A 142,347-nucleotide genomic window follows, 5' to 3' on the forward strand; every position below is an offset into this window, starting at 1 on the left:
GGGGTTGGACTAGATAATCTCCAAGGTCTCTCCCAACTCTGTTATTCTTTAAACCATCTTTCCAAGCAGCTTCCATGTTTCCAGTGTCTTTCTCCCCACTTGGAACTGAACCCAGATGGATCTTGAGAGACCGCCTGCTGCCAATTACCTCCCACAGACCCATTAGATCTCACAGGTTTGGCCTCCCCCGGGTGCCATCTACCAGCCAATGCCACCTGGCTATTACCCGGGGGAGGGCCTTCTCTGTGGCAGCTCCGGCCCTCTGGAATGAACTCCCCGCAGGGATTCGGACCCTCACCTCTCTCCAGGCCTTCCGAAAAGCCGTCAAAACCTGGCTTTGCCTGCAGGCCTGGGGGTGATGAGTTCCCTCCCCTCTCGACATGTATGGTTGTGCGACTGTTGTCTACTTTTATTATTTGTATTTTGTCTTTTATGTTCCCCTTTTTTCCCCCTTTGAATTGTTTGCCGCCCTGAGTCCTCCCGGAGAAGGGCGCCATACAAATAATACAATACAATACAATACAATACAATACAATACAATACAATACAATACAATACAATACAATACAATACAATACAATGTTTCTTCTGACCAAAGCTTCCCTTTTTATGGTTAACCTCAGAACGTCGGAGGAATAACTTGGAAAGAGTGAGTCACTTCGCAGAAGAGGAAGGAAAGAAAGAAAAAAAAGGAGGATCCAACTTCAAAAGGAACTTTTCTGGAGGAACCACATTACAAGCCCAAGAACAGTGGGAAAGGCATGCAGACACTCTCACAAAAGGAAGAGCAGTCTAAAGAATTCTCCAAAGTTAATCACTCTTTTTCACGACTCTCTTCATTAGATATACCATACCCAACAATTTTATATATGGCCATTTCTGGCTGCAGTTGCTGTAGGCTAAAACATACGAGGAACGGTTGCAGGAACTGGGCTTGGCTAGTCTACTGAAGAGAAGGACCAGGGGAGACAGGAGAACAGTCTTCCAATATTTGAGGGGCTTATTTCAACCTGGAAATAAGGAGGAACTTTCTGACAGTGAGAACAATCAACCCATGGAACAGAAGTTGCTTTCAGGAGTTGTGGGAGCTTCATCACTGGGAGCTTTCAAGAAGAGATTGGGCTGCCACCTGTCAGAAATGGTATAGGGTTCTCTGCCTGGGTAGGGGGGTTGGACTAGATGACCTACAAAGTCCCTTCCAACTCTGTTAATCTGTAAAGGATATTGAGACTCTAGAAAGAGTGCAGAGAAGAAATGATGAGGGGACTGGTGGCTAAAACATACAATGAACAGTTGCAGGAACTGGGCATGGCTAGTCTAGAGAAGAGAAGGACTAGAGGAGACAGGATAGCATCTTCCAATATTTGAGGAGCTGTCCCAGAGAGGAGGGAGGGGGCAAGCTATTTTCCAAAGCACCCGAAGGCCAGACAAGGAAGAATGGATGGAAACTGACCAAGCAGAGATTCAACCTGGAAATAAAGAGGAATTTTCTGACAGTGAGAACCATCAACCTATGGAACAGAAGTTCCTTTTGGAAGTTCACTGGAGGCTTTCAAGAAGAGATTGGACTGCCATTTGTCAAAAATGGTGTAGGATCTCCTGCTTGGGCAGGGGGTTGGACTAGATGACCTATAAGGTCCCTTCCAACTCTGTTAATCTAAAAACATTTTTTAAAAAATGTGGGGTGACCAAGACCTTCTCGGTCCATTACGCAGTGCTAGGGATTCGAACCGCTGAACTGCCGACCTTTCTGATCGGCAAGCTCAGCGTCTTAGCCACTGAGCCACCACGTCATTCAATCAGACATACCCAATTCCTGCAACCATTCTTCGTTTCACTAAACGCCGGGGAACTTTTCCCATTTTGTTCGGCAGGTGAAGCACCCAACCGCTTCGCACACAAATAAATGTGCAATAGGCAAATGTGCAGATAATACAACATTGTTCCTTCTCTGAAAGTCTTTGTGTGCCTCTGGCTCCACGAAGAAGTAGAAGCTTTTGGGAACAACAATAGCTTTATTTGTCGAACAATTTCTGAGGCAACAAGCCCTTTGTCTGATCATAGGAAAATTGCACGAGTTTTGACTCCGCAGACTCCAAAGAGCAATAGAAACTGCTGTACTTGCCCGAAAAAATACACATTTTGGAATTGTTTGAGAAGTCAGGTTCTTAGGCCAAGATCTTGGAATGCCTTTGTCCTTAATAATCCTCAACTTTAAAGGGATTTTTTGACTGCTGTTTTTCACTCTTATGACCACTGCCGCGATCATGAGATCAAAAATCGGACGCTGGGCAACTGGTTCATATTTATGACGGTCGCAGTGTCTGGGTGAGGTGGTGATGATCCCCTTTTGCGACCGTCTGACAAGCAAAGTCAGTGGGGATCCCGGAGTCGCTTAACAACTGTGTTAGTAACACAGTGCATTAAACTTGCTACGGTGGCCCAGAGGTGGAACTCTTGCTTCGCAATCCGGAGGCTGTGAGTTTGATTCTAGGTAGAGGCAGATCTCTCTCTCTCTCTCTGGGCACACTGAGAATAGATCTGTTGAACAAAACTCCACATTGGCGACAGGAAGGGCATCTGGCCAGTAAATACTCAGGGATTAGGGATTTTATTATTATTTTATTAATCAACATTTTATTATATAGTCTCCCAAGGGGGCTCCTGCTTGATGCGACTTTGAGTTCGAATACTGATCAGGATCAGTAAACAGTGACAGAGTTGGAAGGGACCTTGGGGGTCATCTAGTCTAACCCCCTGCTCACGCAGGAGACCCGTACTGGGGATTCGAACCACCGACCTTTCTGATCGACAAACTCAGTGTCTTAGCCACTGACCAATGCATAAATAAATCAACGCTTTATGTGTTAAGCTTATGAATAATAAAATGATTTTTATGTACCCCAGGCAAAAAATCAACTACTGAAGGAGTTCCGTGTTGGATGCAAGCTGAAGGGGAGGGGCTAAACGAGTGGGCGGAGTCAGAACTACTGCGGATGCAGTTCCTCAACTTTTTTTAAAATCTTTTTTTTTTGCTTCGGGGAACTGGCTCCTCCCCTTTGTCTTCCCTCTCTTTGCGCATGCTTGATTCTCATGGAGTGCATCTTCCACTGAATTCAAGACACTTGCGGGTTGATTTAACAGATTAACAGAGTTGGAAGGGACCTTAAAGGTCATCTAGTCCAACCCAAGCAGAAGACCCTACCTCTACCTAGGATCGAACTCACAACCTCCTGATTGTGAGGCGACAACTGTGCACAACTGTGTAATATTCTTTTAATCCGTTTAAACTTTTATTTTCTTCCCCTTTGAAAAGAGGAAGGCGGGTTCCCCCCCCCTCCGCCTGCCTTTCCCAATCATAGAGCAATGCTGCCATCTCGTGGCGAAAGAAAAGTGGTGCACTTGCACTTCTTTTTTCGTTTCTTCGTTGCTTAAGTTTTATTCGTGAACCAGAAAAGCCCCGAGTCGGATTCACACGATCTTGGTCGCCTAGCGAGTGATTCACGTGTGCTTGGGGTTTTGCACCGTGCATGAAGCTGTGCTACTAACCCGCGTAGAAGGCTAGAGCTCCAAGCAAAGGAATTTTATTATTCATTTATTAATCGACATTTTACTACATAGTCTCGCAAGGGCTCCTGTTTGATGCGGTTGTGAGTTCGAATCCTCTTCATTTCCAAGTCATTAATAAATGTTTTATGTGTTAACTTTAGGAATGATAAAATAACTTTTTAAAAGTATGTCCTGGGACAGCGCTCCCCCCCGCCCCCAAAAAAAATCCTGACTAGCAAGTAGTCAAGATTGCAGATAGAAATTCAACTGGTCAAGCAGGGGAAGAGTTCCCTGTTGAATACAAGCCAAAGGGGAGGGCCTAAGCGAGTGGGCGGAGCCAGAACGATTACGACGGAGTTCATTGGCCAAACTCCGTGACATTTAAAAAAAATCCCCGCCCATTTGTGTCACCTGGCTCCTCCCCATCTGCGCGTGCGTGCCCCCTCTCCAGTCTGCGCACGCGTCTCGTTTTAAGCCTCCCAAACAAGAACCGGCTCTCTCTCCCCCACGCCTCTCCCTTAACGCAGGCGCTCTGGGGCCTTTCCGCCCCGCCTTCGCGCTTTCCTCTAAAAAAAAAAAAATATCCAAACCGCGAAACCACTTCCCCGACCTCCTCGTCCCTCCCGGATTGGCCCATTCCGCTGCCGCATCCCGCCCTCGCTGCGCCGACTTTTGTTTCTCGTCGCCCGCCCTCCTCCCCTTTTCAAGGAGGGGGGATATTTGGCAGAGAGAAAGAGAGAGACTGGGCCGGCCTGCCTCCCTCCGGGCCCCGCCTCTCGCGAAGTGGGCGGGGACTCCCAGCGGAAAGGCCCGCCGCCATCTTGGATCGCGGGTGCCTGTGAGGGAAGAGGAGGGGCGGCGGCGACGAAAGAGGGAAGAAGGAGAAGGAGGAGGAGGAGAAAGAGACCCCGCCGCCGCCCGTCGCCCCCTTTGCGCCTTCCGCGGCTCCTGCCCGGGGACGAAACGCTGCTGTGGCCGCCGCTGCCTCCCCAGCCAAGCTGCCCAGTCACCAGCCCCTCGAGCCCAGGTAAATCCGGGCGGCCTAAAGTCAGGCCTTCCGCTCCCCCCCTCGGGCCTATCCCCGCGGGTTGCCTAGCAACGGCCCCTCCTCCCCCTCCCGCCGAGGGAAAGGAAGCGCCCGCGGGCGCCAGGCCAGGAGGAGGAGAGGGGGGGTGAATGGCGACCAGGACGCCCATCGTTCCCAGCCCGCGGCTCTATGGCAGCCCAGCCGCCATCTGCGCCTCCCATCATCCCCAGCCGTTGAAAGGGACGCGCACACCCAGAGACTTCCCGTTCCTGCCTGTCCATGGCTCTGGGAGAACCTGTCATTCCTCTGCCCCCTCCCTCCCAATTCCATCATTCCCAGGCCTTGCTTTCTGCCCCAGACCCCCATGGGCCTGATGGGGGGGTGGGATCCTGGTGCTAGGGGTAGCCAGGCCTTAGAGGAGCTGGGATCTTTGGGCATAGATGTAGGGTGTTGGAGGAGGATTTCTGGCTGGCTTCCTTCCTTCCATCTCTCTTTCCTTCCTTCTTTCCATATCCATCCCTTTCTCATTCCTCCTTTCCTTCCTTCTTTCCATATCATCCCTTTCTCCTTCCTTTTTTCTTTCCTTCTATATCAATCCATCCATCCCTTCCTTCTTTCCATATCCATCCCTTTCTCCTTTCTTCCTTCTTTCTTCCCATATCTATCCCTTTCTCCTTCCTCCTTTCCATATTCATCCCTTTCTTCTTCCTTCCTTCCCTCCCTCTCTCTCTCCTTACTTATCTATCCATCTTTTTCCTTCCTTCTTTCCATATCCATCTCTTTCTTTCTTTCTCTTTCTTTCACTCTCCAATCCACTCTTTTCCCAGCAGGAAGCTACCTACCTCGATGGGTTAAAAAAATGGGTTGGCAACTTTTTAAGACTTGTGGACTTCAACTCCCCAGAGTTCACTTCCGGTGCTGGCTGGGGAATTCTGGGAGTTGAAGTCCACAAATCTTTAAAAAGTTACCAAGACACCCCTGTGTTAAAACTTTAGGGGGTGCATTAAACCAGGGGTCACCAACCTTTCTGATCTCAGGGGCCACTATATTTATAATTTTAAATCCTGCGGACCACTAATATGATTTTTTTTTAAAAAAAGACATATAGTATTTAGTACAATATAAAAAATGCAAATAATTTTTCTGCGGACCACCAAAATTTTCTCGTGGACTGCCACTGCATTAGGCCATATTCCTTGGAACTAAGTGTTTTTACTTATTTATTAATTAGATTTGTACGGCACCTATCTCGATGTTAAGCAATGGCTGGGTGACTTGGGGACAGTCCCTCTCTTTCAGCCCAGCCAACCTCACAGGGGTGTTGTCGTTGAAACGGGTGGCATATAACAGCCCACCCACCTCACTGAGCTGTTATCGTTGGCATGGGCAGCATATAAATTTAATAAACAATAAGCATAGCAAGGGGAAGCGGTATCAGGTATGCCTGTTCTGTTGATCACTTATAAAGTGATAAAGGCAGGATCAACATCTAATGAATAAATGAACAAACAAGGTTTTATGCTCAGGGTGCCTTCTAAGGGTTGAATGGAGAATGGTCTATTTGCCTACAGTTTGTTTAAGCAATGTTTTAACCCTCATTTAAATTCTTTACCTTGGCTGTCCTGGAGTTCCCATGTCCTGAAGGTGTCAAGGACGCCTTTTTCTTCTTTCTGTTGAGAAAGTTAGAAAGCTGTGTCTGTGAAGCTGCCTTTTTATTTGTAAGTTAGAGTACAGCATGACTTACACAACGATGTGCAGTGAATGCCACTTGTGTTGTGCACATTACATCAGAGGGGGACGACGACCAGTGAGCGATTTTTAAAAGAGATTGAGGATTTTGAATAAGTCCTTCTTAAGCAGGCTAAGTGTTGGAATGCTTGAAACGGGGGAATTTTTGCCTGGAGTCTGAACTGAAAGTGGCAAGGACTGCTGCTCTTTCTATTGCCCTGATTTCTTTCTTAAAAAAAAAAAAATTGCAGTGTTAAGTGCTTTACCCATAATAGATCTTCAATGAGAGAGATTGTGCACTTGGCTCTGAATGCATAAGGTGAGCTGTGCACACCTCTTATCCTTTAATCAGCATGTGTGCGCTTGCAGAGTTACACTTCCCTGCAACAACGTGGTATGAATGTAACAAACTAACTTTGCATGCTTGTTTTTCCAAATTAACGAAGCATCTTCCTCATAAGGAAAAACCAGTTAAGAATCCTGTATACTGATAAACTTGTTCTGCAGATTTTTCTGCTCGGGCTAAGAATATTTTAATGCGAGATTCCTGACAAATTACTATCATACGTTAAGGGGGGTTATCGGGCATATCTTTCAAATTTAGGGGTGGTACCCTTTGCTAAAACTTCAGCTTTCGGTTGACCGGTCTGTTTGCCTCCTTTGGTGATTCACACCTGCCAAGGTATGAAGCTTGTTAAACTCAGATTTGGCACGAGAAGAAAGGATTGTGCAGTAAAATATGGACACTGCCTTCTTTTAACACCAGCCTGAGACCTGCAAACTCGTCATCCCGATTTTGGCTATATTTACCTGGGCTGAGGGGCAGTTAATGTTCTCAAAACATCTACCCTGTTTCCCTAAAAATAAGACCTCCCTGGATAATCAGCCCAGTTGGGCTTTTGAGCTCATGCACTAAAATAAGCCCTCCCCTGAAAATATTGCAACACAGCAGCAGCCACGAGGTGACCACGCTCGCCACCTCCTGCACCTCAAAAATAATAAGATCTCCCCGAAAATAAGGCCAAGCGTTTATTTCAGGGGTGGGGAAACACGGTAGGAAATGTTGATCAAGTGTTGCATTCTTAGCATTGCATTTGCAATCCCTGGACACGGACAGGAATTACTAGAATATCCTCTAAAGTTGTAAATCTGTGAGGATTTCCCTCCAGTTGTCTATGATTTAACTTTGGAGATTTGCCATAGTTTTGTCATATCTAGGAAGCTTTGTCCGTTTTTCCGGTATGTGTGCTGTCTTTTCAGTGGCTACTGCCAGACAAGGGAGTGGCTTGCTACAGTTCTTTTCTTCAATAAATAAAGAACATTTAAGACCCTTTATACTTTCCCAACAGGAGATTCAGTGGCTAAGACGCTGAGCTGGTCAATCAGGAAGGTGGGCAGTTTGGCGGTTCGAATCCCTAGTAATGGAGTGAGCTCCCGTTACTTGTCCCAGCTTCTGCCAACCTAGCAGTTTGTAAAAAATGCAAGTAGAAAAATAGGCACCCCCTTGGTGGGAAGGGAACAGCGTTCCGTGCGCCTTCGGCGTTGAGTCATGCCGGCCACATGACCACGGAGACGTCTTCGGACAGCGCTGGCTCTTCGGCTTTGAAACAGAGATGAGCAGTGCCCCCTAGAGTGGGGAACTTTGACCTTTTTATAGTTTCCCATGGCAATCTCTGAACTTTGCACACCTACTGGTTGTGTATTGTTGGGCAGACATTCCCAAAGGGAAGGGGCACAATTTCCATAAGGAAAAATAAAAGCAGCGCAGTCCTCGCACCGCTTTTACGACAAAGAGAAAAGTTCACTTCGGGTTACCTTAAGGGCGCTGCAGAGTTGGGAGCCGTTTGTGTAAATATGCACTGGTTTGAGCCGCGTGCTGTTGAAAGAGGGGTTAGTGACTGTTCAAAGTGACAGCGGGACTGGGGGGAATATGATCATTTTTCACACTTATGACTGTTGCATCATTCCCCATGGTCACGTGATCAAAATTTAGGTGCTGGGCAGCTGGTTTGGATTTATGACAATTGTGTCACATGATCCCCTTTTGAGATTCGCTTCACTTAGCCACGTTGCTCACTTAACAACTGCGGCAAGAAAGGTCACAAAATGGGGCAAAACTCCCTGGACCAGCCTTTCGCTCAGCAACAGGAATGTTGGACTCAGTTATGGTCGTTAAGCTGAGGACTACCTGTATATGAGGACATCATTTGCTTGCTGTTTGAGTTGGTTTTTCTCCCCTCCCCCTCTTGAGTTCTTAAACCTGCCGTTGTAAAACAGGCATATCTTTTGGCTCTGCGCCAGGGTGTGTGCTAGAGGGCACACACATTTGAAGGCAGTTCTTTTGTGCTTTTTGAAACATCGGTTCGATATAGAACAGGGGTCACCAACTTTTGGGACCACAGGAACCACTAAATTCATAATTTTAAATCCCGCAGACCACTAATATGAATGAGCTACCTGATGGCCAGTGGAGGCGGGCGTGGCTAGGTGGTCATGTGACTGTGGGTGTGGCCAACTCGATGTCACTCATGTCCAGGGGGTGCCTCGGCAGCCTCTACTTGCCTCTCCCCTCCCAGTCACTCCTCGCCTGCCCGGGCTCCTTAGGGCCTCAACATTTAAGCAGCCACCATGAGAAAGAGTTGGCAAAGCAGCTGGCTCAGTTCAAATTGGATCTGACCGAGAAGGAGGCTCAGCAGAAGCACCTCACTGAGGACTAAGAGCATAGGCTTTCCAAGCAGAGGGAAGACCTGCGGGAGTGCAAGGCCAGGCGCCGGCACCTGGAGGCTCATTGGGCTGAGATGGTCAGCCAGTTCCAGGCCCTGATGCAGTCCCACTGGAACGAGGCCCTCCGGTTCTTCGCCACCAATGGCTCTTCCCTCCAGCCTTCGCTGAAAACCCCTCACCAGGAGGCTGAAGCAGACCCCAAGTAGGAATTTCTGCCCTTCTCTGATCCACCCAAAAAGACCCCGAAGGGGGAGACTCTCTGCAGCAACACAAGCATTCATTGCACGTATCCGTCCCAGGGGCCGTAGTTTGAGGACCCCTGATTTAGTGCCATATAAAAATGCAAATAAAAACGCTGATCTAGAAGACCCTTTTGCGTTGTTAGCCATTTCTTGCAAAGGATGATCAAAGCGGCGCCTTAAGATGTTGCCAGCATGGACAGGGCCTGAAATAGTGTCTTTCATTCATATGACCGGCTCACTGGTGGAATTGCATCTGCCACACCACGCTGTCCATGCCCTACTGTATGGAATGGATGAATTCTAATCAGATGACAGCCACGTGTTTACTAGAAGATGCTTACGCTTGGGAAATCACATCGTCCGAGGAGGGGAAATGACCTAAACCATCAGATGGAGCTCAGATTTTATTTTATTTTCTAGTGGGAAAGGACCCAGCTAGTCGTTGCATTCTGACTTCTCCAAAACAGATTCTCTCTCCATTGCCCTTCCTGATGCCAGCTTTATATTTTTCTTTCAAACCTACAAGAGTATAGGTTTTGCAATCTCCTTAAGCAATTTAAACTATTTTGTTACTGTTTGGGCAATAAATGAAGATAGCTTTGCACTCTTTAAAATTAACCGACTTGTTTTTTTGCTGCCTGCCCTGCCCAAAACAACATTTCACCCCTCTGCTTGAATTGGTTGTAGAAATGGAATACATAATTCATTTACAATGAGTTTCCATTCACTTGCGGTCTCCTCTTCCTTGTTTTCAGCTTTGGGTAACGTAGTTCTGCTTCATTATTTTAACTTGCTCATTAAAAAAAACAACAGACTGGCTAACATAGCTTACATATGAGGCTTGGCCCTTCATCCCTAAATAAATGTGCGCAAACCTTTGTTCAAGACTTAGGTAAATAGCCTGAGAAACTTTTTCGCGAAAGACGCAGTTAATTTCTCGCAGGAAAAAAAAAAGATAAGAGGCTTAAAATAATGGGGAGTAGGCAAGGTAAGCCTTGCATGGTGTTGGGTTTAATTGCTTAATAAATTCTTCCGTTATCCTGCCAGGAAATTGAGAGAAAGGGCGCATGGAATCTCCTGAAATATCTAGGTGTGTCCACTGTGGGAAAAAGGAGCAGCAATCTGATACTAAAGTAGGATTCATAAAAGGAACGAACACACTACTGATCTTTGTGATTGGAGGGCAAATTGTGAAAAGTATGTGAACTTATACTGTGTGAGAATATATCTTCTGAACAAAACTCCGCATTGGCAACAGGGAAGGCATCTGGCCAGTAAAAACTCTGCTAGCTCCATTCAGTTGCCCAGACTCCACCCTGCAAGGGATTATGGGGTCATTAAAAGAAGATGACAAGAAGAGGGGAAGCTGACTCAACGCCAGGACTTGTACAACACGATTGCAGAGTAAACATAAACTACAAGTAGCCCTCGACTTACAACAGTTCATTTAGTGACCGTTCAGAGTTACAACGGTCTGCTGCAACAATTGTAAGTGTGAAAAACAGTGATAAGTCACTTTCCCCGGTGTTGTCGTAACTTTGAACAGTCACTAAATGGACTGTTGTAAGTTGAGGACCATATATCTACGAGCCACGGTGGTGCAGTGGTTAGAGTGCAGTACTGCAGGTTACGTCTGCTGACTGCCTGCAATTTGATAGTTCGAATCTCACCAGGCTCAAGGTTGACTCGGCCCTCCGTCCTTCCGAGTCTGGTAAAACAAGGACCCAGATTGTTGGTGGCAACAGGCTGACTCTGTAAACTGCTTAGAGAGGGCTTTAAAGCACTGTGAAACGGTATATAAGTCTAACTGCTATTGCTATCTCAGTAAATATACAAGGAGTCAGTTGACTTTGGAGTTTTTGGGGTTCTGTGGTTCTCTTAAGGACCAACTATGAGTTGTGAATGAAACAGGAAATTTGTGATCCAAGGATAATCATGTTAAGCTGTTTCTCTTTTTCCTTCTCTAGTGCCACAATGGCAACTGCACCTTACAACTATTCCTACATCTTTAAATACATCATTATCGGTAAGTCTAAAGCTCCTTTGGAAACGCCTTATTATTTCTGCTACAGCACACTTCCAGATGCTGTTGACTGCAGCTGGTGTTGGGATAATAGAAGTTGTGGGAAGAAGATCTTGCCTACCAACAACGAGTAAAATGCAAAAAAAGGGATCTATTTTCGGGATATGTCAAATCATCCCCTGCGTGCGAGGCTCGGTGGAAAGGTGGCATACAATGTCACAAGTCACAGACGCTTTGTTGGTGGTGCTTTCAATTGGGTGGTCTTGAGGGGTTTGTCCCCATTCATCCAAAAGCAGGATTTGGTTTATTTTTAATGCTTGGACTGCTGCATTATTTCACAGGTGAATTAGTGTTCTCCTGTGCGCTGCTTGGGGAATTCAAGCATGGGTTAACTTGTCCATTAGGTTTGAGACTGAGTTATGCAAATTGCTGGTCACGCCTCCTCTGACTGGACTGGTTCAGTTTTTTAAACTCAGTCCAGCCTAAAGAGACGCAAAATAATTCAGTCTGGCCAGAATTTTGGATTTCAGAGCCAGGAAGTGAGGTAGAATGATTTACCCTTTAGACACTTCCTTCAGTGGCTACTGGGCTGCTCACTTTTGATCTTTGTTATGTGTCCCGTATTGGGTAAAGGCTACTCCGCGTTAGAGCTGGTAGAATAGTCTCCTAGGGCTAAACACCACTCATTCCTGGTATGTGATTTTAGACTCTCTTGCTATCCAGCTTCGAAATAGTCCTCAGCTCAGAAACATTCATTTATCGACCACTTGAAGCTACAACAGCACTGGGGAAAAAGGGGCATACCAACTGGCATGGATTTACAGTGGTTGCAGGGTCCTGGGGTCATGGATCGGCATTTGTGACTTTCCCAGCCTGCTTACAACAAGCAAGCAGGAATCCCGGCCCCAAGTACTAATTATGATAAGAAGTCCAGGTTTACTTTTGTAGTGATTTGAGATCTTTCTTGGCCTAAACATGTGCGCACACGATAGGATCAGACACGAGGTGGCTTGTTTGTTTTCAGTGTGATTATATAAACCATTGTTTTAATGCCTAGCAAGTTGTAGAAAACGTACGTTACGTTCCCGAGCGGGAAATACAGCTAGCGTATTCTTGTTACTCATCCGTGCTCTTTCAAAGAAATGTAAGAAGTGGGAACTTTTCCCTCCTGACTTTCAGTTACAAATTCTGTAATAGCGATACCAGGAAAAAAAAAAAGATTCCAGAGCAATTCTTAGTAGCATTATGCACTACTTTTCATTCCCCCTCCCACCTTAAAAAAAAAAAGCTTGCATGGCACTTTCATTAAGGAGGAATGCTGATCGTGGATTATTACACCATCTTTGTGGGAGAAAAATGGCTCCATATTATTATTCCATAGATAACTTCTGCGATAGATACTAAGTCGAGGCCACAATGGTAACAGTTCATTTCTGAATATTCCTCTCTTTTCTCTCCTTTTTTTTCCCCCTCTTCATTTTAAGGTGATATGGGTGTAGGAAAGTCCTGCTTGCTCCATCAGTTTACAGAAAAGAAGTGTAAGTGTGCACATCTCTTCCTAATTGTAGTAGTAACTACCACATGTTTTTTATCCTCTCCGCTTTCCCAACATGTTAATGTTAGGCTTCTCTTATGTTATTAAAGCTGCATTACAAAATGGGAATGGTTCTGGATTTCACTGAAGCAAAATGCCTTCCATTATGTAATACACAATCATGATTGGTTTAATGTCATGAATTTTTGTTCAGAGATAGGCTTAACAACCAAAGATTTATACATATGCTGATGACTAGAGTTGGGGGAGGTTTTGCCAGAACCCTTGCCTATAAAGTAACATGCAGTAGAACAAGTTGGAAAATAGTTGTTCACATTAATAGAAAAAAACACAATTGCTGGTTTTGGGGCTGCCATTTAGCTGAGGTGGTGGGTTAAGCAGGCCTTCAGGGATGACATGCCTGCTCCTCGTTCATGGGGATCCCTGTGAACGGAAGTGTTAGGTAATAAGTGCTTTCTCATTTTTGTTTCGTTTTGCCTCCCAGTTATGGCAGACTGCCCCCATACAATTGGAGTCGAGTTTGGTACCAGGATAATTGAAGTTAGCGGCCAGAAAATTAAGCTGCAGATCTGGGACACGGCGGGACAAGAGAGATTCAGAGCTGTCACACGGAGCTACTACAGAGGTGCTGCAGGAGCCCTTATGGTTTATGATATCACTAGGTAAGGTGATGGAGATGCCCTTTTGCTGTGGTTTGAACCCAGGGCTGCCTGTCCCTTAACTCACTGTGGTTTAGCTTGATGCTCTTTTAGCTGAAACTGGCTTCTGGAACAGGGACGCGGTGGCTTAGGGGCTAAGATGCTGAGCTTGTCGATCAGAAAGGTCGGTGGTTCAAATCCCTAGCACTGGGTAACGGAGTGAGCTCCCCTTACTTGTCCCAGCTTCTGCCACCTAGCAGTTTGAAAGCACGTAAAAATGCAAGTAGAAAAATAGGAGCCACTTTTGGTGGGAAGGGAACAGCGTTCCGTGCACCTTCAGCATTTAGTCATGCTGGCCACATGACCACGGAGACGTCTTCGGACAGCGCTGGCTCTTCGGCTTTGAGATGGAGATGAGCACTGTCCCCTAGAGTCGGGAACGACTAGCACGTACATGCAAGGGGAATCTTTACCTTCTGGAACAAAGCAGGAGTCGGACTTATTGTATCAAACCTCTCCTTTTAGCCAGATAACAATTTCCAACGTTCTCAAATCGAGATTTAAAAAGCTCCTCCATACAGACACCTCGTTTTGATAAAACATGGTAGAAAAAGGTGGGGGAGTGGGGTGGGGGGACATAAATACTGAATCTTTCTCGGACCAAATGGGATGAAGTTGGACTTTCCCTTGCTGTGATTTGTCTTCAGAGACAGAAGAAAAGAGCAGGCATTCTATAAATGTGATGAAATGTTTGCTTCCTTTTTGTCTCGTAGAAGAAGTACGTATAACCATTTAAGCAGCTGGCTGACGGACGCAAGGAATCTAACTAACCCAAATACTGTGAGTGTCCTAATTTAGAAACTTTTGTGTTAGGGTCTGTTCGTCTCCAGGTTGAGATGTCAGGAAATTTCTCCTCAGTTCCAAGTTGCTTCTCTCCTTGATTAGTTTTCACCCATTGCTTCTTGTCCTGCCCTCAGGTTCCTTTGGAGAATAGCTTGACTCCCTCTTTTTGGGGGGCAGCCCCTCAAATATTAGAACACTGTTATGTCTCCTCTAGTCCTTCTTTTCATTAAACTAGACATCCCCAGTTCCTGCAACCGTTCTTAATACATTTTAGCCTCCATTCCCCTAGAATTGAATATATCTTCTATTTTCCTAATAGGCCTCTGCCTCTTCCCCTCTTGTGGTGGAACAGCTGTACAGTCTATTACAATTTGCTTAAGGGAGACAGTTTTGTGATTTTTTTCTCTGGCTCCATATTCCAAGGGGAAGGGATTCTTTCCCTTTTTGTACAGCCCCGGTTAGAAAGCGATGTGGTTAACTACAGCAGTCATTGTAGCTCGCTAGGCTTCTGACTTCCTCTTCCAGCACGTCTGTGTTAATTTCATAATGTGCAGTTCCTTAAAACTGCTTCCTTAGCCTAATGAGAAACCAAATTGTCCGTTAATTAATTCTGGCCTTGCCCAATTCCAGGCTTTTGACAAGCTCTTTTTGCCCGCTGCTGGATTTCTGTTAAATACCCCGTTTTGTCTCTTGTTCTGGATGCAGGTGATCATCCTTATAGGAAACAAAGCAGATCTGGAAGCCCAGAGAGATGTGACATATGAGGAAGCCAAACAATTTGCTGAAGAGAACGGTATGTATAGTTGCTCCAGAGTAATAGCAGTATCGCTTAGACTTGTATACCGCTCCACAGTGCTTTACGGAATCCTCTGAGCAGTTTACGGAGTCAGCCTCTCTCCCCCCCCCCCCCCCAAATCAATCTGGGTCCTCGTTTTACCAACCTCGGAAAGATGGAAGGCTGAGTCAACCTTGATCTGGTCAGGATCAAACCCCTGGTAGTGAGCTGAATTAGCTTGCATTACTGCATTCAAACCACTATGCCACCAGGGCCCCTTCCTTCCTCTCCTTTCCTTTCCTTCTTTCCTTTCTTCCTCTCTAAGCAGCTTACAGAGTCAGCCTATCACCCCCAACAATCTGGGTCCCCATTTTCCCAACCTTGGAAGGATGGAAAGCTGAGTCATCCTTGAGCAGGTCAGGATCGAACTCCTAGCAGCGGGCAGAGTTAGCCTGCAATACGCTCGGCAGAAAGATGGCGCAGAAACTGTTTAGAGCAGTATCAATGTAGGCCCTGTGGATGTTGATGTATGTGTGGACTATTCAAATTGTATGCAGGACCTTGTTATACTTTGGAGACACTGACTTGCTGGTTGGTGAGATCCGAAAGAGGAGTATTTTGATTCCCGACCTAGGTTAAACTTGCACTTCGTTCTCCCAACAGGTTTGCTGTTCCTTGAAGCGAGTGCAAAAACGTAAGTAGGCTCCTGTACGTTAAAAAACATCATTTGTTTCATAGATGAATTCATCATTTGCCTGGCAAAGCAAGCTGTGTCAGTGTAATTTCTTAATTGTAGCATAAAAAGAAAAAAACGCAGGTTTCCTTAACCTGAAAGAAATGGGTTTTATGAATGGAGATTCTTTCCCTGTGAATTTTTCTCTGCCAAAAAAACAAAAGAGCGAAATGTCTTATTTGCAGAAGAAGAATCATTTCGATTTATGACAGTGCCGGTGGTTAAAATTGCACTTGTATAATGCTAGTTAGAGGGACGTGGTGGCTCAGTGGCTAAGATGCTGAGCTTGTCAATCAGAAAGGTTGGCATTTGGGCGGTTCGAATCCCTAGCACCGCATAACGGAATGAGCTCCCGTTGTTTGTCCCACTTCGAAAGCATGTAAAAATGTAAGTAGAAAAATAGGGGCCACCTTTGGTGGGAAGGTAACAGTGTTCTGTGCGTCTTCGGCATTGAGTCATGCCGGCCACATGAGCACGGAGACGTCTTCAGACAGCGCTGGCTCTTTGGCTTTGAAATGGAGATGAGCACCACCCCCTAGAGTTGGGAATGACGAGCACATATATGTGAGGGGAACCTTTATGTTTACCTAACACTAGTTATTCAAAACATAAGCAACCGACCATGGGCCACACAGTTTATGGATTGTGATTTTAGTGTAGTTCGATCATGTATAATTGACAGATTGGGTTTTATCATAGATTTATCTGTTATTTATTATTTTATTCTAGAATTTGTTCTGTCTATGACTAATAAAAAAAAATATTATTATTCAGCTTCAAAACATGGGAAGTGCAGTGTGCAAACAGGAGTGGTGTATTTGGTGGGGTCCTGGATGCTTTCTGAGTATGGTAGTTTTGTTGCAGATGTTTCATGACCCAAGTAGGGAACATCATCCCTTTTGATCATGCACGTCGGGCATGGCCGATGTGACCTAGTTAGGTAACGAAACATCTGCAAAGGAAGCAAGCTCGGAAGAAACACCAAGGACCCCTCAGTTCGACCCCAAGCTATAAATATAGATGCATTGGTCATAAAACTCCCAAATTAACAGCACTGGCGTGTCCTTTTCCCCCCCCAGAGGCGAGAACGTGGAAGATGCGTTCCTAGAAGCCGCCAAGAAAATCTACCAGAATATCCAAGACGGGAGCCTGGACCTGAACGCAGCAGAGTCAGGGGTACAGCACAAGCCTTCGGCTCCACAGGGCGGGCGGCTAACCAGCGAACCCCAGCCCCAAAGAGAAGGCTGCGGCTGCTAGTTGACCTTGGTTCCTCGGCTCTGTCTGTGACCTTTCACCTCTGTCAAGAGCAGTGCTTTTTTGGGGGGAGGGTGGGGCTGCTTCCGTTTTCCTCTGCACATCTTACCAGGTTTAATTAAAACTCCCGAGGCAAGAGTTTAACACAGTACTAAACTGCTAAAAGAATAAAATAAAAAGAGAAAAAACTTAGATGTAATCAGGTTATCAAAGGCAAGTAGAGTCATACCCCCCATCCCTGCATGGTAAATCTTAGACGTCCTTATTCCCCCCTACCTCTCCCCTCCCCATAATCAATTTGTCCTTGTGAATAGATGTCACCGATTCATGATTTACAAAACAGAGCTCTGATGCTGGACCTCATGACTTTCACTCTCTCTCTCCCCTTCTTTTCTCCGCAGAGCTTTTGTCTCTCGTAAAGTTTAACTTTGGTAGCTTCAACTTTTTTCTCCCAATCTGTAACTGGTCTGTCCTTTTTAGTAACAAAAAAAAAAAAAGAAAGAAAGGAAAAAAAAAAGATTTGCTATGAAACTATTTCCAAGGGTAGAACGGGATCCCGCGTGGATTGCTTTCATTGGGAAACTGGTGGTGGTAGTTAGGGTTTTTTGGCGGAGGGGGGAGGAAGACACTTATCACTGGGCCCCCTCCGTCTCGGCTTGGGACATGGTGTGGATTTATCTCATATCCCATGTCTTGAGGCTGCCGCCGCCGCTGTTCCCTATTTTTACCCATACGGGCCCTTATTATTAACCAAGCGTAAATATGTATAAATTTTGACCAAACCAAGCTACACACTCAGATACATCCTGTGTATATGATTTTAATGGAGGACGGGAAATTAGAAACTTAAAAGTGTACAGCTCCACTAAAGATGGCCAGGTTAGTGAGTGCAGGTCATTTGTCCACCCCGGTTTCACTTTATGACGTTTGGCGTTAATGCAGTGACCAAGAGTATTGCTAGCCCAGCGTGGGACCTCTCTGCCCTCTTCTCTGCCCTACTCCTCCTCCTCTTTTTTTGTTGTTGTTACTGCGGGTCTTGTGTACTTGAGGATGTGCTAACTCACTTTCCCTCTTCCCCCTTAAAAGATAGCTCTTGCATTTATTCCAGCCTGCGTTGCCCGTCTTGTTGTGTAAGAAGGTGGGGCTGGGTCGCACACCTGTATGCTTCTGGGAAGGGTCTTCTTCCAACTGGACCGTGGCAAATGTTACTCTTGAGGGAGTTTGGACTCTGCTGGACACTACAAAGTTCCATAACCTTAGCTGCTGATAACTCTTCCCAACTTCCTCTCTGCCATGATCCCTGAAAGAGGGTTCACTGAGAAGGGTGGGCCCTGTAGGATGGAATCCCCCCCCCCCCAAACCTCTCTCCACCCTTAATTGTTCTCTCAATGCCAATCTGGTTGAAGATGTGGCTAAGCCCGGCTGGGGAAAAGGATGAGCCCCTTTGATTCTGTTGCCCTGCAGTGTCTCAAGCGACCACGCCTAGACACACACGCCCTCGATGACACTAAAACCAGGCCACGTTCCAGTGTGCAAAAGCGAAAGGGGAGAACCAGCACACTGTCCTTCCTCGCTTACGTGCCCCTTTTTTCGTTTGCTCTAGTTTTTTCCCCTCCCTCCTGAAATCTCAAGATTCTTTCAAAGTAGATGGGTATTACAGAATTTTGCTCTTTGAATTGCACCGTGTGGGGGTGGGGGTAGGGGGGGGCGAGGGTTGCCCAGGGACCATGACCTGTTGACACAACTTAAAAAGTTTTGGGCAAAGGCAGTTTGCTTCCTGCAGCTTGTTAGCGGTGCAATATCCTTTTCTTGCTGTGTCCGTCCCGCCCCCCCCCCCCCCTTTCAAATTACAGTAGGTCTTCATTTTCTGTGACAGGATTTATTTGGGCTGCTGTATACTCATTTAATGTAACAATGCTATTATCTAAATATTTGTAAATAAAGTACCTGTATCTAGACAAAAATGAGTGTTAGTTGTTCTTGGAGGAGGAAGAATAAAAGGGTTGTGAATTGTGGGACAGCTGAAATGAATGGTTTTTTTTAAAGGGGGGGGGGATAAAACTTTAGAAGTTGGGCTTGGATTGTCCCAAAGGTGCTTTTTCAAGACAAAACTGGACTTTTTTTTTCCCTTGAAGATGTTTCGCTCTTCATCTAGGAAGCTTCTTCAGTTTTTCTTCTTCAGAAACTTCAGAACTGAAGAAGCTCCTTGGATGAGGAAGGAAACGTCTTCAAGGAAAAAAACAAAAGGAAGTCCAGTTGCCTTTTGGAAAAACACCTTTGGGACAACCATGGCCTTGGATGACCGAGAAACTCCACAGACTTTGAATTCTTTTATGGGGTCTTCTATCATACAGGGTCTTATTTTCTTTTGACCCCCAAAATAAGCGCTTGGCCTTATTTTTGGGGAGGTCTTATTTTTGAGGTGCAGGAGGCGGCGAGCGTGGTCACCTTGTGGCTGCTGCTGTGTTGCAATATTTTCAGGAAGGGCTTATTTTCAGGGAATGGCATATTTTAGCGCATGCTAAAGCCTGATTGAGCTTATTATCCAGGGAGATCTTATTTGGGGGGAAACAGGGAATAAAGACTCAGGAAATCTACGGGAGTGTTCCTTATGTTCAGAATTTGCTCTGATTTCCTTTGCTAGCTCATTTAATTTTTAAGAAAGACAATACGTTTGAAGATAAAAGTGTTACTTCATTCTTAAATATGAAATGTGAGCTATTGTTGGCCTTTTAAAAACTTCCCAAATAAGTTGCTACAGGCAAATGATGACGGGTATCAGCTGTCTGTACTCCTAGGCAGCTATCGCACACCCTAAAATTCTATGTTTCAAATAATTTTTTTTTCCTGGCTGCATAAAGGAGGGAGAAGAGATTTTGAGATGTGAAATATCGATGTAATCCTCGTTAACGGCCATCGAGCACGGACACTCAAAAAGTCGAACCCTTTTGTACAAAAAAAATTTATTCACAAAATATTTTATCCCATAAAAAAGCCGGGTTTTTTGCTTTTAAACGGTGGTTAAAAAGAAACGTAAAAAGAGCGAAAGACACACACCTCTTCCTAGATTCCACTCCACTCTGAAGTGGAGCCCTGATGTTGCTTTCAGCGTGGCAGAATTCCACGAGAGAGAGGCGGAAAACCTGAGGGCTCGAAGACGGTTAAAACTTGTAAATAAATGAGGTAGTCTTCATGACTTTCACATCCAATTGGCACAGGTTTCACCAATCCCATTTGTGCATAGTATTTTTCTACAACAACAAAAAAAGCACAATTTAAGTACCAAGCAGCAAGTTACAGATCTCTTCCCTCTGTGTAATTCCTCATGACAACTTCCTTCATTTTATTCGTGAAATATTTGTTCTAAGGAAGCTGCATTTTACCAGGCTCTGAATACAGGTAATCCTCCACTTAACCACCCACAATTGAGCCTAAAAGTTTCTGTTACTAAGTGAGGTGTAGTTGTTAAATGAGGCTTTGTCCCATCTTGCTTGCCGCAGTCGCTAGGTGAATCCCTGCTGTTGTTAGTCACCAATCTGGCTTCCCTGTTGACTTTGCTCGTTGAGAAGGTTGCATGTGACACCGCAACCGTCATAAATTTGAGTCAGTTGCCAAGCGTCTGCATTTTGATCACCTGACTCTGGAGATGCCACAAAGATCGTGGGAAATGGTCATAAGTGCCGTTGTTAACGGTCACTAAATGAACTGTTGTATAGCCCGCAGTAGTTTTGTCCTTGGTTACTTACAACTGTCCAGCATCACAATTGACTTTTTAAGATCTTTTCCAGACTGGCATGGAAAACCTTTGTCATGCTACTAAGAAGGAATATGTGTCAACTGTGACTTAAAAGTCTTCAATTTGGTCAACCCACGTTTAAAACCATTCACAGCTGGGTGTGTCTCACCTGCTCTGTGGAAGCTACGTCTTGAACTGATAAACCGCTTGAGATTGGCTCGAAGTGTCTGTAGTTGTCCAGGGCGAAGGGGCTGTGGTGGACTAGGGAGGAAAAAAACCAACAACCCAAAACCTTAACTAAACACGTACGGTTTTTGATTTTATAAAAGTCATAAGAAAGCTGGTGCTCTTTAGGTTAAAAAAACAACACTTTAAATGGATTTTGGATGCTTTCATGTACATGTTTTTCCTTCAAGCGATGTTACTGTATTCTTTGGAGTATAAGACGCATCAAGATTTTGAAGAGGCAAATAAAAAAAGGTTTTGCACTCTGCAAACCTCCCCAAAATGGCCCGTTTTTTACAAAAACCAGCCCATTTCCCCCCCCCCCCAAAAGGCATGAAAAGCCTTTAGGGAGCTTGCAGAGTGCTCCTGGAGGGTAGGAGAGACCAAAAACAAGCAAAAAATGGGCCCGTTTTTCGTAAAAAAATAAATTAAAAAAAGGGCATGGATAGCCTTTAGGAAGCTTCTAAAGTGCTCCTCGGGGGCTGAGGGGGGTTTAAAATCGAGCAAAAAACGGGCCGATTTGTGCTCATTTCTGCCCTTCCCAGCCCCCAGGAGCTCTTTAAAAGCTTCCTACAAGCTATGCACGGCCATTTTGGTTTCGGGAGGCAAAAAATGCTGTATTCAGTGTATAAGATGCGCCCAGATTTTCAGCCTTTTTTCGGGGGGGAAAAGGTGCGCCTTATACTCCGAAAGATACGGTAATTAATTTTTCTAAAGTGACTATATTCACTGCTCGTAGTATAATCCAGTGGCCCACAACCTTTTGGGCAACAGGGACTGGTTTTTCCACGGACTGGAGGGGACGTGGTTTCCTCTGCTGCCTCCATTCCACAGATTGGGCTTCGCTTGTTTGCACCTCCCAGTTTCTGGCATGTTGCGGCCCTGTACCATGGGCCACCCTGTGCTGGGGACCCCTGGCCTAACGCCCTCCATCCATTTTGAGAAAGAAGGGTTTCAAACCTTCCCAAGTTGGTACACCTTGCAAATATCCAATGCGTAAAATAATGCTGGCTTCGGACCTTTTCAAAAGGATTAATGCTGGTTTTTTTTACTGCTGCTATATTAAATCTATTTTGCCAGGGGAAAAATGGGGAAAGCTTTAGAAAAAGGCCAGTGGGACGTGTCATGAGAAAGGAAGGTCCAGGCTTAACAGGATAAACATACAGTGTGCGCTACGCTACCATAAAGATCGCTTGACGCAAACACTAGGGAAGAAAACCGCACGGCAGGGCCAACGTACCTGGTTCTTGGCATCTGTGAATCCTGAGGAGTTTAACGATGGAAACAAGGAATCGGTGGAACTGCTGCTAACCAGCTCATCCAGGGCATCGACTTGTCTCCGCAGGCTGTGGAGGGTGCCCTCGGTCTGTTGCTTCCCTTTGATTAATGCCTCCACTTGCTTTGACATGCATTGCCGGAGTTGAGCCTGGAATGGATAATGTTCAAGTGAAACCATCGCCTGGGAAGATCTGGGCTGCTTTGGACAGAGATCCATCACAGCAGGGTCTCTGCCACTCACTCTGGATTAACCCAAAAGGCACCTTCTAAATTTAAAGCAAGGACTTTAGGACTTTATTCTTACGACAAAAAGGGAGCGATAATACAGAAGTTCTACAATAACAGGCTGCGAATCGATGGACAGGACTTGATTGTTTTTAAAGAAATACCATCTCAAATATTAAGAGCAAGGAGAGACTACACTTTCTTAACTGAAAAACTCAGAGATTCTCAGATACAATATAAATGGGAAGTGCCATCTGGTATCAGTCACATTTGAGAACCAAAAATATCGTCTCAATTCTGTTTGCGAAGCCCGAGATTTTTACTACAAAACTCTGAAGGCGGGACTTCCTGATTCACCCGGACTTGGAGAAAGACAAGGAGAAGGAGAAGATAAGCAGCGGGACACGTGGCTACAAGGCGGAGGGTGTTGCTTTCCCCTTCCGGAAGGGCAGAAGAGTAAAGAATAAAGATCCAGCTATGCCTTTAAAATACTTCTTAAATTTTTAATCTGAATAAAATTTCAGGACTCCTGTCTGGTATAAAATGACAAAGCTGTATACCGATGAAGAGATATTGAGACTGAAAGAAGCGGTGCTGAATTTGGACATATATTGTATGGGACTTATATAAGACTTGTTTGAATCTTAATTTAAACTGCGCATGATCTATTCTTTGGGGTGAGGAGAGCGGAGATCGTAGTTTTCTTGGATTGTGGTTTGGGATGAATGGAGTCGGGTGGCGTGGGGTAGATGGAAGGGTAGTGAAAGTTCAATTAGATTACCTTGATCCAGAATGTAAGCTGATTTTTGTATAAATTGTTATTTGAATACAAGGTTAAGAAAGATTATCTGGAGAGTCTACACGAGGGTGGAGTAAATATGAGAGGAGCAATGGATGAGGATAAAATATATATGCGGACACGGGTAAAGGCAGGATGGGAGGTATAAAATTTATATGCGGAAGCAGGTAAAGACATTGTTTAAGATTTTAAAAATAATGAGAAGCTGAGGTTAATGTTAGAGAGTATATTGACTTCTCTTTCTTGGGGGGGGGGTTCCCCCCTTTTTTTTCTTTTTATTATTCTTTTCTTTTTTGTTCTTTATTATTTTTTTTTTATTATTATTTTGTAACTTCTAATCTATTTGGTTTCAATATACTCCAGACTTTGCTTGATAAAGAACGATGCCGGGAATGGGACCTGGGAAGTCGGAAGGGGGTCAGGGAGGGGGGGGTTCAGGGGGTGGGTGGGGGGGAGGGTGGAAATATAGACTCAATTTTCAGAACAATGAATGCACTTGGATACTGTTGCTTTTTTTTTTCTTCTTTCTTTTCCTTTTATTTTTCTTTTGTTTTAGTACAAAACAAATAGACCAATGAATACTAGAAATACACCGAAGCGAGGTGTAGAGGGAAAGAAGAGGGGGGAATTAAGAGGGAGTGAGAAGGGAATGTAAGGAGGGTGAGATGGTGGGAAGGGGAGAAAGGAATGGCTGAGGGGGAGGGGAAGTAGAAGAGGGGATTGTTGGAAGGGAGAAATGAAAGTTGGAGGGGTAGAAGGAAGGGTGTATGTAGGATAGAAGTGTTATGAGTTGTTTATTGCTTCTTTTTTTTTTAACTGCACAGTATTTAAGTGATTGTATAAAGGAAAATGAAAATGTAATAAAAGAATCTTTGAAACACAAAAAGGGAGCCTGTGGTTAACTGAGACATTGGTTAATTCAGTTTTGCCCCCTTTGAAGACCTTGCCTGCCGCAGTTGTTAAGTGGGCCATTTTTTGCTCAATTTTGCCACCCCCACCCCCAGGAGCACTCTATAAGCCTCCTAAAGGCTATTCATGCCCCTTTTTTTGACAAAAAGGGCCCGTTTTCGCAAAAAAAACCTGCCGCTTTTGGGAGGTCTGCAGAGTGCAAAAACTTTTTTTTTTTAAATTTGCCTCTTCAAAACCTTGGTGCGTCTTATACTTTGAAAAATACGGTATTCCCCATCCCAAGCAAATAACATCTAAATCGTCACTACCTTGAGACGATCTTCCTGGTGTTGCAGTTGTTCCCGGCGTACCTTTCCACGCCACTGTTCATCCTTGGGAGAAAAAAGAATTGGTGAAGAGAAGAATCTCCTGGGCAAGGAACTTGAGGAGAAAGAGAAGGCACCTCTGCACGTCCCTTCACACTAGTTCAGGGTGGATTGTGGGGTAAAACTAGACATTAACTATCACATGTGCAGTAAAGGCAGTGATATTGTGTACTGTCACATAACAACTATCACACGGGTATTTTAAATGCGGACTTCTACTTAGAAGCTCCAGCCGAAGCAGAGATTTAAACCCAAGCTTCTAGATCTCTAGATTTTTTTTTTATCGTAGAAAATAAAATACAGAAATAGTAAAGCAAACAAAAATGGAACAAAACAGAAACATGCCTTCGAGCTAAGAAAAGGAAAAAAGTAATGAACAAAAGGAGGTAAAAGTAGTGAATTCAATTTAACATTTAACATGTAGGATCCACCCTGGCTGGGTGCTGGAAGGAAAAAAGGCAGCAATAAATTATCCTCCCCTTTTACAAATATGTATGTATGTTTGTATGTATGTATGTATGTATGTATGTATGTATATATATACACATACACACATATTTGTATTTATTTATTTCGATGTTAATGTAATGTTTAAGTCAACCTGTTGACTGCCCTTCCTTCCTTCCTTCCTTCCTTCCTTCCCTTCCTACCTACCTACCTACCTACCTACCTACCTACCTACCTACCTACCCACCCACCCACCCACCCACCCACCCACCCACCCACCCATCCATCTATCTAAAAGAAAAAGCAGTCAACAGGTTGACTTAAACATTACATTAACATACAAATAAATAAATAAATATTATAAATCCCTCTGTTAACCATGTTATTATATTTAGCATGCAGAAAGTCCATAAAGGGTTTCCAGTCTCTTACAGATCTCATATTTTAAAATTAGAAATAAACCTGGATGGTTGGTAACAAAAACCGAAAATGGGAGAGTGGTGTAAAGGAGGGATTGCTGACCAACTGCACATGGAAACAAGCTGCTTGGATGTATGGATTTCTAAAATCGGCGCAAAATCTAGACTTTCTGGCACGGAAGATGCAGACGTTCCTTCTTCGAGTGGACATTCATGCCAACTATAAGTATTGTGCGTGTGTGTGTGTGTGTGGCCCGTTGTTCTGATCCGTGGTACAACTTTGCATCTTGACAAAACTTTACCGTGATGTGAACTTTGGACAGGTCCAGCTTTTCATCCAAAAACAGCATCCTGGCCTTGCTTTCGGTGAATGGGTAGTTTTCCTTCAGGCTTTCCACGTCGCTCCAAAGCCTTCCCTTCCCTTCCAGGGCAGCTTCTCTGTCCTCTAATAACTCTGGAGGAGATTGGCTCAGATCCTTCAAACCGTTCCTCATTTTGTCCTTCACCTCCAGCCTGACCAGCTTAACGCTGCCCTTCAGCTCTTTCTGCTGTTTCCCCAGCTCCTCCTGGTTCTTCATCTAAGACACAAGAAGCAACAGCGGTCATTCCACACCGATGTCAAACCACCGAGTGGCCTTGCATCTCTATGATTCTGGGAGGAATGCCAGAATCTAATCAATGCAACTAATTAAACGTGAGCAGCTGAAATGATTTGTATCTAGTGATGCTTCCTTTCACATTTTACAATTTATATTCCTTTGACAGGACAGGTAAGCCTCAACTTACGGCCACAACGGAGCCCTAAACGCCTGTTGCTAAAAGAGGCTATTGTTAAGTGAGTCCCCCCCCCTCTTTTGCAATCTTTCTTGCCACCATTGTTAAGCGAATCACCGCAGTTGTTAAGTTATCACACGGTTGTTGAGTGAATCGATGTTCTCCGTCAATTTTGCTCATCGTTCACGTGACTCCAGCAATACTGCTACCGTCATAAGTATGAGTCAGTCTGAATTGTGATCGAGTGACCCTGGGGATGCTGCAACCGTCTTAAGTTTGAAAAATGATCATGTCCCTTTTTTCAGTCTTGTTGTGACTTCTAATGGTCATTAAATTAACTTGTAAGCTGAGATCTACTATTCTCCAAGGAACCTGAGTGTAGAACAAGAAGCAATGGGTGGAAACTAATCAAGGAGAGAAGCAACTTAGAACTGAGGAGAAATTTCCTGACAGTGAGAACAATTAACCAGTGGAACAACTTTCCTCCAGAAGTTGTGAATGCTCCAACACTGGAAGTCTTTAAGAAGATGTTGGATAGCCATTTGTCTGAAACGGTATAAAGTTTCCTGCCTAGGCAGGGGTTGGACTAGAAGACCTCCAAGGTCCCTTCCAACTCTGCTATTGTATTATTGTATTAATTTATAGGCTGGCAGGAGAACCTCCAGAGCCCTGATATCCCTTTCCTCTGCTTTATTCAAAGATCTCAGCGCTTGTGCGTATTATACCTGGGCGCAGTCAACTTTGTACCTTAATTCTGGTTTGTGGGAAGAAGTCCGTTCTCCTGGCCAGCAGGCCAAGAGGGGACAGTCACCTTTCTGGGAAACGGGGAGGCTATTCGGATGCTCCAGGGGGGATACCTGTGATTTGAGTTGTGTGTGCTCCTCTTGGATCCGGCCAAGGTCCCTCATCAGCCGCTTGGCTCGTTCGTGATTCTCTCGGGCCACTTGTTCCAACGAGGTTATTTCTTGTTGCAAGCGGTAGTTTTCTTGCTTCTGTTCCTAAAAATAAAAACAGCGGGTAGGAGTATATTTTGTTAGATAAAGGTAAAGGTTCCACTTGCACATATGTGCTAGTTGTTCCCAACTCTAGGGGGCGGTGCTCATTTTCATTTCAAAGCTGAAGAGACAGCGCTGTCCAAAGATGTCTCCGTGGCCATGTGGCCAGCATGACTCAACGCCAAATGCGCACGGAACGCTGTTCCCTTCCCACCAAAGGTTGTTCCTATTTTTCTACTTGCATTTTTTACGTGCTTTCGAACTGCTAGGTGGGCAGAAGCTGTGACAAGTCACGGGAGCTCACTCCATTATGCGGCACTAGGGATTCGAACCGCCAAACAAGCTCAGCGTCTTAGCCACTGAGCCACCGGGTCCCTATCTATAACAATAAGCTTGTCTAATTTACAAAAGCAGAATCGAAGGTTCTTTTTTTTTTTTCTCATTGCAAAGACAAAATCCGGAAGCAATTTCAAACTAGAGACAAAATATTAAACATCATCTCTTATTTGGATAAAAAAAATCTTCCAAGTGTTCAGAGAGTTTGGTAGAACTGGGGACAAGGCAGCTACTCCCTCGTGTTCAAGAAACCCCCTCATTTCTTGCCATGTTTTCTCTCCTTTCACACACACCCCAAAATGGAAACGAAGCGAATGGAGGTTGGCAAAGACAGTCACGTACTTGAAGGGCTTTTTCAAGCTGATCCCTTTGAGCCCTGATGGTTTCCTTCAAGGCTGCAATTTGCCTCTCCGCTTTTACGTGGTCTGCTTGCAGGCGGTCCTGGAGCAGCCTCTCCTCGGCTCTGGAGAGGCCAAGTTCTCTTTGTAGGGACGAAACCTCGCCCGCCTTTTCTTGAAGCTTCTGTTCTTTTTCAGAGAGCTGATGCCCTGGAATCAGAGGAGTTGGTCTTGGTTACCCAACCAACCTTACCAAGAGCTTCACATGTGTGTGCTCAGTGCTGCTTTTCATCTGCTGAAGGACATCCCTAAGAGAATGTATGAAGATTGTTGGCCAAGCAGGGACAAAAACAGCCAGAGAAATAATTGAAGCCTGTGAAACGGGCCCCTTGTCAGACAACAGGCGTGCTGGTTTACCACCAGCCTATCAAGAGCTGAGGGCACGGCGTCCCAAGGAAACAACAGTTAACAACTTAATAGCCAGTCATCCGCACCCGAATTAAACAAATAAAAGCTACGCACAACCAGCAACCACAAAAATACAATGTGTAGAAGAGCCCAGTGCGCATATTCTGGGAGAGAGAAGTTCCAGTACGAGCCCAAAAGCTTGGAAGAATAAACCTTGGGGTTCCGGTGACCGATTCAGATTGCATCTTGCGGAATTCATGATATCTAAATGCTAGTTTCTTTGCAGAGAGCTCAGGGTATTTAAAAAGATGCTACAAAGGTAATGTTTTTAGTGGATAAAACAACAATTGAACTGTATACAACTAGTTGCTCAGTGAATTTGGGGTTTGAATCTCACTCTCCCTCGTCCTTAGCTGCAATACCATGCTGACTTTCTTACTCAATGGAGATCAGATTTCTCATGAAAATACATCCAATGTTCCCAGTCCCCAGTCCAACTCACAGGCTTTGCGGAGTTTTCCTTCAAGAGCTGAAATGTGGGATTCCCCCTTCTGGAGCTTTCGGATCCGTTCCTCCATCTCGTGGACCTTGGCTACGGCTTGTGTCAGCTGACCCTGCTGCTCTTCCAGTTCTTGCTCTAGCTGCTGCTTCTGCTGCTTCAGTTTGTCTGCATAGGCTGCCAGCTTTTTTTCTTCATGCTGGACATCTTCTCTGAGCTGTTGAAGGACCTAGATGAAAGCAAACCATCAAGAGTTATGCTGGCTTGGGAGTTAAGAGGCTACTGGGACGGGTGGGTGGCCTGGTTTCTTTACTGGTCTGCAATCTCCCCCTGCTTCAAGGTGTTTTGCATAATACCCTGTTTCCCCGAAAATACGACTTACCCTGAAAGTAGGTCCTAGCTTAATTTTTACACGTGCACCCAATATAAGCTCTACCCCCAAAATAAGCCCTAAATAAGGTCCCACGTATTCCAGAGAGCAAGGGTAAAAATTAAGCTAGGGTGGGGATGGGGGGGTGGAGCTGCCCTACTACTTGGTCTTTGGACAGTTGTAGCCAGGCCAAAAACACCCCGACACTTGCCTTCTTCTGCTGGCAAGGCTTTCCTGAAGGCCTCTGTAGCTGATGATAAAGCTCTGGATCGATCCAGAGCTCTGTTATCGGCTACAGAGGCCTTCAGGAAAGCCTTGCTGGCCACAGAAGACGAAGTCCCCGAAGGCCAAAAAATCTGGCATATTTTCTTTTTAAATGTTTCTTGGCTGAAAACTCTTTTAACTCTTTTGGTCTAATAGTGAAGGCCAGACCAGAAAGCAGGAAAACCTGAATTCAAGTCTTGATTTAGTCGTCATGAAAGGCAGCTGGGTGACTTTAGAGCAGTCCCACTCTCTCTCAACCCAACCCACCTCACAGGGTTGTTGTGGTGGGGAAAATAGGGGGAGGAAGGTGTGTGGAATATGTTTTCTGCCTTGAGTTATTTGTCAAATAATAAAGGCTGGGTACGGATTAAATAAATAATAAACCAACTCCTGTAAGTGCTAAACAACTGGGCTCAGAGAGTAGCTGTTGTACGGAGAGGCAACTAAATCACAAATCCGAGATCAATTGTGGCTTCTCCCTTAATGTCTTCTTTCACCTCCTGAATCGACCTTTCTGGTTTTTCTCCCCCCAACTCGCTCATTTTCAAAAAGGAAGAATCCAGCCAGCGGATCAGTCAAATGCAAAGTGTGAAAAAAGATGAATGTACCGTCTCTTGTTCGACCTGTTTCAATTCCTGTTCTTCAAGCTCCTTGTGCAGTCGGTGTAGCTGGTTTTCCTTTTCCCTTTGGGCCTCTTGGGTCTCCTTACACTTCCTGGAAGATTCATGGAGGGTGTCTTTGAGGGCCTTCTGTTCTTGGAGCAGCTCCTCCTTTTTCTTTGCAGCCTCTTTCACGTCCTGCCCTCCCAGAGTGAAATGTTGCAAGAGAAAGATTTAAGATGCTCATTAATTGCTGCAGGTCAACCTCATGCATGGGGATATCTCAGAAGCATACAAAGTCAGACATTGTTACACATGAAGCTGGATGCAGCTTGCAGGAGAAAAATTGCAAATAGACTTTCTTTTCCCCCTTTTAATTTCCTGTACAAAATCATGCCTTATTGTAGCAGGCTCCTGGGCTTTTCCTGGGCTCCAAGATCACTGCAGAAATGAAATGCAGAAATGCAGCCAAGAAATGAAAAGAGGATTTCTCCTGGGGAGGAAAGCGATGGCAAATCTAGACAGCATCCTAAAAAGCAGATACATCACCTTGCCAACAAAAGGGCGTATAGTCAAGGCGATGGTTTTCCCAATTGCAATGGATGGCTGTGAAGGTTGAACCATAAGGAAGGCTGAGCGCCAAAGAATGGAGGCCTTTGAACTCTGGTGCTGGAGAAGACTCCTGCATTGAGTCCCTTGGACTGCAAGGCCATCCAACCGGTCAGTCCTAGAGGAGATCAATCCTGACTGCTCTTCAGAAGGCCAGATCTTGAAGAGGAAACTCAAAGACTTTGGCCACCTAATGAGAAGGAAGGACTCCCTGGAGAAGAGCCTCATGCTGGGAACGATGGAGGGCAAAAGAAGAAGGGGACGGCAGAGAAAGAGGTGGCTGGATGGAGTCACCGAAGCAGTAGGTGTGAGCTTAAATGGACTCTAGAGGATGGGAGAGGACAGGAAGGCCTGGAGGTCTATGGGGTCGTGATGGGTCAGACATGACTTTGCAACCAACAACAACAACAACATCATTGTAGCAGGTTACAGTCTGATTCTGGCTGAGGAATTATATTGTTGCCTGGCTTTGCATCCTTGGGGGAAAAACGTGGCTCCTGGCTGCCATACATTTCCCCATCCTTAACACTGAACAGTAAATCTAAACAAAACTCACCTGCTCCAACAGCTGAAGGTAATGCTTGGAATTGTTCAGTTCTGTCTTCAAAACCTCCAATTCTTCCTTTTTTCCTAAAGAGGAAAATAATTGCAATATTTTGAGCAAGAGGTTGATCGCCAAGAAAAATAGCAAGGGGGAAGATTTGATTAAAAAGATCATAATCTTGATGGTGTTTTATCCCGCACAAGACACTCATCCCGTACCATGCAAATGCTTCTGTAGCTCGGCGATATCCTTGTTCAGAACTATTTTCTGGTTGTGAAGCTGATTGATTTCAAGCTGCAGTTTTTGGAAATCCGAAACCGATTTTTCCTTGCTGGCGAGAATCATTTTATTGCTATCTTCTGTAGAGGCCAAGGTTCTGTCAAAATAAAAAGCCACGCATTTACTTCACAAATTATCTGTGGAGACTCTCAACATCCACGCTTGTGCCACAGGTGCTTTTTCAAAAGGCAACTGGGTGTTGTTTTTTCTTTGAAGACGTTTCGCTTCTTGTCCAAGAAGCTTCTTCAGCTCTGAAGAAGAAGAACCGAAGAAGCTTCTTGGACAAGAAGCAAAACATCTTCAGTTCGTGCTGTAAGTTTGAGGACTATCTGTATGTTCCTATACAACAACCACTTTGGGGATTTTTTTATTTGCAATGTCAGAAAACATCTCTTTCCAAATTGCCATCTTCACCTTTTGCTTTGGGAGAATTTCTCCTCTAGGTTTTCACAGCTGGCTTCCAGCTGTTGCTTCTCATCGTTTAGAGCCTTGACGCGGTTTTGCAGAAGGTGGAGCTGAGAAGTCAGACGCTCAGCTTCCTGCTGGGCCTCCTGGAGAAGCTGCCTCTGGCACTCGACTTCCCCTCGTTGGCGTTGGGATGCTTGCTGGAGATTCTCCAGTTCCAGCTTCTCCTGGGGTTTAAAAAAATGTCTGCATAAAGACAGCTGCCCCAAAATTGAACTCCCCCATCACTGCATCCTCATTAGAGGTGGAGTGGTGAAGCTCTCGCCTCACGATCAGGAGGCTGTGAGTTCGATCCCAGGTAGAGGCAGATATTTCTCTCTCTCTGGGCACAATGAGAATATCTCTGCTGAACAAAACTCTGCATTGGCAACAGGAAGGGCATCTAGCCAGTAAACACTTTGATAGCTCTGTTCAGTTGCCCAGACTCCACCCTGCAAGGGATTATGGGTCGTTAAAAGAAGATGAGATAATGATCACTGCACCCTCATTGCTGCATAATAGGGCAGCAAGGGATTATTAAACATGAAACTCAGTCAACTGAACATTTAAAAATGTATCACAAATATCACTGACTGATTATTATTATCATTTGTATGCTGCCCATTCCCAAGATTCTGAGTAACTAAAAATCAAAATCATAAGATAATAAAGACATCACCCAAATATAAGCAAAAATTATAAACTGGGAAACACACTGTAAGTCATGTGTCGGTGCTCTCTTAGCTTATCCATTCACTTGCAGACATTTTATTACGCAACAAGGTAACATCATCAGCGCTACAATGAGAGTGGGGATTGGTCCCTGTTTATATACAGTAGCTTGCCCTGCCTGTATTAGTGGAGATGCAGCTTTTTCCTTATTAGAAAAGTGAGATTAACCAAGGATATCTGCAAGAAGCTCAAGGCAGGGATTCCCAAACTGAACCACAACTATTGAAGTGTTTTTCTTTTACCTCTAGAAGCAACCTTTCAATTTTTTCCAACTCGTTCGCCTTTTGGTTATGCTGGAATTTCAGATTTTCGACCTCCTCTTTTCCCAGTTGTGCCGTCTCCAGCATGTGCTTCAGTTCTAATGAATGGCAGAAAAGGCATTCATGTAAATATTGGTAGGTATATAGGTAAATGTAAAGGTTCCCCTCGCATACAGTATATGTGCTAGTCATTCACAATTCTAAGCGGTCTGTGTGCTCATCTCCGTTTCAAAGCCAGAGAGCCAGCTCGGTCCGAGGACGTCTCTGTGGTCATGTGGCTGGCATGACTCAATTCTGAAGGCGCACGGAACGCTGTTCCCTTCCTACCAAAGGTGGTCCCTATTTTTCTACTTGCATTTTTACATGCTTTCAAACTGCTAGGTTGGCAGAAGCTGGGACAAGTAATGGGAGCTCACCCCTTTACCCGGAGCTACGGATTCGAACCACCGAACCAACGACCTTTCTGATCAACAAGCTCAGCGTCTTAGCCACTGAGCCCCAAGAGATCTAAAAAGCTGCAAATGTGGCTAAAGGGTTTTGGTTTTTTTTTTTTAAAGCCAAACCTGTCTTATGCTTCTTTATCAGTCCCAGGATATCCTGTAGCTTTGTTTCTTCTTTTTGGATATTCTGCATTACGAGAGAAAGCTGGGATCTTTTCTCACTTAGCTGGGCATTGAGTTCTCCCTTCTGAACACTCAGGTCTTCTAGAAAAGCCTTTGTTTCCTAGGAAAAGGGTGAAGAAAGAATTGAAAGCAACTTGACTGCTTTTTGAGAAATAAAAAGTTTTACTTCTCATCCAGGTAGCTTCATCAGTTGTGACAACAGTACTTCAGCAAAATGGTTCAGTTGAGATCTGCTTATGTGGGAGTGATTGGGGTAGGCTGTTAAATTTACTTTGTATAGTTACAATTTTCATTTACTGATCAAATTAACACATTTTATAAATTCTATTTGCAATCGGAACGGTCCATTTCTATAAACAGAGGTGTTCCGAATGTTTTGGAAAATGAGAACAATTCTCAAAACGGGAACAGATTAAAACAACAGAAATGTCCGAACGATCAAATCTAACACAAGATTTTCTGAATAAAACTTCCAAGAAATTGAAAAAGCAAGAACCGTTTTTAAAAAAGCTATAAATGTGATGGGAAGTTTAAAAAAAACCTTTATTAGTTGCCGTTTTTCGGTTATCTCCGCCTCCCCATTCCCGAGAGCTTCTGCAAAGTTGGCGTTTTTCTCAGCAATGCTGTCTTGGAGGTGACGTAGCTCGTTCCTTTTTTGATCCAGCAATCGGTCCACCAGGTGTAATTCTTGCTGCTGAACGGCAGTCTGCCAAAACGAGAAATCGTTCAGTTGTAGAAACAAGTCTTTATTGATCAGACTTCAGGGCAGTCCAGGGTGTGTCCTCTTGTTTCCTCTGGGAGGAGCCAACCACTTCCAAAGTGTGGCTTTACTCCCAAGTCTACCCTGCTTTCTTAGTTGTCTTCTGGCAGCTCTGCGCATGCGCACACTGGAAACAGGCTCCAGCTGTTCCTCTGCCTCACTGCTATCTAGCTCCCTCTCTGCCTCTGACGCAGAGCCCTCGTCTGAGCTTCTGTCAGCCCCCAGGACTGGCCCATATTCCTCCCCAACCTCCTCACTGTCCAACTCTGCTGCCAGCTTCACTGGCCACTGGCAGGCCACAACAACGTGGCTCTTTGTAAATTTAAATATTAGCAATAGCAATAGCAATAGCAGTTAGACTTATATACCGCTTCATAGAGCTTTCAGCCCTCTCTAAGCGGTTTACAGAGTCAGCATATTGCCCCCAACAACAATCCGGGTCCTCATTTTACCCACCCCGGAAGGATGGAAGGCTGAGTCAACCCTGAGCCAGTGAGATTTGAACAGCTGAACTGCAGAACTGCAATCAGCTGAAGTAGCCTCCAGTGCTGCATTTAACCACTGCGCCACCTCGGCTCTATTAGCAATAGTTGCACTAATATCACTGGTATTTGTGAATAATAAACTCCTCTGGTCATTAAGTCAGCCTTTTCCAGTCTCAACATTGTTTTCTATATGACGGTATCCAAGATTATCTCAGAACATTCCGATCTCTGGGAAATGTAAATCGGGAAGGATTCCACCCACCTGATCTTTTAATCTCTCTAGATCGTGCTTTTTGCTCAGAAGGATGTTCTCTGCTTCTTTGAGGATCTGAAGGTGGTGATCTTCATTGCCTTCTGCCACTTGGATGCCTGTTTGCAGCTTCTGAAGGCTGGAAAAGAATGAAAGTGGGACATATTTATTTTGGAGGAAGAGGAGGAAGAAAGGTTTAAACACAGGGTGGCCAAGCTGCCCTTCGGTGAAACGGTTAAACAAGCCAGCATATTTGCCAAAATGGTTCAGCTCAAATTGGCGGTTTACCCTCTCTCAAAAGGCATAGTATTATAGGTGCCCGTGTTGTCTTAAAGGGAATTTTCAGAGAAAGGCACATTGGAGATTATGGAGAGAAGTAAAAAATAAAAGGGAGGATGAACACCATCTACTCAAGTGGTTTGATGTCCATCAGATGCGCCAGTCTAAAAAATACCTTTCGGTCAATATTTCTATCTTCTGGCTCAAGACTTGAAATTCAGAATCTTTTGCTGATACGATTTGGTTGATTTCTTTCAAAATTCCTTCTTGTTCCATTTTGTGCTGTTCCAAATCCTGGGTGTTTGCTTGAAGCAACCTGAAAGGCAGTCATCAAAAATCTCTTAATTGAAAATCAATATGAAAATCAATTCGCGGGGGGGGTGGGGGGGGTTGTTGTTTTTTTAAATCAGGAGCTAAAACATCCAAGAGGCAAATTCTACAATCCATGAAACACATAAGATAAAGGTAAAGGTTCCCCTCACACATCTGTGCTAGTCGTTCCTGACTCAGGGGGGGTGGGGTGCTTATCTCCATTTCAGAGCCGAAGAGCCAGCGCTGTCCGAAGACCTCTCCGTGGTCATGTGGCCGCCATGACTAAATGCTAAAGGCGCACGGAACGCTGTTCCCTTCACACCAAAGGGGGTGCCTATTTTTCTACTTGCATTTTTATGTGCTTTCGAACTGCTAGGTTGACAGAAGCTGGGACAAGTCACGGGAGCTCACTCATGGCGCTAAGGATTCGAACCGCTGAACACACAAACAACAACCAAATAATTTTTGAGCTTTTATCTGTTTCGTTTTCCTGAGTGGACCTTAGGAAGAGGGTTTGATGACATCTTTTTATTCTCTTTTTTGTATTTGTATCCTATTTTGCACTCCTGCAAAGAAACCATGGGTAACCTAGGGGATTTCACACTCTTGAGGGCATGAGCAATCTTGTTTTGGATTTTGGAGAATCCGTGTTTGGAAATTGAGTTTGCTGTTTGATTTAAGGGATGCTGTTCTGATTTTGACAAGCTCAGGGAGAGGTTCATAATAAAACGGCTAAACGTGCGCTGAAGTCAACACCGTATTTAAATAAAAATGGAAGCTGAGTAAATACGGAGAATGGCAGCCGATGATCAAAGCCATTAAATCGACTGTCAATTAAGAAAGATGGGTGTGCATAAATATACAGGCCACCTGCCACACCAATTCTTCCCCCAGAGCAACTGTTACACGCCCGTAAAAGCAAACTGTTAGTTAAATCAGAAGCAAGAACGCTTTATGACTGCTGTGTTCCCAATCTTCTCAGCCACCATCTGGCCCTGTTACGTTGGGAGTGAAGAGCGTGCTCTTAAAAGTCACTTATGTTCACCTGAGCTCCTGATCTGCTTTCACAAGCCTTACAGCCATCTCCCGAGTTCGTCGTTCAAGTTCCTCCGCTTCTTTCTCGGTGCAAGACAAGTTTTGCTTAGCGGTGTTGTATTTCTGAATAGTCTCTTTTGTCTAGAAGGGGGAATCAAAAGCACTATGACTAGTCAAAGAAGAAGAATTAAATGTTCTAACCTTGGCTTCCTCAAAAAGCACGAAGCAGAGTCCTGGTCCTGACAAAACCTCTTTTATTAAATGAATGTGAATTCCTCTCATTCCCATACAGCAAGGCCTGGCAGTCTTTTCAAAGGAATATTTATGACCACAGACCTTATCTAGCTTGGAAAGCTGCCATGTAAATATTTTCCAAATGTGATGCTGTGCAAGAAAAGACTCGGCACAGAGTCTCTGAGATTCACGGACAGATCTTCACACTCCTGAAACGAATCTAATGACTGAATGAATGGATTGTTTCCTGCAAAAGCCCCCTCCCCTTTCATTCCTCCTTTATTTCCTATGGGAGGGACAATCAATCACCTTCCACCTGTGACTTTACTCCCAAGTCAACCATGATTTCTAAGTTGTTCTTTTCTTCTGGCAGCTCTGTTCATGCACACACTGAGAACAGGCTCTAGCTGTTCCTCTTCCTCACTGCTGTCTAGCTCTGTAGGCACCTGATCACTGCCAACTGGCCCCATCTCTGCCACCTCCGAGCCTTCCCCAGCCTCCAGGTCTGGCTCATGCTCCTCCCCAACCTCCTCACTGTTTGCCTCTGCTGCCAGCTGCGCTGGTGGGCCAGAACATTAAATTCTTCTTCTATGACGAGTCAAAGAATAATAATTCTATTATTCAGCCCTTGGAAGGGCTAAGGAGATATAGGGCAAACAACAGTGAGACATCACTAGCAGGTATTTTAAATCAATATATTAAAACTACCTTTCCTCGAGTAATTTCGAGCTCGGTTGCAGCTTCGGACAGAAGACAATCTGCCTCTCGGAGTTCTGCCCGTCGCTTCAGAAGTGTCTTTTCCACACATTCAATTTCATCCATGATACTTTCATGGCACTGGATCGAATTCTCCAATTCCAGCTCTGCAGTGAGGCCGTCCCCACGGCCTTCGATCAAATCTCTAAAGCAGAGAGAAAGAGAAGATAGGGAGATGGGTACCAAAAAATATCATTGATTTTCTGCCGTCGTCCTTAGCTAAATTGACCCCATCCCTTAAACACCAATTTTTAGCTAAACAAGAGCTCTGAAAGGAAAGTTATTCATTTAATGAATAACCCGGATTGTTGTTGGGGGCAATATGCTGACTCTGTAAACCGCTTAGAGAGGGCTGAAAGCCCTATGAAGCGGTATATAAGTCTAACTGCTATTGCTATTGCTATTAATAAATAATAGTATGAGATTGATAAAGTCATCCTGATAAGAAAAAATAGCTTGCTCCAAATATGACAGGAGCTTCACAGGAAAAACTTGCTAAACGGCATCTCCTGGCTCTTTCTTGCTGAATGGGCTAAAAAAGTGCCACAGCCTTCCACGCAGAGGAAAATCTCAGGATAGATTTTATTGTGGTTGTTAAATGTTTTGCGACAGAGCTTGCTCACATGTGTTTACTTCTCTTCCGGGCTACCCGCTGCAGCTCTGCGACTTGGTACTCCAGATCTTCTTTCTCCTTCAACAAGTCCTGTATGCCCTGGTTCAATTCTTCCATCTCTTTATTAGCTTCACGAGAAGTTCTGGAGGACCCATCTTTGTATCGCTGAGACCTCAATGTCTCTATGCTGTCCTCTAGCCTCAAGATCTCATTTTCCTGCAAAAGATGGAGACCAAGTACATCACTAGAGTCCATCTCCTGATTCAATCAGGGGATTCAATAATTAAGGGGCTGCCTGTTCTGACCTAGGCTTCCCCAGCAGCATGAAGCTGAGTCCTCGTCCCCATAAACCCCTTTTATTTAATTTACAGTGAATTCCTCTCCAGCAAAGTCCCGACCCTCAATCTTTCAAGATAATTCACAATTACTGACCTTTATTAGGCTTGGAGAGTGGCCAGGCCAATATCTTTCAGACGCCGCAATACTTGGCAAGAATGCAGGAATAAACTAATTGTCTCCTGCAAACTCCACTCCCCTTTCACTCCTCTTTTATTCGCTATGGGAGGGGCCATTCATCGTCCACCTGTGGCCTTACTCCCAAGCCGACCCTTGTTCTTTAGCTGTTCCCTTCTCCTGGCAACTCTGTGCATGCGCACACTGGGAACAGGCTCCAGCTGTTCATCTGCCTCACTGATGTCTGACTCACTGACTCTGAAGGCAGCTGATAATTGGCATATGGCCCTGGCCCACTCTCTGTGTCTAATGCAGAGCCGTCTCAGAGACTTCCCGAGACTCTATGACTGGCTATCTATCCCTTCCTTCTATCCGATCATCCATCCATCCACCACACGTCCACCCTCCCACCTGTTTTGGGGTATCCTGTTTGAGCAGGGGGTTGGACTAGTTGACCTCCAAGCTCCCAACTATTATTCTATGTTCTAGAGCAAAAAGGCTCAACACATTTGTCACTATCCTAGCCAAGTATGAACCATTTCCAGATTACTGATGGATAGAATGGACGAAAAGGGTTAGGCTACGTTGTTGGCGCCCATCTCTGAGCCACAACATAAAATCCAAAGATAATGAGTTTCTCCTCTTATCGATAATGAGTTTCATTTCAAAAACCCAATTATCTAGCCTCTTACCAAGTTTCGGTGGTCGGGGATGTTGCAATGAAGGGTTCCCAGGGGAACCAATGGCACAGAATAGTTAGCAGGAAGAAGACCATAATGCAGCTGGACTCCGGTGGGAGGTGAGCCATAGACCACTGAGGTGGGAGCAACTGGGCCTCCGTGGGCTTGCGCAGAGGGAGGCTGTAGGCCGTACAGCACTGTCCCCTGGGGCACTGGGTTGCCATCTGGCAGCAGGGTATAAATGATGGATCCAGGAGGCAGAACGCAAGGAGCAGCGCTGGGGCGGGTTTCCCCATCACCTTGGTGCCCTATGAGGGTGAAACACAGTGAACAGAATCCCAGTTAAACACTGGATGGCACAGGTGAGAAACTTTTTGTGGAACCCAAAGACACAAGGAGCGAAGAGATGCGCTCTCAGAAAAAGAAACAGCGTGTTTGCAATTTGCAAGATAGTTAGCTGAACTGACTTACTGCTAGAGGAAGGTTCTTGCAGGCCAGCTGTGCAGCTGCACTCTTTTGAAGCAGGATAATGTGCTTTCTTGCTTTCGGACAGCTTCCTGTCCTGTTTGACCATGGGAGTCGACACGGGACACTGTAAGATAATGCCCGAATCTTTGGTGCTCTGAGATGCAGGAGTTGACGCCTTGGAAAAAGAAGATAAACGACAACAAATAACCAACTTGAGTTGAGACAAATATTCCCAAGAGGGGAGACCCCCAATGCAATAAGAGCATTTCAGGCAAAAAATAAGGGAGTAAAAACTATTATTTCAGATCCTGGGAATAGGCCAGGGGTCAGCAACCCACGGCTCTGGAGCTGCATGTGGCTCTTTCATTGCTCTGCTGCAGCTCCCTGTCACCAGTCGGCACCACAATTTTGAGAGGAACTTTCAGTTTGTTCAAGGGAGGGGGGAAAAGCAGGGCACACCAGTCTCTTATGGCAAGGGGCGGGTTTTCCAGTCAGCGCCACAATTGATAGAGCCAAGGTGGCACAGTGGTTAAATGCAGCACTGCAGGCTACTGCTAGATCAGCAGGTCAGCGGTTCAAATCTCACCGGCTCAGGGTTGACTCAGCCTTCCATCCTTCCGAGGTGGGTAAAATGAGGACCTAGATTGTTGGGGGCAATATGCTGACTCTCTGTAAACCGCTTAGAGAGGCCTGAAAGGCCTATGAAGCGGTATATAAGTCTACTGCTATTGATAGGTTATGACAGGTGGAGGAAAAAGGATGCCGTGCTAGGAGGAGACTCTATGGTGGGGGAACCGGACTTCTGGTCGGCTCCAGGTTAGGGCCTTTGTGGCTCTTTGAGTGTTTAAGGTTGCCGATCACTGCAATAGGCAGAAAGACACCCATTGTACAACTTTGTACACTGTACAACTATGAACTCTTCTATCAAAATATGGCAACATGCTATGCTACAAAAGCTGACTTATGCGCTATAAATATGCAAACATCTGTAAGTGCAAAGGGTAAAGAAAGGGAGGAAAAGGGCCAGAATCATTTTGTTATGAAAGTCCTCCAAATTGTGGCATTCCCAACACTGTCTATAAATGTTGAAATTTTCCTTCTCTTTGGGGACTGAGTCTCTTCTCCCTTCAGATATAACCAGGCTGCACGGAAAAAAATCTGTAAGGAAACTGTGGATAATAGGAACTGGCTGGGCTTACTTCGGACTTCCACTCAGGAAAACTCAAAATATTTATCTTACTTCGGCTTAGCAAGGTGGAAAGAAGTGTACAAGTAGCCAGCTGTAGGTGGGATGAAGCGAAATAAAATGCTTTCCTAACTCCAGATATTTTTTTTTTAATGAAAAGAAGGGACAGCCCTGTAAACCACTCTGCTTGATTTGATTTAAAGTTTCTTTCAAGGTGTGAGGGGGTTCATACTTGGGATGACGACGGCACAAAAAAGAGATGTTGACTCTGCTGGAGTGGCGCCATGAAGTTGGCGATGGTATCGTTCTGCTGAGAGATCGTACGCCGGAGTCCTTCGATTTCGCTCAGTATGCTTTCAATTTCCACCCTGCTGCCTACAAGGGAATTTAAAAATTCAGTATCTTTTTCTAAGCAAGCCGGCTGTCTTATTGTTTTAAGCGCATTCATTATTCTGTTGACACAACTTTTTTCGCGGAAGAGCGCCAATTCATCCACTTTTCCCGAAAAGCAAAGAGAAAAGAAACAAACCGTTTTTAGCCTGGTCTAAGGCTCGGCGGAGTCGGTCCGTTTCTGCTTTCTGCCACTTCAGAAGCCCGTTCAACTTCTCCCACTCTTCCTTTTGAAACTGCGAAGCTGCCGTCTCGGCATTGTTTTTTTCCAATTCCAACTGCAATGTTGAAAAACATTTTATTTTGGGTGGAGAAGGTTTGGCATTCATGGGCGCCCCAAACCAAGTCCTTCCTGTCCACTGATCTGACCGATTTTGACATGCTGTCAAAAGCTGGTGGAATGAATTTGAATCCCATGTAAAACCAAGAAGGATCAGGGTCAGAGGCAGTATCTTGAGTCCTCAGAGGAGACATCCAAATAGTGGTGTGGGATCATCCTGAATCCTCCATAGATATTTCTGATGGATACTATCATCAAGTTTTCAATTTTAAGGGTTTGGGGAGACACCAAATTCAACATCTTACATCCCCCACCTCGTAAATCTTTCACTCCAGTCCTTAGGTCAATAGCAACAGCACTTAGACTTACACAGATAGTCTTCAACTTACAACAGTTTGTTTAGTTTGTTCAAAGTTACAACGGCACTGAAAAAAGTGACTCAGGGCCGTTTATTCACACGGCAGTTACAGCATCCCCTAGTCACGTGATCAAAATTCAGAAGCTTGGCAACTGACTCATATTTATGATTGTTGCAGTGTCCCATTTTATCACCTTTTGCAACCTTCTGACAAGCAAAGTCAATGGGTGTTTAAGAGATTCACTTAACAACTGTGTGACTAACTTAACCACTACACTTAACCACTGTGGCAAGAAAGGTTGTAAAATAGGGCAATAGTCAACAAATGTCTTGGTTAGCAACAAAATATTTGGGCTCAATTGTGGTTGTAAGACTAGGACTACCTGTATACCACTCCACAGTGCTTCACAGCCCTCTCTAAGGGGTTTACAGAGTCTGCATATTGCCCCCAACAATCTGGGTCCTCATTTTACCGACCTCAGAAGGATGGAAGGCTCAGTCAACTTTCTCTGTCAGGATCGAATTCCAGACTGTGGGCACAATTTGCCTGCAATACTGCCCTTAGCCACCAGGGCTCCACTATGAAAAGGAACATGTTTGTAAACATAACATACCTGCGCCTCCTTTTCCCTGAGAAGCTTCTGCAAAAGTCCTATTTCTGTTTCTGCTCTGGCCAGATCCTTAGCCGTTTGAGTGGCCTGCATGCAAAACTTTTCTGCCTCCTGAAGCTCCTTCAGTTGAGGGGGGGAGAAAGGAAAGAGGGAAGAAATGCCAAATCAATTTGGAGTGGCGCTTTACAGATGGGATTGTGCATTTAACTAAATTACAAAAGAACAGCTGCAGAGACTTTTAATGCTCTTGCTGGATTCACTGGAATTAATAAAGTTTACATATAATGATAAATGATAAAATATAATAAAGTTTGCTTAACTACAGGTCTCAAACACAGATTTTCCATTTCCGTAAGCAATGAGCATTCAGTTGTCACAATTTTGAGCGGGCAGTTTCTGCAGCACCATACCTCGGAACGTTCCCGATTAATTTTGAATACAGTCCCATGAAGCGACTGGAGCTGGTCTTTGGCGGCGCAGAGCTGGGCCGTGGCCTTTTTATCGGAAGCGGAAATGGCTTCTTTTAATGCCTTCAGCTCTTTGCTGAGGCTGTGGAACTGCAGCTGTGCCCTCGCGTCTTCCGACTTTTTCTGGAAAGACCCACAAAAGCATTCAACAGATCTGAGCAAAGCAAAACAAAAGCACTGAAAGCTACAATAAAATAACCCTGATTCACCTTTGCAGGAGAAGTGCAAACAAGAGCAATTAAAATGATTAAGGGCCTGGAGACAAAAAAACACATGAAGAACTGTTGCAGAAATTGGGGTATGGCCAGTCTAGAGAAAAGAAGGATTAGGAGGGACATGGTAGCAGCATTCCAGTATTTGAAGGGCTGCCACAAAGAAGAGAGGGTCAACTTATTTTCCAAAGCACTAGAAGGCAAGGCAAGAAACAATGGATAGAAACTAATCAAGGAGAGAAGCACCCTAGAACTAAGGAGACATTTCCTGACAGTGAGAACAATCAATCAGTGGAACGACTTGCCTCCAGAAGTTGTGGTGCTCCATCACTGGAGGTTTTCAAGAAGAGATTGGACAGCCAATCTGTCTGAAATAATAGTCTTCCAAGCTTTCTTCTGTTCTGTTCTATTCTATTATAATATAATCTATTCCTATTCTTTTCCATTTCTATTCCTATTCTATTTTCTATTCCATTCTCTATTCTATTCTCTATCCTATCCTATCCTATCTTTCCAACTGAATGCATCCACACTAAAAAACAAATCAACAGCTAGATATTTTTGTAGACCTTCAAGAGGAGATACCCCCACCTGATTCTCCAAGTCTTCCAGCTCAGCAAGGATTTGTTCTTTCTCCTCATCAGCTTCTTGAAGCTGTTGATCGGTGAGGCCCTGAATCTCCTCCATGCTCTTCAGCTTTTCAACGAGATGCTGGATTTCACCCTCTAACTGCTGAACACGAGCCTCGTTCTGCCTCCTCTCGGATTTAATCTAGATAAAGGCAGGAAGTAAAAGGGCGAGTGATACTAAGGATTGGATCTAGATAAATACAAGTAACAAAGGGAAGTCAGTGAACAGTATTAATAAAGTGTTTCTTGTCAATATCAGGCACTCCCAGCGATGCAAAAAAAGAAGGCAGGAATTTTTTTTTAGTTTAAAAAGTGGGAATGAGAAAAAGTGGGAAGGAAATCTTATTTTACTAAAACAAACATGAAATGAAATGTATCATCCCCGTTCCTTCCCACTTACTTACAATTTTTCCTGCTGTATTAATAATTTTAATAGTCATTTTTTATTATAACTCAATAGCTGTTTTTATAGAGGAGCTCTGATCTTCAGCAATACCCTTAAGGTCTCAACCCTTAGGGTTGGGGCCCGTTGCCTTAAAGTCTTCATAACTGTAGCTAAAGAGCAAGGGAATAGGAAAGCAGCCAAATATAATGAGAAATATAATGAGACAGAGTTCTGTTTAATTAGACGCAGGTAAGGATTAAGGATCAAGCCAAAGATTTTCCGCAGAATACTAGTTGCAGAATTGAGGAAAAAGTGCCCCATGTAAACAACATATTATTTATAAAAAGATTTCTGACAAAATGCTGAGTGACCTTTCCTCCCACTGGTTATAATTTGCCTCTCCCCCCCTCACTTACTTTGATTTCTGCAGCTCTGTTGCAGGCCAGTTTATACTTTTCTTGGGCTTCTTCCAGCTCAGCCCGCTGAGTAGCCACCTCTTTCTGGAGCGCTCTTTCCCTGGCCTGGGCCAATTCATTTTCTTGCTGGGAACGAGCTAAGATCTCAGCAAACTGTTTCTGCAGCTCCGCAAGGCTCTTCCCTAATACGTCCTTCGAGTTATGGCACCTGTTGTAGAAGAAGCAAAAAATATATATATGGAGATTTAAACAATAAACTAAAATAAATAAAGAGCTTCCTATCAGGGAAAGTTAGAGGATAAAGAAGAAGTAGAAGGCAAAAAGGAGAACCCGACACATTTCTAAAGTTTGGTGAGACGTGATTCCCCAGGAAAAACCCTTCATTAATTTTAAACATCCTAAATATTCAAAAGCAAAATCCCTCTCCTCATGTGTAAGCGCACTAGAAGCTTCATTGGGCTGCCTAGGACTAGAACTTCCCAAGCCTTTCTAGAAGGATCTCCCATTCCCATTGTCAGATCCACCATCTTCAGCTTCGTGCCACACTGGCATCCTACCATCAAAGGACTAGGGTGGAGGGATGGGGATGACAAATGGGCAACAAAACTGTATGCATTGGTATGCATTGTTGTGTGGGAATTGGGGAAGGGGGATGACAGCTGAAGAAAAAGAGATCAACATGGAACCAGTTCGTGTCAAGGCATCTTCAAGGCCATTTGCCCTGAGTGTGGAAAATTACCAGCCCAAACACCTTAGTGTTCCCAAAACACCCCGACATCATCGCATTGGCTGGATTTGGACTGGTCACGAGAGAAGGGATGGGACTGAAGGAAATAGTTTGTACTGATGTGTGGGAAAATCAGATTCTGCCTGACTTTACTACAACAAGCATCTTTTAGTAAAAATACTTTTCACTTCAACTACATGGAGTTGAGGGTTTTCCTTCCCTAAGGGATCAGACTGGGGCAGGCCTGATACCTGTGAACTTAGGACTCTTCTGATTTTATCACACCTGATTTCGGCCCCAGTCCGCAACTTTTGTTTGAGTTCATTCACACGAGCTGAGACTTCCTCGGGATGAATTAAGCTATCGGCTGTGTGATTCAGTTGTTCCTGCGTGTTTTTCAGCTGTTGCCTCAAGAGGTGGTTGTCTTTCTGATATAGATAGAGATAGAGAGAGGTTTGAAAGATCACCATGCACCATTACAAAGTTGGAATTTATTTATTTTCATTTCGGTCGTAGAATAAAACATACAGATGTCTCATTAGAACATTAATAGGGCTGCACATTTGCAAACTTTTTTTTTGTCATTCAACTGCTTCATTGTTATTACAACCAATAATAATTTCTCTAGCATAAAGGCTGTGTTAATTTTTAACAGACCTGAATGAAAGGAAAAGACAGACACACAACTGGTTTTCAATGAACATTCATTGGGCTAATATTAATTCTTTGAAGGAGAGCTATGAACGCAATTGGGAGAAAAAAATACTCTACCTGCAGCAGTTTGAGCTGGGAGAGGAGCTGATTGTTCTCCTGTTCCCTCTCTTCGCACAATTGTGCTTTGGACAAGGCATTCTCTAGGGCCTGCCTCTCCTTGCCAAGCTGAGACTGTTCCACCTGCAACACCCAATCAGAAAGAAAATAGGTAGAAAGCAAATCTTTCAAAGAAAACTGAAGCAACCTGTCCCCCAAATTGAGCTACTGAATATTATTTTACATTTTTATTCTGAAGGCCCTGAAGATGAAGTTCCCATTTCTCAACCTTCATCAGGCTGGAATTTGAGAATGCCTTGATTGAAATAAATCTGTCCAGAACATCTTTGACATCTTAAAATGTCACTTCTTGGGGAGGTCCCAGTGACGATTCTAAAGCTGGAGAGATACTAGCTTTCATTTCAGACCACAAGGTGACCTTTATTTCGATATATGTTTGCCTACCTGGATAAACTGCTTTAACTTCTCCAGCTCTTCCTTCTGCTGGCTGGCTTCAGTGTCTCGAGCCTTCAGCTCGGCTTCCAGCTCAGCCTCATAAGCACTGATCTCGCCTTGGGCTTCCTGCAAGGCCTCGTTGAGTTCACGCTGCTGTTGGAGAGCCTGTTCCAGGTTTTCAGTTTCCTGAAATCAAAGGTACCCTTTGGATTCTTCCTGTCAACCTATCCACAATATTGCATAATGCAGATCTGATGGGCACGATTTCCTTGCTGCTCTCTGAGCTTATTTCCTTGCACGCATTTCGCTGCTCAAATTAGGTAACATCATGTTCTGACCTAGGCTGCCCAAGGGCATGAAGCAAACTCCTGGTCCCGACAAAAACTACTTTTATTAATTGACTGTGAATTCAGCTCATTCAATCCAGCAAAGTCTTTCAAAGATTTACAGTCACAGACCTTTATCAGTCTTGGAGAGCTGCCAGGCCCATGTCTCGAAGAGTTATGAACCAATTAAGCGAACTAATTGTCTCCTGCAAACTCCCATCCCCTTTCGCTCCTCTTTGATTTCCTCTGGGAGGGGCCATTCATCCTCCACCTGTGGCCTTATTCCCAAGTTGACCCCTGTTCTTTAGCTGTTCCCTTCGTCTGACAACTCTGTGCATGCGCACACTGGGAACAGGCTCCAGCTGTTCATCTACCTCACTGATGTCCGACTCTGAAGGCAGCTGATAACTGGCATATGGCCCTGACCCCCTCTCTGCCTCCGACACAGAGCCCTCATCAGAGCCTTCCCCAGACTCCAGGACTGACCCAGGTTTCTCCCCAACCTCCTCACGGTCCGAATCGGCTGCCAGCTCTGCTGGCCGCTGGCGGGCCACAACACATCATCGGTGCTAGGCTAGAGAGCACCAAGAAGTCCTCACTTCAATCCTGAGCTACAAATACTATCCTTATCTGGTGTAATGGCAAGGTTATAAAGACAGTTGTCTTCATAACTCACTTTTCTCAGGCTTTCGGCATCGATGGCAACTATTTCCAGCTGGTTCCTCTCTTCCTCTACCTCTGCCAGCCTTTTCAGCAAAGCTTCCCTCTCTTTCCGCAGATCTTTGCACTCATCGGCAGCTTGCTTCGTCTGACTCTTAACGTTCTGGAGGTATTCCTGTAATCCTAGGATGACTTCTTCCAGGTCTTTCTTCAGGGCTTCATTGGCTGCAATCTGGCCTGCGAACAGATATTGATGACAATTCCCAAGCTACCTGAGATGTTTCCTGCAACAAAACCTTTACGGATGCTTTCAACGCCAGCACCCCATACATTCCGAGGCACTCATGGCCAGTTTGTCATAAAGGTTTTGGACGGAAAAGAGGATTGCAAAGGAGAAGCTTACCATCGGTGAGCTGTTGCTCCAAATCCCGGATTTCTTCAGTTTCATTTGCGATCCTGGACAGCACGTTATCCAGGCGGCTTTCCAGTTGCTTATAATGTCTCCTCATCATGTCAAGTTGCTGCTCTTTGCTTGCTTTCTGGGCCTTCATATGAGCCTAGGGACAGAATGGCCATATGTTGAGACACTGCAAGAAGTACAGATGTTGAGGCTCTGGAAAGAGTCCAGAGAAGAGCAACAAAGATGTTTTGGGGGCTGGGGGGCTAAAACATATGAAGAACGGTTGCAGGAATTGGGTATGTCTAGTTTAACAAAAAGAAAGACTAAGTGTGACACGATAGCAGTGTTCCATTATTTGAGGGGCTGCCACAGAGAAAAGGGGATCAATCTATTCTCCAAAGCACCTGAGGGCAGGACAAGAAGCAATGGATGGAAACTCATCTAGGAGGGTAGCAACCTAGGACAAAGGAGACATTTTCTGACAGTGAGAACAATTAATCAGTGGAACGGCTTGCCTCCAGAGGTTGTGGATGCTCCATCACTGGAGGCTTTCAAGAAGAGACTGGATGGCCATTTGTCTGGAATGATGTAGGGTTTCCTCCTTGAGCAGGAGATTGAACTGGAAGACCTCTGAGGTTGCTTCCAACTCTATTATTCTATGTTTTATGACAGTTCAAAGCAACGCAGGAAAACAGAAACCAAATACCTTCAACAGCTAACATAAGTATTATATGCAGTAACTGGGTTGTTTTTTTTTAAGATCACAGCCCCCTTTCTAACCTGAATTATGGGCTTTTCCCATATAACCACATCTCCTGACAGTGCAGCCCACTTAAACAGCCCTGATCCCAGTTTTTATTACAGTACTACATTTGCAATAGTTTGTAGGTAGATTTTGCATGCTTGATTCCCTCAAACTGGGGTTCCAGAATACCAATTTCTATCGCTATCTTGCATTTGGCTATTTCTATATCAATAGCAAAAAAGAAAAAATATACGATTGTTTGGACTGTCAACTTCCAAAACAACAGCAACGGTTAAAAAAAAAAAAAAACCCCAACGAGGAATCTCAATGCTTAGTCAAACGGTCCCTTTACACAACTGGAACATCCAGCAATTATTTTAAAAATGCAAAACAGTAATGACTCCGATTTCAATAATGCAACGATTTCCAGATACACTCTTCCAGATTCCCTGAAGCAATGCAAAAAAAAAAAAAAAAGGTCAAAGCATGTTTCGCGTGAGCACAATCGCACACTCACCAAGCTTCTCGGCCATTGTTGACACACCCACAATCACACAAGATCCTTCTTCCTTTTTTCTACAGCCTATCTACCGCTGAATGCTGTCGACACCCCTCCAAGGTCCCTGCAGCTGCTGAGCTGCCCCCAGAGTCTTTTGATGGGGTGGGGTGGAGAGAGGACTTACACTGCTTTCTTTGTCTCGCCTTTCTTTTCCCCTCCCCGCTCAGCATGTGAAATTCATTGTGGGGAGAAAAAAATGCAGCAACGGAAGGAGTTGCCTAATCTGGACGCAGTTCCCCTAACCTCCCTTCTCGTCTGGCGTATCGCATCGTCCTCTGTTTGACAGTTGCAACTTGGGCGAGGAAGTGGTTTTGAAAGAAGCCAGCTCCAGAGATCGTGCGAGATTCTTTATGACGCTTGAACAGCGGGAATGTGTGTGCCAATCCCTGCTTGTCTTGGCGAATCGGGCTCTGCCCTGTTTGCTTTAAATCACAACACAGGAAGCTGCCCTCGGCAGCCAATCGGCTTTAGGAGTGGCAGTAGGCACTTCTGCTCTCCGGGAGAGGAAACAGCTTTCCTTTGTTTCAAAAGCATGGGGGGGGGAGGGGGGGAGAGAGATGTCGGTTTTGGAAGGCTGCAATCTTGACAGGGTTTTCTGTTGTGAGCTTTGTGGCCTGGCGCACAAAAATTAGTTTGGGACAAGAAGTATTCACCCCCATGGCATTGAAAACTGGAAACATTGAAAAACACAGACTTGAACACTGGGCCCTATCTAACAAAATGAAATTCAATGTAGAGAAAAGTGAAGTCCTACACTTAGGTAAGAAGAACCAAAAATACACATATAAACTGGGTGAAACCAGGCTTAATAGCAGTGACTGCGAGAGGGATCTTGGAGTCTTAGTGGACAACCAGCTAAATATGAGCCAGCAGTGTGCGGTATCAGCCAAATAAGCCAATGCAATCCTAAATTGCATTAACAGAGGGATACAATCAAGATCAAGTGAGGTACTGATACCACTCTATAAACCCCTAGTAAGACCACACCTAGAATCCTGCATCCAGTTTTGGTCACCACACTATAAAAAAGATGTTGAGACTCTAGAAAAAGTGCAGAATTTGGCTTAATGAAAAAAGTTGGCTTTGCTAAGGGAACTCTGGGTAAGTCAAACCGCATCCAAACTTCCTGCAGACCAATTGGAATAAACAGAAGTATCGGACTGACGTAGCTGGCAAAAACTCAAAGCCGAGTTGAGTTTCTTTGACAGAACAGATCCTAGTTAAAAAAGAAAGCAACCCGTTTTAAAATGGGAAGATATGTCCACACTTACATATCTGGGATCTTTAGGATCCAGAGAGTCCAGGAAACTTTGCAAGCCTTCTACTTCCTTTTCCTTTTCTGCCATTTCTTGCCGTTGTTTCTGCATCTGTCTCTCTAGTTCCAGAGCCTCCTCTTGTAACTGATGAACGAATCGTATCTTGTTGCTCAGCTGCTGCCGAAAACAGTCCTTTTCTACTTCCGATACCTGGAGTTGAAAATGCAGAGAGTATAACCAAAGAAACCTGGGAAAGAAGGAGCACATGAAAGATCCTCAAGCTAGAAGCTTAGGTACAAAAACTTGGAATGTATTTCAATTCAGAAATTGGGGTTCCCACTCCCGCTTAGATGTCAACCTTCCTTGAATTAATGGAAATTAATTCCAAATATAAGTGCACAGGACTGTAGCTTTCAGGGGGTTTCTGGGTCAGTCTCCTGTCTTTTGATGCTCAGCAACATTGCTATAAATGACAAAAATGGAAGATAAAATGCCAAGTCTGTGCTATTTTTCCCATTCTAGATGAAGGGTGGTTTTAATGTTTTGCTCATCATGTCCTCACTTCCCCAGTTTAAAAGCCTTAAACTGCCATGTTTGAAATTCTATCCTTTAGGCACAAAAAGACTAATAGCTTATATCTCGCATGAAACCATTAAAAAAAAATCTTTGGTGTATTGGGTTCAACGCAACACATGAATGGCAAAGCAGAAATATGGCTCAGCACACTGGATGAGCATAGCTAGTCTGGCTGTCACACTCATTTGTCCATACCTTTTTCTGGGAGACTGCATCCTCGATTTGTTTAAGCTCCTCGGTGACTTTTAAGACCTGTTGCTCTGCCTTGGCGACTTTGTTGTGCAACGTGGCCAATTCTTCCTGGGCTGAAAAAAAAAATGAAAAATTAAGATTCAGTTGAAATGGATTAGAAGCCGGCGATGTGAAAGGCATATCTCTCCTGTTAGAAAAGCAAAACATTTTTAATGTTTAAATAATAATTGCTGCCAAAGCTTTTTAAAGTCCCTTTTCTTTCACACATGGGGTTGGAGAGGCTGCTGAGGATCAGAGAAAGGTTTTTTTTTTTAAAAAAAAGAAGATCCAAAGAGCCAGACTTTAAATCTGAATACCCTCTGGAGCTATTTCAGTGCAGCTTATTGGAATCTACCATGCTGGCTAAACCTGTGAGATGAAGAGCTGTCTATTTCAGGTCATCTTAATCGCAAGGGACTCGATTCATTTATTGATAGATCAACATCAATCAAACGTTCCTGAGAGGTCACCCCAACGCACAGAGGCGTAAGCTCGCGGCTCGTGATTTCAAGGTAGGACAAGGAAAGCTGTTAATACCTTCTTTAATCTTCCTCTCTTTCTCCTCAAGCTGTTCATCGAGCGACTGGAGAAGATTCTGTTTAAGCTGCTGGGCTTCTTGATGTTCCTCCTTCTCCAGGTTTCCCATCTGCATCTGCTGAGCCTTTCTCGGGATGTAACCTTCCATAGCAAACATGTTCCTTTTGTACCTGGCCTTGCCAATGTAAGGACTTTCACCCGGTGTGTTGTCAAATTCAACATCCTAAAACAGGAGAAATAATGCAGGAGTCCAGGGATGTTAGGTTGCAAAGCCAGCAATCTGAACCATGAGATGTTTTGGATAGTTTATTTCACCTTTGATTTAACCAATAGATCTTTCTACTATATTCTTAATTCAATTAAACAAATAACTAAAAACTTTGGACAAGTCGTCTGACGCTTTCGCAGATTTTATCTTCCTCAGGGAATTCTCATATACTACACTGTTTCCCTGAAAATAAGACCTCCCCAGATAATAAGCCCAATTGGGCTTTTGAGCGCATGTGCTAAAATAAGCCCACCCCAAAAAATAAGCCCTCCCAGAAAATATTGCAACACAGCAACAGCCACGAGATGATCACGCTCGCCGCCTCCTGCACCTCAAAAATAATAAGACTTCCCAGAAAATAAGGCCAAGTGCTTAATTCGGGGGGGGGGGGGGGTCAAAATAAAATAAGACCCTGTCTTATTTTCAGGGAAACACAGTAGTTTGTGTAGGTGAGGGACGTAAGTAAGAACATCTAAGAGTGAAGAAAGTGCTCAGGTGGTCTTCCCCAGCTTTGATAATTATATGTTTGACCTCCTGAACACATGGCCCATTCTTAGCACATGGGGGTTTGAACATGCACATCAGGAGTCAAGCAAGTCCGTCTTAGAGGCTTTAACTACACTGAGACTTACAAGTAAGTGTTACCCTCCCACTCTTTCCCAGGATGAAAAGATACCCTGCAAGGTTGAGGGTATTGAGGCTGCATAGCTTGGACATGCAGAGAGTTCCATGAAAACTCGGTCCAGTTCCAAAAATGACTTTTTTCAGTACTCCTTCCGTAAGGCCGCAGTGAGCGAGAGGAAGAAGTATGGAGTTCTTGGTGCTCTCTGAGCTTCTTCGTTTTCTTGCAATTGCATTACCCAACTAGGTAACATCATCAGAGGAAGAACTAATCCAATAATCTCAGCACATACTTAATGTGTTTAAGCCCTTCTTCTCTGATCATCCCACTAAGAACGGGAGCTATCAGAAATTGGGATCCTTTGTTAGCCAAAATTTTAGACTGCCGAAAATCAGAACACCCTCACCCTTTCCCAAGAATTACCTCCACTGGATAATAGCCCCACGGCTCGAATTTGGCATCAATTTTATAGAAAGCCAATTCTTGTTCCAGCTCATACTGCTTCTGACAAGCTCGAGTCAGTTCCACGTTTTTTTGCTTCAGCTAATGGAAAATGCAGGAGGGTAAAGCAAGGTCAGTTTCAGGAATATGTGGATACATACGAGCAGTAAGTCAAGGTCACATCACAATAGTAAGCGTGGATTATGGGACAACCTGGTTTACGCATCATGTAAGGTTATGGTTTAGACCCATGGTGTGCTGCACAATCTATAGTGGGTTTGTTCACACAAAAGACAAAGCCAAAACCAGACAGATCATATCTAGTCTTTTTGTGCCTAAAGGATAAATTTCAAACATTCCAGTTTAGAATAGAACAGAATAAAAGAGTTGGAAGGGACCTTGGAGGTCTTCTAGTCCAGCCCCCTGCTCAGGCAGGAAACCCTATAACATTTCAGACAAATGGCTATCCAATCTTCTTAAAAACTTCTAGTGTTGGGGCATTCACAACTTCTGGAGGCAAGTTGTTCCACTGATTAATTGATCTAACTGTCAGGAAATTTCTCCTTAGTTCTAGATTGCTTCTCTCCTTGACTAGTTTCCACCCATTGCTTCTTGTCCTGCCCTCAGGTGCTTTGGGGAATAGCTTGACTCCCTTTTCTTTGTGGCAACCCCTGAGATATTGGAACACTGCTATCATGTCTCCCCTGGATCTTCTTTTCATTAAACTAGCCATGCCCAGTTCCTGCAACCATTCTTCATGCTTTAGCCTCCAGTCCCCTAATCCTCTTTGTTGCTCTTCTCTGCACTCTTTCCAGAGTCTCAACATTTTTTTTTACATCAGATCTATGGTTGCCTAGAATAGGATCTATGATCACCTAACATCCAATCTATTGCTTTACCAACTCATTTTTGGTTTCCAGTTCGCTCTCCAGGTCTTTATGGCTCTGTTTCTGCTGCTCTTGCTTCTGTTTTAAGGATTTGTTCTGCTCCTCTTGTTGCTTGACCTGCTCTAGCAGGACAGACTGCCTGTTCTGCAAGCGTTCTATCTCCTTGGTCATCTGTTCCAGGTCACGTTCTAGGTGTTCTACCTCTTCTGCAAAGGACAAGCAGGCCCGGGAAAAAAAAGTCACGTCCATCGTCTTTGTGGCAGGAAAGCAAATAAATAAGTAAGGCAAATTGGATTGGCAGACCTAACCGAAAGTTCGTTTATAAAGGAGGGAGAAAAACAAGGAGGAGGGATGGTGCCAAAGACATTGCTGAGAGAAGCCTGTTACACAGTGTGAGGTTATTTAGTGACAAGTTATTGTGTCTCAGATAGACCATGTGGCAGGGTGGATTAAAAATTGATGATTTTTTAAATAAAAAAAATCAGATTTTTTAAAATTTAAATCGTATGTTTAAAAATCAAATTTATTTAAATAAAATGCTTTTGGAATTTAAAAAAAACATTTATCTAAAGATAGTTTTCTATTTAAAATACATTAATAATTTAGTTTCCTCAGCATGAAATGGAGCTTAATTATGTGGCATGAGGCTGTATATTCTGCAATATTGGGAGTGTCACGAGGCAACAGCGGGTCAGAGGAGGAGCTGCTGCAGGACAGAGGTGACAGTTGATTGATCAAGTTGATTTAAATCAAGCCTTTTTACTAGTGATTTAAATCATGATTTAAATTGAGTTTATTTAAATCAAATCCACCCTGCCATATGAACATAAAATGTGCGTTACCATCCAACTTGCCACAAACAACCCTTTTCTGTATAAAAGCATGACCACAGCTTAAAAAAAAATTGAAACAGTTCATTTTCAGTTACAGTCCTAAATGTTTCTACATAAGGGGATTTTTGCCTCATGCTGTATGTATGGCTGTATGTATGTATGTATGTGTATATGCAACATATATGCAACATATATATATATGTTGCATTTGTGCTGACAAATAAATAAACGTGTGTGTGTGTGTATGTATGTATATATATATGTATATATATATGTATGTGTGTATATATGCACACAGACACACACATATACATACATATATATATATATATATATATATACACATACATACATACATACATATATACACACACACAAACACACACACACACACACATATATATATATATATATATGAAGGTATCTGAATGCATAATGGTGGTTTGAACTGGCACTTACATACCTAAATTAAATCTTTCAAGGGCTTCTTCCCTGTCACAATTCGTCACCGGCTGGCCCTCAAGATCTTCCAATGACCTCAGATGGAAGATGGTATAGAGACGGTAGTGAGGTAGGTTTACCACCGGATTGTCTGCCAGGAACAGAGAAGTCAAATCTTTAAGAGGCTTCAGTTTGGCTACTTCGTGGAGCTGAAAGGAAATAATAGACAATTAATAATTTAAATAACAAATAAATACAGGGAATAAATAAATCATAAAAAGGTGCAGGAATTAAGACGCTGGGGCATAAATTAGTTTTCTACAACAGATAAGTAATGCAACAGTCCACGAAATGATAAGCTAAATGGTTATTTTATGATAAAACTGAATAGAAATTGATGAAACCATGAAGAAGTTCCACCAATTATGATGGATCATGTTAATTTCTGGAGTTAAAATATCTATTGGATAGATACTACTGAAAAGAAGTCTGTGTGAATGCTACACAAAGAGAAACTGAGCTGAATTCTAAATAAGGGAAATCTTTAAAAATTACCCGCTTTTTCTACTATAGTGCTTTCATAGAGCTTTACAAATATACAGCAATAGAGCCAAAAATAGAAGGCAATGAAGAGCATTTTAAGGACCCACAAAATGCTTCTTTGTGTGGGAGAGTACATTTTCTTTTTTTAGCTTTAGGGAATGTTTACTCCAAATTATGTGATCCCCCCCGTCCTTGTTTTCCAACAGAGAGCAAAAAGATATATTTATAGTGACTTTCTGCAGTCATAGGATTCTGCAACTGATTATCCCATGACTCTGGAAGTTGGTTCCTTTGGCAATAGCAATAGCACTTAGACTTATATATTGCTTCATAGTGCTTTACACTATATACCTGCACCCATACATTAGAATAGAATAACTTATATACCACTTTGCAATGTTTTACAGCTCTCCCTAAGCATTTTATAGTGTCAACCCATTGCCCCCAACAATCTAGGTCCTCATTTTACCAAACTTTGAAAGGATGGAAGGCTGAGTCAACCTTGAACTGGTCAGCATCAAACTTGTGGCTATGGGCAGAGTTAGCCTGCAATACTGCATTCTAACCACTGTGCCACCACAGCTCTTTATTAACAGTCAATAAAGGTATTGCTAGTATTCCAAGGAAGCCGAACTGTTTTCAGATATTGTCATATGTTGGGAAGGATTTAAACAATCACAATGATGGGTACAATGGTACCCAATCCTCTAATAATAAACATTGTTGTAGGATGGAAAATAACTTACGGATGAGATTTTATTTTTTCTTAAATTCAGGATGCGAAGGGATTGGAGTTTTTTCCCCAACCACATAGGGAGGTGTTCAATCTCATTCCCAGCCAGATTCAGCTTCTGAAGGCTGTGTAAATGTTCAATGCCTTCTATTTTACTGGACAAAAAAAAGAGAGATGGGTGGACAACCCGGCATGTTAAGGTGAGGAACAGTTTGGATTTTTAACATGAATGTTAGTTTTTACACAATAGAAGAACTGTGATAAAAAATTTCCACTCCACAGGCCAGGATTAGAAGAACTTAATAACACCTCAGCTTAAATAAAAAGCTAAGAAGTTACCAGAATACAAGGGCATCTTAACTTACAGGAAGTTTGCTGATATACATTGGCTTGTTTTATTTTTCCATGTACTTCTTAGACTACCTCTGTGTACTTGTATCCTTTTATCACAAAAGTGCTAAGATACTGAAAAGTGAAATTGAGAGGGTTTATTGGGAGTTTAAGAAGAATGTGAAAGGTTATCTTCTTCATTTTGTAACATATTAGTCTCTGGCTGATGCAAGTTTAAAAAATGGGAACGACCTTATCTGGTTTTAAAAAAAACCTCAAGAAAAGCTTTGTAACTATTCACTCTTTTTTCTTGCTCACCTTATTTTATTGAAAGAGAGATTGAGGTCCAGTAACTTCAGAAGTTTATCCAATTTTTCAATCTTTTCGATCAGATTATGACTGAGATTTAGGACTTCCAGTTTACTACATTTCTCCAGATTTTCTATGTACTGAAAGGAATAAAAATATGCTGTTCGGTTCATCTATTCAGTTCTGCAGTGCACACTATAAAGCATTAGAAAGTGTTTCTTTAGATTAAGTTTATTTACACAATTCCTATAATTTCTTATTTGCCTGTGGTTGAGGGTTATTAAAGTAAAAGCACCAGACACATACCTTAAATTTCTTCCCTCCATCTTTACTAAGAGAAAGATTCAGAGCGGTTACGCGTGAAAGATTCTCTTGCTTGGTGAGCTTCTTAATAAGAGTCTCTGTTATGTATCGGGTACCTGGACTGCCATCTGAAAAAACAGCAAGGAGTTTGAGGTAATAAGTGATATAGAAACAGAACACGGAACAAGCTAAATATCATCAAAGCCACAGAAGTGAATTCTGGGAGTTGAAGTCCACACTTCTTAAAATGGCTGAGGTTGGGAAATGCTGTATTAAACGAACAAGCTGCCAACTCTGTTAACACTCTGGGTGCCACACAATACAAAAACTTTAATATAAAACATTCAATACAAAATAGAAAAAGACCAGCAGGAGAAAAGCACCATCCTTCCACTCCACCCACTTCAAATGGTGTGAACTGCCTGAAAAACGCTCATAAATCATTTTAAACATGTGCTGTTGCAACTAAATGAACAGTTGTAAATTGAGGACTTTCTGTAGTGTATATTTTACAAAAAATAAAAAAGAGCCATTGTTTAGATCTCCTAAGCAAAGTCCCTGAAGGAAAACTGCAACGCTTTATATAATCCGACATCCGATTATTATGATACCTGTATCGCTTTCTCGATCAACCTCTCCTTGATATCTTTGACCAGCTGGCTGGTGGGTCAACAGAATTCCTTCTGTGTCCAGTGGAGACGATGACCTGCTACGAATGCTTGCAGGAGACTTTGGACTCCGAGAGCGGGACAGAGACATCTGTGGCTTCCCCAAGGATGTTTTCTGTGGCTGGCCTCTCCTCATCGCACAGACCTGTGCGTGTCATACGGCAAAAAGCTGAAAGAAAAGAGACCTGTGCTTTCCAAACGGCGTAACCAATTTAGCAGATGCTTCACCATAAAATCAGAGAAGTCAGCAACTTTTAAACCAAGTCCCCTCTAAAATATTAACCTGTCCTGCACAAACTTTTCATAATAAGGGAAATCAGTTAGAAGACACGTTCCCCAGGCAGTCTAGTTTTACGGCTCCATCTTTGCTTTCTCACTGCTTGCCTCTTTTCCGGAAGCTGTGGTTCCCCTTCAGCGCCTAAACACTTCAGCAGATGTTACAGTTAAAAAACTGTAAAGCTTTTACAGTTCTAACGTAGCAGGATCCACTCAAGAAATCCCTTCAGTGCTTGCCCTAATTTGCTTCCGTTCTGTCTCCAATTACAAGCCTAGATTGCAGGTATCAAGGTGACACCCTACTTTTTAAAAGATAAAGCCAGAGTTGAAAGTAAGATTTGAGCTTGTGTTCGGAAGGCGTATAGCTATTTCTGCATAATCTGTTCTCTACTTAGATGGACACTTTCACATTTATATTGTTATTTTTTTAAAAAACTGCCTTTGATGGTTTCTATATTCTTTCCCTTGGGCATGTTTCTACTGGTATACAAAAGAGCCAGTCACTGCTGGAAACTAGCTTAAACTAAAATCAGGGAAAACACATTGCTTGCTCTTTTCGTTTTCAACTGACAAGTTTGTTCTTTTTTATTTGTTATAATGTTTTTTATTTTTTCATTTTCATAACATATAAGATGTGGAGACTCTAGAAAGTGCAGGGAAGAGCAACAAAGATGATTAGGGGGCTGGAGACTAAAACATGACAAGCGGCTGCAGGATCTGGGCATGGCTAATTTAATGAAAAGAAGAACTAGGGGAGACATGATAGCAGTCTTTCGATATCTCAGGGGCTGCCACAAAGAAGAGGGAGTCAAGCTATTCGCCAAGGCACGAAGCAATGGGTGGAAACTAACCAAGGAGAGAAGCAACTTAGAACTGAGGAGAAATTTCCTGACAGGGAGAACAGTTAATCAGTGGAACAGAATTTGCCTCCAGAACTTGTGAATGATCCAACACTGGAAGTCTTTAAGAAGAGATTGGACAGCCATTTGTCTGAAATGTTATAGGGTTTCCTGCAGGGGGTTGGACTAGAAGACCTCCAAGATCCCTTCAACTCTGCTATTGTATTCTATTGTATATAATCACATGTATACTATTACATAGCCAACATCATATTGTATTATTAAATGTTTACATCGTTTCATCTTACCATCAACTCCCCAAAACAATTATTGGCTCTTCTGCTCTCCATACACCATATTTGTACCTTAAACATCACTTCCTTCTCCCTCTCTCCTCCCTACCTCCTTTCTTACTTCTGTCATCCTTCTCTACTTCCCCTTCCTTTCTCCTTCTCCTCTCTCCTCTTTCCACTCCTCCTTTCTCTCCTCCTCTTCCCCCCTTCACCTCTCTCCTATCTCTCTCTTCTTCCCTTTCTCTCCTCTATTTCCCACTCTTCATCTCATTTACTTGGGGTATTTCAGCTTCTGAGCAAGCTCCATTTTATGTTGATGGCATTTATAATTCCTTTTCAATGTACATATTTAATTTTAACATATATTCTCCTGCAATTTAAAAAAAATAAAAGAAAAAAGTATACCTATATAGTCATTGTACTTTTAAACCCACCCACCCCTAGCCTAATTTTGGCTGAGATGTAGACCTGGTTACAATTCCCAGCTATTCTCATCATTATCATTATATATTATACATCCTTAAATGCCCCCCCCCCCCCAGTTAGTGATTCTGTCTTTAAATCCCAATAGTTTCCCATTGTAGGTGTATTTCATGTTCCCTCTCCATTTTCCATATCTTAGATTAGATTACCCTTAATTGTCTATAAATGGCAATCCTCGCTGTTCAATGTTCATTGCAATTCCTTTCATCTATTATATAGAATAACAGCTGTAAACATCTCACTTTATTCATCATCTTAAAAATTCTATATATGTCCACGTTTCATATATTTTAACACATTGTTAGTTGACCAGTATGCTCTTAACACATTTTTCCGTCTTGATGTACAGGTAGTCCTTGACTTACGACCACAATATTGAGCGCGGAATTTATGTCAAGAAATGTGTTGAGTTTTTGCCTCCAAATCACATACACCCTCAGAATAAGCCCAACTCACCCTCCTCTCAAGTCTAAAAAGCACCGGTGCAAAAAAATAAAATAAAACCGGGCCTCCAAACCCTATTCCCGGCCCCTCATGGGACACAAGGGGAGAGGAAGCCTGGAGGATGGGATCTGTAGTCCAAAAGGTTCCCCGGGCGGGGTGAAAGGGTCCTCAAACGGGGCGGGGGGGGGGAGAAGCCTTGAGGAGAAAGCATTACGCACTTCACACATACACACAACCCACACACAGCGTCGCGGCAGCAGCAGCCTCCAAAATTTACCTCACCTGTGTGGCCGCGGCCCACCTGGCCGTGGCGAGCCGCCTCGCGTTGCTTCCCGCCGTCTCCATGGCAACCGCGGCGGTAGCTCGGCCGGGCCCCTTACGCGAGGTTGTGTGCGTATGTGAGGGGGGAAAGGAGAAGAGCCCGCGCGCGCTCGCTCTCCTGTGTGCGCGTGCGCACGAGCTCGAGCGCTTTCCCGCCCGAGCCCCCGGGAGGGGTCTATGTGTGTGTGCGTGTGTGGAAAGAAAGAGCCCGCTCGCGCTCGCGCTCGCTGCGTGCGCGTGCGCAGGAGCTCGAGCGCGCGCGCTTTCCCGCCGAGCGCCCTCTGGGGGGGGCGCCCTTCTGCCCGCCCTCCTCGGCCGCGATTGGCTGCTCTGAACACCCCGCCGCTCGGATTGGCCGAGAGGCCTCTCCTCTGCCCCGAGGGGCGGGGGAGGGCATTTAAAAAGTCGGCGGGCTCCTCAGCTGTGTGTAAAATTTAGAGAGCTCGCGGCAGAAGCGGACGCCGCCTCTCTTCGTTCCTCGAAAGGGACGATGCTGCGGGGCGCCGGAAAGCTAATAATAATAATAATATTATTATTAGTTCACCGGCGCCTCCGCAGCCAAGTCCTCGAGCTCGAGGCCGGGCAGGGCCTTTGAGCTTTTGAGGTAATTCTGCCTGAGAACTTTTATAGGTTGTAGGATACGGAGGGGAGCGGGGAGTTCTTTAATGAATAATATATTGTGCTCTGGGATTAAGGATAACACCTGTGGTAATTTTAATTTACTTTTAGGAGTAAAAACGCCAGTGGCGGCTTGAGGTAATAAAAACTGTTAAAGGACTCCAATACCTCAGGTCACTAAAGATAGTTATTTCAGTCTTACCAATGGGGTTTCCCTCAGGGAATAAGGCAAACGATTGTGTCTTGAAGTAATTCTAGTCAAATTCTTAAAATGCTGGTGGAACCTGAGATAATAGCCATGTCCTGTGTAAAAAATGTTTAAAAAAGGACCAAACCTCTGTAGGTGTGAATAAGTATTAAAATGAATTTGAACAGTAAAATAGCCTCAGGAGCTGACTTGCTCTCAGGAATAAAGTCAACTTTTGGGACCTGAGATAATTTTAGTCAAGGTTCCTTAAAAAAAGCAAACACATAGAGGACTAGTTACTTGAAGTCAACTAAAAGCAGAAGTTAATTAAAATTACTTCAGGTCCAGGAATTGAGCTTATTTTCTTCAAATTTAATTTTAGCCAAGGCTCAAGTTCTTAAGAGTAAAAGACTGGTGGAACCTGAGGTAATTTCAGCCATGACCTTTTAAAAGGACTGAACCACCATAGGTGAATAAGAGTTAAAATGAGCTTCAGAGTAAAGTCTGAGATAATAGCCATTTCCTTGCAGATTTTTTTAAAAAAATGAATTGCAATTAAGTGAAGGTGAAAATAAAATTAAAATTACTTCGGGAGCTGATTTGACTCCAAGGAATAAGGCTGAGGTTATTTTAGCCAGGTGCAGCTAAAAAGGGCTAAATTACCACAGGTGAACAAGCATTACAATTAGCTTTAAAGGCAAAATTGCTTCAGCACCTGGAGTTGCTCTTGCTTTCTTGAGTAAAGTCAACTCTTGGGACCTGAGGAAATTTTAGTCAAGACTCCTTAAAAGAAACCAAATTCAAGTCAATTAAAAGCAAAAGTTAACTAAAATTATTTCAGGTCCAGGAGTTGAGCTTATTTTCTTCAAATAAAGTCAATTCTTGAGAACTGAGGTAATTTTAGCCAAGGCTCAAGTTCTTGAGAGTTAAAGACTGGTGGAACCTGAGGTAATTTCAGCCATGTCCCGTTGAAGGGAGTAGGAAGAGTTAAAATTAGCTTTAAAAGTAAAATTGCCTCGAGCTGACTGTGCCCTCGGGAATACAGTGAATTCTTTGTGCCTGAGGTAAATTTAGCCAAGGCTCAAGTCCTTACAAGAAGCAAAACTTGTAACAGGACTAGCTACTTCAAGTAACTAATAGTTAAACTTAACTAAAACTACTTCAAGTCCAGGAGCTGACCTTACTTTCTTGCAGGAAGGTAAATTCTCAGGGCATGAGAGTTTCCTGTTCCTAGAGAGTAAGAGAAAGTGCTGGGACTAGAGGCCTTACCTTTAGGGTAGGAACAGTCAAACCTATGGCCTGAGGTATTCTCAAGGGCACAACGTTCCATTTCATTCTACCATGCCTTCTTTCATGTAGGATAAAGCAAATGAAAGCCCCTTTGTAAAATTACTTGATTAGTTTTCTAGTCTCTGAACATGAGTTGGACATTTTGTGACATTGATTTTTTTTTTATCACAAAGGCATGAATCCAAATTGACGAAGAAGAAGACATCAACAGTAAGACAGATGGTTTCATTTACTTTACAGTGATGGTTTCATTTACTCGTCAGTGTATCATGAAAATGAGGAAGCCTGGCAGGTACTGTTTGCAACATGTTTACAACAACAAAAATCTTTGGGCCTTGCTAAAGTTTATCCTAAGTCAAGGCTTGCTTTAGCAAAGGTTTTCTTAAACAGGAAACATTACATAGTATCATTGGTAAAAAGAGCAGTCATAGTGTGACAAACTTACCTGAAAAGTATCAAAAATTTCTGATGTAACATAATTTTGGCTATTGGCTGTGGTTCTTAGAGCCCACACAAGCATTCCACATACAAACACAACTGGAGATGGGGGTGATGCCCCTATTTATGGAGGTCTTTCAGTCCCTGAGCTTCCACTCTGTGACACTCAGGCTGAATGAGCCCGGGAGTTAATCCACTGCCTGTCTCATTGAAGCCCTGAGCAGACACTGTGGGAGACTCACACTGGAAGTCCTCTCTGGGGTTGCCCATGGGGGACCCTTTCAGTCCCTGAGCCAGCAGTGAGGGCGAATCACACTGGAAGAGACAACAGTGCTCAGCTGGAAGCCTCCTCCAGTGCCTGAGGACCCCCTCAGTGAGACTCAGACCGCAAGGGAATCCTTTGGGATCACCTCCCTCCCACACCCTTAGAAATAATGCCAGTGCCAGCCAGACTTTTTCAAACTGAGAGATCGCAATAAAGGAGAACGTTTATGGCTCCTGGTTGAAAAGAGGCCTCAGAGCTTAGTGGTTTTCTTGTAGACTTTTCATTAGGAGAGTAGGGAACACCAGTACTGGAGGGTAGTGTAGTTTGCTTTCAGTCTTGGAGGCTCTTTCTTACACTCTTTCTTCTTAGCTTCTTTGGAAGTTCTTTGATTGGCACATTCTTCTTGATGGTCTGATGTCAATCATAGTGTTAAAACCTCAATGGCCCTTTTTAATGCTATGTGTGGCTATTGATTAATTACAGATTTTATAGATTTCTGCCTGGCATAATTTAGCCTTGGCAATGGTTCTTAGAACCAAAATGAAAACCTCAACAGCCCTTTTTAAAGCTTAGTTGTGGCTGCTGATCAATTATAGATTTTATAGATTTTTGCCTGGCATAATTTAGCCTTGGCAATGGTTCTTAGAACCAGAATGAAAACCTCAATGGCCCTTTTTAATGCTAGGTGAGGCTATTGATTAATTACAGATTTTATAGATTTCCGCCTGGCATAATTTAGCCTTGGCTATGGTTCTTAGAACCTGAATGAAAACCTCAATGGCCCTTTTTAATGGTAGGTGAGGCTATTGATCGATTATAGATTTATAGATTTCTGCCTGGCATAATTTAGCCTTGGCAATGATTCTTAGAACCTGAATGAAAACCTCAACAGCCCTTTTTAAAGCTTAGTTGTGGCTGCTGATCAATTATAGATTTTATAGATTTTTGCCTGGCATAATTTAGCCTTGGCAATGGTTCTTAGAACCAGAATGAAAACCTCAATGGCCCTTTTTATTGCTATGTGTGGCTATTGATTAATTACAGATTTTATAGATTTCTGCTGGCATAATTTAGCCTGGCGGTGGTTCTTAGAACCTGAATGAAAACCTCAATGGCCCTTTTTAATGCTAGGTGAGGCTATTGATTAATTACAGATTTTATAGATTTCCGCCTGGCATAATTTAGCCTTGGCTATGGTTCTTAGAACCTGAATGAAAACCTCAATGGCCCTTTTTAATGGTAGGTGAGGCTATTGATTGATTATAGATTTATAGATTTCTGCCTGGCATAATTTAGCCTTGGCAATGATTCTTAGAACCTGAATGAAAACCTCAACAGCCCTTTTTAAAGCATAGTTGTGGCTGCTGATCAATTATAGATTTTATAGATTTTTGCCTGGCATAATTTAGCCTTGGCTATGGTTCTTAGAACCTGAATGAAAACCTCAATGGCCCTTTTTATTGCTATGTGTGGCTATTGATTAATTACAGATTTTATAGATTTCTGCCTGGCATAATTTAGCCTTGGCAATGATTCTTAGAACCTGAATGAAAACCTCAACAGCCCTTTTTAAAGCATAGTTGTGGCTGCTGATCAATTATAGATTTTATAGATTTTTGCCTGGCATAATTTAGCCTTGGCTATGGTTCTTAGAACCTGAATGAAAACCTCAATGGCCCTTTTTATTGCTATGTGTGGCTATTGATTAATTACAGATTTTATAGATTTCTGCTGGCATAATTTAGCCTGGCGGTGGTTCTTAGAACCTGAATGAAAACCTCAATGGCCCTTTTTAATGCTAGGTGAGGCTATTGATTGATTATAGAATTCTGCCTGGCATAATTTAGCCTGGCGGTGGTTGTTAGAACCTGAATGAAAACCTCAATGGCCCTTTTTAATGGTAGGTGAGGCTATTGATTGATTATAGAATTCTGCCTGGCATAATTTAGCCTGGCGGTGGTTCTTAGAACCTGAATGAAAACCTCAACAGCCCTTTTTAAAGCTTAGTTGTGGCTGCTGATCAATTATAGATTTTATAGATTTCTGCTGGCATAATTTAGCCTGGCGGTGGTTCTTAGAACCAGAATGAAAACCTCAATGGCCCTTTTTAATGCTAGGTGAGGCTATTGATTAATTACAGATTTTATAGATTTCTGCCTGGCATAATTTAGCCTTGGCTATGGTTCTTAGAACCTGAATGAAAACCTCAATGGCCCTTTTTAATGCTAGGTGAGGCTATTGATTAATTACAGATTTTATAGATTTCCGCCTGGCATAATTTAGCCTTGCGGTGGTTCTTAGAACCTGAATGAAAGCCTCAATGGGCCTTTTTAATGCTTGGTGAGGCTATTGATTGATTATAGAATTCTGCCTGGCATAATTTAGTCTTGGCAATGGTTCTTAGAACCTGAATGAAAACCTCAATGGCCCTTTTTAATGCTAGGTGAGGCTATTGATTAATTACAGATTTTATAGATTTCCGCCTGACATAATTTAGCCTTGGCAATGGTTCTTAGAACCTGAATGAAAACCTCAATGGCCCTTTTTAATGCTAGGTGAGGCTATTGATTAATTACAGATTTTATAGATTTCCGCCTGGCATAATTTAGCCTTGCGGTGGTTCTTAGAACCTGAATGAAAGCCTCAATGGGCCTTTTTAATGCTTGGTGAGGCTATTGATTGATTATAGAATTCTGCCTGGCATAATTTAGTCTTGGCAATGGTTCTTAGAACCAAAATGAAAACCTCAACAGCCCTTTTTAAAGCTTAATTGTGGCTGCTGATCAATTATAGATTTTATAGATTTTTGCCTGGCATAATTTAGCCTTGGCGATGGTTCTTAGAACCAGAAAGGAAACCTCAACGGCCATTTTTAAAGTTTGGCGTGGCCAATGGTAAATAATAAATTTGAGATTGTTCTTTCCTGGTGTAATTTTCACCATGGTGATGGTTTTTAGGAGCCAAAGAAAACCTCAACGGCTCTTTTCTAATACTAGATGTGGCCGTTGATCCACAAAAGATTTTATAGTTTTGTAGCTTTAGAGACTGAGGGGAGGAACAATGGCACTCTTGCTGCCAAATGTTCCCTAAAAGATACAGCACTTGCTGGGCATGACTCAGGAAGAAAGGAAAGAAGACAGAAGGAGGGAAGAAGAGATGAAGAAAAATCTCCAGCTCACGCCCTTTTAGCCTTTGGCTGTGACGTGGCCTTCACACTGTGAGGTAGGTTCAATTGAGACTTGCCTTCTTCAAAGTTTTGGGATTGGGGGTGGTGGTCTTCCACTAGATGCTCCGTTCTTCCTAGGTAAGCATGGGTACCACCTGCCTCTGTGGTAATACCAGTAGTAACCACAGTGGATTGCACACTCTTAGGATTAAAACTGCAGTGGCAGCTGAAGTAATGTTCATTTTGTTTTTTTCTCAAAGGCATGTACCATGAGCATCATAGAAGACAGAAGATTGAAGATGAAAATGGAACAAGAAGAAATGGAACACAAGAATGAATATGATCTTCTTGAAGAAGGCTACTTCACCAAGTAAAGGAAAACTGTAGATATTAGATTTTATACCTTTCTCGCCTGGCCTAATTTTAGCCTTGGCGATGGTTCTTAGAACCAGAATGAAAAGGTCACCAGCTCTTTTTAAAGCTTGGTATGGCTGTTGATTGATTATAGATTTTATAGATTTCCACCTGGCATAATTTAGCCTAGGCAATGGTTCTTAGAACCAGAAAGAAAACCTCAATGGCCATTTTTAATGTTTGGTATGGCCAATGATAAATAATAAATTTGAGAGTGTTCTTGCCTGGTGTAATTTTCGCCATGGTGATGGTTTTTAGAAGCCAAATAAAACCTCAACGGCTCTTTTCTAATACTAGATGTGGCCGTTGATCCACAAAAGATTTTATAGATTTCTATGTTTAGAGACTGAGGGGAGGAACAATGGCACTCTTGCTGCCAAATGTTCCCTAAAAGAGACAGCACTTGCTGGGCATGACTCAGGAAGAAAGGAAAGAAGACGGAAGGAAGAAGACATGAAGAAAAAGTCTTCAGCTCAAGCCCTTTTAGCCTTTGGCTGTGACGTGGCCTTCACGCTGTGAGGTAGGTTCAGTTGAGAGTTGCCTTCTTCAAAGTTTTGGGATTCGGGGGGGGGGGGGGTTGGTCTTCCAGTATTTGATGGTCCATTCTTCCTAGGTAAGCAGGGGTATCACCTGCCTTTGAGGTAAAACCAGTAGTAACCACAGTGAATTGAGCATTCTTAGGATTAAAACTGTAGTGGCAGCTGAAGTAATGTTCATTTTATTTTTTTCTCAAAGGCATGTACCAGGAGCATCGTAGAAGACAGAAGATTGAGGGTGAAAATGGAAGAAGAAGAAATGGGAACACAAGAATGAATATGATCTTGAAGAAGGCTACTTTACCAAGTAAAGGAAAACTGTAGATATTAGATTTTATACCTTTCTCGCCTGGCCTAATTTTAGCCTTGGCGATGGTTCTTAGAATCAAAATGGAAACCTCAATGGCCCCTTTTAATGCTAGGTGCGGCTATTGGTTGATTATAGATATTTTAGATTTCTGCCTGGCATAACATTAGCCTTGGTGATGGTTCTTAGAACCAGAATGAAAATCTCAATGGCCCTTTTTAATGCTAGGTGTGGCTGTTGATTGATCATGCCCAGCAATACTTTAGCCCTTGCGATGAATTTTAGAACTAGGAAGGAAACATCAAGAGCCTTTTTTATTGCTAGGTGTGGCTGTTGATTATTGTAGATTTTATAGAGTTCTGCCTGGCATAATTTAGCGTTGGCAATGGTTCTTAGAACCAGAAAGGAAACATCAACGGCCATTTTTAATGTTTGGTATGGCCAATGATAAATAATAAATTTGAGAGAGTTCTTGCCTGGTGTAATTTTCGCCATGGTGATGGTTTTTAGAAGCCAAAGAAAACCTCAACGGCTCTATTCTAATACTAGATGTGGCCGTTGATCCACAATTTTTTTTTATAGTTTTGTAGCTTTAGAGACTTGAGGGGTGGAACAATGGCACTCTTGCTGCCAAATGTTCCCTAAAAGAGACTGCACTTGCTGGGCATGACTCAGGAAGAAAGGAAAGGGAAAGAAGACAGAAGGAAGGAAGAAGAGATGAAGAAAAAGTCTCCAGCTCAAGCCCGGTTAGCCTTTGGCTGTGATCTGGCCTTCACGCTGTGAGGTAGGTTCGGTTGAGACTTGCCTTCTTCAAAGTTTTGGGATTCGGAGTGGGGGGTTGGTCTTCCACTACTCGATGGTCCATTCTTCTTAGGTAAGTAAGGGTAACACCTGCGGCTGAAGTAATACTAGTAGTAACCACAGTGGATTGAGCATTTTTAGGATTAAAACTGCAGTGGCAGCTGAAGTAATGTTCATTTTATTTTTTTCTCAAAGGCATGTACCAGGAGCATCATAGAAGACAGAAGATTGAGGGTGAAAATGGAAGAAGAAGAAATGGGAACACAAGAATGAATATGATCTTGAAGAAGGCTACTTCACCAAGTAAAGGAAAACTGTAGATATTAGATTTTATACCTTTCTCGCCTGGCCTAATTTTAGCCTTGGCGATGGTTCTTAGAATCAAAATGGAAACCTCAATGGCCCCTTTTAATGCTAAGTGCGGCTATTGGTTGATTATAGATATTTTAGATTTCTGCCTGGCATAACTTTAGCCTTGGTGATGGTTCTTAGAACCAGAATGAAAATCTCAATGGCCCTTTTTAATGCTAGGTGTGGCTGTTGATTGATCATGCCCAGCAATACTTTAGCCCTTGCGATGAATTTTAGAACTAGGAAGGAAACATCAAGAGCCTTTTTTATTGCTAGGCATGGCTATTGATTATTGTAGATTTTATAGATTTGTGCCTGGCATAATTTAGCCTTGGCAATGGTTTTTAAAACCAGAAAGGAAACCTCAATGGCCATTTTTAATATTTGGTATGGCCAATGATAAATAATAAATTTGAGAGTGTTCTTGCCTGGTGTAATTTTCGCCATGGTGATGGTTTTTAGAAGCCAAAGAGAGCCTCAATGGCTCTATTCTAATACTAGATGTGGCTGTTGATCCACAAAAGATTTTATAGTTTTGTAGCTTTAGAGACTGAGGGGTGGAACAATGGCACTCTTGCTGCCAAATGTTCCCTAAAAGAGACTGCACTTGCTGGGCATGACTCAGGAAGAAAGGAAAGGGAAAGAAGACAGAAGGAAGGAAGAAGAGATGAAGAAAAAGTCTCCAGCTCATGCCCAGTTAGCCTTTGGCTGTGACATGGCCTTCACGCTGTGAGGTAGGTTCAGTTGAGAGTTGCGTTCTTCAAAGTTTTGGGATTCGGAGGGGGCGGGGTTGGTCTTCCACTACTCGATGGTCCATTCTTCCTAGGCAAGTAAGGGTAACACCTGCGGCTGAGGTAATACTAGTAGTAACCACAGTGGATTGCACATTCTTAGTGTTAAAACTGCAGTGGCAGCTGAAGTAATGTTCGTTTTATTTTTTTCTCAAAGGCATGTACCAGGAGCATCGTAGAAGACAGAAGATTGGAGGTGAAAATGCAAGAAGAAGAAATGGAACACAAGAATGAATATGATCTCCTTGAAGAAGGCTACTTGACATCAATCAAAAGTGAACTGTAGAAGAATTTCTGAAATGATAAGTCACTCTTGTTTACACACCACACTACACATATTAATGCTATCTGTGGCTGTTGATAAGTAATAGAGTTTCTAGGTTTCTTGCTTGGCGTAGTTTTACCCATTGTGATTGTTTTTAGAACCAGAGAAAAAAGTCGTCTACTCTTTTTAAATCTGTCTGTTCCATTGTGTATATAAGATTCCACCTTAATTTTAGATCCGGCAAGGGTTCTTAAAACCAAGAAGAATGTCTCTGGCCACTTTTAATGTTAAGTGTGGTCAGTGATTATTAATCTAGTAATTAGTTTTCTTTTATTGTTTAGCCATAGAAGTGGTTTTTATAATTTGATAACGCGCCAAAAGTATTCCACATACCAATACAACATGGAAATGTTAAGGATGATCCTATTTGTATAGGTCTTTCAGTTCCTGAGCACACCCTCTGTGAGACTCACACTGGACACCTCTCTGGGGTTCCATTGGGTGACCCTTTCAGTCCCTGAGTGAGCGTTGAGGGCAAATCACACTGGATGAGTCAGAGCGCTCAGATAGAAGGCTCTCCCAGTCCCTGAGGATCCCCAACGACACTCAAACTGGAAGGGGATCCTTTTGGATCGCCTCCCTCCCTACCCATTGAGTCAATGTGACACGTGGCCAGTGACGAACAGTCTCAATGCAGTTCGTGAAACAAGTGAGTTCAAAGGGAGATGCACTATTCCTGATTCCACCTGTGCTCAAATGATGGTGAAAATGCCACGGCGCCTCCTGGTGGAGGAGGACTTCCAGTCCCTGAGCGGGCGGTGAGGGTGAATCACACTGGAAGAGCCAGAACTCTCCCAGTCCCTGAGGATCCCAAATGGGACTCAAACTGGAATGGGATCCTTTTGGATCACCAGTCCTCCATATTTGTAGCCTACCAAAGTTCATGTATGAGCACAGATGAGTTGACGGGGTGCGTTTCTTGGGAGAAAGCCTGCACTGTTTCCGAGGCCATTGTGACTCACACCAGACACCCACGTATGATGGTGGAAATGCCACGGCGCCTCCTGGTGGAGGAGGTCTTCCAGTCCCTGAGCGGGCGGTGAGGGTGAATCACACTGGATGAGTCAGATAGAAGGCTCTCCCAGTCCCTGAGGATCCCCAACGACACTCAAACTGGAAGGGAATCCTTTTGGATCGCCTCCCTCCCTACCCATTGAGTCAATGTGACACGTGGCCAGTGACGAACAGTCTCAGTGCAGTTCGTGAAACAAGTGAGTTCAAAGGGAGATGCACTATTCCTGATTCCACCTGTGCTCAAATGATAGTGAAAATGCCACGGCGCCTCCTGGTGGAGGAGGTCTTCCAGTCCCTGAGCGGGCGGTGAGGGTGAATCACACTGGATGAGTCAGAGCGCTCAGATAGAAGGCTCTCCCAGTCCCTGAGGATCCCCAACGACACTCAAACTGGAAGGGAATCCTTTTGGATCGCCTCCCTCCCTACCCATTGAGTCAATGTGACACGTGGCCAGTGACGAACAGTCTCAGTGCAGTTCGTGAAACAAGTGAGTTCAAAGGGAGATGCACTATTCCTGATTCCACCTGTGCTCAAATGATAGTGAAAATGCCACGGCGCCTCCTGGTGGAGGAGGACTTCCAGTCCCTGAGCGGGCGGTGAGGGTGAATCACACTGGAAGAGTCAGAACTCTCCCAGTCCCTGAGGATCCCCAACGACACTCAAACTGGAAGGGGATCTTTTGGATCACCAGTTGTCCTCCACATTTGTAGCCTACCGAGGTTCATGTATGAGCACAGATGAGTTGATGGGGTGCATTTCTCGGGAGAAAGGCTGCACTGTTTCCGAGGCCATTGTGACTCACACCAGACACCCACGGATGGTAGTAGAAATGCCACGGCGCCTCCTGGTGGAGGAGGTCTTCCAGTCCCTGAGCGGGCGGTGAGGGTGAATTACACTGGATGAGTCAGGGCGCTCAGATAGAAGGCTCTCCCAGTCCCTGAGGATCCCCAACGACACTCAAACTGGAAGGGAATCCTTTTGGATCACCTCCCTCCCTACCCATTGAGTCAATGTGACACGTGGCCAGTGACGAACAGTCTCAGTGCAGTTCGTGAAACAAGTGAGTTCAAAGGGAGATGCACTATTCCTGATTCCACCTGTGCTCAAATGATAGTGAAAATGCCACGGCGCCTCCTGGTGGAGGAGGACTTCCAGTCCCTGAGCGGGCGGTGAGGGTGAATCACACTGGAAGAGTCAGAGCGCCCAGATAGAAGGCTCTCCCAGTCCCTGAGGATCCTAAAAGGGATTCAAACTGGAGGGGGATCTTTTGGATCACCAGTTGTCCTCCACATTTGTAGCCTACCGAGGTTCATGTATGAGCACAGATGAGTTGATGGGGTGCATTTCTTGGGAGAAAGGCTGCACTGTTTCCGAGGCCATTGTGACTCACACCAGACACCACCCACACATGATGGTGGAAATGCCACGGCGCCTCCTGGTGGGAGGTCTTTCAATCCCTGAGCAGACCCTCTGTGAGACTCACACTGGATGTGTCTGGGGTTCCATTGGGTGACCCTTTCAGTCCCTGAGTGAGTGTTGAGGGCGAATCACACTGAGAGAGTCCAGTGGGCTCAGATAGAAGGCTCTCCCAGTCCCTGAGGATCCCCAACGACATTCAAACTGGAAGGGAATCCTTTTGGATCACCAGTCCTCCTCCTCCTCCACATTCTTAGAAATAGTATCAGTAGCAGCCAGATCTGTTAGAACTAAAAGTTAACGTGGCGATGCATTTAATACAAGTCATTGCCATTTCAATAAATTAATAGCTTCTCTTTTGCTAGGGTGAGACATTAGATCCTCGAATTGGAAAATGAATCTGGACTGCCCTTTTTAATTCGAGATATGGCCAATGAAATCCTGAGTAGATTTGTTGCCTGCTTAATTTAGGCACATAATGTTGGTTTTTAGAACCAGAAAACAACGGCCCCTTTTAATGCTAAGTGTGCCGGTAATTTATAATAGATTTTATAGTTTTATAGCCATGGCAGTTGTTCTTAGAACTAGAAAGAAAGCCTCAACAGCTCTTTTTAATGTTAGGTGTGGCTGTTGATAGAAGGTTTCTAGTTTTCCACTTTGGAATAATTTTAGCTGGGGTTGTTGTTGAAAATGTATGTTTTGTTTTTGATCGGTAAATGTTAATCATGACACACAGTATATAGCGCTCATCTCAAGAATGTTGATTTCTTTTGTCACATTTGTTGCCTGTTGTTCCTGAAATATCTCTAATTGGAAATGTTCTGTTTGACATGTATTTTTGGGATTACAGCTGTTTTACTCCTGACTTACTGCTGTTAAGTTGCTATGATGCTAATGATAGACAAGATATGTTATCTGTTGCCTATTTTTAATGTATTCTTTCCTATCACCATCTCTTCACCAAGATATACCTGTTGTGATATTAAAATGTTTCAACATTGAAGTTGTGTTTTCTTTCTTTGGAGACAAATCCTTCGATGACAACTGTGGTTTCTTTTATCAAAAAATGTCATTTTAACCCATCATGGTATGTTATTGTTTTGTCTGTAATGTTTATGATGTGACTTTTTGTCAGCCTTAAAATGAAATATTTAAATAAAAGATCACACTTTTATGTATTTTATCTTTATGTATTTTGATTTATACAACTTGTTTCAGCTGGGTAATGCTTGGAATATGTGAGGCTTATTGTGTAAAAGAAACAATAAATTGTTTGAAACTACTTTCAAATCTTCCTAGACTATATTTGTGATCCTGCAACATGCTGGGCACCCTGCACTCCTGCTCTTTACGGAAGTCACCATCTTTTGTGAGTATTTGGGTTTTGGTGTAATTGGAAATCATTTTGTTCTACCAAAATAAACCTCCAATGAAATTATTTTTGCACTTTTTATAAAATTATTTTTGATCTCTCTCATCAAGGAGGTTGGATTATAAAACCTCCAAGATCCCTTCCAACTCTGTTATTCTATTCTACATTCTCCTATTCTATTCTGATTCCATTCTAATTTCTTTGCTATTCTATTCTATTCTATTCTACATTCTCTATTCCATTCCATTCCTAATTTCTATTCTATTCTATATTCTGTTCACTATTCTGATTCCATTCCATTACTAATTTCTTTTCTGTGCTATTCTATTGTACTCTATATTCTATTCTACTCTAAATTCTCTATTCTCTTCTACATTCTCTATTCTCATTCCATTCCTAATTGCTATGCTACTCTATTCTATTCTACATTCCTATTGTATTCTGATTTCATTCCATTCCTAATTTATTTTCTATGCTGTTATTCTATTCTATTCTACATTCTCTATTCTACTCTACATTCTCTATTCTACATTCTCCTATTCTGATTCCATTCCATTCCCAATTGCTCTGCTATTCTACATTCTCTATTCTGATTCCTAATTTCTATTCTATTCTACATTCTGTTTACTATTCTGAATCCATTCCATTCCCAATTTCTGTGCTATGCTCTGCTATTCTATTCTACATTCTCTGTTCTATTCTGATTCCATTCCACTACTAATTTCTATGTTATTCTATTGTACTCTACATTTTCTATTGTATTCTACATTCTCTATTCCCATTCCATTCCTAATTTCTTTGCTATTCTATTCTACATTCTCTCTTCTGATTCCATTCCTAATTGCTATGCTATTCTATTCTACTCTACATTCCTATTGTATTCTGATTTCATTCCATTCCTAATTTCTATGCTGTTATTCTATTCTACATTCTCTATTCTGTTCTACATTCTCTATTCTACATTCTCCTATTCTGATTCCATTCCATTCCCAATTTCTTTGCTCTGCTCTGCTATTCTACTCTACATTCTCTATTCTATTCTGATTCCCTTCCATTCCTCATTTCTTTTATCTTCTGTTCATCATCTATATTTTATCTAAACTAATTTACCCAGTTAACTTTTTCTGCTGTACCTTAGAGGAAAAAATGCCATGCACTTACATGGCCACAGGAGGGCAGTCAATCCCTGTTTTTGCATCCTCAGTGCCCTATTAGAAATGAAATTTTATCTCCTGGAACTAACATTTCTATTCCTGACAGCCTCTTCTCCGGCTGCTTTCAGCTTTCATCAAAGGAAACAAATGTAAGAATGAAAATAAGTCACTTCGGGGCTTCTTTGCCAAATGTTACAACACACAAACACACAATCCACAGGAGGGCAAACTACTGCTTTTACCTACTAAACTCGATTTTATGGCTGCTTACCATGTACATCCCTTTAACAAAGGTGTATTTTGCCCCTAGCAAAAAACACCGAATTGTCTAAGATGGTATAGGCTCTCCTGCTTGAGCAAGGGGGGTTGGACTAGAAGACCTCCAAGGTCCCTCTTATTCTATTCTAAATTCTAAATGAAGCATAACCAAGTCACTAGAATTCTTGACCAGGGGTTATGGTGAAAGCTGTCCACTAGAGGGCAGAATTTCCTCTTTTCTCCCCTCAGCCGCCCTTGGGGAAGGGACCCAAACGTCTTGCTACAAGATTTCCCACCTGTAGGTTTTGAGAAGGATTTCTCCTTTCCATACAATCAGGGCCGGATTTAGATGAAAAGAGGCCGTAGGCTATTCCACTTATGAGGCCCTTTCACCTCCCATTTTTAAGTTTGTAAATTACACGAGAGAGAATAAAATACATCATTACTGTGATATATATCAATATATATCAATATATAGATCTTAACCAATACATTTTTATGTTTATCAGTCATATGCATAGAATTTCTCCTTATTTTTGGTTCAGTGTTTTAGTGTTCACTGTTTTTAGAATAATGTAATTTTAATTTTGCTAACAATTTGAATGTAGGCCCCTCTTGATCTTGAGGCCCTAGGCTGAAGCCTAGTTAGCCTATAGGAAAATCCGGCCCTGCATACAATAGTGGGAGCGAATACAGTGGGAGCAATTGCTTTGGGAGATGCAAAGGAACACATTTCCCACAAGAAAACACGCTTAGGAAAGAGGTTCATATGCTCTCCGCCTGGGGAGAAAAAAACATTAAAATCTATCTCTAAACAAGCCATTACTATGCAAGATTATATTGATTAATGATTTCTTTAGCAAGCAACGTTTTCCGGTAAAGATTACAATATTTGCTTCAATTTGCAAAATCTTGCTTTCTGTTTCAAGGTTCAGTAGGGTGTTGCTCTGAATAGGCAAATAAAGCAGCATTCATACTCATGTTTATTCTTATCCCTGCTATCTTGTAAATGATTGGCAAATCAAATCAATAAATGAAATATCTGCAGAGACCCGTTTTCACAGACCAGAATTTTAGGAGCATGGCCATATTATTTTTAATCCCATATTTTAGGATGAGGATTATAACCACCACCACCCCATCTGCATAAATGGACCAATCCACCAGGTTAAAAGAAATCAAGATGACCCTCACTATGTCCAATCATTTGTGCAAGATTTCCAGACGCATACATTTAGGAACATGATCAATATTTAGACCGTTGCCAACTGACCCATATTTATGATGGTTGCAGTGTCCCAGGGGTGTGTGTTTGTGTCATGTGATCCCCTTTTGATGACCTGACAAGCAAGAGACATGTAATTTTTTTTGCACACCGAACCAGCAGTAATGCCAATAGCAAGCCATCCTTGCTGTCCACCATTAAACCATCTTTTCCAAAGAGCCTCCAAGTTTCCAGTGTCTTTTCCCCCACTTGGAACTGAACCCAGATGGGACGTTTCTTCTAACATTAGCTGTGTAGGAGATCACGCCATTGAAGCCATGAGCCACGAAGTAAACAAGCTCAAAGCAGCACCTGAGAAAACGTGTTTCTCCCTATCAGATTAATGAGGGTTAATGTTTTATTATATGTCCCAAATCTGTAAACTTTCTGATCTAGGAAGAACTTTGGATGCATATACCGCAAAGCTAGCCGCCTCTACACATGATGGGCAGCGCTTATGTCTAATAAAGATTAAAAAAATAAACTTGGGCTTGGAAAACAGATCATTATCTGTTTATGGGAGTGTGCTTGGGTGCCCTTATAAATGCTGAGTTAAGAAAATTTGGCAGCTCTCAACCTTTAAACCGGTTGGGCACAAGAGGGAGGGAGAGGGAGAGAGAGGGAGAGGGAGAGAGACAGAGAGACAGAGAGAGATGGTTAAGGGAGAAGCCACGATTAATGAGGGAGATTCCCTGCCACCCCAACCCACATTTCCTGCATTTCCCTCTCACTGTCTCCTATGTGGGTAGCCAACATTGCGTGTGTGTATGTGTGCAAGTGTATATGTATATAAAGCTCAAGGTTTCCCCTGTCTAGTTGTGTCTGACTCTAGGGGACACTGCTCATCTCTGTTTCTTAGCTGGGGGAGCCAGCGTTGTCCGAAGATGCTTCAGTGGTCATGTGGCCAGCATGACCATATGCCAGAGGGGAAAAGTGAGATGGGGCAACAAGATTCAATTCTATTCTATCCAAACACATGCGAGTGAGTGTATTTTAGGATAGGGATTTTTTTATACCTCCTTCCTTCCCCCCCCATCACTAACTTTTTTTAATATGACAGTTTAGATTCCTTTTCGTAATCCTTCCCACTTTTCCCCCCACTTAATAGCAATAGAGTTATAGTGCTAGCTTTAAAAAAAATTATACAGCATACTGCAAAAGGTTTTTTTTAAATTATTTGTAATGTTTCCAAATGTAATAAAATGGTATTCATCATTGCGGTATTTTTTAGTTCGTGTTTGTTTTAGACTCTAAGCCATCTAGAGTTTCATTGTTTGAACTGCTGATATAAATCTTGAAAACAAACGAAAGAAGTAGATTGTCGCAATATTGAGAATCAAACAACGGTGTGTGTGTGTGTTTGTGTGTGTGTGTGTGTACACATGTCAGCGTGATGTCTATATGCACACAGTAGAAATCCCACCACCCTTTAATCTGCATTATGTACAAAGTTAAAACCCACCCCTCTCCCAGAAAAATAGCAGTAGACTTGCAATATCCTAGGAAATATTGAAAAGGCAGAATATTATATTTCCCTGCATCCGAAACAGAGAAACATGTCTTTAAGATAGGTAACAGACTCACTCTTAATAGCCCCTCCTTTGTCAATGGAGCATTAAAATGCCTGTATCGGCCTATTCTACATAACAAAGATCTCCCCCTTCAGCTCCAGGGTGAGGGGATTAAGGCATGATAGTGTTAGCCCTTTACCGATCTCACCACGGGGCACCTGGGAAGAAGCTGAACAAAATTTTGGAGTCAAAACACAGCCTAGAGAGTTGCCCCTGCGTGGCCCCATGGGAGTCTGACAACCAATCAGAATACAAGATCAAGATCAAAGGCCAGAGAGGGCATAAAACCAGGGACTTTCAGCATCTCGCCTCTTTTCTCTTCTTCACCCAACCACTGGAAGCATGGGATCCCCCTTTTCTGTTCAGGAGCTCAAGCCATGGGATCCTGTCCATCATTCAAACCATCTTTCCAAGCGGCCTCCATATTTCCCGTGTCTTCCCCACTTGGAACTGAACTTTCTTCCAACAGTGGAGGGCTTCTGTTGTGTAGTCCCAGCTCTCCCCTGACTTTTTCAACCTTTCAACCTGGCCAACTCTGAATTTGTAATGATCAAGCGAAATGGGGGGAAAATATCTAATTTTTAATATATATATTTTTTAAAAGTCTGTCCAGTTTGTTAAACTGTAGAATAATCTTGGTGCCAAAGTGCTGGGAAAACAGCGGGTTGATCTACTTCCTCCTAAGCCTGGCGGATACCAGAGATAGGAAAGAGCTGGCATTAAAATGATAAGGCGGCTTTTATCCCTGTTCAGGATGTCATTGAACTTTGGAATTTTGCAAGATCCAATAAAATAAAACCTTAGAGAATCCTTCTATACTTGATTTAGGCTCCCTGTTGCCCCACTTACTCTTCTGGAGAACAAAGGAGTGTCCGAATGCCTATGGAGATTCTCACTCATGGCTGATTAGATAGGTTTGCCGTTATAGAAATGGCTAGTTAGTATGTATGGTCATATAAAAAGTGGAAGTTTCACGTTATTGCTTTATTCTATTGCATCAAAAGGAGTCAGAAGGCAATGCTTTTCTTTTCCCTTTACTCTTCCCCTTTTGCTACTCTAAAGGTAAAGGTTCCCCTCGCACATATGTGCTACTCGTTCCCGACTCTAGGGGGCGGTGAATAAGGAAATAGAATAAGACATAGAATAGAATAAGGAATAGAAGAGTAGAGAGGAGAAGAGGGAATAGAAGAGAAGAGGGAATAGAATAAAATAGAATAGAATAGAATAGAACAGAATAGAATAACAGAGTTGGAAGGGACCTTGAAGGACTTCTAGTCCAGCCCCCTGTTTAGACAGGAAACTCAACAGTGTCCAACAATCTAATAAGGTTGCAGAGATGTTGCTTCAGCTTAGTTTTTCCTCCCTGGGAAGTTGGAAGTTGCTACTGAAATGGATTATTTTACTGCAGAGACCATTATTTTCTGGCAGTGGTCAATGAGATAGCAGTACTTTGGGGTCCCTGGGAGAGTCACTTTAATTTAAACCCACAGCAAGCATTAATTTAATTAACGGAGCCAAGGCCAGCAATGCAACTGTGACCTAACTCTTGTCCTTTAGGTTAGTTTTATTTTTAGCAGCTCTGCCTTTTTAAAAAGAAAAAAAAAGAAAAAAAGAAGCAATGCAAACAGGAACAGTTTCCCCAGGCAAGATATTGAGTTACTGTCAACATCAAACTGTACATTGAACAAAGAATCTTTAATAACCTCTTCGCTTAACAGGTTAGATTACAGAGCTTAGCAATATGGATCGCACATTCGTAGTTGAAGTCATGCATTTAGCTTCGCATGGGCTTTGTTAGCTTACTCTAACAGATAATGGGAGATGATTGATGTAGGTTTCACTGGTGAAAGCGCCAGTGTAAACGCAAGCAAGAAAAAATAATATGTGGTTTAGATTAACCCTTCACTCCAAGAGGAAACGATCCTACCTCTTCAATCCAAAAGGTGGGGAGAAAGTTAATCCCTCTGCTTTTTTAACCCCAAAGGTGCTTCCCTCCCCCCCAAAAAAGACAACTGGAATTTCTTGATTTTTTTTCCGTTTCGTTTCTCATCGAAGAAGCTCCTTCAGTTGTAACTTGAATTAGTGAAATGTTTTCAAAGAAAAAAAACAACCCAGAAAATCCAGTTGCTTTTTGGAAAAAAAAAACCACCTTTGGCACAACCAGGACATGGGTGATTGAATATCTCCGTAGATTTATTTTTTTTAAATGCTCTAGTATCTGACAAACAAGGAGCAAAAATAAAAAGCACATTTCAAGAAATCACTGGTGATTTATTTATTTGTTTGTTTGTTTGTTTTGTCAAGAGTACACCCACGTCACACCTATCCTCCGTGAGCTGCACTGGCTACCCATTAGTCTCCGGACTCCGGACCCGCTTCAAGGTGCTGGTCGTTACCTATAAAGCCCTACATGGCATCGGACCTGGGTACCTGAGAGACCGCCTCCTGCCGATTACCTCCCATAGACCAATTAGATCCCACAGGTTAGGTCTTCTCCGGATCCCATCTGCCAGCCAATGTCGGCTGGCGACTCCCTGGGGGAGACCTTCTCTGTTGCAGCTCCAGCCCTCTGGAATGACCTCCCCGTGGAGATCCGGACCCTTACTACCCTCCCAGCCTTCCGCAAAGCCACCAAGTCCTGGCTGCTCCAGCAGGCAGGGGGGCTTTCGAAATATCCAGCCCCACGGAAACTGTGACTGTTGTGTATTTTAAAGTGTTGTTTTCTTTATTTATCCCCTTCCCTTGTTTATTGTAAGCCGCCCGGAGTCCTTCGGGAGTGGGCGGCATACAAGACCAATAAACTCAAACTCAACTCAAAGAATGTATAAGATAATAGATATAAGTACATACAAGATGATGAATTCGTGAAATGGATACGAATAAATGGGGACAGTAGGACAGGGATGGAAGGCACGCTGGTGCGCTTATGCACGCCCCCTTTACGGACCTCTTAGGAATGGGGTGAGGTCCACAGGGGACAGTTTGAGGTTGAAGCTGTGGGGGGTTTGAGGATGTAACAGTAGAGCGTTCCAGGCGTTGACCACTCTGTGGCTGAAGTCATATCTTCTGCCATCGAGTTTGGAGCGGTTTACACCTTGAGTTTGTATCTATTGTTTGCCCGAGTATCATTGCAGTTGAAACTGAAGTAGTCATCGACAGGTAGAACATTGTGGTAGATAATTTTATGCACTACGCTTAAGTCAAACCGAAGGCGGCATAGTTCTTAAGTTGTCCAAGCCCAAAATTTGAAGCCTGGTGGCATCAGGGATTCTGTTGTGAGCAGAGAAGTGGAGGACTCTTCTTGTGAAATACCTCTGGACTTGCACAATTGTGTTAATGTCCGATATGCAGTGCAGATTCCGGAGAGATGAGCTGTATTCTAATTGGAAATGTTTTGCCTGGTTACTAAACATTTTGAGTTTACAAACAGAAATACGGCTGACAAATTTAGACACACACACACCCAACTCAGTATCCAAGTGATATTGGGCGGTTTTCAACTACGCAACCAATAACGTGTAATCTCTTTCATTATTCCGAATAGAAAAAGGGGATTTTTTTCCTTCTTTCTATAAGGAACTAAATATTCTCTTTGCTGATTTGTTGAATGATTAACTTCTTCATCAATTTGCTCTCAAATTTCATCGAGGAGAGTTGAGGCAAGGACATTCAGAGCTTGGGTTAGCCAGTCTATGGAGACATGATTTATCTAAGCATTTTCTTATTTTTGATGCTTTACGGAAGAGGTTTGGCTCAGGATCAAACGTAAGTAATTACTGGGCTTGTTGCAAAGGGATGTCAGAATGAAACCAAGCTTAATTGTTGGGGAGGGTTAATTCAAAGAGGACTTAACCTGAGGATTAACTTGCACGATTAGAGTAGATTTGGTGCAATCGCAATAAAAAATGATTTGTGGCTTTATGCAAATACTAGTTGGTTGGATACCCGTGCTTCGTTACAGAACTAGATGTTTGGGGGGGCTTGGTAAATTGACAGTTAAAGCTTGAACATTAATGAGTAGTTACGATCGGCCTCTCCTCTCACCTTCTGTCCCTCAGGCTTGCCCCACAGAAGCCCCTCCTCTCCTATTCCCCTTCTCTCCCTCAGGCTGGTCCCATTGATCCTCTCCTATTCCCCTTCTCTCCCCCAGGATTGCCCCACAGAGGCTTCTCCTATGTTATCCTCTTCTCTCCTTTTCAGGTGGGAAGGGAGAGTAGAATGTCTAAACTCCCAGGCTGCAGACCAATTAGCCCACGCCCAAGTGCAGTTGGAACAGAGTTCTTTTCAGGTGGGGAGGGCAAGTAGAATGTCTAAACTCCCAGGCTGCAGACCAATTAGCCCATACCCAAGTGCAGTTGGAACAGAGTTATTTTCAGGTGGGGAGGGGGAGTAGAATGTCTAAACTCCCAGGCTGCAGACCAATTAGCCCATACCCAAGTGCAGTTGGAACAGAGTTATTTTCAGGTGGGGAGGGGGAGTAGAATGTCTAAACTCCCAGGCTGCAGACCAATTAGCCCACACCCAAGTGCAGTTGGAACAGAGTTCTTTTCAGGTGGGGAGGGGGAGTAGAATGTCTAAACTCCCAGGCTGCAGACCAATTAGCCCACGCCCAAGTGCAGTTGGAACAGAGTTTTTTTCAGGTGGGGAGGGCGAGTAGAATGTCTAACTTCTTAGCATCAGATCATGTTAATAATAATATGAAAAATACTAATGACCTGATGGTCATTTTGAAAAATCCTTTCTTAGCGACCACCTAGGAGCCCAGAGGGACATACGTGTCAAATTTCAAGTTTGTAGGCTTTATGGTTCTGGAGATTTTGTGATGATGCAAGAGTGGCATTTCACTTATATATATATAGATTCAGCTGAGTTACGGCTTCTGTTTTTGAGTTTTAAAACCTTTTGTAATCATTTCTTAGTCCAATAAAATGTTGAGAAAACTTTCATTTCCCTGGTTATCTCCTTTGTGAGGCTAACAAACAGCCAAATTTCCTCCCTAAGTTAGCCAACATCAACACTCATGAATTGTTTTTTTTTTTTATATAGAGAGCTTGTTCTATTTTAGAAGCCGTTTGGAAATGCAAAGCTGAAAGTGTGAGGCAAGTTAACAGAATAACAGAGATGGAAGGGACCTTAGAGGTCTTCTGGTCCAACCCCCTGCTCAACCCTAACCCTATCCCATTTCAGACAAATGGCTGTCTAATCTCTCATTAAAAAACTCCAGTGATGGAGCGCTCACAACTTCTGAAGGCAATTCCATTCCATTAATTAATTGTTCTAATTGTCAGGAAATTTTTTCCTTAGTTTCAGGTTGGTTCTTTTCTGAATTATTCTTCCTTCCATCTCAGGATTTAGGCCAAATTTAACCCCAATGGGGGTCAACAATATTTCCATTATAATTTTCCCTTCAAGAGATGCCCACAAATGAAGACTTAGTTTTCTGCTCCTAGGCAAACCTTGACTCTGGTTTTTCACAATCAGGACCCCTTGGAATTCTGTAGTTTTATGAAACTGCAGAAACTTCTCTGCGCTTTTCCTATTTATGTAAATGGTTATGTCTTGATTTTATTCTTGGTGTAATCTGCAAGCCCTCTTTCTATTGTAGTAGAATAGAATTTGGAAGGGACCTTGGAGGTCTTCTAGTCCAGCCCCCTCCTCAAGCAGAAGAACCTATATCATCTCAGACAAGTGACTGTCCAGTCTCTTCTTAAAAACCTCCAGGGATGCGAGTGCCCACAATTTCTGGTGGCAAACTGTTCCACTGGTTAATTGTCCTCACTGTTAGGAAGTTTTTCCTTAATTCCAGATGGCTTGTCTCCTTGATTGGTTTCCATTTCCTTGTTTCTTCTCCTGCCCTCTGGTGCTTTGGAGAATAATTTGACGCCCTCTTCTTTGTGGCAGCCCCTCAAATATTGGAATACTGCTATCATGCCTCCCCGTTCTTTTCTTTAGACTAGCCCGACCCAAGTCCTGCAACCATTCTTCATATGTTTTAGTCCCCCAATCCTTTGATCCTCTCAGTTGCTCTTCTCTACACTTTTGCCAAAGTCTCAACATCTTTTAAGTTGTGATCACAACTGGTTGCAGTACTCCAGGTGTGGTCTTACTAGGTAAAGTTAAAGGTTCCCCTTGCACATCTGTGCTAGTCATTCCTGATTCTAGGGGCAATGTTCATCTCAAAGCTGAAGAGCCAGCGCTGTCTGAAGACGTCTCCGTGGTCATGTGGCTGGCATGATTAAACACTGAAGGCGCGTGTAACGCTGCTACCAATTAATAAACTATTCAAACCCAAGCAATCCTGTTGTTGTTGTTAGTTGCGAAGTCGTGTTCCGACCCATCGCAACCCCATGGACCACGTTCCTCCAGGCCTTCCTGTCCTCTACCATCCCCCGAAGTCCATTGAAGCTCACGCCGGCTGCTTCGGTGACTCCATCCAGCCACTTCCTTCTCTGCTGTCCCATTCTTCTTCTTTTGCAATACTGTAGAAAATCATCTAATTCTTTTGTCTGCAAGGAACTTGCTGACTTTGGACTCAGCCCAGCTAAGACTGTAGACCACAAGACAATTCTTCCTCGCCTTCCGGTTATCTTAAGTTTTTGTTTTGCACGCTACGCAATGCTTCTGAATGCCAATTAAAGATGCTTTCAACACATTGATACTGCTGAAAAGCTTAACTGTAAAGCTTAACTCTGCCATATAGGTTTGCCATTGCGGGTATGGGGTCTCCTGCCTGAGCAGGGAGCCCGGCTAGAAGACCTCCGAGGTCCCTTCCAACCAGAGGTGGGTTCCTACCAGTTCGCACCTATTCGGTAGAACCGGTTCATCAAATCTACCGAACCGGTTAGAAGAGGTTCCACCAGTGGACCCGGAAAGCAGGCCACACCTACAGAAGAGGTTCCAAAATTTTTTGAAACCCACCACTGCCACACAGACAGACAGATAGACAGACTGACACACAGAGAGAGAGAAAGAGAAAGAAAGGAAGAAAGAAAGAAAGAAAGAAAGAAAGAAAGAAAGAAAAAGGGTGAGAGAGATGAAAGAAAAAAAGAAAAAAGGGACAGAGAGACAAAAGGAAGGAAAGAGACAGAGAGAAAGAGAAAGAGAGAGAGAGCAAGAAAGAAAACACATGGCCAGCAAGCCACTCCCACCAGGTCACATGGCCGGCAAGTCACTCCCACAAAGGAGCCCACACCCATAGAGTATGTTCCAAACTTTTTTGAAACCCATCACTGCTTCCAACCCTGTCATTCTGATAGTCCTCCAAGGTAAACTAAGCTCTAGAGAGGCTGCCTGAAAAGACCTAACGGACCGGAACGCCGAGGGTGTCTTTTTCTATTGCAGATATGTCATTTCCGCCCCTAAGTTTATCCGTGTTGGAGCCTCTGAGCAAGTAGTAATTCAAGCTTATGGATACACCCAAGAATTCCAGGTCACAATCTCGATCAAAAGCTACCCGGATAAAACAATTACCTATGCCTTCGGCACCATCCCAATGACTCCAGCCAACCGCTTCCAAGGCTCGGTCACCTTAACGGTAGGTAATAAAGGTGCAGAGGTGGCATGGTGGTTAGAGTGCAGCACTGCAGGCTACTTTAGCTGACTGCAGTTCTGCACTTCGGCTGTTCAAATCTCACCGGCTCAAGGTTGACTCAGCCTTCCATCCTTCCGAGGTGGGTAAAATGAGGACCCGGATTGTTGTTGGGGGCGATATGCTGACTCTGTAAACCGCTTAGAGAGGGCTGAAAGCCCTATGAAGCGGTATATAAGTCTAACTGCTATCGCTATTGCTATAAAGCACAGTCGATCGGTTGGTTGGTACTGTTCATACATTTTTAAAAGCATTTCCATCCCAAATCTAGGTTCAGCCGAAGGACTTAAGGACTGATGATCCCCAGAAACGAGTGGAGTCTGTATATCTGGAAGCAACGTCGGCCCATTTTACGAGGCAGAAGAAAATGCTGCTGATGTACGACAACGGCTTTTTATTCGTTCAGACGGACAAGCCTGTTTACACTCCAGATCAATCCGGTAAGCTCTTTTCCTTCATCTTGCTTTTAAGAGCTTGGGCCCAGCTCTAACTTCTCTTCATTCAATGAAACCCAAATCTACCAGCTGATTAAGAACGGGAAGCCTAGAATTTTTATTATCCCTTTCATCGTCATCTTTTAACGACCACATAATCCCTTGTGGGTTGGAGTCTGGGCAATTGAATGGAGCTGGGAGTTTACTGGCTGGATGCCTTTCTTTGTTGCCAATATGCAGATCTGATCTATTCTATTCTATTCTATTCTATTCTACTCTACTCTACTCTACTCTATTCTACACTCTACTCTACACTCTACTCTACTGTACTCTTCTTGACTCAATTCTACACTCTACTCTTCTTGACTCTATTCTACCCTCTACTCTACCGTACTCTACACTCTATTTGACTCTACTCTTCTTGACTCTACTCAACTCAACTAAACTCAACTCTACACTCTACTCGACTCAACTCTACACTCGACTCAACTCTACACTCGACTCAACTCTACACTCTACTCTTCTTGACTCTATTCTATTCAACTCAACTCTACACTCAACTCAACTCTACATTCTACTCGACTCAACTCTACATTCTACTCAACTCAACTCTACATTCTACTCAACTCAACTCTACATTCTACTTGGCTCTATTCTATTCTGTTCTATTCTCATTGGGCTCAGAGAGAGAAATATCTGCCTCTCCCTAGGATCGAACTCACAGCCTTCTGAGGGTGAGGCAAGAGCTCCACCTCTAGACCACCGCACTGCTCCAATTTTGAATAACCATTTTGAATTACCTTTACAGTGAAGGTCCGAGTCTACTCACTGAATGAAGAACTGAGGCCAGCTCGGCGTGCGGCTGTCTTAACTTTTGTGGTTAGTCCATCTTAGTCCATCTCAGGGTGCCTTTATTTGCATTCTAAACCTAAACCCAAATAGGATAATTTACGGTAAAAAAATATATGCTTAATACCTATGAAGATTCTTATTCATCCAAGTCATGGCTGCCCCAAAAGGCAACTAGACTTTCTCCCCCCTCCTTGAAGACAAGGAATGGAGACCGAGTAGAGCAAGTGGCCAGTTTTAAGTTTCTGGGTGTTATCATAAAATAAGGACCTGACTTACAGCCCTGGTCAAAACGGCCCAGCAGAGATGATACAACCTGAGACTTCTCGGGAAACAACAACTGATTGGCAAACTGCTGTTGACCTTCTACTGCTGTACCATAGAGAGTATTTTAACTTACTGCGCCTGCGTCTCATTTGCCAGTTGCCCAGGGGCAGATAGGACAGTGCTCCAGAGGGTCAACGTCATTGCCCAGAGGATCATGGGTTGTCCTCTCCCCTTTTTGGAAGAGCTTTATACCTCCCGCTGCCTTAAGAAAGTTCAAAACATTCATAAAAATCCATCTCATCCTGGGCACCCTTTTTTTTTTTGAACTATTACCATCGGGCAGCCGGTACAGGACAATAAAAACAAGGAACAAATAGGCTGAAAAACAGCTTCTATCCCAGAGCAGTAACTATACTGAATTCTACTGTATAGTACAATATTAATGCAATCTCAGGGGTTTTCAATTTTAATTATACATAATGTAAAGAAGGTGTGTTTTGGGTTTATTTTTTATGTATAATGTACATTGGAAGATGGAAGATGACATTTAATTTCGTTGTATGAGGTGCAATGATAATGAAGTAAAGTGTAAAATAAAGTAAAGTTAGATTAAGTTAAATTAAGTTAGTTAAGTTAAGTTCCCTTCGCACCCAAAAATCTTCTTCCATTGTGAAGGTAGCTGGAAAGTCCAGCTGCCTTTTGAAAAAGCAACTTTTAGGGATAAAAAAATCTCCTTCTTACCAAGGCGACATCTTCACTAGCAGCCCCTTCCTCAAATCATTATTTATAAATAAAAGAGAATCAGAGACTAAGGCTGGAAACCAATGAAAAGATTATTAAAATGTAATTTGATGAAGTTTAAGGATTTGGGCATCCATGGAATTTTTAAAAAAGACATTCTACATCCCAACTGTAATGAATAATACGTCAAGTTTCAATAAAACTCCACAAATGCTTTTTTTCAAAGTGCTCTTTTGTCTCATGAAGGATCCAGATGGAGTAGAAGTGGACATCATACGTGAAGAAGATGCTACCGGAATCGTCTCATTTCCTGAATTCAAAATTCCTCCATATCCTAAGTAAATCTATTGACATTTTCAATACAATACCTTGAATTAAATATTAGCTTGCAAGCGAAATGTACAAACCCCGCAGTGAAATGCTGTGGAAACAAATTTGTGGGTATGTAGATTCCTGCATAAAAATATACATTTGCTTAATATGCATCTGCATAGAGGGACGCGGTGGCTCAGTGGCTAAGATGCTGAGCTTGTCAATCAGAAACGTGGGCAGTTCAGCAGTTCGAATCACCAGCGCCGCGTAACAGAGTGAGCTCCCGTTATTTGTCTCAGCTTCTGCCAACTTAGTGGTTTGAAAGCACATCAAAAATGCAAGTAGAAAAATAGGAACCATCTTTGGTGGGAAGGTAACTGCGTTCTGTGCGCCTTCGGTGTTGAGTCATGCCGGCCACATGACCACCGAGACATCTTCGGACAGCGCTGGCTCTTCAGCTTAGAAACAGAGATGAGCACATTCCCCTAGAGTCGGGAACGAGCAGCACAGGGGAACCTTAACCTTTACCTTCAGCAGATTTCTGCAACCAATTAAGAAAACGAGCAGAAGGCAAAATTGATGTATTTAAAATCTTGGCTGCCATGCATTTAAATGGCCACACGATGGCAGCAAAACATTAGATTTTAAATTCCGGTCCCTCATCTATGTATTTTGGAACAGAGAAATAACTAGATATACTGAAAAAACTATTTAGAGGTCCACAATTATTTAACTGCATTATGGGATGTCTCATTATCATCATCATCATCATCATCATCATTATACAATTGTATCACAGTGGCCAGTTGTTTCGCCGGATTTGGCATTGGTTACTAGTCGGGCCCCACCCAGGGGCCTAGGACGTCGTAACGTATTTTCGTAATATGCGTGCAGATCCAAGCAGTGCGGCTTTTTGCATTCGACTGGTGGTGATTTTGTCAATTTTTAACTGTTTTAAATGTAATTCCAGTGCTTTTGGAATAGCACCCAGTGTGCCAATTACCACTGGAATTACCACTGCTGGTTTGTGCCATAGTCATTGAATTTCAATTTTTAAGTCCTGGTATTTTGCAATTTTTTCATGTTCCTTCTCGGCGATGATTGTGACCTTATTTTTCTCAACCAGTGTGATGTCTGGTGTATTATGCGCCAGTATTTTGTCCATTTGTATACGGAAATCCCACAAGATCTTGACCATCTGATTTTCGGTGACTTTTCAGGCTGATGTTCCCACCAGTTTGTTGCTGTTTTAATATTATAATTTTTGCACAAATTCTAATGGATCATTTGTGCTACTGAATTGTGCCGCAATTTATAATCAGTCTGCGCGATTTTTTTACAGCAGCTGATTATGTGATCAACAGTTTCATTATTATTATTATTATTATTATTATTATTATTATTATTATTATTATTATTGCGTGGTTAATCTTTGGTGAGATTCACAGCCTTTGGGGCTGCCATTATTATTGTTGTTATTGTTATTGTTATTGCTATTGTTATTTTTTTAGGTTTGGTATTTGGACCATTAAAGCCAAGTATGATCAAGAATTCACAACCTCTGCCGTAGCCAAGTTTCAAGTCAAAGAATATGGTAATCTTGATGATTTTACTGGGCTACTACTGCACATATTCATGCCCTGAGGAGTATTATCAGATATTTTTATCCCACTGTTTATGTATATGCAACACGAAGTGATGAACCTGCCTAATATTTCTGCCTTTTATTTTGCCCACAATAACCCTGCGAGGTACATTAGGCAGAAAAAGTGGCTGTGATGAAGGAATTTAGCTCAGCTGGGGCAGTTTGAGAGGAAAAAAAACTTGGAGATAATTAACATGACCTTCAGCTGATGTTGCTTGGAAGCAACAGAAACTAATTTCCCCATGTAAGATGTCAAATGTTTACCATTTTAAACTAGTGGGAAGCATTTTCCACCATATTGAACCACGGTGGCGCAGTGGTTAGTGTGTGGTACTGCAGGCTACTTCTGCTGACTGCCAGCTGCCAGCAATTTGGCAGTTCAAATCTCACCAGGCTCAAGGTTGACTCAGCCTTCCGTCCTTCCTAGGTGGGTAAAATGAGGACCCAAATTGTTGGGGGTGATAGGCTGACTCTGTAAACCGCTTAGAAAGGGCTGTAAAAGCACTATGAAGCGGTATAGAAGTCTTAAGTGCTATTGCTGTGGCTATAGAGCCAAGGTGGCACAGTGGTTAAATGCAGCACTGCAGGCTACTGCTAGATCAGCAGGTCAGCGGTTCAAATCTCACCGGCTCAGGGTTGACTCAGCCTTCCATCCTTCCGAGGTGGGTAAAATGAGGACCCAGATTGTTGGGGGCAATATGCTGACTCTCTGTAAACCGCTTAGAGAGGCCTGAAAGGCCTATGAAGCGGTATATAAGTCTACTGCTATTGCTATTGCTATTGCTATATACATTTCTCAGGGCCCAGCAGATAAAGAGATCTCCTCTGTAGAAAATCGTTTTTGTATTTGTCACTGAACTGTTAGGAATGAACTGTCTTTTCTTTTACATTTCAGCCATGCCAAGATTTTCAGTTGAAATTATTCCAGAAAACAGCTTTATTAGCTACAAGCATTTCGAACGCTTCAAGATTACTATCCTTGCTCAGTAAGCCCAGATTATCAATTTTATGAGTTTCTAGAAAGAGGGCAGAGAAGAGCAACCAAGAGGATTAGAGGATTGGAGGCTAAAACATATAATGAACAGTTGCAGGAACTGGGTATGTCTAGTTTAATGAAAAGGAGGACCAGGGGAGACATGATAGCAGTCTTCCAATATCTCAGGGGTTGCCACAGAGAGGAAGGGGTCAAACTATTATCCAAAGCACCTGAAGGCTAGACAAGGAACAATGGATGGAAACTGACCAAGGAGAGATTCAACCTGGAAATAAGGAGAAATTTTTCTGATAGTGAAAAACAATCCACCCATGGAACAGAAGTTGCCTTCGGAAGTTGTGGCAGCTTTATCACTTGAGACTTTCAAGAAGAGATTGGACTGCCACTTGTCAGAAATGGTGTAGGGTCTCTTTTTTGGGCAAGGGGTTGACTAGATGACCTACAAGGTACCTTCCAACTCTCTTATTCTAATAATGTCTATGTTGCTTTGCTCTCTACCTTCAAGGTATTTTTACAAGAAAAAATTGAGTGAAGCCGAAGTTTACGTCCGCTTTGGAATCATTCAAGGATCCACAAAGCAGATGTTACCCAGATCGTTGCGTCAAGTTCACGTAAGCCTGGAGTGAGACCTCCCCCAGCAAGCCTCTTCCTTGCTCTAGATTCAGGGTTCTAGGTTTATCTTGGCAGGGAGTCCGACATCTAGGTTTCCGCTTTGAATCTCAGAGTCATAAGACAACATTTGGAACCGAAATTTGGCTCTAAAACCCACGACTCCTCCGTGCGGGATTCATTCCCCCGTAGAAGAAAATCCTGTTTGTCAGCAGAGCTGTGCTACTTTAGCACTTAAGACTTATATACCACTTCACAGTGCTTTACAGCCCTCTCTAAGCGGTTTATAGTCAGCATCTTGCCCCCAACAATCTGGGTCCCTATTTTGTCAAGCTCGGAAGGATGGAAGGTTGAGTTCAACCTTGAGCCACTGAGGATTGAACTGCTGGCAGTGGGCAGAGTTAGCCAGCAATATTGCATTCTGGCCACTGTGCCAAGATGGAAAAGAAGGAAGGAAGGAGGGAAGGAAGGAAGGAAGGAATAGCAATTGCTAGTTATTGTTACTGCCCTCTCTCAGTGGTTTACAGAGTCCGCTTATCGCCCCCAAAAATCCTCATTTTACCGATCTCAGAAGGACAGAAACTGAGTCATCCTTGAGCCCAGTGAGATTGGAACTGCCAAATTGCAGGCAGCCGGCAGTTAGCAGAAGTAGTCTGCAGTACCGCACTCTAACCACTGTGCCACTGTGGCTCATTTTACCTTTGAACTGTTTATAAATAATATGTACCAGGTTGTTTTCTCAAAAGGCCCCAATTAAATCTCTTTTGAGATCAGCACCTTCTGCCTATTAATCTTAAAGTGAAGCTGGACCAATTAGGGAACACAACACTTGGGACACCATCCAAATCTTCTCGCGTGGTGCTTTTAAGGCTTTATTTGTCTCTAAATGTGACCACGAAGGCTGTTGGTTATTTCTGTGCAAGAAAACCTCGCTGCTGTAAGCGTTCCAAGCATCATGTAGAATTAAATCAGAATCAAAGGCAAAACGATCCTTAAAGTTCCAATTTAATAAAGCAGACATCTTAGCACATCTGTGTTAATCCCAATACTGGAAATGACATCAGAATCCCACCCAGTTAAAAGTTCATGATCTTGTCCCCACACCCATAATCCATCACATGGTCCAATCTTCTTCTTCCATGCTGGCATCCACACCCAGCTGCTTCCGGTCAGGTGTCAAAGTACAGAGACAAAGGATGACCTTGGCTTCTAGTAAAGGATGAAAACAATACATTCCACAATCTCCCTCCTGTCTATTCCCCGCTCCCATCAACTATACTAAAGAAACAGCATAATGAAATAAGAGAAAGTGTGGCAGGCCAAAATTCTAAAAGGAATATAATTGCAGGCCTTTCTGATTTAGATATGGTTTAATCTGCAGTTCGCCAGCCCAAAGCTTTTTGTCCAGGTCAATTTAGGTAGCTTCCAGGACACATTTACACAAATAAAGGAGGAAACCCACTGAACCCACTAAATCCTGTGTCCAAAATCATGGGGTTCAAGATTGCGAGGGGTGTGTGCGTGTCTAATTTCTTGTCTTGCTCTTAATCTTCAGATGGAGGAAGGCGTCGGGGTGCTTTATTTCAATAGCCAAATAGCCATCAGCGAATTGGGATACAGGGAGCTCTCGGATGTTGATGGGGCCACCCTCTATATCGCAGCTTCGGTGCTGGAGACCAGAGGTAATTGTCTGTCTGTCTGTCTGTCTGTCTGTCTTACTTGTCCATCCATCCATCCATCCATCCATCCATCCATCCATCCATCCATCCATCATCTTTCTCTCTCTCTCAATCATTTATCCATCCATCCATCCATCCATCCATCCATCCATCCATCCATCCATCATCTTTCTTTCTTTCTTTCTTTCTTTCTTTCTCTATCTATCTATCTATCATTTATCCATCCATCCATCCATCCACACATCCATCCATCCATCACCATTCTCCCTCTCTGAAAATAAGGCCAAGAGCTTATTTTGGGAGTTAAAAAAATAAGACCCTGTCTTATTTTCAGGGAAACATGATATCTGTCTGTCTGTCTGTCTGTCTGTCTGTCTGTCTGTCTGTCTGTCTGTCTGTCTGTCTGTCTATCTATCTATCTATCTATCTATCTATCTATCTATCTATCTATCTATCTATCTACAGGTATCTATCCATCCATCCATCATACTAGTACTTAGACTTATATACCACTTCACTATGCTTTCCAGCCCTCTCTAAGCAATTTACAGAGTCAGCCTGTTGCCCCACACAATCTGGGTCCTCGTTTTACCCACCTTGGAAACGAGAGAGGGAGGGAGGGAGAGAGAGAGAGAGAGAGGGAGAGAAAGAAAGAAAGAAAGAAAGAAGAAAGAAGAAAGAAAGGGAAAGATGTTGGATGGATGGATGGACGGAGGCTGAGTCAACCTGGAGCCAGTCAGGAGTGAACTCGCGGCAGTGGGCAGTGAATTAGCTGGCAATACTGCCTTCTAACCCCCGCGCCACCACAGCTGACCTAACCCATGTGTTTTATTCCAATAAACCTTTCACCCCAGCTGATTAATTAAGACCATCCATCCATAGGTTCCAGATTGGTCTTTAATTGGTTTGGTTTGTGTTCTACATCATCAGAGTCCTTCAGACCTGGATGATCAATCCCGTTCAGTAAATAAAGGAGATTTTCCTGGCCAAAGGAAAGACAATAGTTCTTCTACTGAAAACATCCAATCCCTTCTTTTGACAGATGGCCACAGTGAGGATGCTGAACTGACCACCATTAAATACGCCTTGTCTCCTTACAAGTTGGATTTGATTGCCACACCTCTGTTCGTGAAACCCGGACTTCCTTATTTCATTAAGGTGAGTCAAATCCCACGAAGGTCTCCGTTGGGTCCTGCTTTGCCAAAATCCTTTGCGGTTTTCTCTTGTGAGATTTCTCACCTGCCAGAGTCAAGACGGAGAGGAGTAATTTGTTGGCTCATTCCCATCAGAAGCATCCCAATTAAAATAAGGCTAAACAATGTTGTGGCCCGCCAGCGGCCAGCAGAGCTGGCAGCAGATTCGGACAGTGGGGAGGGTTGAGGAGGAAGATGGGCCAGTCCTGGAGTCTGGGGAAGGCTCTGAGGAGGCTCTGTATCGGAGGCAGAGAGGGTGCCAGGGCTGTATTCCAGTTATCAGAGTCAGACAATCAGTGAGGCGGAAGAACAGCTGGAGCCTGTTCCCAGTGTGCGCATCCGCAGAGTTGCCAGACGAAGGGAAGAGCTTAAGAACAGGGGTCGACTTAGGAGTACGGCCACAGGTGGATGATGAATGGGCCCTCCCAGGAGAAATAAAAGAGGAGCGAAAGGGGAGTGGAGTTTTCAGGAGACAAAATTGGTTCCCTTAATTGGTTTGTGACTCTTCGAGGCTCCTTGCCAAGTTCTGCAGATCTCGGCCTGGCAGCTCTCCAAGCCAGATGAGGTCTGTGACTGTAAATCCTCCGTTTGAAAGACTTTGCTGGGCGTGAATGAGCAGAATTCGCAGTCAATTAATAAAAGGGGTTTTTGTCGGGACCATGCTCTTGGCAAGCCTAGGTTAGAACATACAAGGTCAAATTTAAATAATATAAGGCAAAAGATTAAAATATGTGTTAAACAAGTTACACACATCTTGCCCAGAAACTGGCAATATTAATTGCATTCTTCCACACTGCCAGGAGGCCTTCAAATATTCATTGATCAGGACACAAAGAGCAGATATACAGATGTGTGGCTGTCTGCATGTCACCACAATCGTAAAAAGCAGAAGGCACAGCTGTTCCCCCTGTTTTGTTGTCCTTTGTCATTCTGTTTCTCTGTGTTTGGTAAGGATCTGTAACCAACAGATCACAGGTTGTTAATTGGGATATAAAAATATTTCATGCAATAAAATAATTGAATGATAACAACCATCCATTTGGCAACCTGATTTTGATAGGGGAACTTTCTCTGGAAACCTGTGAGTCTTTCTTACCACCCATACCTTTGCACCTTGATGGAGGTAAGATAGCCTGTTGCTAGGAATAATAAGGAAATGGTATATTATTATTATACAATTGTATCACAGCGGCCAGTTGTTTCGCCGGATTTGGCATTGGTTACTAGTCGGGCCCCACCCAGGGGCCTAGGACGTCGTAATGTATTTTCGTAATATGCGTGCAGATCCAAGCAGTGCGGCTTTTTGCATTTGACTGATGGTGATTTTGTCAATTTTTAACTGTTTTAAATGTAATTCCAGTGCTTTTGGAATAGCACCCAGTGTGCCAATTACCACTGGAATTACCACTGCTGGTTTGTGCCATAGTCGTTGAATTTCGATTTTTAAGTCCTGGTATTTTGCAATTTTTTTATGTTCCTTCTCGGCGACCCTGCTATCACCTGGTATTGCGATGTCTATGATTGTGACCTTATTATTATTATTATAATTATAATTATGAGCAGCATTGGTTGAGATTAGATAATAAGCAACCCTTTTTGTATAAACAGGCACGGGTGCGGGATATGTTGGACGTGTCAGTTGGCAATGTTCCTGTGGTCCTCCAAGCCACCGCCTTCAACGACCAACTGGAAGAGACCAGATTAATTGAAGAAGGTTCGGATTTTGGGTCTGGCGTAACAAGCTCAAGAGATGGAACAACTGTATTTACAGTTAACATTCCTTCCGACACCAAAGCATTGGAGTTCAAAGTGAGTGAAATATTTCCTTTCTCTGATCTAGAACCATGGAGGCCTCAAAACCTGTTAGAAATCCTTTTTTTTTAACATAGTACCACAGAGGAAACGAAAAAGTACAGTCACCATGTGCTTTCCTGCTCAACCATTTTAACTGTAACAGGAAACAAAAGAGCATAGATACAAACTTGTAAACACTGCCATCCACTGGGCCGAGTAGTTGTTGCATAGAAATGCATTCCACCATGCGCAGAGATGGATAGGCTCACGAAAGGACTAAAAGAGAAAGACGAATCTGAATCCTATTCCATATGGGATTTATTGTACAATTGGCTAGAGGAAAGGAGGGGAAAAGCAGGAACGCAAAAAAGGAATACTACATATAGAATGAAAAAAAAATTATAAAATAATGTAAATGCACAAATATATGAAGTCATAGTTATAAAAGATTTAACAACATATAGAATATTACATATAGAATGAAAAAATGTATAAAATAATGTAAATGCACAAATATATAAAGTCATAGTTATAAAAGATTTAATAGCATATAGAATATTATATATAGAATGAAAAAATGTATAAAATAATGTAAATGCACAAATATATGAAGTCATATTTATAAAAGATTTAATAACATAGAATATTACATATAGAATGAAAAAGTATGAAATAATGTAAATGCACAAATATATAGTCATAGTTATAAAATATTTAATAGCATATAGAATATTATATATAGAATGAAAAAAATGTATAAAGTAATATAAATGCACAAATATATGAAGTGACAGTTATAAAAGATTTATTGGTATAGATAAAACAGACACAAACAGATAGGTAAAAAAAATGTAATGTGTTGCAAAGATGTGAAGTTTGGACAAACAAATTAAAAAAAATTTTTTTTAAAAAAAGAAATACATTCCACCCTTGAATTCCAACAAAGCCACGGGTGTTTTGAGGATTTTAAGAAGAGATTGGATGGACAGCCATTTCTCAAGAACAGGAGGTTCTTGGAAGTTCCCTTCCAACTCCGTTATTCTGCATTCATGATCTTTTGTGTTTTGACTTTTTTCCCCCTTAGATAACAACTGCAGATACCACTTTACCAGAAGAGAATCAAGCGAGTGAAACCTACGACGCCAAATCCTATGTGTCTGTCACTGGAAGCTATTTATATATCAGCTGGGCTTCAGATCACAGAGTGCTCCAGGTTGGAGAGAGTGTGCAGCTAAAAGTACACCCGGCGAGCCATTTCATTGACAAAATACCACACTACAGCTATCTGGTACGCATTGCGATCACAATTTCAAAGGGGCAAAATGGAGAAAAAAATGAAATGCACACCTGTTGTAGCTTACGACAGTGAGTGAAAAAACCTCCCCTTGTGCCTAGTTGTTCTGGTGTGCAGTGCTCTATAAAGGGTAGGAGTTGGAAACAATTATGTCCAGGATGCGAGGGGCCTGTAGATATTTTCACAGCCCTCTTTTTGACTCATGCAATATACAGGTCCTTCATGGAAGGCAAGTTGTTAGCAATTATTTTTTCTGCCGTTCTGATTCTCCTCTGAAGTCCGTGTCTGTCTTGTTGGGTTGCAGAACCAAACCAGACAGTTATGGAGGTGCAGATGACAGACTCAATAATTCCTCTGTGGAACTGGATCTGCAGATATCCTAGAGCAATGCAACTAATGAAATAATCAACGTTACTTGTCTTACAAGGCTTACAATCCTTCTTTTTCCTTAGGTCATCTGAGCACAGGAATGTCACCCTCTTCCCTCCTTTCTTTTTAGATCTTATCCAAAGGGAAAATAATCAAATACGGGACTCAGGATAAGATCCAGGGCTTGTCCTATCAAGCTCTCACCCTCCATATAACCAAAGAGATGGTCCCTTCAGCCCGTCTTCTGGTCTACTACATCGTCACGGGAGAAGGAACCGCCGAGCTGGTCGCCGATTCAGTCTGGTTAAATGTCCAGCAGAAATGTGGCAACAACCTAGAGGTGAGCAGATTCGGCGGCGGGATTCAGCCGGTTCGCACCTATTTGGGAGAACCATTTGTTAACTTTCTGAGCAGCTGAGAGAACCAGCCGTTGGGAGAAATCGCGGAGAGGCCAGGCGAGGTGAAGCGCCCCTCGACGTGAGTGGCATCGAGTTGGCCACACCCACCCGGTCACATGACCACCCGCCCATGCCTACCCAGCTGGTCATTAGAGCATAGAACCCGTTGTTGAATTATTTGAATTATTTTCCCATGTCACATTTGGCCTTTGCAGGTCCGCATCCTGAAAAACGGAAGAGTTTACCAGCCTGGAGAAAAAGTGTCCCTTTCCATGACCTCCGAGTTTGACTCTCTGGTGGCTCTTTCAGCCATGGACAAAGCAATTTATGGAGTGACAGGAAGCAAGCAGAAATCGATGGAAAAAGTTACGTCCGGTCGAAAGGGAAACATGTGGCATTCTTTGCGCAACTTTAGAGGTCCAATGGACTTCGGTTTGGGCACAGTCCCATCACATCATATAGGAGTGATGGCAAACCTTTTCAGCACTGAGTGCCCAAATTGGAATACAAGCGCATGCATTTGCATGTGTGCGCGGCGGAGCACTACCAAAGACCAGGTGGCCAGTATGTGCAAGCTTGTTTTTTGGCTGTTTTTTGAGCTGTTTTCAGGCTGATTTTTTGGGACTATTTTCAGGCTATTTTTCGGGTCTTTTGGGGGAACAATTTCAGGCCATTCTTCAGCCTGAAAACAGAGTGGTATGTGGGGGGAGGGCGATGAAGCCATAGGAATAGCTGCCCTCGTTGCGTTCGATGCAGCCATGCCTGTGTTCCTGTTTCCGCTGTGAATTCTTTTGACGAAAGCGGGTGAGAAATGGAAGGGATGGAATCTCCTCACCTCCTGTGTCTTCTCCTCCGCAGGCTCTCCTTCAACTGGAAAAAAGTGACCTGGGCTGTGGAGCCGGAGGAGGGCAGAACAACGTGGATGTGTTCCGGATGGCCGGTCTCACCTTTCTCACCAACGCCAACGCTGACGACGCCAAAGAGAAAGGTGATGAAACGTTTCCTTTTAAGCATGATATATAACTGTCCGTAAAACCTTCAGTCCTGAATGCAGAAGAGTAGCATCTGATTTCCAATTTGCCTCCTCTTCTTCTTCCTCCTCCTCCTCCTCCTCCTCCTCCTCCTCCTCCTCCTCCTCCTCCTCCTCCTCCTCCTAATCCAACTCCCTTCTAACCCTGATGACATTACCTAGTTGGGTCATGAAAGGAGACCATTAAGTTCAGAGAGCACCAAGGACCCCCAATCCTCCTCCTCCTCCCCCCATTCTAGCACTGATGGTGTCACTTAGTTTGGTAATGAAATGTCTGCAAGAAAATAAACAAGTTCAGAGAGCAGCAAAGGATCCCCATGGCCCTCCTTCTTTCTGTATCTTCTTCCTCCTCCTTCCCCTTCCCCTTCCCCTTCTACTCCATCCCTCCTCCTTTTCTTCTTCTTCTTCCTCTCCTTCTCCTTCTTCTTCCTCCTCCTCTTCTTTCTCTCCTTTTCCTCCTCCTCCTTCTCCCTCCTCCTCCTCTTCCTCTCTGCAATCCCCACTTCTGTCTAGCACTGATGGTATTACCTAGTTGGCAATGAAACATCTGCAAGAAAACAATCAAGCTCAGAGAGTACCAAGGGTCCCATGGTCCTCCTCCTAATCCTCTTCTTCTTCTTCTTCCTCCTCCTCCTCCTCTCTGCAATCCTCACTTCCATCTAGCACTGAGGATGTTACCTAGTTGGGTAATGAAACATCTGCAAGAAAACAACTGAGCTTCTTCTCCTCCTTCCTCTTCCTCTTTCTCTTCTTCTTTATCTTTCCTCTTCCTCCTCCTCCTCCTCCTCCTCCTCCTCCTCCTCCTCCTCCTCCTCCTCCTCCTCCTCCTCCTCCTTTTCCTCCTCCTCGTCCAGCACTGATGATATTACCTAGTTGCACATTGCACGTACTTCTGGGATAGCATTGCTGCTTTTGATGGGCCCAATCACTGATTTTCTTCCCTCGTCTCCCACAGATGAAACTTGCACTGCGATCGTCAGAAGCACCCGCTCCCTCAAGCATGACATCGAAAAACTAGGTTTGTGGTAAACCCAAACATGTGGACTCCTTGATGCTCTGGCGCCGGGGGGGTGGGGCTTGCCCCATTTTACAACTTTCCCCACCACATCCGTTAAGCGAATCGCCACCGTTCTTCAACCAGCAACACGGCTGCTCAGCGAATTTGGCGTCCCCGCTGACTATATTTGTTATTATACGTGTTATTTTTGTGTAAAATGTGATAGTTGGTTCTTGACCTCTTTGTGGCTCTGTGAGGTTCCTGCTTTTTTGTTGCAGGGGCCGTTTTGTGCGCTTTTGCATTGTGTGTGAGTCAGTTGTGTAGCTTTTGTGTTATTTTTGTGTAAAATGTGAAAGTCACGCGACCAGCAAGCCACGCCCCCAAGCCATGCCCACAGAACCGGTAGTGAACATTTTTAGATTTCACCACTGGCTCTAAGCCACCGGTTATCCCTTTTGCTTCTGTGTTATATCATCCTTTCAGTTGCCCGGTTTCAAAATAAGGAAATTCAGAAGTGCTGTCAGAGGGGAGCAGAGCATTACCCCTTCCCGCAGACGTGTCAAGAGAGAATCAAGCGTATTAAGACTGGGTCGAGGAGGTGCATTTATGCCTTCCGGATCTGCTGCGAATTTGCTGTTGCGAAACGTCTTAATGACACACACAAGCATCTACTTCTGGGGAGAAATGGTATGTATACCCCCTAGCATACCTTCATAGAAATAGCAATATAAGCTCTTAGACTTATATACCGCTTCACAGTGCTTTTACAGCCCTCTCTAAGTGGTCAGGATAGAGTCAGGATAGATAGATAGACAGACAGACAGACAGACAGACAGACAGACAGACAGACAGACAGATAGATATAGATTGATAGATAGAGGTAGATTGATAGCTAGAGATAGGTAGAGATTGATAGATAGATAGAGATTGATAGAGACAGAGAGAGAGAGAGAGAGAGACAGACAGACAGACAGACAGATATGATACGTAGGTAGGTAAGTAGATAAAGATAGATAGATAGATAGATAGATAGATAGATAGATAGATAGATAGAAAGATAGATAGAAAGATAGATAGATAGATAGATAGATAGATAGATAGATAGATAGATAGATAGATAGATAATGAAAGGTAGGTAGGTAGGTAGGTAGATAGATATGATAGGTAGGTAGGTAGGTAGGTAGGTAGGTAGATAGATAGATAGATAGATAGATAGATAGATAGATAGATAGATAGATAGATAGATAGATAGATAGATAGTTTGTAGTTTGTTTATTATTTATAGGCCGCCCTTTTCCCTGAGGGGACTCAGGGCGGCTTACAATTTAGATAGATAGATAGATAGATAGATAGATAGATAGATAGATAGATAGATATAGATAGATAGATAGATAGATAGATAGATAGATAGATAGATAGATGATAGATAGATAGATAATGATAGGTAGGTAGGTAGGTAGGTAGGTAGGTAGGTAGGTAGGTAGGTAGATGATAGATAGATAGATAGATAGATAGATAGATAGATAGATAGATAGATAGATAGATATAGATAGATAGATAGATAGATGATAGATAGATAGATAATGATAGGTAGGTAGGTAGGTAGGTAGATGATAGATAGATAGATAGATAGATAGATAGATAGATAGATAGATAGATAGATAGATAGATAGATAGATAGATATAGATAATGATAGATAGGTAGGTAGGTAGAGATAGATAGAGATAGATGATAGATAGATAGATAGATAGATAGATAGATAGATAGATAGATAGATAGATAGATAGATATAGATAGATAATGAAAGGTAGGTAGGTAGGTAGGTAGGTAGGTAGATAGATATGATAGGTAGGTAGGTAGGTAGGTAGATAGATAGAGATCGATCGATAGATCGATCGATCGATAGATAGATAGATAGATAGATAATGATAGGGTTATGCAGGGGGTTAATGCAGGGCAATAGATTCTTGGCAGTAGGTGGCCTTTAGACTAATTTCCTGTATGAAAATAATAATGGTTCCTCCTCCTCCTCTTCCTCCCCCTCCCCCTCCTTCTTCTCATTGTTCTCCCCCTCCCCAGCCTTTAATGCTCTATTGGACGTGGCCCCGCAAATCCGAAGTTTTTTCCCTGAAAGTTGGCTTTGGGAAGTCCATCCAGTTCAAAGGTACAAGATTGTATAATGTTGACTCCTTAGAGGCGATTCAATCTCTTTATTAAATACATCATAATCACACCAAAGCTGTAGGAGGCAACCAGGCTGTGCCTGACCGGCTGTGCCTGTCATCCATCATGAGACCCTGCCCTGCCAGCGAGAGATTTAACTCCAGCCCACCTTGAATTCCTTTCTTATCTCCCGCTCATTTCCCTTGACCATTAGTAGCCCGGATTCTAGTAGAGGGCTCAAGCTTGTAATAAATCTTTATTCTCATTTGAACTTCCTGGATTTTCTGATTTCCCTGGCACTTGGCAAGGGACAGAATGAAAACCGGAAGAGGAACAAGGGTAACTTGGGTTTGGTGGGCGTGGCTTGGTGGGCGTGGCTTGTGGGCATGGCAGGGGAAGGATACTGTAAAATCCTCATTCCCTCCCGATCAGCTGGGAGGATCAGGAGGCAGAGAATAGATGGGGGCAGGGCCAGTCAGAGGTTGTATTTGCCGGTCCTCCAAACTACTCAAAATTTCCGCTACAGATTCTCCAGAACTGGTCAGAACCTGCTGAATATCACCTCTGGTCTCGTCTAATCTGAATTTATACCATTGTTTTTTCCTGCCTAAATGTAAAGTTTTGCTTTCCTACAATTCATTTGGGGCCCCTGTTCAAAACCTCCACTGTGGGAGCACCCACAACTTCTGGAGGCAAGCCGATTCAGAAGGATCTTGAACGTTGGGCCCTGTGTCCCCAAGATGTGGTCAAAGGGCTGGACTAGAAGACCTCTAGAAGTACCTTCCATCTCTATGGTTCGATCTGCGCTAAAACTAATAAACCAGCTCTTGTTTTTATATCAACTGCAGGTCCAAGAATCTGCCAGTCATCCTGCCTGATTCTCTAACTACCTGGGAAATACAAGGTGTTAGCATTTCGGATAAAGGTATGTAAAATAATTGATTTATACCGTGTGTTTTTTGAAAAGAGAGCAATAGTCCCCCTATTCAATAGCTCTTCAGAGCCTTGAACCCTAGCTGGAGTAGATTTTACCACCCAAATTTTACTGTTTACTTTCCTATGGTAAAAAGCTGGGTTTTAATGGTAACCTAGTACAATCATGATTTAGCCTGCCCATTACAGTGATAAACCATAAAGTGGTCGCACAGTGGGTCAGCATGTGACTGACCCAATGTTATGACCTTTTGGGAGGGCAGTCGTAAATAGAATAGAATGATTGAACACGCAAGGAATTTGTCTTTGGTGCAGATGCTTTCCGTGTACATAAAGAAAAATAAAATAGAATACATTCATCAAGAATCCTTGTTGATAGTTGATAGTCATAGGGTACAAATAAGCAATCAGGAAACGATCAATATCAATATCAATCGTAAGGATACAAACAGCAAAGTTGCAGTCCTGCAGTCATAAGTGGGAGGAGATGGGTGATAGGAATGATGAGAAGACTAATAGCAATAGTAATGCAGTGAATAGTTTGACAGTGGGGAGGGAATTATTTGTTTAGCAGAGTGATGGCATTTGGGGGGGGAATCTCCTTGTGTCTAGTGAGAGGTTGAGTCAACCTTGAGCTGGTCAGGATCGAACTCATGACAGTCGGCAGAATTATTCTGCAATACTGCTTTTTAACCACTGCGCCACCACGGCTCAATCATGAAGTATGGAGATGTGCATAGGTGTATCTTAACCCAAATAGGATATTGTGTGAACCTATCAGAACCTAAAATAGAATACATTCATCAAGAATCATAAGATACAACATTTAGTGATAGTCATAGGTTACTAATAAGCAATCAAATCACACTAGGAAACAAACAAAACAATATAAATTGGAAAGATAGAAGCAACATGGTTATAGTCACAAGTGGGAAGAGATAGGTACTAGGAAGGAAGAGAAGAATAATAGTAATGCAGACTTAGTAAATAGTGTGACAGTGTTGAGGGAATTAGTTGTTTAGCAGAGTGATGGGATTCGGAGAAAAACTGTCCTTGTGTCTAGTTGTTATGATGTGCAGTGCTCTAAAGCATCGTGTTGAGGGTAGGAGTTGAAACCATTGGTGTCCAGGATGTGAGGGGTCTGTAGATATTTCCACAGCCCTCTTTTTGACTCCTGCAGTGTGCAGGTCCTCAATGGAAGGCAAGTTGGTAGCCATTGTTTTTTCTGCAATTCTAATTATGCATTGAAGTCTGTGTCTGCCTTGTTGGGTTGCAGAGCCAAACCAGACAGTTATGGAGGTGCAGAGGATGGACTCAATAATTTGAGTTATTACATCTTTTTTTTCCTGTTACACACAGGCATCTGTGTTGCTGATACCTTAGAAGTGGAGGTCGTTAAAGAAGTCTTCGTTAACGTCCATATGCCTTACTCCGTTGTCCGAGGAGAGCAAATTGAATTAAAAGCAACCATTTACAACTACATGACCTCAAAGACCAGGGTAAGAGCAAGCGGTTAAAAAAGACAATTGTGGGCTTCACAGCCACTCCTTGTTTGCAGGGGCGACTTTTAACTCTCACGTTAGACTCTGGTTATAAAAAAGTCTACAGCTATGCAGGAAACATTGTTGACATTCTCCAAAGCACCAGAGGGTAGGACAAGAAGCAATGGGTGGAAACTAATCACGGAGAGAAGCAACTTAGAATTGAGGAGGAATTTCCTGACAGTGAGGACAATTAATCAGCGGAACAGAAGTTGCCTCCAGAAGTTGTGAATGCCCCAACACTGGAAGTCTTTAAGAAGACGTTGGATAGCCATTTGTCTGAAACGGTTTTCTACCTAGGCAGGGGGTTGGACTAGAAGTCCTCCAAGGTCCCTTCCAACTCTGCTAGCTAAACTAAACATACTGTTTTGGCCTGGCTCATTTCTCAGAGAAGCTGGTGTGAAGGGAGATTTCAGTTGTTTTTGTACAAATTTAGGCCGTCCTTGGCACATCACAATTTACAAAAATGCAAGCAAAGCACAGATAGGGAGGCAAAAAGTACATTCTTCAATTCTCACAACATCTGTAGGTTCTCACAACAAATTTCATTTTTGAACTCTTCATAAAAACCAAACCGGGCAGTATCAGGCGGTGTCTTGCCAGTCAAAATAACTGCTTTTCCAACAGATAACTGCTTGTTTAACTCCCCTGTTATGAAATGCCATGTGAATTAGATCTCATTGGTAAGCTGAGGCCCATCACTTATCCTTGAATAATAGAAGGAGCATTGTGAAGAGTATTTGGGCTATGAAAAAGTTGTTTATGAAATGGGGGGGGGCTGGTTAGAGAGGCTAAAGTCTCGTCTAAACTAATTTTTTGACATAATTTGCAGCATCTTATAATGTTCTCTTCTGTTTTGGATGAAAAAGCTGAAGAAGCCTATTGCCTTCGACACTTTAAATCATAATTAATATTGAAACAATACTTGGCTTTTTTCTGATTTTCAATGACCTAAACTATGTAAACTACTATTACTACTATTACTACTATTACTACTACTACTACTACTACTACTACTTCTACTACTATTACTACTACTTCCTCCTCCTCCTCCTCCTCTTCTTCCTCTTCATCTTCTTCTTCTTTTCCTCCTCCTCCTCCTCCTCCTCTCTGCAATTCCCACTTCTGTCTAGCACTGATGATATTACCTAGTTGGGCAATGAAACATCTGCAAGAAAACAATCAAGCTCAGAGAGTATCAAGGATCCTATGGTCCTCCTCCTCCTCCTCCTCCTCCTCCTCCTCCTCCTCCTCCTCCTCCTCTTCTCCTCCTCCTCTCTGCAATCCCCACTTCCATCTAGCACTGAGGATGTTATCTAGTTGGGTAATGAAACATCTGCAAGGAAACAACTGAGCTTATTCTCTCCTCCTCTTCCCCTCCCCTCTCTTCTTCCCTTACATTTCTCCTCTACTTTTCATTCTTCATCTCATTTACTGGGTGTATTTCAGCTTCTGAGCGAGCTCCATTTCCTGTTGATGGTATTTATATTTCCTTTTCAATATACATATTTAATTTTTCTCCTCTTTTTAGTAAAAAAAAAACAACCAAGGTAACAGAAAAGTATGTCTATATAGCAGTGGTGGGATTCAGCCAGTTCGCACCTATTCAGAAGAACCGGTTGTTAACTTTCTAAGCAGTTGGGAGAACCGGTTGTTGGAAGAAATCTTTTGTTTTTTCCCCACTTTACAGGGCTGATCCTGTAAGGAAGGCAGGAAGGAAACATTCTGGTGTTGTTTCTAGCCTAATCTTCATTGCCCTGCTTACAGAAACTGCCTCTCCAGTTAACCCTTATTCCATTGTAACAGCTAAAGCGAAGCGCCCATCGATGTGAGTGACGTTGAGTTGGCCATGCCCACCCAGTCACATGACCACTGAGCCACGCCTACCCAGCTGGTCATTAGGTCAGAGAACCGGTTGTTAAATAATTTGAATCCCACCACTGCTATATAGTCATTGTGCTTTTAAAGATCCCTAATTCTTCAAGGTGGCTTTTTCCCCCCAGTTTTGCCTGAGCATCAGTGTGCAAAAAGGGATCTGTCTCTTCGGTGCTGCTAAGACTTTGAAGGATGGCTCTCAGGTCAACATCTGCTCTCGCTGGAAAGATATCCAGAGTTCTTCTATTGTGGTGGAGACATTTAAAATCCTTCCCCTTGAGCTGGGCCTCCTCAGCGTCAACCTCACGCTTCTTAACGGCTTGAACAGAGAAATCCTCGTCAAGACACTAAGGGTTGTGGTAAGGCTGAGCCCTTGGTCTTAGGTGGAAGTGGGAGGATTTGCCACGCATCTCCGTTCATTCTTGATTCTTTATTGGCCAAGTATGATTGGACACTCAAGGAATTTGTCTCCCAGGCACCATCTCTCAGCGACAAAATAATCCCTTGTTTTCCTGAAAATAAGACCTCCCTGGATAATAAGCCCAATCGGGCTTTTGAGCGCATGCACTAAAAATAAGCCCTCCCCCCTCAAAATAAGCCCTCCCAAAAATATTTAAACGCATGTGCATCCCATCCCTACCATTTCCTGGGTGGGGGGACATGCTCCATGCACCCCACATGCATCTGCCTTCCACACGGAACAGCCTCAGGGAGGCTGCTCCTGCAAACCCTAGTTACAGCACCTCTTCTCTTAGTGGCGGCCGTAAAAAGAGCAGCAGACCCAGCGATGGTAGGTGAGAGTGTGTCAGAAACAGAGAGAACTTCTGGCCCTCTCTGGATCAGCTGATCCACGGTCCATGGTTAAGAAGCCTCCTGCACCTCAAAAATAATAAGACCTCCCCTAAAATACATACATATATTTATATATATATGGAGAACTGGTAGCGGACATTTTGAGTAGTTTAGAGAAGCGGTAAATACTACCTCTGGCTGGCCTTGCCCCCTTCTATTCTCTGCCTCCTGAGTCCCAGCTGATCGGGAGGCAATGGGGATTTTGCAGTAATCTTCCCCTGGAGTGGGAGGGAATGGAAATTTTACAGTATCCTTCTCCTGCCACTAAGCCACACCCACCACGCCCACAAAGCCATGCCCACAGAACCAGTAGTAAAAAATTTTTGAATCCCACCACTGCTTCCGAGGTGGGTTAAATGAGAGCCCAGATTGTTGGGGGCAGTTTTCTGAGCCTGTAAACCGCTTAGAGAGGGTTGTAAAGTACTATGAAGTGGTATAGAAATATACTATTGCTATTGACCAGTTCTTTGGTTTTAGCCCGAAGGTATTCGAAGGGAGAGTTATGACGGCGTCACGCTCGATCCCCAAGGTGTTTATGGTATGTCAGTTCAGTTTATTGGAGGAAAAAAAGATAGACATTTCTCTCATTATTTTCTTTCTTTCATTAGTATCAAGGCCCTCAAGTCAGTGTAGGTGTCAAGCAATAATATTAGGAGCTGCTGTGGGTCTAGAGAAGATGGTAGACCTGTATTTGGTCAGAAATAACATTGTTAGAAATTCTGTATATCTATCTATCTATCTATCTATCTATCTATCTATCTATCTATCCATCCATCCATCCATCCATCCATCCATCCATCCATCCAACCATCAACACACAGAGGAAACAAAGAGTACCGTCACCATGTTCTTTACTGCTCAACTGTTTTACTGTAATAGCAAACAGGAAACTCTACTTAAAACAAAAGATCCAAACTTTTAAATACTTCCATCTACTGGCTGAATACTACTGTAGTAGTTGCATAGAAATACACCCAACAATGAATTCCAACACACATCAAGTATAAGTTGGGACACTACTTGTCCAAACAGCTGAATGTTTCCTCAACATTTCTTTATTCCAGGTTCAACTTCAAGCTAAATTCCTAGATTTGTCTTCCTGGTTTTGTAGGGTGCAGAAGAAAGTGTTTGCTTTCATTTAAAGACATCGAGACATGTTCCCATGTTTTTAAAAACATCCCATCTAGTTGCAGGGAACTTTCAGCCCCCTTATCAGAGGGGAAGAAAAAGGCGATTCCTGCCCCAAGGATTTCATTGTTTATAATTTAATATGGAAGATGCAATAGAGGGTGCGAGACATAACCTTCCCCATTGCATCCTCTATATTAAATGTTAAAGGGGGATTTGTATCTGAGAGGGAAATATGCATTTACATTGATTGGCAGGATTCCACATGGATAGAAATGAAGCAAAGCAGAATTGCTGCATTTTTATTAAGGGGCAAAAATAGTTGGGGAGAATATTGCACAATGGTGTTTACTCCCAAATCACCCTCATTTCATCTGCCTTTTTACCCCGTGAAAGGGTGAAAGGAAGATCCAGGATTACAGTCTTCATATATTTTAGCAGGTTATTTATGCAACCCAATTTGAAACGCATGATGTACTAACATGAAATTTTCTGGCTTTGATGTGGATTCTCAATGGCAGGCACAGTCGTGAGGCAGAAAGAGTTTCCTTACACAGTACCACGTTACATCGTCCCCAAAACGCAACTTGTAAAGACTCTCAGTATCAAAGGTAAAAGGGAAGGGGAGAAGGAATGACTGCTGGTTTTCATTCGCTTGGGTGGCGTGGGGGGTGGGGTTCTCCCCCTTCTCAATTTTGAATTGGGTTGCTGAATTTTTCAAAAGAAATATCATTCACCCCATGGAGGAAGGGACGATTGGGAGGGAGAGGCAGGAAGGATTGGGAAGGAGGGAAGGGAGGGAGGATTGGGAGGGAGGGAGTCAGAGAGGAAGGAAGGGGGGATTGGGAGGGAGGATTGGGAGGGAGACAGGAAGGATTGGGAAGGAGGGAAGGGAGGGAGGGAGGATAGGGAGGGAGGGAATCAGAGAGGAAGGGAGAGGGATTGGGAGGGAGGAGGAAGGATTGGGAGTGAGGGAGAGGGGAAGGAAGGATTGGGAGGGAGAGAGGAAAGAAGAAAGGATTGGGAGGGAGGGAAAGAGAGGAAGGAAGGATTGGGAGGGAGGGAGATAGAGAGAGAGCAAGGAAGGATTGGGAAGGAGGGAGAGAGGAAGGAAGAGAGGATTGGGAGGTAGGATTGGGAGGGAGGGAGGAACAAAGAAAGGATTGGGAGGGAGGGAGGAAGGAAAGATTGGGAGGGAGAGAAGAAGGAAGGAAGGATTGGGAGGGAGGGAGGGAGAGAGGAAGGAAGATAGGATTGGGAGGTAGAATTGGGAGGGAGGAACAAAGAAAGGATTGGGAGGGAGGAAGAGAGGAAGGAAAGATTGGGAGGGAGAGAAGAAGGAAGGAAGGATTGGGAGAGAGGGAGAGAGGAAGGAAGATAGGATTGGGAGGGAGGATTGGGAGGGAGGAACAAAGAAAGGATTGGGAGGGAGGGAGAGAGGAAGGAAAGATTGGGATGGAGTGAGAGAGGAAGGAAGGATTGGAAGGGAGAGAAGAAGGAAGGAAGGATTGGGAGGGAGGGAGCAGGAAAGAAGGAAGGAAAAAAGAGCCCAGTGCAACTGGAGTGAAAACCTTGAGCTACTTATACTCCTCCCCTCACTCCACCTGTCCATCTGCAATTGGGCTGCATGCGTAGCCTGAGCCACCGAAATGACCAATCCATTAATAAAGTCAAATCAGTTTTAAAAACCGCATCTCTTGTGGTTTCCCTTCCCTCTCTTTCCTTTTCCTCTCTCCCCCTTTCCGCATCCCTTTTCTTCCTTCCTTCCTTCCTTGGTTCCCCACCTTCCCAGGCAACCTGCTGGGCGATGTCATCCAGGCTGCCTTGAAGCCCGAAGCCCTGAAGCTGCTCGCTGACCTTCCCCAAGGCAGCGCTGAAACAGAATTGATGAATATCATCCCCGTGTTTTATGTGTACGATTACCTGGAAAGGACCGACTCTTGGAACATCTTTGGCTCGGGCAGAACCCAGTCCGAATTTACCTTGTTCAGGAAGTTGAAGAGGGGTAAAGTAGCATCTTTTGAGCTATGAATCTGCCAGCGCTGTTGATAGAAATGTCCGTGGGATGCCCATAAATCTACTATTCAAGGATGAAACTTTGCATTAAGGCTTGTTCGGTTTTGATTGATAGACAACAGATTTCTGCTCTGATCCAGGCTTCTTTAAAAAGCATGAAGCAGAGTCTTGGTCCCTCTTTTATTGACATGACTTGTGAGTTCCTTTTATTCACAGTCCGCAAGGCTTAGCAAACAGACTTTCAGAGGAATGTTTATTCACACGAACCTTATCTCGCTTGGAGAGCTGTCAGATAACTAGTTTCCAAACGCAGGGTGGACGTTTTATGTCCAATGTTCATGTTAAAAATAAATGTGTTATTTGTTGTTGTACACACGGTTTCCCCCCCCCCACATGTTGTTTGGTTGTTTTATTGGCAGTTTCTTTTTCTTCTTATTTCTCTTTTTGTATTTGAACTTTGGAGATAAATAAAACACACACACACAAACATATACATATATATATATATACATATACATACATACATACATACATACATACATACATACATATATATATACACACACACACACACACACACACACATTTATATATTTATATATTTATATATTTATCAGCACAAATAAAAACACACACACATACACACACACATATATATATACATACATACATACATACATACATATATATATTGTGTCACAACCCCTGGTATGCCCAAATATGGGAGGAGGCATACTGCTTCCCTTCTCTGTCTATCGGCCTACCCCAGGAGACCATCCAGACAGAAAGCCATTATTTTTACTGTTGCTTTCGTTACATTTGTGTTGCATTTGTGCTGATAAATAAATAAAGGGAGACTAGTATAGGTCTGATAAGAGCTAAATAGCTTGAAATAGATCTATACTAGTCTCCCTTTATTTATTTATCAGCACAAATGCAACACACACACACACACACACACACACACACAAACACACAAAAGGCCTGTTAAAGTTGTTTGAAGTTGCCATATCCGTCTCCCCTCAAACTTTGAGATCATTTCTGCATCCTTTACAATGTCTCCATGAGCTATGAAGGGAAGTCACCAAGCTCTTTGCCTTTTAAGATGTGAATGAATTCTTAGAGAAGTGCTTTTTTAAAAAAAAATGTTTTATTTCTCAGGAATCATCAGTGTCCTGTCTTTTCAAACGCAAGATTTCTCTTACAGCATGTGGAAGGATGGTGAAGCTAACACTTGGTAAGTAAATGGTGTCTGAGAGCTAGATACTTCCAGAATGGTTCAGATATATCACATTAAAAAAAATGGCTGTTCGTGTGTGTGTACGTTCCAGAATAACTCTGGAACGCCTCAAGCAATTTCAAACAAAATTGGTACACAGATGACTTACTCTCTGGAAACAAATACTGTGGGGGTAAGACACCCCTAACACACTCAGGGTGCGTGTTCCGTTAAGATACAGCCTGTTGTGCCTTAAAATGGCTTCTATTGTACTGCTGTAAAGTGGCTTCTATTGTACAGCGCAGTGGAGTTGCCACGGTAATGATTTCACAGTACTCCACAAGGGGAAAAATCCAATATTAGAAATTTCCCCCTATAAATAAATACCCAGGGAATGCCAGATTATCAACTAGTATCACATAAAACAGGGAAAACATCCAGAAAATAAACATAATCCTGTTAATCTGCCTTATTTTTGTGTGCATGTGTGTCTTATTTTTTTTCCTGCCTCGTGATACGGGATTACTTTCAAATTTCTTGATTTCCTGTTTGTTCTTGGGTGTCTTGAAATATCTCTCCAAATCTGGGGAAGGAACTCAATTTTATCTTTTGGTCTTGGCAGGATTACTGCGTTTATCCTAAAGGTTTTTGGACAGGTTCGGCGATATATGCCTGATCAGTTTGGTACGGTGTGTATGTCTCTGACTTGGTTGATTGACATCTGTCAAATGGACGATGGATCTTTCAGGGAAGTCTCAAATTACAAACCCATAGCCCTTCAGGTATGGAAATGGACTAAGAATTAAACCCAATTAAGATTTATCTATTGGTCTGCTGACTGTTCTGACTGAGGCTTCCCGAGAGCCTGAAGCCAACTCCTGGTCCCGACAAAAAACCCTTTTATTAGCTGACTGTGAATTCTGCTCATTCACATCCAGCAAAGTCTTTCAAGGGAGGATTTACGGTCACAGACCTTATATGGCTTGGAGAGCTGCCGGGCCAATATCTGCAGAACTTGGCAAGGAGTCTCGGAGAGTCAGGAACCAATGAAGCGAACTAATGCAAACTCTCCTGCAAACTCCAATCCCCTTTCGCTCCTCTTTTATTTCCTCTGGGAGGGGCCATTCATCGTCCACCAGTGACCTTCCTCCCAACTCAACCCCTGTTCTTTAGCTGTTCCCTTCGTCTGGCCATTCTGCGCATGCACACACTGGGAACAGGCTCCAGCTGTTCTTCTGCCTCACTGATGTCTGACAGTTGATAACTGGCATAGGGCTCTGGCCCCCTCTCTGCCTCCGACACAGAGCCCTCCTCAAAGCCTGTTCTGTGTATTGAAGATTGATATGGATTAATTTCTGTAACTTGTGGTATGACGGGAAATAAGAATCAAGAGAATCAGGGGTGGTATTCAGCCAGTTGGGACCAGTTCACCCGAACCAGTAGTAGAAATTGCGGGCGGACCAGCTCACCCCCCCCCCCAGCTCCATGCCGTCCTATTTAGGCATGTTTTCAAGCCAAAGCGCATGCAAGGAAGGCTGAGTGCATGCGTGGACGTGGAGTGTGTGAGTGAACCAAGCGCATGCACACGCAAGCTTACAATTGCTAACCCGTGGGGAAAGTAATACCACCCCTGAAGCGAATGATATTTTTTTTAACCCTAACCCTTAACTTATTTGCTGCTTTTCAAAGGGTACATTACGGGACCAGGAGAGAGAAAACCGTCTGTATCTCACAGCCTTCACCCTGATTGCCTTTTCAGAATATAAAAAACCGTGTCCCTTCCAGGTAGGTTTGTCTGCTTTCCACTTATTAGTAACACCGCCACTGTCATGTGGTGGTCAAATCTCCATACCCTTTTTGATGGGACTTTATACTCAGAGGTTGTTACGATGTAAGCGCGTTCAGCTCTGCTTGAGTTTGGCCCTTGCAATGAGAAGCAGATGGTGATGACTAGAGCCGAGGTGGCGCAGTGGTTAAATGCAGCACTGCAGGCTACTTCAGCTGACTGCAGTTCTGCAGTTCGGCTGTTCAAATCTCACCGGCTCAGGGTTGACTCAGCCTTCCATCCTTCCGAGGTGGGTAAAATGAGGACCCGGATTGTTGTTGGGGGCAATATGCTGACTCTGTAAACCGCTTAGAGAGGGCTGAAAGCCCTATGAAGCGATATATAAGTCTAACTGCTATTGCTATTGTTGGACTATTGGATTCCGATTAAAGATGGGAGCGTAGGAGAAGGAATGACACAACCTGGATGGGGAGAGGGCGGTGTTAAAAGAGGAATCAGCCTAGAATCCCTACATAAGGTAAAGGTTTCCCTCGCACACATATGCTAGTTGTTCCCAACTCTAGGGGTGGTGCTCATTTCTGTTTCAAAGCCGAAGAGCCAGCACTGTCCGAAGACATCTCGATGGTCATGTGGCCGGCATGACTCAATGCGCACAGAGCACTGTTATCTTCCCATCAAATGGGGCTGCCCTTGAAGAGCATCCGGCGGCTTCAGCTAGTCCAGAATGCGGCCGCGCGAGTGATTGTGGGTGCACCTCGGTTCGCCCACATAACACCTATCCTCCGCGAGCTGCGCTGACTACCTGTTGATCTCCGTGTGCGCTTCAAGGTGCTTCTTGCCACCCACAAAGCCCTTCATGGTAGTGGATCTGGGTACTTGAGAGACCGCCTCCTGCCAATTACCTCCTCGAGACCCATTAGATCTCATAGATTAGGCCTCCTCCGAGTGCCATCCGCCAGCCAGTGCCGGCTGGCCACTACGCGGAGGAGAGCCTTTTCAGTAGCAGCTCCGACCCTTTGGAACGATCTCCCCGTGGAGATTCGTATCCTCACCACCCTCCAGACCTTCCGCGCAGCCCTCAAGATCTGGCTATCCCGTCAGGCCTGGGGGTAAAGATTATAATTCGCCCCCACCCGAATGCTGAATGAATGTTGCTTATTTTTTTAATTACATGTTATGTTATATGTCATTGTATGTATCCCCTCCCATATAAGTTGTTAGCCGCCCTGAGTCCCCTCAGGGAAAAGGGCTGCCTATAAATAAACTTATTCTAATTCTAATTCTAAAGGTGGTTCCTATTTTTCTACTTCCTTTACAGAAATTTGCAGATGCTGAAAACAAAGCTGTGAATTATTTGTTGCAAAACGTTGCGCAGTCGCAAAACACCTTTGTCTTAGCCATCGTGACTTATGCTCTCACTCAAGCAAAGGTCAACCACCCTAACCTCCACTCAGCCTACCTTCGCTTGAAGAATGAAGCTCAAGTGAAAGGTAAAGCCCTCCTTATATCAACTCAATTCACCAGCTGCGTGCGGTGGCCTAGAGGTGGTGCTCTCGCCTCAGAATCAGGAGGCTGTGAGTTCGATCCTAGGTAGAGAGCCCCATTCTCATTTGGGAATGATGAGAATGTATCTGCCGAACTAAAACTCCGCATTGGTGACAGGAAGGCATCTGGCCAGTAAAACACTCAACTAGCTCCATTCAGTTTCTCAGACTCTACTCTACAAGGGATTATGGACTCATTAAAAGAAGAAGATGATGGTTCACCTTTATAAACACCATAAAAATAGAATGGAATGGAACGGAATGGAACAGAATTCTTTATTAGCCGAGTGTGATTGGACACACAAGGAATTTGTCTTTGGTGCAGATGCTCTCAGTGTACAAAAGGAGAATAAAAATACATTCATCAAGAATAAAAAGATACAACACTGAGTGATAGTCACAGGTTACTAATAAACTATCAAATCATACTAGGAAACCAATGAGAACAATATAAATTGAAAGATAGAAGCAACATGGTTATAGTCGTAAGTGGGGAGAGACAGGCATTAGGAAGGAAGAGAAGAAGAATAGTAATACAATCTTAGTAAATTATTGACAGTGTTGAGGGAATTATTTGTTTAGCAGAGTGAGGGCGTTCAGGGAAAGCCTGTCCTTGGGTCTAGTTGTTCCGCTGTGCAGTACTCTATATAACTTCGGTTTGAGGGTAGGAGTTCAAACATTTTATGTCCAGGGTTCGAGGGGTCTGTAGATATTTTTTTGACTCGTGCAATATACAGGTCTTCGATAGAAGGCAGATTTGTAGCAATTGCTAAGAATAAGAAGCCAGGGGGACATATTCTCGTTGGTCCTTTGGTTCTTTGGCTAGGCTCAGAGGTGAGACGGTTTCTCCCATCCCTTCTGTGATGCTCTATCTCTTGTTATTTCCAATTTACAGGAAACCCTCCAGTCTACCGTTTCTGGAAAGAGACCCCCGTCAAATTCGACGCCAGCATTCCCTCTGAGGGCAACGCCAAGATGGTTGAAACCACCGCCTACGTCTTGCTGTCCATTTTGCTGAAAGGCGACCACAACTACGCCAAGCCGGTCATGAAATGGTTGACCGAAGAGCAGAGATTTGGGGGTGGATTTTATTCGACCCAGGTATCAGCGCTCTCCCTCTCCCACTTCCTCCAGGTCAACCGTAGGAACCTTGAGCATCCTTACAGCTTTAGACAACCCCCGAGACCAAGGGTGTCAAACTCAATTTCATTGAGAGCCGCATCAGGGCTGTGGTTGACATTGGGGAGACCAGGGAGGTGTGGCCAGCTGGGTGGGCATGGCCAGCTTGATGTTACTCCCCACAGTGCTGGCCTGATTTACCCTCTTCGCATTGAGTAGACTAAGCCAAAGCTACATTGGCCTGATTTTTCTTTTTCCAATTGGGTACACCAGGACAGCCCCGCGGGCTGGATGCAGCCCACGGGCTTGAGTTTGACGCCCCCTGTTCTCAGTGGTGGGATTCAAAATTTTTTACTACTGGTTCTGTGGGCATGGCTTGGTGGGCGTGGCAGGGGAAGGATACTGCAAAATCCACATTACCTCCCTACTCCAGGGGAAGAATATTGCAAAACCTCCATTCCCTCCCCATCCCACTAACCTGCCTTCTAGCTCCATTCTCCTGTGCAGGGCAACAAAAGAAGACCCAACCAATCAGCTGGGACTTGGGAGGCAGCGAATACATCAGGGGCGGGGCCAGCCAGAGGAGGTATTTGCCGGTTCTCCAAAATACTCAAAATTTCCCCTACCGGTTCTCCAGAACTGGTCAGAACTGGCTTAATACCACCTCTGCCTGTCCTAGACAATGCCCGCAGCATTCTGCTTATCTCCAGGCGGAGCTGCAACCATGAATGAATGCTTAGTTAGTTCCGTGACTTAAACTTTTTGGTTGATTGGCAGGGAGCAGATGTTCCCTGCCAATCAACCACTTAATAATCTGTTCTAATTTAAGAACAGACTTTTGCGCCGTTTAGCATGGAATTACTTGCCTGGTATGGTGTTCATTTAACGGGGGGCGGGGGGGAGTCTCACTGATACTTAATTAATTGCTAAATCCGAAAAAATTAAATCGAAAGCCCCATGAAGAAACCACTTATATAATATGCTAGGAGGTGATTATGACTTCGAAGGCAGAAGAGGCGAGCCGGGGTGATGAAAAATATCCTTTCTATCGAGATGTTGGGGTCTAATTTTCCATTTTCTCATCCCTAAAAACCAGAAATGGATTTATTTCCCTCCCAATTAATACACGATGTGGTTGCCTCCCTTCTAATGCTTTCTCTTTGGGGTTTCTCCCCCCCCCTCTCACACTGATTTGACAGGATACAGTTATTGCTTTGGAGTGCTTGACAGAATATTCCATCCTGATTAAACGGCTGGCACTGGACATGAACGTCAAAGCATCTTACAAGTTTCAGGGAGATTTCCACACGTACAGGCTCACGCATCACAATTACATCGGCCGGCCTGTGGATGTGAGTTCATGGATCGGGGAGGGGGATGGATGGGAGTTCAAAGAAAGCAGGTGTTTGGAGTGGTTTTTGATCTAGGAATTGGTCCGTTGGCCAAGAAATATTATTTGTGGGTTTTAAGCAAGACTGCGATGACCTAGGCATGGCACAGAGAACTGGCATGAGTTGCTTTATTGGCACCAACTGTGCCCTCAATGTTCCTTTCAACTCTCCGGCCCAGAGAAAAACTCTTCCACAAACCTGTTAACAGCCTTTGGCTGAAAATACTCAAGTCCCAATGTTGTAAGCAGAAAACTTTCAACTATAAATCCAACACAGCCAGAGAAACGGTATGAATCTCTTTATTAACACCAAGTATGCCCTCAATGTCCCTTTCAACTCTCTGGCCTGGAGAAAAACTCTTCCCCAAACCTGTTAACAGCCTTTGGCTGAAAATACTCAAGTCCCAATGTTGTAAGCAAAAAGCTTCCAACTATAAATCCAACAAGGCAAAATAAGGTAATTAATCCGGCAAGATAAGGAGTTCCAGAAGTGAAGTAGCATGGCAGTAAATCAAACCAGTTAAGAGGATGCCAGGAACTCGGATAAAGCAGTTAAGCCCAGATGATTTCAGCGTTTGTTCCCGATAACCGCCCCTCCCATTTGCCTCTCCTTTAAACTCCATCCCCAGGTGTGCCTTGCGAAGGGAATCAGGGCCGTTTCCTCCCTCGTAAGCCGCACAAGCCCCCCGTTGCTCTCTTCTCCGCTCTTCCTTGCATGCCCTAAGATGAGGAAGGGGGTGGGCCTTGGTCTTCATCTGAACCCCCTCTCCCTTGTTCTACCTCTCCCCTGCTCTGCCCAGCCTGACTTTGCCCTTCCCCAGTTCCCGCCACAGCCATGAATCCTTGGATTATGGCTGGCAGGAACAATCGGGAAGTTCAGAAGTAGGGAGTTTCCCATTTTTTAAAAAACAACAACAACAACAACAACAACAACGGGCCCTTTACAATTCATTTAGTGACAGTTCAAAGTTACGACGGCACTGGAAAAAAAGTGGAATTTCTCCTTCTCGTCCCACTTACTTTTTTCCCCCAAGTCACGCTTTCATCCCCCTGCTTCATGCCTTAGCTGGAGAGACACTTCACAGATCGTGATAAAGTGGTGTCTAGAGGTGTAGCTCTCTCGCTTCACAACCAGCAGGCTGTGAGTTCGATCCTAGGCAGAGGCAGATATTTCTCTCTCTCTGGGCATAATGAGAATATATGTGCTAAACAAAACTCCGCAATGGCAACAGGAAGGGCATCCAGCCAATAAGCGCTGTTCAGTTGCCCAGTCTGCACCCCGCAAGGGATTATGGGGTCATTAAAAGAAGATGATGATGATAAACCAGGATTCTAACAAAACCAGATCTGTGCCTCAAGCAGCCAAAAACATCCAGATCACGTTTATGATGATTTAACAAGAATTTAGCAGCCATAGGGATTAATGATATATTAATGTATACTGTATACTGTATACTTTATATATATATATATTGCCATTTCTTTGCAAATTTAGGCTTCCGTGAAGGATAATATAGACATACACACAGGGAGCAGTACCGGGACAGCAGCTGTGACTGTAAGTGAACAATGCACCTTCGTTTGCAAGCAGTCCTCGACTTACAACAGTTTAGTTTAGTGACCGTTCAAATTTATGTGCTGGTTTAGATTATGGCTGGCTGCTAAAAGTTACAACGGGGCTGAAAAAAGTGACATGACTGTTTTCACACTTCACGCATCCCCGGGGTGACGCGGTCAAAATTCAGTTGCTTTGGCCACTGACTCCTACTTATGACGGTTACGCGAGTTCCCCTTTTGCGACCTTTCGACTGGCAAAGTTGATGTGACAACCGGATTGACTTCACAAACCAGGGTACTAACTGAAGAAGTGCACCGATTCACTTAACAACTGTGGCAAGGAAGCTCGTACGAGGGAGCAAGGTTCAGTTAGCATCTGTTTCACTTAGCAACCCAAATGGTCGTCTCAACTGTGGTCATAAGTCAAGGACTGCTTGCATTTACATTTAGGTGATCTAAGAAGTGGTTCTTGCATCTAGAACCCCAAATATCTATACATAAACACAAAATTATAAATATCTTGCAAATCCAGCTTGGCGGGATGAATGTGACAGAAGGACATAGAAATAAGTAATGGAGAACTGGATGGCCAACGTATCCATTGAGCTACAAAACAATGATATCAGCGTCCTCTGAGTTTTGAACCCAAAACTCTTCTCGTTAAGTTGGCTAGAAAGGTGCAGTAGTAGATGGAATATTACTGTCATTGATGGTCTTCACAAAATTGAACCTCTGACTTAATTACAGATATTATAACGGTAACTAGAAACTGGCTGGGGGGTTTCAAAGTCTCCAAATTAATTTGGTTTTTCCCCCCCAATTTGGGTATTTGCAGCTGAGAAGCGTGTATTATGTCAGCAGCGTTTCTGAAGACACTTGTGACTTTCAGTTGAAGATTGATGTCACGCTAGACGGTGAGGAATTCTTTATTATCTTCTATCTATCTATCTATCTATCTATCTATCTATCTATCTATCTATCTATCTATCTATCTATCTCTATCAATCTCTATCTATCTATCAATCTCTACCTATCTCTAGCTATCAATCTACCTCTATCTATCAATCTATATATATCTATCTATCTCTATCTATCTATCTATCTATCTATCTATCTATCTATCTATCTATCTATCTTTATCAATCTATCAATCTATCAATATCTATCTATCTATCTATCTATCTATCTATCTATCTATCTATCTATCTATCTATCTATCTATCTACCTACCTACCTACCTACCTACCTACCTACCTACCTACCTACCTACCTACCTACCTACCTATTGTATGTATGTGGGTGTGTGTTTCCAGCATAACTCTGGAGTGTCTCAAGCAATTTCAACCAAACTTGGTACACTCGGGGGAGGGGGGGAATGCTCTGCTATGTTACAGCCTGTTGTGCCTTCAAATGGCTTCTACTGTACTGCTGTAAAATGGATTCTAATGAACAGTGCAGTGGAATTGCCATGGTAACGGTCTCACAGTACTTCACAGGGGGGCTCCCTCTGGTAATCGGAACTACATCTAAATAAAAATAACTTTAATGCTTAACACATAGAGAAGTCTAGGTTGAAATCTTCCGTCTATCACCTATGGAAAACAATCCTATTTAATTCAGCCTCCACAGACAATATTGGTCACATCTCCTTCAACATAGCCTGGATGACCCCCGCCCCCCAAATGCTAAAATCTCAGTGTCTTGCTTGGCTGGCAAGTACTTCTTTAAACAATACCTTCCTGGAGGGCCCCCAGTTTTCCAATCTGGTTGGGGGGCAAGAACGCTTGTGTGAGCTGTTCGATTTTCGCCCACTTCGTACTCTGAGGGATCATTAACCCTGAACTTCTCTATTTGAAAAACTACCTCCTTTTGCTTTTACAGAAGAGAAGTATTACCTCTCCTTCAATGAAGTCCGGCTGTTGGTTGCCTGTGCAAAGTAAGTGTGGATAATTCGAGGTGGTTGTGTGTCACAAGAAGCACTTCAAAAATGGCCCAAAAATAGTCTGAAACATACAATACAATAGCAGAGTTGGAAGGGACCTTGGAGGTCTTCTAGTCCAACCCCCTGCCTAGGCAGGAAACCCTATACAATTTCAGACAAACGGCTGTCCAATATCTTCTTAAAGACTTCCAGTGTTGGGGCATTCACAACTTCTGTTCCACCGATTAATTGTTCTAACTGTCAGGAAATTTCTCCTTAGTTCTAGGTTGCTTCTCTCCTTGATTAGTTTCCACCCATTGCTTCTTGTTCTGCTCACAGGTGCCTTGGAGAATAGTTTGACTCCCTCTTCTTTGGGGCAACCCCTGAGATATTGGAACATTGCCATCATGTCTCTCCTGGTCCTTCTTTTCATTAAATTAGACCTATCCAGTTCCTGCAACCGTTCTTCCTATGTTTTAGCCTCCAGTCCCCTAATCCTCTTTGTTGCTCTTCTCTGCACTCTTTCTAGAGTCTCCACATCTTTTCTACATCATGGCAACCAAAACTGGATGCTGTATTCCAAATGTGGCCTTCCCAAGGCCATATAAAGCGGTATTAATCCTTCACGTGATCTTGATTCTATCCCTCTGTTTATGTAGCCTAGAACTGTGTTGGCTTCTTTGGCAGCTGCTGCACACGGTTCCCTGACAAATGTGCGCTGGACAAAAGCGCGCCCAACGAAACCGCAGCGACAAAACCACGAGTTCTAAATTGCGCCGACGAATGAGCGCAGAAGCGCGCCGACAACAGCGCGCCGACAGAAGGGCGCTCTAAACCTAACCCTAAACCTAACCCTAAACCTAACCCTAAACCTAACCCTGAACCTAACCCTAACCCTAAACCTAACCCTAAACCTAACCCTAAATCTAACCCTAAACCTAACCCTAAACCTTACCCTAAACCTAACCCTGAACCTAACCCTAAACCTAACCCTGAACCTAACCCTTACCTTACCTTAAATCGCACTTCTGTTGGCACGCTGTTGTTGGCACGCTGTTGTGGGCGCGTTGATGACGTTGCGGTTTTCGCGCCGCGGTTTCGCCGGCGCACTTTTGTTGTGCGCGCATTTGTCGGGTCACAGCTGCACACAGCTGGCTCCTATTTAAATGGTTGTCCACTAGGACTCCAAGATCCCTCTCACAGTTACTCCTATTGAGCAAGGTACCACCTATACTGTACCTGTGCATTTCGTTTTTCTTGCCTAAATGTAGAACCTGACTTATTTCCCCATTGAATTTCACTTTGTTAGATAGCGCCCAATGTTCAAGTTAGTGCCCAATGTTTAAATGGCCTGAAAACGGCCCAAAAACAAGCATCATCCTGTGTAGGTACAAACCTCGGAGGAGGACGGGGCAATTTTCCTCTCCCCATGCAGTGATTGACGTCTCTCTTCCTAACGGCCTGGAAGCAAATGAGGAAGACTTATCTCTTGTAAGTAACGCTGACCTCCCCAATTTCTTTTAAAGCAATATAGTGACATCTGAATTCCCAATACTCGACTAACGGCTGCAGTTGAGCCCAGAATTCACGTTGCTAAGTCAGACTTTTGTTAAGTTGGCTTTTACGACCAGCCTTGCCGCGTTTGTTAAGTGAATCACTGCCGTGGTGACGTCAGTCCCACAGTTGTTAAGTACATCTGGCTTCCCCCTTGTCAGAAGGTTGCAAAAGGGGAGTCACGTGACCCGAGACATTGCAACCGTCATAAATGCGAATCAATTGTTAAGCGTCCGAATGGAAATCACATACTCTTGGGGACGCTGCAAAAGTCATAAGTGGGGGGGAAAGGTCACAGTGTTGTTGTCACTTCAGTCACTAAACAAACTTGTAAGTTGAGGACTGCCTGTCTATTTTTTTGAACGGAGACATGTACTTATAAACGCCATGGGGTCTCCAACGGCATGTTTTTGCTGAAAACCGTCCCCCTAGAAATTCAATCACCTGGCAAATGCCCTGCTTTTCTTTTCCCAGCTTTCAAATAGTGTGGATCAGCTGATTTCAAAATACGAGATAACGCCCGATGGGCATGTCGTCATGCAGGTAGACTCGGTACGTTTCTTGCCTCTTTGTCACATAATTTTATTTCTCACAAGGCTGGTCAAATAATCAATTATGTGTGTGTGTGTGTGTGTGTGTCTGTGTGTGTGTTGCATTTGTGCTGATAAATAAGTAAAGGGAGACTAGTATAGATCTATTTCAAGCTATTTAGCTCTCATCAGCTAGCCATACCCTTACTGGGATTTGAACCTGTGCTGTATTACATATTAAGCATTTGTGTTAACCACTAAGCCACAAGGTTCTCCTCCTTTATCAGCTGAGCCAGGGAAATAGGTATAGCCGATAGACAGAAAATGGAAGCAGTATGCTTCCTCCCATATTTGGGCATACCAGGGGTTGTGACACTAAATACATATATGTATATCTATCTATCTATATAGATATATATCTATATCTATCTATCTATCTATCTATCTATCTATAGATATAGATATAGATATAGATATAGATATAGATATAGATATAGATATAGATATAGATATAGATATAGATATAGATATAGATATAGATATAGATATAGATATAGATATAGATATAGATGATATATCTATATCTATATCTATATCTATATCTATATCTATAGATATAGATATAGATATAGATATAGATATAGATATAGATATAGATATAGAGATAGAGATAGAGATAGAGATAGAGATAGAGATAGAGATAGAGATATAGATATATAGATATAGATATAGATATAGATATAGATTGATCACCCTGTGTTTCAGAGCTGCATAATTCAAACTGGATTAGTCCAATAGTCTTGGTCTCTGTTGGTCTGTCTGTCTCTCTCTCTCTCACACACACAGACACACGAACCAATGAAGCGAACTAATTGCCTCCTGCAAATTCCACTCCCCTTTCGCTCCTCTGTTATTTCCTCTGGGAGGGGCCATTCATTGTCCCCTGTGGCCTTACTCCCAAGTCGACCCCTGTTCTTTAGCTCTTCCCTTCGTCCAGCAACTCTGTGCATGCACACACTGGGAACAGGCTCCAGCTGTTCTTCTGCCTCACTGATGTCTGACTCCGAAGACAGCTGAGAACTGGCATACGTCCCTGGCCCCCTCTCTGCCTCCGACATCAGAGCCTTCCCCAGACTCCAGGACTGGCCCATCTTCCTCCCCAGCCTCCTCACTATCCGAATCAGCTGCCAGCTCCACTGGCTGCTGGCAGGCCACAAACTTCTTATGCCCAATTGCCTCAGCCAGGGGTGGGTTTGCACACCCCACTCCTGTAACTGATCTAATTTTGGAAACCAACAGAAGTCGGATTGGCTCATGACAAGAGCTGAGATAGCAACGCATCCAAGATTTCTTGACGTTTCAGGGCAGAGAAGCCGGGTAGAGAAATATCATGTATCCCGAGTCCCTCTGAACTTGCATTATTCTCTACAGATTCCAGGAAATGAGTTCCTGTGCGTTGGTTTTCGAATAACTGAAATTTACCGGGTGGGAGTGCCAAGTCCAGGAACCTTCTCGGTGTATGATTATCATGAGCCTGGTAAGGAATTCATGTTTGGATGGCTTTCCCATAAAAGAGAATCTGCCCTTTGGGGGGGGCTAAGCATGTTGGTTCAGCACATCAGCTTGTTAATTGAATTTAGGCTGGTGGCTTCAGTACTGATTATTCTACAGAGTCGAATGCTCTTTCTTATTTGGCATTCAGCTTTCTCAGAAATCTACCATATTTCAAGAGAGTTTAATCCTTTTCTTCCCTCTTCCCTTTCTTTCTCCCTTCCTTTCCTTTCTTTTCCTTTCCCAGCTTTTCTTGCCTCTCCTTTCCTTCCCGTCTCCCTTCCTTTCCTTTCCTCTCATTTCCTTCTCTCATCCCCTTCTCCCTTCCTTTTCTTTCCTCTTTCATTCCCTTCTCCTTTCCTTCTCTTTCCTTCCCTTCTCCCTTCCTTTTCTTGCCTTTCCTTCCCTCTTCCCCTCCCTTCTCCCTCCCTTTCCTCTCCTTTTCTTCCCTCTTTCATTCCCTTCTCCCTTCCTTTTTTTCTTTTCTTTCCTCCTCTCCCCTTCCCTTTCATTCCCTTCTCCCTTCCTTTCCTTTCTTTTCCTTCCCCAGCTTTTCTTTCCTCTCCTTTCCTTCCCTTCTCCCTTCCTTTCCTTTCTTTTCCTTCTCCAGCTTTTCTTTCCTCTCCTTTCCTTCTCTCTTTCATCCCCTTCTCCCTTCCTTTTCTTTCCTCTTTCATTCCCTTCTCCTTTCCTTCTCTTTCCTTCCCTTCTCCCTTCCTTTTCTTGCCTTTCCTTGCCTTTCCTTCTGTTTTCCCCACCCTTCTCCCTCCCTTTCCTCTCCTTTTCTTCCCTCTTTCATTCCCTTCTCCCTTCCTTTTTTCTTTTCTTTCCTCCTCTCCCCTTCCCTTTCATTCCCTTCTCCCTTCCTTTCCTTTCTTTTCCTTCTGCAGCTTTTCTTTCCTCTCCTTTCCTTCCCTTCTCACTTCCTTTCCTTTCCTCTCATTTCCTTCTCTCTTTCATCCCCTTCTCCCTTTTCTTTCCTCTTCCCCTCCCTTCTCCCTCCCTTTCCTCTCCTTTTCTTCCCTCTTTCATTCCCTTCTCCCTTCCTTTTTCTCTTTTCCTTCCTTCTCTCCCTTTCCCTTTCATTCCCTTCTTCCTTCCTTCTTTCCTTCTTTCCATCCCTTCCCTTCTTTAGCTCTTCCCCTCCCTAACTTTACTACACGATCAATCTCTCTCTGTTTAAAAAAAAAACCTAATGAAACTTTTTCTTGTTCTGTTTCTGCAGATAAAAAATGCACTATCTTTTATAATGCTTACGGAGAAGAATCTCTTGTCAAGTTATGTGAAGGCAGTGAATGCAGATGTATGGAAGGTAAGAGTCAAAAGTAATTTGAATTGAAGGACCTGGGGGTGGGGGGAAATGTTAAGAATTGCTGCAATGTTTTATTTTTTTTTCTAACAACAGAACTTCCTTTAGATCACGAGATTGATATGAGCAAGCAGTGTGTCAGAGCACCCTATAACATGATTCATTGTAATTGAGTTTGTTTGTTACCAACTGTTTCCTAGTCTCAGTGTGGATATGGTGTGTATGTGTGTGTGTGTGTGTATTTGTGCGTGTGAAGAATTGCAGGTAAATCTTAAAGCACCATTTTTTTAAAAAAAAAAACCTCATTTCTAAACAGTGCATCAAATAAAGAAAATTCTGCATCTGCTTGCCTGTACTAAAATTGAAGAAAAGGAAAATGGAAACATATATAATAAGGAAAGGAGAAAGATGAAAGAAAAGGGAAGTGGAAAGATGAAGGGAGAGAGGGAAGTGGAGTAGAGGAGAGAGGGGAGAGGAGAAGAGGAAAGGGGAGGAGAAGGAAGGAGAAGGAAGAAGAGAGGGGAAAGGAGAGAAGGAAATGGATGAGGGGAGAGGAGTAGGAGAGAGGGAAGAAGTGGAGAAGAGGGGAGAGAAGAAGGGAGAGGAGAAGAGGAAAAGAGAGGAATAGGAAGGAGAAGGAAGTAGCGGGGAAAGGAGAGAAGGAAATGGACAAGAGGAGAAAGGGGAGGGGAGAAGAGGAGAGAGAGGAGAGGAGAAGAGAAAAAGGAAGGAGAAGGAAGAAGAGAGGGGAAAGGAGAGAAGGAAATGGATGAGGGGAGAGGAGTAGAAGAGAGGGAAGGAGAAGGAAGTGGAGGAGAAGAGGAAAAGGGAGGAGAAGAAAGGAGAAGGAAGAAGAGAGGGGAAAGGAGAGAAGGAAATGGATGAGGGGAGAGGAGTAGGAGAGAGGGAAGAAGTGGAAAAGAGGGGAGAGAAGAAGGGAGAGGAGAAGAGGAAAAGAGAGGAATAGGAAGGAGAAGGAAGTAGCGGGGAAAGGAGAGAAGGAAATGGACAAGAGGAGAAAGGGGAGGGGAGAAGAGGAGAGAGAGGAGAGGAGAAGAGAAAAAGGAAGGAGAAGGAAGAAGAGGGGAAAGGAGAGAAGGAAATGGATGAGGGGAGAGGAGTAGAAGAGAGGGAAGGAGAAGGAAGTGGAGGAGAAGAGGAAAAGGGAGGAGAAGAAAGGAGAAGGAAGAAGAGAGGGGAAAGGAGAGAAGGAAATGGATGAGGGGAGAGGAGTAGGAGAGAGGGAAGAAGTGGAGAAGAGGGGAGAGAAGAAGGGAGAGGAGAAGAGAAGAGGAAAAGAGAGGAATAGGAAGGAGAAGGAAGTAGAGGGGAAAGGAGAGAAGGAAATGAACAAGAGGAGAAAGGGGAGGGGAGGGGAGAAGAGGAGAGAGAGGAGAGGAGAAGAGAAAAAAGAAGGAGAAGGAAGTAGAGAGGGGAAAGGAGAGATAAATATGAAGAATGATGGTACAATTATGAAAATAATGTCCATAACTATGACGTACAGTATTATGTATTTAAAAGAGATTACAAATGTCTGATTAAGAGAATGTTGGTTATAATCAGGGTGTATAAAACTATGTATACCATAAAAAACTGCATACAGCCAATACATTGTCGCTGCAAAACTGGAAATGTGATGTATTATAAAGAAAAAACGTACAATAAAAATATTTAGAATAAAATAAAATCAAAGAAAAACATGGGTTTAAGTCTGAAGGGGGAGCCAAATACTCCGATCACAGGCCTCCTTGTCCAAGAATCACACAGAATCTTTTCTGCTTCAACTTTCCTGCTGAAAAAAAAAATCTTCTCTTTCCTCAAAAAAATATAGCGGAATGTGGACATATGCAGCCCCGGCTGGACACATCCATAACTTTGGATACCCGAAAAGAGGCAGCTTGCCGGGATAACATCGCCTACGGTAATGAGTCTCAGGTCTAAGAAAAAAAATGGTTCCATAAACATGGCATCAGAAATGGGATGTGTGTAGAGTTTCCTTGTTTTAAATTGATTTTTTATTAATTACAGTTCTTAGTGCTTAATAAACGCTGTGTTGTCTGGGTATTTAATTTGCTTACAATACTAATATAAACAGGGGCGTGGTGGCTCAGTGGCTAAGATGCTGAGCTTGTCAATCAGGAAGGTCGGCAGTTCGGCCGTTTGAATCCCTAACGTTGCGTAATGGAGGGAGCTTGTTACTTGTCCCAGCTTCTGCCAACCTAGCAGTTCGAAAGCACATAAAACTGCAAGTAGAAAAATAGGGCCCACAAATTGGTGGGAAGGGAACAGCGTTCTGTGCGCCTTTGGCGTTGAGTCATGCCGGCCACGTGACCACGGAGATGTCTTCGGACAGCGCTGGCTTTTCGGCTTTGAAACAGAGATGAGCAATGAGCAGAGCTAATGGCAGATTCGGACAGTGAGGAGGTTGGGGAGGAACCTGGGCCAGTCCTGGAGTCTGGGGAAGGCTCTGATGAGGGCTCTGTGCCGGAGGCAGAGAGGGGGCCAGAGCTGTAAGCCAGTTATCAGCTGCCTTCAGAGTCAGGCATCAGTGAGGCAGAAGAACAGCTGGAGCCTCTTCCCAGTGTGTGCATGCACAGAGCTGTCAGGAGAAGGGAACAATTAAGGAACAGAGGTCGACTCGGGATTAAAGGCACAGGGGACACTGAATGGCCCCTCCCATAGGGAATAAAGAGAAGCAAAAGAGGAAGGGAGTTTGCAGGAGACAATTAGTTGTTATTATTAGTGGGAAGATTTGCTTATCTGAGAGACTCCTAGCCAAGTATTTCCTTGTACAGTGTTGCGTCTGGAAGATATCAGCCTGGCAACTATCCAAGGACTGATAAGGTCTGTGGCTGCAATTCACCCTTGAAAGACTGTTTGCCGGGACTTTGCTGGATGTGAATGCTAGGAATTCACATTAGATAAATAAAAAGGGTTTTTTTTCGGGACAACTAGTCTGTTTTGTAATTTGGTGAAGCCTAGGTCAGAAAACCTTTATTATCTACGAAGGAATGTATAGCTAAAAAAGGGCTCTGTATCTGTCTGTTTGTCTGTTCTCTCTCTCTCTCTCCCTCTCTCCCCCTCTCCCTCTCTCCCTCTCTCTGTCTCTCCCTCTCTCTCTCTCTTTCTCTCCCTCTCTCTACATCCATTAGACAGAATCTTGCCAGATTAAAGCTATAACCTTCTAACCTAACAGATACATTCGTGGGAGACTCTTAAGTTGTGGCTCCCCTGAACCTTTTTCTCTTCCTTTTGGACGCCTCTCAAGAATGTGCTGCCTCCTGGCTGGGAAGCTGTAGTGCTATGGACGACATTTGAGAGAGGGGTTCAAAAGGCAGAGAAAAAGGTTCAGGGGAGCCACAACTTAAGTCTCCCACGAATATATCTGTTAGGTTAGAAGGTTATAGCTTTAATCTGGCAAGATTCTGTCTAATGGATGTAAGCCAATAACGATTGGCTCGGTTGAATTTCACTCTCTCTTCTTCGGGCTTAGAGTTGATGTTACGCCCTGCACTGGATATATGTGAATTTTGTTTCTTGCATCCAGATGTTATCCCGGCCTTCTCCAACCTCCACTGACCTAGAAAATAGGAAGGAAGGAGAAGCAGAATGGTGTCGTGCATGGAAAGTGTATATTTGAGGATGAAAGCGGCAATGGTATTTTATTTAACAAACTGTTCTTTCTGCTTTCTACCCCTTCAGTTTACAAAGTGATTATCAAATCATCCAAAGAAGAAGGAAGCTTTGTTAGATACCAGGCAGTCCTTCTGGAACCTTATAAACTAGGTGAGAATTGCCCAGTGCAGCATAAACATTTCTTTATTTAAAATTATTGTTGCTATTTAAGCAATAATCCCCTTCATGGATTACTGCCTTGTCGTGGTGAAGGGGCTTGCTTAGCTCAATGAGGCTGTGAGCTTCATTGATGTGGGTGAGCTCTTGATGCAGGTGAAGGAGAGTGCAAAAGTTGGCTTGAAACTCAACGTTAAGGAAACTAAGATCATGGCATCCAGCCCTCTGAATTCCAGGTCAATAGATGGGGAGGAAATGGAGGCAGTGACAGGTTTCATTTTCCTGGGCTCCAAGATCACTGCAGCTGGGGACAGCAGCCAAGAAATTAAAAGACGCTTGCTCCTGGGGAGGAAAGCGATGGCAAATCTAAACAGCATCCTAAAAAGCAGAGAGAACAAAAGTGTGTGTAGTCGAGGGTTGTGGTTTCCCCAGTTGCAATGGATGGCTGTGAAGGTTGGACCTTAAGAAAGGCTGAGAGCCAAAGAATCATGGGTGGGTTCCTGCCAGTTCTAACCTCTTCTATAGAAGAGGTTCCACAAATCCACAGTGCCATTTAGAACCGGTTCCAGCTCCCTCCCCCCCGCCCGTCCACATATCATCAAGATGAAGAGGGAGAGGAGGAATTCTGGGAGTTGAAGTCCACAAGTCTTAAAGCTGTTAAGTTTGAACACTCCTGGGGTTTTTTTCCTAAAGGATTAGGGGTGTGAGGGTCTTGTAACTTGACAGCTTTAAGACTTGCACACTTCAATGCGAGAGTTTCTGAGCCAACATGACTGGAGGAGGAATTCTGGGAGTTGAAGTCCACAAGTCTTAAAGCTGTCAAGTTTGAACACCCCTGGTTTTTTTTTTTCTAAAGGGTTAGGGGTGTGAGGGTCTTGTAACTTGACAGCTTTAAGACTTGCGTGCTTCAAATGCCGGAGTTTCTGAGCCAACATTTTGGTTGCTAAGCAAGAGCATTGTTAAGTGGGTTTCACCACATTTTACAAGTTGGCCACACCCACCCAGTCACATGGCTTGCAAGCCACTCCCACCCAGTCACATGGCCGCCAAGTCACTCCCACAAAGCAGGCCACACCTACAGAAGAAATCCTAAAAAAATTTGAAACCCACCACTGCAAAGAATGGAGGCCTTTGAACGATGGTGCTCGAGAAGACTCCTGCGAGTCCCTTGGACTGTAAGGCCATCCAACTGGCCAGTCCTAGAGTGGAAAAATGTTTGATTTGTAGGTTTCCTTCAATTCCCTTCAATTTCCTTCAACTCTTCCACAGGGGTGACTTTTGCTGAGAAGAACACAGAAATCATCTTAATTAAAAAGAGCTCCTGTACGGATATCCAGCTGAATCCAAAGGAGAATTACCTGATTATGGGGAAAGAGGCTCTGAAGACAGGAGAAGGGGCCAGTGCCAAGTAAGCAAAACCATCATTCTGTTGGAGGGGCAATCCTTCACCCCAAATGGGTCCTTGGCGCTCCCTGAGCTTGGTTGTTTTCTTGCAGATATTTCATTGCCCAACCAAGTGACATCATCAGTGCTATTAGGGGGGTGGGTATTTGGGAAAGGAGGAGGAGGAAGGGGGAGCAGCAGGAGGAGGAGGAAGAGGGGAAGAAAGACATCATCTACCATCAACTCTCAAAAATAATTATTGGCTCTTCTGCTCTCCATATACCATAACTGAACCTTATCCATCACTTTCTTCTCCCTCTCTCCTCCCCCCTCCCTACATCCTTTCTTCCCCCTGTCATCCTTCCCTTCTCTACTTCCCCTTCCTCTTTCCTTCCCCTCTGTCCCCTTTCCACTCCTCCTTTCTGTTCTCCTCTCCCCCCCCCCTTGCCCTCTCTCCTATCCCTCTCTTCTTCCCTTACCTCTCTCCTCTACTTCACACTCTTCATCTCATTTACTTGGTGTATTTCAGCTTCTGAGCAAGCTCCATTTCATGTTGATGGTATTTATCATTCCTTTTCAATATACATATTTAATTTGACATAGATAAGAGTGATATGGTTGAGAAACAATATTCAGAGACATTAAAATCAGGGGAGTGGAGTGAGTTTTAACAACAATATTTGTTAGCTGACCCTTCTTATAGCCTCCAACCTGGAGTAATGCTGCAGTAAGAAACACCCACCAGCCACCTGCATTTCCTCCATCAGCGTGAATGTCTGCTGGTTTTCTTTTTTTAAAAAAAAAATCTCATTTTTCTTCCTCCGTAGATACCAATATCCCTTGGACGACTTGACGTGGATTGAGTGGTGGCCCTTGCCCAATACCGCCTGTGATTCTTGCCAAACCTTTAGGGAATCATTGGATGAATTTGTGGATGATCTCTTTCTCAGCGGTTGTTAAAATTCTTGAGAAGACCCTCAAAAACAGTCTCGGGCTTCCTGTAACCTGGCATTTTAGACAGTTTCTAACGGACTTGTTACCCTAAGCAAGTAGGACGGTGGTTACCCTAAGCAGGTAGGAATAGGATCATGGCTTAGCTTAAGGCTCTCCATCCTTGGTAACTTTAAGACTTGTGGACTTCAACTCCCAGAACTCCTCACCCACTATGGATGACTTTGGGCCAATCACCAGGAGATTGAGAATTCTAGTCTCACCTTAGGCAAGAAAGCTGGATGGATGACTTTGGGCCAATCACCAGGAGATGGGTGAGTTCTAGTCCCACCTTAGGCAAGAAAGTCAGCTGGGTGACTTTGGGCCAATCACCAGGAGATGGGTGAGTTCTAGTCCCACCTTGTCTTTCAGCCTAATTCACTTCCCAGCCTTCCTCCAAACTTATATCAACACCAAAAGGCTGTCCACCTCTTATGTTTAAACCTCAACAAAAGCCAATTCAAAAGTTTCTAGTCCTCATGACTCCTTGAAATTGTAGGCTATGCTTACCGGGATTTCAAAACTTTCAAAAGAGGAAGATTCCCAACAGCCAATTTAAAAAAAATGTTTTGGTCCTCCCCTTTTTCCTGATTTAAAAAAAATATCATCATCATCATCAATCACCCAACCTTCATAGTTTATATATGCATGTGTAAATTTTTATATGTAATAAATCGCTTCCAATTTTGCATTTGTTAAAAAAGGATTTGCTAAAATAATTTGTTGAAAACTGTCAACGCCGCAACCACTGTAGACTTCAATGGACCCAGATGTCATTCAAACACATACACCACAGGATAAAAAGAGGGAGATAAATTTCTAATTTCAAGAACACATCAGTGCTAGATAATTCCCATCTACAAGTCCCCCCCAGTTTCTTTTTTAAAGAAAAAACAATCCTCCTCAGAACATGGCAAATATTTGCCAAAAACCCATCGATTCAGAAAAGTGGGTGTGACAATCTACAATCGTCACCATCCTCATTTAACAACCCCATAATCCCTTGCGGGGTGGAGTCTGGGCAAATGAACGGAGCTAGCAGAGTTTTTACTGGCCGGATGCCTTCTTGTCACCATTGCGGAGTTTCATTCAGCAAGATCTATTCTCATTGTGCCCAGAGAGAGAGAGAGAAATATCTGCCTCTACCCAGGATTGAACTCACAGCCTCTGGATTGTGAGGCGAGAGGTACACCTCTAGGCCACTGCGACACTCCTGTGACAATCTGCAATACAATACCAGTTCTTTTTTTTTATACAGGTGCGCCTCGACTTAACCACAGTTCATTTCATGCGCGTTCAAAGTCGCATTCAACAAGGCGGGCATTTTTCACACTCAGCAGCCGGGGTAGCATCCCCGCGATCAAAACCAGCTTGGCAAACGGTTCGCACTTACGACCATCGCTGTGACCCAAGGTCACACGGTCCGCTTTCACGACCTCCTAGCCAGCAAACTCAACGGGAAAGCCCGATATCCCTGCTCCACTGTGTGACTATTGCAACAATTCACTTCACCACGGTGGCCAGGAAAAAAAAAATCATAAGATGGAACCAAAACTCACCGATTTGACGTTTCACTCAGCAACTCAAAATTGACGTTTCATTTCATTTTCATTTATTTAGTTTGTCGAACATGTGCGAGATAACAGGGATAAGTATAAACATGGACATGAACAAGGGAAATGAATGCAAATAAAAGGGGACAGTAGGACAGGGACGAAAGGCACACTGATGCGCTTATGCACACCCCATTTATGGATCTCTTAGGAATGGGGTGAGGTCCACAGTAGACAGTTTGAGGTTGAAGCTGTGGGGGGATGTAACCACGGAGTCAGGTAGAGCATTCCAGGTGTTGACCACTCTGTGGCTGAAGTCGTATTTTCTGCAATCGAGTTTGGAGCGGTTTACACCTTGAGTTTGTATCGATTGTTTGCCCGTGTATCATTGCGGTTGAAGCTGAAGTAGATGTTGACAGGTAGGATGTTGTAGCAGACAATTTTGTGTTAGGTCCGACCGTAGGCGAATTCCAAACTCAATTATCGCCGAGAAAGGACTCTGTGCACTAGCCCTTCCTCAGAGGAGGAAAGCCATTGCTGCCTTCAGCAGGAGCAACTTTCGGAAGTGTCGAGTTGTGGCCTGAAAAACGCAAGTCGAAACTAACAATAAGTTTTTCAGTACTTTCCGCAGCTGACCCATTTCCTCTGGTAAATCCCTTCCAGCCCATCCTTCGACGAGCACAGAGAGTCGGCTAAAAACAACCCCCACCACCACCACCCCCAGGATGTGGCTGGCACTCAAAACCTCGGATTCCCCTAATTTAGGCAACCGATCTTGCAGCCGAAAGATTTAGAAAGCGGCCTCGTGTAGGCGGAGGCCGGTGCAGTTTGCAAAACTTTAGATACTGGATCGCTGAGAGTTTTGCAAAAAGCGGTGGGTTGTTTTTTTCTCTTCACAAGCAACAAAACCTGCCACAGAAGCTGTTGCAAGTTGCACTTCTTGCCTTGGAGATGGGAACACTTGGTTTCCAGGGTTCATCGGTCCTTTAACAGATTAACAGCGTTGGAAGGGACCTTGTAGGTCATCTAGTCCAACACACACACCCCGCCCAAGCAGGAGACCCTTCACTGTTTCTGACAAACGGCCCGTCCAATCTTTTCTTGAAAGCTTCCAGGGATGAAGCTGGATCTTGTTCCTCTAAGAAAGAGGGATTTGTTTATTTTGCTCAAGACAAAGCAGTGCTACATGATGCCAAAGGAAGGAAGGTCATTCGCTCCCTTAAGGGGTGGGATAAATTTGAACTTCCAGGGTGTGGAAACCTTTTAAAGTGGCTGTTTGCAAAAAAAAAAAAAAAAAAAAAAAAGAATATGGGCATTTGTTTTCTTGCTAAGGTTTGCAAATCCCAAAGGGCCCTTGCAGGGAACAGGACACTGAGATTAACAAATTTAACAGAGTTGGAAGGGACCTTATAGGTCATCTAGTCCAACCCCCCATTCAAGCAGGAGGCCCTACAGCATTTCTGAGAGATGGCAGTCCAATCTCTTCTTGAAAGCCTCCAGGGATGAAGCTCCCAAAAGCAACTTCTGTTCCATGGGTTGATTGTTCTTACTGTCAGAATGTTCCATCTTATTTCTAGGTTGAATCTCTCCTTCTTCAGTTTCCATCCATTATTCCTTGACTGGCCTTTAGGTGCTTTGGAAAATAGCTTGAACCTCCCCCCCTCTGTGGCAGCCCCTCAAATATTGTAAGACTGCTATCATGTTTCCCCTGGTCCTTCTCTTCTCTAGACTAGCCATGCCCAGTTCCTACAACCATTCATCGTAGGTTTTAGCCTCCCCTTGCCTCATCATCCTGGTTGCTCTTCTCTGCACTTTTTCTACAGTCTCAACATCTTTTTCATAGTGTGGTGACCAAAACTGGATGCAGTATTGTATAAGTAGAAGACTTTCTTAGTCCGACCCACCACTACGCTTCTCATGGCATAAGAGAGATACCATAAAATATTCTTTCTTTCATCTAATACCAACTTCAAGTCATTCTGTTTATATCTAGGCTACTGGATGGGTTAGTTGTGGGACGGGAGACTATGAGCAAGAGGGCCAGCTGAGAAGTTGCAAAATATTCTAGAAGAAGGGCGACTTTCATACGTTGACCAAGAAAGCTATGTGGATGTATCTCACACACTTTAAGCTCTACTTGAAGGAGGTGTTTACTTCACGATGGTGATGAAGTGGGTTATTGCACAGTGGCAGCATCTTGGTGAAGGATGTTCAAGTCACATGGGAGGAGGAGAAGGAAGAGAAGGAGAAAATGGAGAAAGGAGGAGGAGGAAATAGAGAAGGGGGATGAAGAAGAGGAGGAGGAGAAAATGGAGAAAGGAGGAGGAGATAGAGGAAGAGAAAATAAAGAAGGGGGGTGAAGAAGAAGAGGAGGAGGAGGAGAAGGAGAAAATGGAGAAAGGAGGAGGAGGAGATAGAGAAGGGGGATGCAGAAGAGGAGGAGGAGAAAATGGAGAAAGGAGGAGGAGATAGAGGAAGAGAAAATAAAGAAGGGGGGTGAAGAAGAAGAGGAGGAGGAGGAGAAGGAGAAAATGGAGAAAGGAGGAGGAGGAGATAGAGAAGGGGGATGCAGAAGAGGAGGAGGAGAAAATGGAGAAAGGAGGAGGAGGAGATAGAGGAGGAGGAAATAGAGAAGGGGATGAAGAAGAAGAGGAGGAGGAGGAGAAAATGGAGAAAGGAGGAGGAGATAGAGAAGGGATGAAGAAGAAGAGAAGGAGAAATTGGAGAAAGGAGGAAGAAGAGGAGGAGATAGAGAAGGAGGATGAAGAAGAAGAGGAGATGGAGAAGAAGGAGAAGGCGGACAAGGAACTAAAGATCACAAAAGATCACAAAACACGGGAGGTTTTTAAGAAGATGTTGGATGACCATTTGTTTGAAGTCATGTAGGTTCTCCTGCCTGAGCAGGGGGTTGGACTAGATGACCTACAAGGTCCCTTCCAACTCTTGTTAATCTGCCAGGTTTTTGCTGGCTGTTGTGGCCCTTGATTCACGCTTGTCTCTCCTTCCCCCCCCCCCCCCCCGCACTGCGTCGCTTGTCATCACCATCACCGTGTTTTTGGGGGAATTCAAAGGCTGGCTCTGTAACTTCCTGTCACAGCTGCCTCAAACCTTTCTGCTGGGGCTCCCTTCAGCCTTGGAGGGAATGAAATCCTGCTGCCTTTCAAGTCACCCCCGCCACCAGCAGGCCAGAGAGACCGCTCGGTCCTTGGGGAGGGGTCTCCAGCTGAGCATTGCCGGCAGAGCGGCGTTGATCTGAAGTCCCTTATTTCTCCCCCCTCCCTTCTCTCTCTCTCTCTGGTCGTACAGGAGCTGCTGCTGCTGCTGCTGCTGCGGATGGCAGGCAGGCAGAGAAACAGCAGCAGCAGCTGTGCTCCTGCTCCCCAGCCCTGCTCCCCTCTGGGCAGAGCCAAACAGGGCTCCCCGCTTTGCATCTGTGCCAATGCCGGGGAGCTGAAAGACCTTGGCAGTCATGGCACCGTTCTCCCGCAGGAAGACCTGCGAAACCACCCCAGGGAGCCCTATTACACCGCCTGCCTAACCTGGATGGTACGGTGAGTCTCTTTCGGAACAGGACACGTGATGAAGTGGGAAGCCGGGTTTGGGGGGGGAGGAGAGGCAGAGACGTGGGGCGGAAAAAGGAGATGGAGGGGTGGACAGGAGAAGGAGACCTCTTCGGGTGGAGATCCGTAGGTGGGGAGAGGCGCGGGGCAGTCAAAAGGGACGGGGATTATGCGAATGAAAAAAAAAATCCAGAGCTTACCTGTCTGGGAGGTTATATCCTGTTGAAAAGATGGAGACCGGATTTCCTCCCTGACTGACAGCTGAGAATTGGAAGCCCCCGCCAGGTGCCCTGCCACCTGCAAGAGAGTAAGTGCATCCTTCCAACGTCCTTCACTCCCTGGCTCTGTTTAGATGGAGAAGGGTCATCTCTCCCCTTATCCCCCCTCAGCTGGACCAGAGAGGGAGGGGGCTGGGATGCTGGGGGAAAGTAACGGAGAGACAGAATTGGAAGGTTGGGATCAAAGCCATTGAACTCACCAGACTTTAGCTGCATCGGAAGGCATGCTCCCCTTAAGTAGACCCCCCCAGAATAACAGAGTGGGAAGAGACCTCCAAGGTCCCTTCCCATTCTGTGATTCCATTATGTTCTACCTTGGAGGTCTTCTAGTCTGACCCCTTGCTCAAGCAGGAGACCCTATACCAGTGTTTCTCAACCTTGGCGACTTTAAGTCCTGTGGACTTCAACTCCCAGAATCCCCCTGGGGGATTCTGGGAGTTGAAGTCCACAGGACTTAAAGTCGCCAAGGTTGAGAAACACTGCCCTATACTATTTTGTCACAAATGGCTCTCCAGTCTCTTCTTGAAAACCTCCAGTGTTGGAGCATTCACAACTTCCGGAGGCAAAACATTCGACTGATTAATTGTTCCCACTGTCAGGAAATTCCTCCTCACTTCTAGGTTGCTTCTCTCCTTGATTAGTTTCCACCCATTGCTTCTTGTCCTGCCTCCAGGTGCTTTGGAGAATAGGTTGAACCCCCCCCCCCTTTCTTTGTGTTTTTGTTGTTAGTTGCAAAGTTGTGTCCGACCCATCACGACCCCAGAGACAGTGTGCCTCCAGGCCTTCTTGTCCTCTACCATCCTCTGGAGTCCATTGAAGCTCACGCCGGCTGCTTCGGTGACTCCATCCAGCCACCTCCTTCTCTGCCGTCCCCTTCTCCTCTTCTTCTTCTTTTGCCCTCCATCGTTCCCAGCATGAGGCTCTTCTCCAGGGAGCCCTTCTTCCTTCTCATCAGGTGGCCAAAGTATTTGAGTTTCCTCTCCAGGATCTTCTAAAGAGCAGCCAGGGTTGATCTCCTCTAGGACTGACTGGTTGGATGGCCTTGCAGTCCAAGGGACTCAATGCAGGAGTCTTCTCCAGCACCAGAGTTCAAAGGCCTCCATTCTTTGGCGCTCAGCCTTCCTTATGGTCCAACCTTCACAGCCATCCTTTGCAACCGGGAAAACCATCGCCTTGACTCTATGCATTTGTGTTGGCAGGGTGATGTGTCTGCTTTTTAGGATGCTGTCTAGAGTTGCCATAGCTTTCCTCCCCAGGAGCAAGCATCTTTTAATCTCTTGGCTGCCGTCCCCATCTGCAGTGATCTTGGAGCCCAGGAAAGTAAAATCTGTCACTCCCTCCATTTCTTCCCCATCTATTTGCCAGGAATTGAGAGGGCCGTATGCCATAATCTTAGTTGTCTTAATGTTGAGTTTCAAGCCAACGTCTTTGTGCCAGCCCTTCAAATATTGGAACTCTGTTATGAGGTCATCCTTGGTCCTTCTTTTCACTAGACTAGACATTCCCAATTCGTACAACTGTTCTCCTATGTTTTAGCCTCCAGCCCCTAATCATTTTTCTTGTTCTTGAGCTGAGGTGGGAAAGAATTGTAGAAGGGCTCCTGCTATCTGGTTGGGCATATGGTGGCCAACAGAACCAAGAAGCGAGGCAGATTAGTTCCTCTGCGATTGTCCTAGCAGTTTTCTCAAAGTTGGAGGAGAAAATTCAGAGATATTTGAGAGAAGGACCCCTATAAAGCATCAACTGCCAATTTCAATAGGTAAAGGCCAGTCGTTCCCAACTCTAAGGGGCACTGCTCATCTCCGTCTCAAAGCTGAAGAGCCACCGTTGTCCGAAGATGTCTCTGTGGTCATGTGGCCAGCATGACTCAATGCCGAAGACGCATGGAACGCTGTTCCCTTCCCACCAAAGGTGGTTCCTATTTTTCTACTTGCATTTTTTACGTGCTTTTGAACTGCTAGGTTGGCAGAAGCTGGGACAAGTCACGGGAGCTCACTCCGTTGCGCGGTGCTAGGGATTCGAACTGCTGAACTGCCGACCTTTCCGATCGACAAGCTCAGCGTCTTAGCCACTGAGCCATTGCGTCCCCTTGCCAACTTCTGATCTGCACTAAAATATTTCCATGTCCCCCTCTTCGTTCTATGCCAGGATTACAGCATCTTATCGATTCCCCCATTTAACTTCTTGCACCCAAATCCGGAAAAACTTCAGGGTGGCTTTGGAAAGGCTAAATAATGATTTGTTTTGGTTTCTGCACATGTCATAGAAATGAGTATTACGTGATTACACAATTTGTTGCGCTTCCTCTCTGCCTTACTCTCATAGCAACCCCCATCAAGTGGATTAAACTAGATTAAAGCAAGGGAAGGAAAACAAAACAGGTTTTCTTGATAAATTAAAAACACCTGTTGTCTTCCCACCTCTCATCCTTGCCTAAAGCACTGTCTGATTTTCCACCATTGTGGGAAGGCCATTTTAGCCAAAAAGAAAAATGATCCCTTAAGACTTCCCAACTGCTCTGGGATGTTTTTTTTTTTTTTTTTGAGTCTTGGAAATGCTTAGCAAGAGGTGGCTCCAGAATTGTTCCAAATAATTCTTTTCGATAACGGAATAACAGAGAGGGAAGGGGTGGCCAGCGGAGGTGGCAGCAGAGTCAGACAGTGAGGAGGGTTGGGGAGGAACATGGGGAAGTCCTGGAGTCTGGGGAAGGCTCTGAGGAGGGCTCTGTGTTGGAGGAGCATGAAGCAAATTCCTGGTCCCGACAAAAATCCCTTTTATTAATTTGAATTTTACTCATTCACATCGAGTAAAGTCTTCCAATGGAGGATTTACGGTCACTGACCTTATCTGGCTTGGAGAGCGGCCAGGACGATACCTGCAAAACCCGGCAAGGAGTCTTGGAGAGTCACGAACCAATGAAGCGAACTGATTGTCTCCTGCAAACTCCACTCCCCTTTTGCTCCTCTTTTATTTCCTCTGGGAGGGGCCATTCATGGTCCATCTGTGGCCTTACTCCCAAGTTGATCCCTGTTCTTTAGCTGTTCCCTTTGTCCGGCCACTCTACGCATGCACACACTGGGAACAGGTTCCAGCTGTTCTTCTGCCTCACTGATGTCTGACTCCAAAGGCAGCTGATAACTGGCTTACGGCCCTGGCCCCCTCTCTGCCTCCAACATCAGAGCCCTCATCAGAGCCTTCCCCAGACTCCAGGACTGGCCCATCTTCCTCCCCAACCTCCTCACTGTCCGAATCTGCTGCCAGCTGCGCAGGCTGCTGGTGGAACACAACAAGGATAGAAAAGATGTAGTATCCAACATGATTCTTCCTACCTAACTAAAATTGGCCCTGTCCAATTGTCATTTGGGAAGATTCCAATTCGAATCACTTCTTTCTTTTTTTCCTGCTCATCCAGAAATAATAGCAATCCCATTTGCCAGGATTGTAAAGAGGAAGATTCCAAACTTGCCGGGGAAGACAATTTACTAGCTGGAGAAAAGGTACATCCTTCTTTCCATTGAACTTTGCAACGGTACCATTTTGCGCAACTTCCACAGGAGAGAGTGGTGGAACTCTTACAAAATGGTGTTGCCATGGCTGACTTGCTACACACCCCTGCTCGCAACCAGGCAACAGAAACAGGGAGGGGGCGGGAGCAGCGGTGAAATGCTACCGGTTCGACTGAACCGGTGGTAAAAAAAAAATGCTACCGATTTGGGTAAACCGGTAGCTCCAATGATCAGCTGTGCGACAATCAATCAGCGTGGCACAGCTGATTGTCACAAAGCAGATTGTTGGAACTACCAGTTTGCCCAAACCGGTACCATTTGTTTCCTACCAATTCGGGCGAATGGCATACATGTGAGCGCGAAGCGAACCGGTAGCAGACTCCAGAGCATTTCACCCCCTGGGTGGGAGAGAAGGTGTCGGTATGCAAGGGAGGGTTGGGGGGGAATTGAGGAATGCAAGAGAGACGAAGCAACCATGGAA

The 142,347-nt window shown here is 43.7% G+C and overlaps 4 protein-coding genes across 8 annotated transcripts in view; 3 read left to right on the forward strand and 1 right to left on the reverse strand.

Annotated features, from left to right (window-relative positions):
* Nucleotides 1–4,342: 4,342 nt before the first annotated feature.
* On the forward strand, nt 4,343–17,635 carry RAB14 (RAB14, member RAS oncogene family). The gene is made up of 8 exons (XM_032232822.1): nt 4,343–4,576; nt 11,238–11,296; nt 12,778–12,831; nt 13,333–13,510; nt 14,260–14,326; nt 15,035–15,122; nt 15,768–15,798; nt 16,917–17,635. Exons 2-8 carry the CDS (start codon nt 11,245–11,247, stop codon nt 17,092–17,094), a joined length of 648 nt encoding a protein of 215 aa, XP_032088713.1. The 5' UTR covers nt 4,343–4,576; nt 11,238–11,244; the 3' UTR covers nt 17,095–17,635.
* A 3,361-nt stretch (nt 17,636–20,996) lies between these two features.
* On the reverse strand, nt 20,997–61,212 carry CNTRL (centriolin). Of its 5 annotated transcripts, none has more exons than XM_032233026.1 (43): nt 61,046–61,212; nt 58,372–58,597; nt 57,764–57,888; nt 57,467–57,597; nt 56,832–56,973; nt 55,565–55,751; nt 54,281–54,474; nt 53,364–53,483; nt 52,051–52,273; nt 51,478–51,587; nt 50,722–50,916; nt 48,150–48,303; nt 47,763–47,983; nt 46,770–46,946; nt 46,326–46,448; nt 45,840–45,982; nt 44,828–45,035; nt 43,989–44,168; nt 43,129–43,308; nt 42,722–42,838; nt 41,609–41,747; nt 41,312–41,454; nt 39,897–40,068; nt 39,438–39,733; nt 38,303–38,508; nt 37,632–37,824; nt 36,700–36,830; nt 35,518–35,658; nt 35,076–35,202; nt 34,110–34,274; nt 33,509–33,668; nt 32,928–33,043; nt 31,924–32,141; nt 31,449–31,606; nt 31,243–31,316; nt 30,087–30,275; nt 28,848–29,073; nt 27,942–28,147; nt 27,126–27,266; nt 25,797–26,072; nt 24,572–24,634; nt 22,293–22,478; nt 20,997–21,088 (listed from the first exon to the last, which is right to left on the reverse strand). In XM_032233026.1, the coding sequence occupies exons 2-43, from the start codon at nt 58,562–58,564 to the stop codon at nt 21,011–21,013; spliced, it is 6,927 nt and encodes a 2,308-aa protein (XP_032088917.1). In that variant the 5' UTR covers nt 58,565–58,597; nt 61,046–61,212; the 3' UTR covers nt 20,997–21,010. The 5 variants fall into 5 exon arrangements, with proteins under 5 accessions (XP_032088917.1, XP_032088918.1, XP_032088919.1 ...); XM_032233027.1 differs by having other exon boundaries at nt 61,041–61,212; XM_032233028.1 differs by lacking the exon at nt 61,046–61,212 and adding an exon at nt 58,712–58,789.
* Nucleotides 61,213–82,152: 20,940 nt separating this feature from the next.
* Nucleotides 82,153–132,945, forward strand: C5 (complement C5). The gene is made up of 41 exons (XM_032232559.1): nt 82,153–82,387; nt 85,964–86,156; nt 86,482–86,650; nt 87,453–87,523; nt 88,748–88,839; nt 90,325–90,407; nt 91,354–91,444; nt 91,958–92,063; nt 93,617–93,743; nt 94,783–94,898; nt 96,542–96,742; nt 97,812–98,015; nt 98,521–98,730; nt 99,004–99,153; nt 99,647–99,776; nt 100,774–100,836; nt 101,299–101,502; nt 102,896–102,980; nt 103,828–103,904; nt 105,272–105,411; nt 107,457–107,687; nt 108,658–108,718; nt 109,830–109,919; nt 111,101–111,313; nt 112,486–112,561; nt 113,166–113,325; nt 114,233–114,328; nt 115,648–115,819; nt 116,769–116,974; nt 118,192–118,344; nt 119,878–119,940; nt 120,775–120,853; nt 121,821–121,875; nt 123,249–123,351; nt 123,889–123,966; nt 125,376–125,481; nt 126,721–126,807; nt 128,636–128,725; nt 130,507–130,590; nt 131,866–132,004; nt 132,807–132,945. Exons 1-41 carry the CDS (start codon nt 82,323–82,325, stop codon nt 132,937–132,939), a joined length of 5,052 nt encoding a protein of 1,683 aa, XP_032088450.1. The 5' UTR covers nt 82,153–82,322; the 3' UTR covers nt 132,940–132,945.
* Nucleotides 132,946–137,632: 4,687 nt separating this feature from the next.
* TRAF1 (TNF receptor associated factor 1) overlaps nt 137,633–142,347 on the forward strand; it is a 15,156-nt gene continuing 10,441 nt past the window's right edge. The window contains exons 1-2 of the mRNA XM_032232553.1: nt 137,633–138,073; nt 141,773–141,857. Coding sequence (XP_032088444.1) covers nt 137,856–138,073; nt 141,773–141,857 — 303 coding nt within the window. The 5' untranslated portion in view covers nt 137,633–137,855. The remainder of the gene's footprint in view (nt 138,074–141,772; nt 141,858–142,347) is intronic.

The sequence above is a fragment of the Thamnophis elegans genome, chromosome 16, assembly GCF_009769535.1.
Source record: "Thamnophis elegans isolate rThaEle1 chromosome 16, rThaEle1.pri, whole genome shotgun sequence".
NCBI lineage: Eukaryota > Metazoa > Chordata > Lepidosauria > Squamata > Colubridae > Thamnophis > Thamnophis elegans.

Coding starts and splice junctions, on each gene's coding strand:
- RAB14 (XM_032232822.1), top strand. CDS start 11,245: ATGGCAACTGCACCTTACAACTATTCCTACATCTTTAAATACATCATT. Junction 11,297..12,777: donor CTTTAAATACATCATTATCG/GTAAGTCTAAAG, acceptor CTTCATTTTAAG/GTGATATGGGTGTAGGAAAG. Junction 12,832..13,332: donor TCAGTTTACAGAAAAGAAGT/GTAAGTGTGCAC, acceptor TTTGCCTCCCAG/TTATGGCAGACTGCCCCCAT.
- CNTRL (XM_032233026.1), bottom strand. CDS start 58,564: ATGAGGAGAGGCCAGCCACAGAAAACATCCTTGGGGAAGCCACAGATG. Junction 45,036..45,839: donor CGGACTGGGGCCGAAATCAG/GTGTGATAAAAT, acceptor CTTCTACAACAG/GTGCCATAACTCGAAGGACG. Junction 30,276..31,242: donor ACCTTCAGCTGTTGGAGCAG/GTGAGTTTTGTT, acceptor CTGGGAGGGCAG/GACGTGAAAGAGGCTGCAAA.
- C5 (XM_032232559.1), top strand. CDS start 82,323: ATGATTTATCTAAGCATTTTCTTATTTTTGATGCTTTACGGAAGAGGT. Junction 87,524..88,747: donor CGGCTGTCTTAACTTTTGTG/GTTAGTCCATCT, acceptor TGTCTCATGAAG/GATCCAGATGGAGTAGAAGT. Junction 88,840..90,324: donor AAAATTCCTCCATATCCTAA/GTAAATCTATTG, acceptor TTATTTTTTTAG/GTTTGGTATTTGGACCATTA.